The sequence below is a fragment of the Triticum aestivum genome, chromosome 6D (assembly GCF_018294505.1).
Source record: "Triticum aestivum cultivar Chinese Spring chromosome 6D, IWGSC CS RefSeq v2.1, whole genome shotgun sequence".
NCBI lineage: Eukaryota > Viridiplantae > Streptophyta > Magnoliopsida > Poales > Poaceae > Triticum > Triticum aestivum.
In genome coordinates this window covers 95,106,022-95,250,200 of record NC_057811.1, presented here as the reverse complement: position 1 = coordinate 95,250,200, position 144,179 = coordinate 95,106,022, and positions in this window count along the sequence as shown.

Here is a 144,179-nt window from a genome sequence, read left to right as displayed (position 1 = left end):
GCACTCATTAAAATATGACATGCTAAAAAGTTGATGTTGGACAAGGAAGACAACTTAATGGGTTATGTTTTCCTATATTCGAAACATTATATTGTCTTGGATCATCCAACATGTTCAGCTTGCCTTTCGCTCTCATGCTAGCCAAATTCTCTGCACCAAGTAGAAATACTACTTGTGCCTCCAAATGTCCCTTAAACCAGTTTTGCCATGAGAGTCCATCATACCTACCTATAGATTGAGTAAGATCCTTCAAGTAAGTTGTCATCGGTGCATGCAATAAAAATTGCTCTCTAAATATGTATGATCTATTAGTGCGAAGAAAATAAGCTTTATACAAACTTGTGATAGGGAAGTAATAAAAGCGACTGACTGCATAATAAAGGTTTTTATCACAAGCGGCAATATAAAGTGACGTTCTTTTGCATCAAGATTTTGTGCATCCAACCATAAAAGCGCATGACAACCTCTGCTTCCCTCTGCGAAGGGCCTATCTTTTACTTTTATCTTCTACCCTTATACAAGAGTCATGGTGATCATCACCTTTCCTTTTTACACTTTTTCCTTTGGCAAGCACTTTGCGTTGGAGCGATCCGGATATATATATATATATATATATATATATATATATATATATATCCACTTGGATGAAGGTTTTCATAAATTATTATTGTTGACATTACCCTTGAGGTAAAAGGTTGGGAGGCGAAACTATAAGCCCCTATCTTTCTCTGTGCGATTAAAACTTTGAACCCATAAATATCACGTGAGTGTTAGCAATTGTGAAAGATTAAATGGTAGTTGAGTATGTGGAGTTTGCTGAATCAAAGCTCTTACATAGACCCTTCCCGAGAATAAGATGAATTGCAATTGCTTGATGACTAAGAGCATGGTTTCTTAGTTTTCAAGAAAGTTTATGATCTATACTTTAACATGTGAATAGCTTGTTACTTGATCATGAGAAGTTTTATGAGTTGATCTACTGTTATGATATATAATGATGCTCGAAAAAGTGATTGGAACTATCATTGATCAAACTCATGCAACATTCACACTTCATAAATTATTTCTTTTATCATTTACCTACTCGAGGACGAGCAGGAATTAAGCTTGGAGATGCTGATACATCTCCAACGTATCTATAATTTATGAAGTATTCATGCTATTATATTATCCATCTTAGATGTTTAATGGGCCTTTATATGTTGTTTTATATGATTTTTGGGACTAACCTATTAACCTAGAGCCCAGTGCAAGTTTCTGTTTTTCCTTGTTTTTGAGTATCACAGAAAAGGAAAATCAAACGGAGTCCAATTGACCTGAAAATTCATGGAGATTGTTTTTGGACCAGAAGAAGCCCACAGAGTACCGGAGATGGACCAGGGGAGTCCCGAGGCCACCACGAGGGTGGGGGGCGCGCCCCCCTATCTTGTGTCCCCAACACACCCAATACAATGGTAAATTGTATAGGTGCACTAGTTCGGCGAAGAGATGGTGATACAAGTGCAATATGGATGGTAGATATAGGTTTTTGTAATCTGAAAATATAAAAATAGCAAGGTAACTAATGATAAAAGTGAGTGAAAACGGTATTTCAATGCTAGGAAACAAGGCCTAGGGTTCATACTTTCACTAGTACAAGTTCTCTCAACAACAACAACATAATTGGATCATATAACTATCCCTCAACATGCAACATAGAGTCAACCGAAAGTCACTAATAGCGGAGAACGAACGAAGAGATTATGGTAGGGTACGAAACCACCTCAAAGTTATTCTTTCTGATCGATATATTCAAGAGTTCGTAGTAAAATATCACGAAGCAATTCTTTCCGTTCAATCTATCATAGAGTTCATACTAGAATAACACCTTAAGATACAAATCAACAAAAACCCTAATGTCACCTAGATACCCCAATGTCACCTCAAGTATCCACGAGTATGATTATACGATATGCATCCCACAATCTCAGATTCATCTATTCAACCAACACAAAGAACTTCAAAGAGTGCCCCAAAGTTTCTACCGAGAGTCATGACGAAAACGTGTGCCAACCCCTATGCATAAGTTCACGAGGTCACGGAACGCGCAAGTTGATCACCAAAACATACATCAAGTGGATCACGTGATATCCCATTGTCACCGCAGATAAGCACGTGCAAGACATACATCAAGTGTTCTCAAATCCTTAAAGACTCAATCTGATAAGATAGCTTCAAAGGGAAAACTCAATTCATCACAAGAAAGTAGAGGGGGAGAAACATCATAAGATCCAACTATAATATCAAAGCTCGCGATACATCAAGATCGTTCCAAATCAAGAACACGAGAGAGAGAGAGGTCAAACACATAGCTACTGGTACATACCCTCAGCCCCGAGGGTGAACTACTCCCTCCTCGTCATGGAGAGCGCCGGGATGATGAAGATGGCCACCGGCGAGGGATCCCCCCCTCCGGCAGTGTCCGGAACGAGTCTAGATTGGTTTTCGGTGGCTACGGAGGCTTGCGGCAGCGGAACTCCCGATCTAGGTTTCTTTCTGGAAGTTTGGGGTTATATAAGAGGTGTTGGAGTCGGGAACAAGTCAGGGGGTCCCCGAGGCGGCCACGAGGTAGGGGGCGCGCCCCCGACCCTCGTGGCGGCCTCAGAACTCTTCTGGCCCACCTCTGGTACTCCGTGGGCTTCTTCTGGTCCAAAAATGATCTCCGTGAAATTTCAGGTCAATTGGACTCCGTTTGGTTTTCCTTTTCTGCGATACTCAAAAACAAGGAAAAAACAGAAACTGGCACTGGGCTCTAGGTTAATAGGTTAGTCCCAAAAATCATATAAAATAGCATATAAATGCATATAAAACATCCAAGGTTGATAATATAATAGCATGGAACAATAAAAAATTATAGATACGTTGGAGACGTATCAAGCACCCCCAAGCTTAATTCCTGCTCGTCCTCGAGTAGGTAAATGATAAAAACAGAATTTTTGATGTGGAATGCTACCTAACATATTTATCCATGTAATTCTCTTTATTGTGGCAAGAATATTGGCATACTAACCAAGAAATTATGTCTTATCAAAATATCATAGCCAAAGAAAGCTCATCCCTACAAAATCATATAGTTTGGCCATGCTTCATTTTCGTCACACAAAATGCTCTCATCATGCACAACCCGGATGACAAGCCAAGCAATTGTTTCATACTTTAGTAATCTCAAACTTTTTTCAACTTTCATGCAATACATGAGCGTGAGCCATGGACATAGCACTATGGGTGGAATAGAATATAATGATGGGGGTTGTGTGGAGAAGACAAAAAAGGAGAAAGTCTCACATTGACGCGGCTAATCAACGGGCTAGGGAGATGCCCATCAATTGATGTCAATGCTAGGAGTAGGGATTGCGATGCAACGGATGCACTAGAGCTATAAATGTATGAAAGCTCAACAAAAGAAACTAAGTGGGTGTGCATCCAACTTGCTTGCTCACGAAGACCTAGGGCATTTGAGGAAGCCCATTGTTGGAATATACAAGCCAAGTTCTATAATGAAAAAAATTCCCACTAGTATATGGAAGTGACAAAATAAGAGACTCTCTATCATAAAGATCATGGTGCTACTTTGAAGCACAAGTGTGGAAAAAAAAGGATAGTAGCATTGTCCCTTTTATTTCTTCTTTTTTTATTTGGCCTTTTTTGGCCTTTCTTCTTTTTTTTTCTTTTTTTTCGGGACAATGCTCTATTAATGATGATCATCACACTTCTATTTATTTACAACTCAATGATTACAACTCGATACTAGAACAAAGTATTACTCTATATGAATGCCTCCGGTAGTGTAACGGGATGGGCAATGAATCAAGAGTGACATGTATGAAATTATGCATGGTGGCTTTGCCACAAATATGATGTCAACTACATGATCATGCATGGCAATATGACAATGATGAAGCGTGTCATAATAAACGTAACGGTGGAAAGTTGCATGGCAATATATCTTGGAATGCTATGGAAATGCTATCATAGGTAGGTATGGTGGCTGTTTTTAGGAAGATATAAGGAGGTTTATGTGTGACAGAGCGTATCATATCACGGGGTTTGGATGCACCGGAGAAGTTTGCACCAACTCTCAAGGTGAGAAAGGGCAATGCACGGTACCGAAGAGGCTAGCAATGATGGAAGGGTGAGAGTGCGTATAATCCATGGACTCAACATTAGTCATAAAGAACTCACATACTTATTGCAAAAATCTACAAGTCATCAAAAACCATGCGTTACGCGCATGCTCCTAGGGGGATAGATTGGTAGGAAAATACCATCGCTCGTCCCTGACCGCCACTCATAAGAAGGACAATCAAAGAAACACCTCATGCTTCAAATTTGTCACACAACGGTTACCATACGTGCATGCTACGGGACTTGCAAACCTCAACACAAGTATTTCTCAATTTCACAATTACTCAACTAGTATGACTCTAATATCACCATCTTCATATCTCAAAACAATCATCAAGTATCAAACTTCTCATAGTATTCAATGCACTCTATATGAGAGTTTTTATTATATCCCTCTTGGATGCCTATCATATTAGGACTAAATTCATAACCAAAGCAAACTACCATGCTGTTGTAAAGACTCTCAAAATAATATAAGCGAAGCACGAGAGTTCATCTATTTCTTCAAAATAAAACCACCACCATGCTCTAAGAAGATATAAGTGAAGCACTAGGGAAAATGACAAACTACTCCAAAAGATATAAGTGAAGATCAATGAGTAGTTGAATAATTATGTAACTATGTGAAGACTCTCTAACATTTAATAATTTCAGATCTTGGTATTTTATTCAAACAGCAAGCAAAACAAAAGAAAATAAAATGGCACTCCAAGCAAAACACATATCATGTGGTGAATAAAAATATAGCTCCAAGTAAAGTTACCGATGAACAAAGACGAAAGAGGGGATGTCATCCGGGGCATCCCCAAGCTTAGGCTCTTGGTTTTCCTTGAATATTACCTCGGGGTGCCTTGGGCATCCCCAAGCTTAGGCTCTTGCCACTCCTTATTCCATAGTCCATCGAATCTTTACCCAAAACTTGAAAAATTCACAACACAAAACTTAACAGAAAACTCGTAAGCTCCGTTAGTATAAGAAAATAAATCACCACTTAGGTACTGTTGTGAACTCATTCTAAATTCATATTGGTGTAATATCTACTGTATTCCAACTTCTATATGGTTCATACCCTCCGATACTACTCATAGATTCATCAAAATAAGCAAACGACACAATGAAAACAGAATCTGTCAAAAACAGAACAGTCTGTAGTAATCTGTAGGTTTCGAATACTTCTGTATCCCCAAAAATTCTGAAATGAATTGGTGGACGTGAGGAATTTGTCTATTAATCATCTGCAAAAATAATCAACCTAATCGCACTCCCCAGTAAAAAATGGCAGCAAATCTCGTGAGCGCTAAAGTTTCTGTTTTTTTACAGCAAGATCGCAAAGACTTCCCCCAAGTCTTCCCAAAGGTTCTACTTGGCACAAACACTAACTAAAAACATAAAACCACATCTAAACAGAATATAGATGAATTATTTATTACTAAACAGTAGCAAGAAGAAAATAACAAAAACAAACTTGGTTGCCTCCCAACAAGCGCTATCATTTAACGCCCCTAGCTAGGCATGATGATTTCAATGATGCTCACATAAAATATAAGAATTGAAACATAAATAGAGCATCATGAAACATATTACTAACACATTTAAGTCTAAACCACTTCCTATTCATAGGTATTTTGTGAGCAAACAACTTATGATAACAATAATCAACTAGCATAGGAAGGTAAAACAAGGATAACTTCAAGATTTTCAACACATAGAGAGGAAACTTGATATTATTGCAACTCCTACAACCATATATTCCTCCCTCATAATAATTACATGTAGGATCATAAGAAAATTCAACAATATAGCTATCACAAAACATATTCTTAACACGATCCACATGTATGCAAAGTTGACACTCTTCCAAAATAGTGGGATTAATATTAACTAAAGTCATGATCTCTCCAAACCCACTTTCATAATTATCACAATAAGATTCAACACCCTCCAAAATAGTGGGATCATTACTTCCTAAAGTTGACACTCTTCCAAACCCACTTTTATCAATATAATCATCATAAATAGGAGTCATGCTATCATCAAAATAAATTTTCTCATGAAAACTTGGGGGACAAAAAATATCATCTTCATCAAACATAGCATCCCCAAGCTTGTGGCTTTGCATATCATTAGCATCATGGATATTCAAAGAATTCATACTAACAACATTGCAATCATGCTCATCATACAAAGATTTAGTGCCAAACATTTTAATTCATTCTTCTTCTAGCATTTTGGCACAATTATCGGAATCCTTATTTTCATGAAAGATATTAAAAAGATGAAACATATGAGGTACCCTCAATTCCATTTTTTAGTTTTCTTTTATAGACTAAACTAGTGATAAAACAAGAAACAAAAAGATTCGATTGCAAGATCTAAAGATATACCTTCAAGCACTAACCTCCCCGGCAACGGCGCCAGAAAAGAGCTTGATGTCTACTACACAACCTTCTTCTTGTAGACGTTGTTAGGCCTCCAAGTGCAGAGGTTTGTAGGACAGTAGCAAATTTCCCTCAAGTGGATGACCTTAGGTTTATCAATCCGTGGGAGGCATAGGATGAAGATGGTCTCTCTCAAAAAACCCTGCGACCAAATAACAAAGAGTCTCTATTATTATTGTTGACATTACCCTTGAGGTAAAAGGTTGGGAGGCGAAACTATAAGCCCCTATCTTTCTTTGTGTCGGATTAAAACTTTGAACCCATAAATATCACGTGAGTGCTAGCAATTGTGAAAGATTAAATGGTAGTTGACTATGTGGAGTTTGCTGAACCAAAGCTCTTACATAGACCCTTCCCGAGAATAAGATGAATTGCAATTGTTTGATGACTAAGAGCATTGTTTGTTAGTTTTCAAGAAAGTTTATGATCTATACTTTAACATGTGAATAGCTTGTTACTTGATCATGAGAAGTTTTATGAGTTGATCTACTGTTATGATATATAATGATGCTCGAAAAAGTGATTGGAACTATCATTGATCAAACTCATGCAACATTCACACTTCATATATTATTTCTTTTATCATTTACCTACTCGAGGACGAGCAGGAATTAAGCTTGGAGATGCTGATACATCTCCAACATATCTATAATTTATGAAGTATTCATGCTATTATATTATCCATCTTAGATGTTTAATGGGCCTTTATATGTTGTTTTGTATGATTTTTGGGACTAACCTACTAACCTAGAGCGCAGTGCAAGTTTCTGTTTTTTCCTTGTTTTTGAGTATCACAGGAAAGGAATATCAAACGGAGTCCAATTGACCTGAAAATTCATGGAGATTGTTTTTGGACCAGAAGAAGCCCACAGAGTACCGGAGATAGACCAGGGGAGTCCCGAGGCCACCACGAGGGTGGGGGGGGGGTGCCCCCCTATCTTGTGGCCGGCTCAGGGACCCCTTGACTTGTTCCCGACTCCAACACCTCTTATTTATACCCAAACTTCCAAAAAGAAACCTAGATCGGAAGTTCCGCTGCCGCATGATGTATACTACACAACCTTCTGCTTGTAGACGTTGTTGGGCCTCCAAGTGCAGAGGTTTGTAGGACAGTAGCAAATTTCCCTCAAGTGGATGACCTAAGGTTTATCAATCCGTGGGAGGCGTAGGATGAAGATGGTCTCTCTCAAACAACCCTGCAACCAAATAACAAAGAGTCTCTTGTGTCCCCAACACACCCAATACAACGGTAAATTGTATAGGCGCACTAGTTCGGCGAAGAGATGGTGATACAAGTGCAATATGGATGGTAGATATAGGTTTTTGTAATCTGAAAATATAAAAACAGCAAGGTAACTAATGATAAACGTGAGCACAACGGTATTGCAATGCGTGGAAACAAGGCCTAGGGTTCATACTTTCACTAGTGCAAGTTCTCTCAACAATAATAACATAATTGGATCATATAACTATCCCTCAACATGCAACAAAGAGTCACTCCAAAGTCACTAATAGCGGAGAACAAACGAAGAGATTATGGTAGGGTACGAAACCACCTCAAAGTTATTCTTTCTGATCGATCTATTCAAGAGTTCGTAGTAAAATATCATGAAGCAATTCTTTCCGTTCAATCTATCATAGAGTTCATACTAGAATAACACCTTAAGATACAAATCAACAAAAACCCTAATGTCACCTAGATACCCCAATGTCACCTCAAGTATCCACGAGTATGATTATACGATATGCATCACACAATCTCAGATTCATCTATTCAACCAACACAAAGAACTTCAAAGAGTGCCCAAAGTTTCTACTGGAGAGTCAAGACGAAAACGTGTGCCAACCCCTATGCATAAGTTCACAAGGTCACGGAACTCGCAAGTTGATCACCAAAACATACATCAAGTGGATCACGTCATATCCCATTGTCACCACAGATAAGCACGTGCAAGACATACATCAAGTGTTCTCAAATCCTTAAAGACTCAATCCGATAAGATAGCTTCAAAGGGAAAACTCAATTCATCACAAGAGAGTAGAGAGGGAGAAACATCATAAGATCCAACTATAATAGCAAAGCTCGCGATACATCAAGATCGTTTTGAATCAAGAACATGAGAGAGAGAGAGGTCAAACACATAGCTACTGGTACATACCCTCAGCCCCGAGGGTGAACTACTCCCTCCTCGTCATGGAGAGCACCGGGATGATGAAGATGGCCACCGGAGAGGGATTCCCCCCTCCGGTAGGGTGCCGGAACGGGTCTAGATTGGTTTCGGTGGCTACGGAGGCTTGCGGCGGCGGAACTCCCAGTCTAGGTTTCTTTCTGGAAGTTTGGGGTTATATAAGCGGTGTTGGAGTCGGGAACAAGTCAGGGGGGTCCCCGAGGCGGCCATGAGGTAGGGGGCGCGCCCAGGGGGGTAGGGCATGCCCCCACCCTCGTGGTAGCCTCGGGACTCTTCTGACCCACCTCTGGTACTCCGTGGGCTTCTTTTGGTCCAAAAATGATCTCCGTGAAATTTCTGGTCAATTGGACTCCGTTGGGTTTTCCTTGTCTGCGATACTCAAAAACAAGGAAAAAACAGAAACTGGCACTGGGCTCTAGGTTAATAGGTTAGTCCCAAAAATCATATAAAATAGCATATAAATGTATATAAAACATCCAAGGTTGATAATATAATAGCATGGAACAATCAAAAATTATAGATACGTTGGAGACGTATCACCGCACGCCTCTATAGCCACGAGAAATCAATCTAGGCCCTCTCTGGCACCCTGCAGGAGGGGGCCATCATCACCGGAGGCTATGGAGGAGGATCCCGGAGGGGCCATCATCACCATGAAGGCCAAGGACCAGAGGGAGAACCTCTCACCATCTAGGGGGAGGCCATGGAGGAGGAAGCACAAGGGGGAGAACCTCTCCTCCTCTCTCTCGGTGGCACCGGAGTGCCATCGGGAGGGGAATCATCTCCGCGGTGATCGTCTTCATCAACATCACCTTCATCATCACCATCCTCATCTCTTTTACGCGGTCCACTCTCCCGCACCCTGCTGTAATCCCTACTTGAACATGGTGCTTTATGCCACATATTATGATCCAATGATGTGTTGCCATCCTATGATCTTTTGAGTAGATATCCTTTGTCTTTGGGTCGGTTGATGATCTATATTGGTATGAGTTGTATGTTTTATTTTGGTGTTGTCCTATTGTGCCCTCCGTGTCGCGCAAGTGTGAGGGATTCCCGCTGTAGGGTGTTGCAATACGTTCATGATTCGCTTATAGTGGGTTGCTTGAGTGACAGAAGCATAAACCCGAGTAAGGGGTTGTTGCGTATGGGATAAAGGGGACTTGATGCTTTAATGCTATGGTTGGGTTTTACCTTACTGATCTTTAATAGTTGCGGATGCTTGCTAGAGTTCCAATCATAAGTGCATTTGATCCAAGAAGAGAAAGTATGTTAGCATATGCCTCTCCCTCGTATGAAATTGCAATGACGTCTACCGGTCTTGTTAACAATTGCCTAAGACAATTCCGCACACCGATCCATCATTATTCCACACTCGCTATTTTTAATATTTAGTAATATATTATAACTTTATGATAACAGCACCTACTTTTATATTTTTTCTCTCCAATACCATGCAAAGTTATCCTCTTCATACCCACAACGTAGTTTTATTTCTCGTTTCTAGTTGGAAGCAGATGTTCGGTGTACGTAGAGTCGTATCAGTGGCAGATAGGACTTGCGAGAATATTGATCTTACCTTTAGCTCCTTGTGGGTTCGACACTCCATACTTATGACTTCCACCATTGGTAATTGCTATGATGATTGCCTACACTTGGGGATTATCAGACGTTGCTGGTAAGCAGTATGACTATTATCGCCCACAACTCATTGTGTTGTACTCGTGCATATAACATCTACGCATAGACCTGGCTCTGATGCCACTGTTGGGGAACGTAGTATTTCAAAAAATTCCTACGATCACGCAAGATCTATCTAGGAGAAGCGTAGCAATGAGCGGGGAGAGTGTGTCCACGTACCCTCGTAGACCGAAAGCAGAAGCGTTTAGTAACGCGGTTGATGTAGTCGAACGTCTTCGCGATCCAACCGATCCAAGTACCGAATGTACAGCACCTCCGTGTTCAACACACGTTCAGCTTCATGACGTCCCTTGAGTTCTTTATCCAGTTGAGGACGAGGGAGAGTTCCGTCAGCACGACGGCGTGGTGACGGTGATGATGATGTTACCAGCGCAGGGCTTCGCCTAAGCACTACGATGATATGACTGAGGTGTGTAACTGTGGAGGGGGGACACACTACTGGAAATTGCTTATTTGCCGTCCGCCTTTTCTTTGCCGTCTGCTGGCTGACGACAAAGAAGGTCTTTGCCGTCCGCTTACATAAAACGGACGGCAAAGAACTGGGTGATGGCAAAGAAGGTCTTTGCCGTCCGCTAGCGGACGACAAAGAATCTTTGTCGTCAGCTGGCGTACGGCAAAGAGAGAGGTGGGCCCCACTAACGAGCTACATAGGAAAAACCTAACGACCCCCCTCTTTGCCGTACATAGGAAAAACCTAGCAGACGGCAACGAGCAAAAAAGCAGACGGCAAAGGATGGCGGACGGGAAAGAGTTGACCTAACTAACGGGCCGAGCCCCACCCCGGCCGCCCCACTCTCTCTCTCTCTCTGTCTGCATTTCTCTCATCCTCTCTCCCCGACGACCCGCCGCTGCCCCCTTGCCTCGCCCCGTCGCCCCGCACCCCTCCTCTGTGACGCCCCGACCTCCATCGCGCCGCCGCTGCCCCTCGGCCAGCCGCCGCCGCCCCCTCGCCCGGCCGCCCCGCCCCCTCCCCTGCGTCGCGCCCCGCCCCGTCCTACCGCGGCTGTCCGGCCTCCCCCTCCACCGGGCCGCCGCCACATCCAGCGGCCGCCCTCCCATCCACCGGCCGCCCCGCGCCTCCTCCACCGGCGATCCCCTGCTGGTGAGTTCTTCCCCCCTTTTTTAGTTTAGTTCTTCCACACTGAAATAGGCAAGAAAACAACAATTTGGGCTGGGCCTCCGGTTAATAGGTTAGTCCAAAAATAATATAAAAGTGTTTAGTAAAGCCCATAAACATCCAAAACAGATAATATAATAGCATGAATACTTCATAAATTATAGATACGTTGCAGATGTATCAGCATCCCCAAGCTTAATTCCTGCTCGTCCTCGAGTAGGTAAATGATAAAAGAAAGAATTTATGAAGTGTGAATGCTAGCAGGTGCACAAATTTGATCAATGGTAATTTCAATCACCTTTTCTAGCATCATTATATATCATAACAGTAGCTCAACTCATAGGACTTCTCATGATCAAGTAACAAGCTATTCACATGTTAAAGTATAGATCATAAACTTTCTTGAAAACTAACAAACCGTGTTATTAGTCATTAAAAAAATTACAATTCATCTTATTTTCAGGAAGGGTCTATGTCAGAGCTTTGATTCAGCAAACTTCACATACTCAACTATCATTTAGTCTTTCACAATTGCTAACACTCACGTGATATTTATGGGTTCAAAGTTTTAATCAGACACAGAGAAAGATAAGGGCTTATAGATTCGCCTCCCAACCTTTTACCTCAAGGGTAATGTCGGTGTCAAAACCGACGGATCTCGGGTAGGGGATCCTGAATTGTGCGTCTAGGATCGATGGTAACAGGAGACGGGGGACACGATGTTTACCCAGGTTCGGGCCCTCTCTATGGAAGTAATACCTTACTTCCTGCTTGATTGATCTTGATGAATATGAGTGTTACAAGAGTTGATCTACCATGAGATCGTAATGGCTAAACCCTAGAAGTCTAGCCTATGAGTATATGGTAACGAATATGTCCTATCCGGACTATTCTCTCCGATTTATATAGACACCGGAGAGATCTAGGGTCACACGAGGTCGGTTGCATAAGAGGGAATCTTCAATCGATCGCCTAGCTTGCCTTCCACGCCAAGTAGAGTCCAATCCGGACACGGGTATAGTCTTCGGTCTTCATGTCTTCATAGCCCATCAGTCCGACCCATGGATAACAGGCCGGACGCCCGAGGACCCCCTAGTCCAGGACTCCCTCAGTAGCCCCTGAACCTGGCTTCAATGATGAGGAGTCCGGCGCGCAGATTGTCTTCGGCATTGCAAGGCGGGTTCCCCTTCTTCCGAACTCCAAGATAGTCTTCGGGCGCGATGATTGTATCCGAACCTGCAACGCATTCCACACACAACCGTAGAGAGAATATAATATTTGCACGAGTCTAATCTGCCAACAGTTTTTATGACGCTACGCCTGTCCGGTTATAATCTTGAACCATTTTTCATCTGCCACCTCACGTTGCGAGACGCGGTTGCTATTGGCATGCCTTGTCGAAGCAGAGATCGTGTCCCCTTATTGCGGGATTCTCATCAATGCGGGCATGGGTAACCCAACCGCGCCACTTGCACAGCCATTGGGAATAGGCGAATCTTAAGGCGAGCGAGGAGGCGTTTAATGTTTGTTGCCTTTATAAGAGGATAAGGATCCCCTCTTCCTCTTCTCACACTTTCTCTCTGTCTCCGCCTTCCCGATCTCGAGCTCCAGCGCCCAAGTTCCAATCTCCTTTCCACCCCAGCAACCATGTCCGAATCCGGTGGTCAAGGCAAGTGGATGGTCTCCTCCGTCACGTAGGAAGACATTGCTGAGCTCCGGGCGGCCGGATATTTGGCGAAGGAGATCACCCACCGCCTGCCGGCCGAGGGACAGATTGTCCCCACGCCGGAGCCCACAGAGAGGGTGGTATTCATCCCCCATTTCTTCCACGGGCTAGGGTTTCCACTTCACCCCTTCGTCTGCGGGTTAATGTATTACTATGGGGTAGATTTCCATGATCTATCCCCGAATTCCTTCCTCAACATTTCGGCGTTTATCGTCATATGCGAGGCCTTCCTCCGCATCCACCCCCACTTCGGACTGTGGCTCAAAGTCTTCAACGTGAAGCTGAAGGTGGTAGACGGCCAGCATGCGGAGTGTGGAGGGGCAATGGTGAGTAAATTGTCCAACGTCTCTTGGCCCAAAGGCACCTTTGTGGATACGGTAAAGGAGTGGCAGAAGCAGTGGTTCTATGTCACAGAACCACGCGGCACCACCTGGGCTGCGGCTGCCGAATTCCGCTCCGGTGCTCCTGTGCGACTCTCCTCCTGGGTCGAGAAGAGTTCAGACTGGTGTTCTCCTGATGAGCTGATAGCGCTACAGACGCGTGTTTAGAGCATGGTAACCAAGAGCGTCAAGCTCATTGATGTGATCCAGGTGATGTTAGTTCGCCCGATCCTTCCATGCCAGCGCTGAAGCCGCCCGCTGTGGGAGTTCAACCCAAAGAAGCACCGGACCCTGGTGAGGCTTTTCGAGACTACGCACGAGGGTGCATGGAAATTGCTCTTCAAGGGCAATGAGAAACCACTGGCCACGGATTCGGACCGTGGTCACGATTGTACACACCCCGCCAGCAAGGTATGGTGTTTCGAACGAGTCCTCAACCTAATTGTTTCGAGGATGATGTCTTAGCCTTTGTTATTGCTCTTTCAGGACTGGATGGAGAGGGCAAAGCGGATCCAGTGTCCGGCTCCGCTGCCTGAGGAACCAGTCATCCCGCGTCTAGCGGAGATGCTGGTACCGGGGCCGTATAAGGCGCCGGAGAAGAAGGCCAAGAAGAAGGCAAAGGGGGCCAAGAGCGGCCTCCGTCGTAAGGGTACCTCGGACGTGGCATCCGAGGACGACGAAACTCATTCCTCTGTCCCTGAGGACAATGACGGGGAAGAGGAGGAGGAGGAAGAAAACAATCCTCCCCCCAAGGAGAGGAAGAAGAAGAGGGCAGCTCCAGCGCATCTGGAGGCGGAGGAGCCCAAAAGGGGGAAGGGCATTCCCGCGGTCAACACCATGTGGGACGTTGACAGCAGTCCAGAACAACGCCCCCACACTATGCCCCAGGCCGCGTTGTAAGTGACATGGCTTATTTATGCGCACATCCAGCCCTTTCTCTCCATTATCTTGATGTGGTTAACCGTACCATTGCAATCCGGCCCGTGACCTGATCCAGCGATCCTCGTCTGGAAGTTCGTTGGCCCCGTCGGAGATGACGAGCTATTCGCCACCGCCTGCTTATTCCCCGGGGCCGGGGACGACACCGAAGTGCTGTCCCGGAGGGCCAATCCGAACCGGGGAGGAGCCTAGGACGCTGTCTGGGAAGCGCCACGAGGCGAAGCCTCCACTGCCGGACATATGGAGGGGACGATCCCCATGGAGACTAGCGAAGAGGGCCGCATCCAGCTTGGCCCTCAGCCGAATACGATTCCGGAGGCCCATATGGCTCCGGAGTCGGGCAGGCAGCCCCCTTTGAAGGAGGGGGGTGCACCGCTTCCGTCGGTGGTCCCTGTCCATCCAGGGGCGCCGGGTAACCTGATGGAGGCGCTACGAGGCGCCTCCATTATGGAAGAGCATCGTGTCCTTATGGGCACGGTGATCGAGAAGGTTCAGTCTGCCAAGAGTGGACTAAACGAAGCCTGCAGCAACCTGTTGACAGGTTTCGACATATGTGACATAGAAAGAGAAAAACCCCATGTAGTCCGTAGCCCCTGAGACACTATCCGGTGTTCGGCGACAAGAACCGGACAGAGGATCAATCTTTTATTGTAGGAGACTAATGTGATATGTATGCATAAGTAGGCATCGCTGTTGGCCGCAACCTCGCATGTTGCCGAAGTGTCTGAACTGAAGGAGAAGCTGGAGCGGACCGAGAACGATCTCGGCGAGGTGACGATTCGGCTCCGGGAGAAGCAAGGTGAATGACGACGTGTTGTGTGTTCGAAAAGAACAAGCGTTGTATACTGACCGTAGTGTCGTAATTTGTGCAGGAGCCGCAACCGAGGTGGAGGCCCTAAAAAAGGCCTTGGCCGAAGTCAAAGGGAAGACCGTTGAGCAGCAAGCTACCCAAAAAAAGCTCGAGGCCCGAGTCAAGGAGGTCTAACAGGAGCTCCAAGACGCGGTGAAAAAATGTGAGATCTTGGAGAATGATGCTTCGGTTCAAAAGGCCGAACTCTCCCAGGCTCGTCAGAGCGCGGAGACCGCACGGAATGAGGCCTGCGCCGCCCTCCAGGAGATCCAGGAGGCTAGGAAGATTACGGCGGGTAAGGCTTTTAATATGCAAAGAAAGTATGCGGAGAAGCAATACCTTTTACTAACCCGGGTTCGGAGTTCCCTAGGGGCTTTTGTGGATTTACCACGTAGCGTATCAGACGCTGCAGAGTTCTATGAAGCCGAAGGAGGAGGTTCGATGGAGAAGTTATTCTGGACGCAGTATGCGGCGCCAGAGCATCCCGTGTCCTTCACCGATCAGCTGAAGCAGCTGGTGGAGCTGCACAGGGTGGCCGAACTAGCCATGAAGGATTTAACAATCCGGCTATGGCCAGCCGAAGCTATGCCCGACAGCTACTTCGGACTTGTGAGGCGGCTAGTGGAAGCCTGTCCGCGGCTGGACGTCATCAAGCGCTCTGTATGTATTGAAGGTGCCCGCATGGCCTTCGCTCACTGCAAGATGTCGTGGGTGAAGATGACCGCTGTTGAAGTGGCCAGCGGGCCGCCAGAGGGCAAGGAGCACCACACACCTGAAAAGTATTTTGCGGATGTCCTAGAAGGGTCTCGACTTGTGGCAGCTCAATGTTCGAAGGACATTATTCTTGAATGAATACATTCATGTTGTCCTTTGCCTTGTATTATAAAGACAAAGCTTGTTTTGTAATGTAATTTCGTTTATGCTTTAAATTGTTTCCTCCTGTGCGGCCGTGTTATATGCAATTTGAGGGTTGGCCAGTCGTTGGCTTCTGCCCTCACGTAATTAGTACGGAGGTGTTCGGGATGGGATCTAAACAATCTTGATCCAATTATATGGTCATTGAAGGAGTTGTTTAGCGCAACGAACAAGGCAATCAGACTATATGGCTTAAACGCCCTCACTTAGCCATAGGATTTTTATAATTAAGTAGGTGCGTAGCCCCTGGTCCAAGCTAGGGTGCTGTCAGCATCTGATCGGGAAGTGCCGACCCTTCGCGTGACGCGGAAAAAATCTCCAACAATTTTGTAACCCTCGAACAGCTGACCGACTCTCGCCGTATCATGACAGTCAGTTTTTGGCTTTCTCTACTGAGGTGCTCATCCGGTCAAGGCAAGGGCACAATCGCATTAGTTCTCCCTTTACTACCCTAGCCGATAGGGCGGAACGTAGGGTAGCAAGCACAGGAGCCGGCAACCCAACTATTGACCAAAGACATGATTCGGAGCCAATGCATATAATGCTAAATTTCGGGGTGCCGAACTTTTATACAAGAACTGTTCAGGCTTTGTTGCCGTGTTATGGGGCGATAAGCAGCCCCTGGCGAATATGAAACGTACAAAAGAGTACCGATGTAGCTGATAAGCAGATCGAAATAAAATGAAGTAAGAAGCGAAAACCACAGAAGCTAGGCCGCAAATCATTTTTATTACAACTGAATGGATATGTCGAGGCGTATCTTATAAAAATAGTGCGATAAGCACCCGGGCTATTTAACATGCCAGGATCAAGAAGGGCCAGTGTGCGGGTCCTGGGAAATAAGTAAAAATACCGTCAAGAAGAACGTATGGAGGTTACCCTACGCACCTATGCTGCATGCCCCCTTTTTATGCCGATCCTTCGAAGGGGCTGATGATCAGGCTCGCGAGAAAAGGAACCTGAAACGGAAAGGAAAGAGTGTGTCCGGGGTCGGTCTAGCCGAACTGTAGATCCCGGGTTAGCTTGTGCCTCCGTTGACATCCATGGAATTTCGAGTGCGTAATTATGTACACGTGGTACGAATGCCACTACTTCATCGGGACTGGGACGGAGGTCAAATTGCTAGTTGAGCTCTTGATGAGCCTTGCTGTCCTGCTGCAGTGTAGTTCGGAACTTCAAGATGGTGCCCAGGGGCTCGGCAGCCGCACTATGGTGCTGCTTGAGAAGGCCGCTCTGTACCTCTGCTGCTAGGGCGGCGGTGTGCTCCTCTGTTTGGAGGGAGCGTTCCGTGTTGCCATTGACTGTTATGACGCCGCGTGGGCCGGGCATCTTGAGCTTGAGATAAGCGTAGTGTGGCACTGCATTGAATCTAGCAAACGCTGTTCGTCCGAGCAGTGCGTGGTAGCCGCTGCGGAATGGGCCGATGTCGAAGATTAACTCCCCGCTTCGGAAATTGTCCGGAGAACCGAAGACCACTTCCAGCATGATTGAGCCCGTACAGCGGGCCTCGACGCCTGGTATGACTCCTTTGAAGGTAGTCTTTGTTGGTTTGATTCGTGAGGGGTCAATGCCCACCTTCCGCACTGTGTGTTGATAGAGCAGGTTGAGGCTGCTACCACCGTCCATCAGGACTCGTGTTTGGTGAAATCCGTCGATGATTGGGTCGAGGACCAATGCGGCCGAACCGCCATGACGGATACTGGTTGGGTGGTCTCGACGATCATAGGTGATCAGAAATGACGACCATGGATTGAATTTGGGGGCGACTGGCTCTACCGCGTAGATGTCCCTGAGTGCACGCTTACGCTCCCTTTTGGGGATGTGTGTAGCGTATATCATATTCACCGTTTTGACCCGAGGGGGAAATTTCTTCTGCCCCCCAGTGTTCGGCTGCCGGGGCTCTTCGTCCTCGTCCTCGTCCTCACTTTGTGATCCTTTTTCTTTGTTTTTGGCGTTTAACTTGCCAGCCTACTTGAAAACCCAACAATCCCTGTTGGTATGATTCACTTGCTTGTCCGGGGTGCCGTGTATCTGGCACGGACGGTCGAGTATACGGTCCAGGCTGGAAGGTCCTTCGTTATTTATTTTATAGGGCTTCTTCCGCTGGCCGGACTTGGAGCCAGTAAATCCGGCGTTGACTGTGGCGTCATCGGTGTTGTTGTCGTTGCTTCGGCGTTTGTGTCTGTTGCGCCGGAGCTTGCCAGTGCTATTCTGTGTTGTTACTACGGGCCAGCCAACTGTCTTCTCCCGCGCAAAAGCGGGTCATTAGTGACGTGAGGGCTGCCATGGACTTCGGCTTTTCTTGGCCGAGGTGGCGTGCCAGCCATTAGTCACGGATGCTGTGTTTAAAGGCTGCTAAGGCCTCGGCATCCGGACAGTCAATGATCTGGTTCTTTTTGGTTAGGAACCTAGTCCAGAATTTTCTGGCTGATTCTCGAGGTTGTTGAACTATGTGGCTTAAGTCATCGGCGTTTGGTGGCCGGACATAAGTCCCTTGGAAGTTGTCTAGGAAAGCCTCCTCCAAGTCCTCCCAGCTACCTATAGAATTTTCAGGCAGGCTGTTATGCCAGTGCCGAGCTGGCCCTTTGAGCTTTAGTGGGAGGTAATTGATGGCGTGGAGGTCGTCTCCTCGAGCCATATGTATGTGGAGAATGAAATCCTCGATCCATACTGCGGGATCGGTTGTGCCGTCGTATGATTCGATGTTGACGGGCTTGAACCCCTCGGGGAATTCATGGTCCAGTACTTCATCTGTGAAGTAGAGAGGGTGTGCGGTGCCTCTATATCGGGCCGAGTCGTGGCGTAGCTCTGATGGAGTCCGTCTGCAGTAATCGGCCCAGGCGTGGTTAGATTTATCACGTCCGAATAGGTGGCCTTCTTCGTGCCTCGAGGCACGCCCTCGCGATCCATAGATCGATCTTGTGCGTCCTGTTCTATCGTCCAGGATTTGCCGGAGGTCGTATGTGTGACCCCAAACTCTTCTGTCTCTATTTTTACGAGGCGGTGGGGCAGGCTATTGTTCGGCCTGAGTTGCCGCTTTGTCCCGGCCGCGGGGTGGCCGTTCAGCCGCCCTGTCTCGACCACGTGGTGGTCGTTCCGCATTATGCGAGGGAGATGTGTGCTCTGGTGCCTCCTCATCGAATTGAGGTAGCAGTCTGCATTTCGGGTAGCTCTTGGCCAGGCGCTTGAGGCCGTATTCTTCCGCTGTCAGGACATCCGTCCATCTGTTGACGAGCAGATCTTGTTCAGCTTGAAGCTGCTGTTGTTTCTTTTTCAGGCTCCTTGCGGTGGCTATGAGTTGAAGCTTAAAGCGCTTCTGTTCCAGAGGGTCCTCAGGCATGATGAAATCTTCATTGCCGAGGCTTGTTTCCTCTTCGGAAGGTGGACGGTAACTATCGTCCCCCAAGTCATCTTCTATGGCCTGCTCATCCGAGTTGTCTTGCCTGTCGACATGTTCCTCCTGTTCAGATGCAGCACCGACAGGGTCTTCATTGGTGTCGCCTGGAGTGCTATTTTCTCCGGTGCCAGTGTTGTCATCTTTTGAGCGGCGAGGCTTAGAACGGCGTTTCGGGCGCCGGTGCTTGGACTGCGTCTCAGAAGGTTTATTCTTATCTGGCTCTTCTTTGTCGTCGCTAGATCCCTTGGGTGTATCAACCATGTACACGTCGTACGAAGAGGTGGCCATCCAACGTCCAGTGAATGGCGGGTCTTGGCCTTGCTCATTGTCGGCATCGTCGTCCATACCAACGATGTCTTCGGAGGCGTAGTCGAGCACGTCGGTTAAGTCATCGACGGTGGCTATGAAGTGGGTGGCGGGTGGGAAGCAAAATTCCTCATCATCCGTCTCTAGCTCGAACCGGACATAGTTCGGCTGTGAGTCCTCCACCAAGGATAATTTCTTCAAAGAGTTTAGTACGTCGACTAAAGGCGAATGCTGGAAGATGTCTACGACGCTAAATTTGAAAATCGATAACCGATCCAGCTCGATGTCCGCAGGTGCATCTGGTCTGGAACATATGTCCGGATACGAGTCCGGAGTCCCATTGGCGCAAGCATTGCAGGGTGTCGAGTCCGTATGCGGCTCCAACGCCGTAGGCTTCGTGGTTTTGAAGGGCACGATCTTCTTCGGTTCTGAAGCCGTTGCAGCAACAGGATCCGTCTTCTGGACGTAGTCCGATAACAAATTTAAGTCATGTTCCTTGGTGCACTGGGAAGCGACTGTCGCGGTCTCGAATCCATTGAAGATCAAGTCTCCATGGATATCTGCGACGTAGTTCAGGCTTCCAAACCTGACCTGGTGGCCAGGGGCATAGCTATCGATCTTGGCCAAGCGAGTTGGCCCGCAGTACAAAGCCGCCGAACACAAAGATTTGTCCAGGGAGAAGGTTTTCTCCCTGGACGGCGTCATTACTGACGATCGAAGGGGCCATCGAATCCTTTCGTCGACAGCACAGTGAAACTCTCAATGAAAGCACCAATGTCGGTGTCAAAACCGGCGGATCTCGGATAGGGCGTCCCGAACTGTGCGTCTAGGATCGATGGTAACAGGAGACGGGGGACACGATGTTTACCCAGGTTCGGGCCCTCTCTATGGAGGTAATACCCTACTTCCTGCTTGATTGATCTTGATGAATATGAGTGTTACAAGAGTTGATCTACCACGAGATCGTAATGGCTAAACCCTAGAAGTCTAGCCTATGAGTATATGGTAATGAATCTGTCCTATCCGGACTATTCTCTCCGGTTTATATAGACACCGGAGAGATCCAGGGTTACACGAGGTCGGTTACATAAGAGGGAATCTTCATAATCGATCGCCTAGCTTCCCTTCCACGCCAAGTAGAGTCCAATCCGGACACGGGTATAGTCTTTCGGTCTTCATGTCTTCATAGCCCATCAGTCCGGCCCATGGATAACAGGCCGGACGCCCGAGGACCCCCTAGTCCAGGACTCCCTCAGGTAATGTCAACAATAATAGTTCATGATGCCTTACATCCAATTGGATATATATATCAGGATCTTTCCAACACAATGTGCTTGCCAAAGGATAAAATGTAAAAAGGAAAGGTGAAGATCACCATGACTCTTGCATAAGGTATAAGACAAGAATAAAAGATAGGCCCTTCGCAGAGGGAAGTAGAGGTTGTCATGCGATTTTATAGTTGGATGCACAAAATCTTAATGCGAAAGAACGTCACTTTATATTGCCACTCGTGATAGGGACCTTTATTATGCAGTCCGTCGCTTTTATTGCTTCCTCATCACAAGATCGTATAAAGCTTATTTTCTCCACACTAATAGATCATACATATTTAGAGAGCAATTTTTATTGCATGCACCGATGACAACTTACTTGAAGGATCTTACTCAATCCATAGGTAGGTATGGTGGACTCTCATGGCAATACTGGTTTAAGGGATGTTTGGAAGCACAAGTAGTATCTCTACTTGGTGCAAAGAATTTGGCTAGCATGAGGGGGAAAGGCAGGCTCAGCATGTTGAATGATCCATGACAATATAATTTCAGATATAAGAAAACACAACCCATTACGTTGTCTTCCTTGTCCAACATCAACCTTTTAACATGTCATATTTTAATGAGTGCTCACAATTACAAAAGATGTCCAAGATAGTATATTTATATGTGAAATCTCTCTTCCCTCAATATTCTTTCATGAATTGTTCAAGTGACCAATACAATGTTTGCTAACCTTCAATAAAATTACCACCTCTACTTCTTATATGTGAAGTCATTACTCCCCATGGGATAAGCATATGAAACATATATAATTTCAGATTTATTATATTCTTCATTCAACCATTTACTCATAGGATATATGTGAAGCACGTGAATGAAGAACAAACTACTCCGAAAGATATAAGTGAAGATCAATGAGTAGTTAAATAATTATTTAGCTATGTGAAGACTCTCCCATTTAATAATTTCAGATCTTGATACTTTATTCAAACAGCAAGAAAACAAAATAAAATGACATCTAAGAATATATAACAAACATCATGTGAAGAAGCAAAAACTTAGGATCAACTGATAATAACCGATAGTTGTTGAAGAAGAAAGGTGGGATGCCAACCGGGGCATCCCCAAGCTTAGACGCTTGAGACTTCTTGAAATATTATCTTGTGATGCCTTGGGCATCCCCAAGCTTGAGCTTTTGTGTCTCCTTAATTCCTCTGATATCACGGTCTCCCTAAATCTCAAAAGCTTCATCCACAAAAAACTCAACAAGGACTCGTGAGATAAGTTAGTATAAACCAATGCAAAAACCTTATCAAACTCTTCTGTAGAAAATCACTAAAATTATTAATCAACATTTCATACTAAATGCCTCCGCATTTTTAATAGTCCTATCCTCAAATAGAATCATTAAACAAGCAAACATATGCAAACAATGCAAACATAACAGCAATCTGCCTAAACAGGACAGTCTGTGAAGAATGCAGCAAGATCCATACTTAGCTAGCTCCAAAAGTTATGGAAGAAAATTCCCACTGTAGTAAATTTATCAGAGCTTATTATGCAAAAGGTTTCAACATTTTATCACATTCTGACTTTTCTAGGGAAGTTTTTCAACAGTGGTAAACTTTCTGTTTTCAAACAGGAACATGTAGACTTGTAAAATAGGCATAGTAAAGGCCATCAATGCCACTTTTATTGAAATAAAAGATGCGAAACATTGTTCTAAATAACAGCAAGAAAATCCTAACAAAATAAATTGACGCACCAAGCAAAACACATATCATGTGATGAATAAAAATATAGCTCCAAGTAAAGTTACCGATGAACGAAGACGAAAGAGGGGATGCCTTCCGGGGCATCCCCAAGCTTAGGCTCTTGGTTGTCCTTGAATATTACCTTGGGGTGCCTTGTTCATCCCCAATCTTAGGCTCTTGCCACTCCTTATTCCATAGTCCATCGAATCTTTACCCAAAACTTGAAAACTTCACAACACAAAACTTAACAGAAAACTCGTGAGCTCCGTTAGTAAAAGAAAACAAACCACACTTCAAGGTACTGTAATGAACTCGTTCTTTATTTATATTGGTGTTAAACCTACTTTATTCCAACTTTTGTATGGTTCATAAACTCTATTACTAGCCGTAGATTCATCAAAATAAGCAAACAACACACGAAAAACAGAATCTGTCAAAAACAGAACAGTCTGTAGTAATCTGTAGGTTTCGAATACATTTGGAACCCCAAAAATTCTAAACTAAATTTCTGGACGTGAGGAATTTATCTATTAATCATCTGCAAAAATAATTAACTAAATATCACTCTCCATTAAAAAATGGCAGCAAATCTCGTGAGCGCTAAAGTTTCTGTTTTTTCCAGCAAGATCGCAAAGATTTTCCCCAAGTCTTCCCAAAGGTTCTACTTGGCACAAACACTAATTAAAAGCATAAAACCACATATAAACAGAGGCTATATAAATTATTTATTACTAAACAGGAGCAAAAATCAAAGAAGAAAAATAATATTGGGTTGCCTCCCAACAAGTGCTATCGTTTAACGCCCCTAGCTAGGCATGATGATTTCAATGATGCTCACATAAAAGATAAGAATTGAAACATCAGGAGAGCATCATGAAGAATATGACTAGCACATTTAAGTCTAACCCACTTCCTATGCATAGGGATTTTGTGAGCAAACAACTTGTGGGAACAAGAATCAACTTGCATAGGAAGGTAAAACAAGCAAATCTTCAAGATTTTCAACACATAGAGAGGAAACTTGACATTATTGCAATTCCTACAAGCATATGTTCCTCCCTCGTAATAATTTTCAGTAGCATCATGAATGAATTCAACAATATAACTATCACATAAAGCATTATTTTCATGATCTACAAGCATAGAAAATTTACTATTCTCCACATAAACAAAATTCTTCTCATTCGGAATAGTGGGAGTATCATAAGAAACTCGAATACTATAAATTGTTTCCACATTAAAAGAGTAATGTTCAGAAAAGGGGTAATCATAATCATGACAAGTTTTATAGATATAATCATCACTAGTTTTTATAGCATAAGTGTCATCACAATAATCACAATAAGTAGCAACTTTGTTCTCATCATAATCGATTGAAACCTCTTCCAAGATAGTGGAATCATTACTAAATAAAGTCATGACCTCTCCAAATCCACTTTTATAATTGTCACAATAAGATTCAACACCCTCCAAAATAGTGGGATCATTACTTCCTAAAGTTGACACTCTTCCAAACCCACTTTCATCAATATAACCATCATAAATAGGAGGCATGCTATCATCATAATAGATTTGCATATCAAAACTTGGGAGGTTAAATATATCATGTTCATGAAACGTAGCATCCCCAAGCTTGGGACAAACATTAATTCCAGCAAATACATTCTCAAACATGTCATTCTCATCAAACATAGCATCCCCAAGCTTGGGCCTTTTCATATCATAAGCATAATCACTCTCATCACTGATAGTATGGATAGCACCAATAGTATAACAATTATCATCATCACAATGAGTAATAGGAGCAACATCATTCGGGAGGGATACATTTTTACCTTTGCTTCTTCGTCTTTTCTTTTTCTTCTTGGCATCATGTGTGGGTTTAACCCTCTTTTCAGAGCTCCTTATTAATGAGATTGGTTGAATAGGAGGCTCCTTCTCGTTACCTGATTCATCATAAGAAATAATAGGAGAATATTGGGAAGTCTCTTCCCTTTCATTAGTATTCTCTTCATCCTCTTTTTGTTTTCTTGTCTTTATAAGGATTTTCAATGCAATTCACCGCACAATACATAAAAATTTCTTCTAGATCAAAATCAAGAAATCTATCAAGATTAAATTTTGGAATACCCTCAGTTATACATTTAATTTCTTCATACCCCAAAAGAAGACTAAGCTCTTTATGATGCTCAAGGGTAATCAAGTTATCACAATTTTTGGACACGATTTGATCATGAAACAAATAGCATTGGAGCTTTAAATGATCATGTTCATTGCAAAGTTCACAAGGATGGCGATAAATATTGAATCTTTTAGCACAATCATCTAGCCTTTCTTGCAACCATTTAGTTTCAAAATACTTTGCCTCTTGCAAAATCTATCTTCCCTATTTGGTGTGTGCTTGCAAGCTCTATGTATTCCACAAAAGTTGACATGCTTATAAGAGACATTTTCATCATGACTAGTGCAACCATCGTTAGTACTATGGATATTCCAAGAGTTCATACTAATAACATTGCAATCATGCTCATCATTCAAAGATTTAGTGCCAAACATTCTAATGCATTCTTCTTCTAACACTTTGGCACAATTATCGGAATCCTTATTTTCATGAAAGATATTAAAAAGATGAAGCATATGAGGTACCCTCAATTCCATTTTCTTTGTAGTTTTCTTTTATAAACTAAACTAGTGATAAAATAAGAAATAAAAAGATTCGATTGCAAGATCTAAAGATATACCTTCAAGCGCTAACCTCCCCGGCAACGGCGCCAGAAAAGAGCATGATGTCTACTACACAACCTTCTTCTTGTAGACGTTGTTGGGCCTCCAAGTGCAGAGGTTTGTAGGACAGTAGCAAATTTCCCTCAAGTGGATGACCTAAGGTTTATCAATCCGTGGGAGGCGTAGGATGAAGATGGTCTCTCTCAAGCAACCCTGCAACCAAATTACGAAGAGTCTCTTGTGTCCCCAACACACCCAATACAATGGTAAATTGTATAGGTGCACTAGTTCGGCGAAGAGATGGTGATACAAGTGCAATATGGATGGTAGATATAGGTTTTTGTAATCTGAAAATATAAAAATAGCAAGGTAACTAATGATAAAAGTGAGTGAAAACGGTATTTCAATGCTAGGAAACAAGGCCTAGGGTTCATACTTTCACTAGTACAAGTTCTCTCAACAACAACAACATAATTGGATCATATAACTATCCCTCAACATGCAACATAGAGTCACTCGAAAGTCACTAATAGCGGAGAACGAACGAAGAGATTATGGTAGGGTACGAAACCACCTCAAAGTTATTCTTTCTGATCGATCTATTCAAGAGTTCGTACTAGAATAACACCTTAAGACACAAATCAACCAAAACCCTGATGTCACCTAGATACTCCAATGTCACCTCGAGTATCCGTGGGTATGATTATACGTTATGCATCACACAATCTCAGATTCATCTATTCAACCAACACAAAGAACTTCAAAGAGTGCCCCAAAGTTTCTACCGGAGAGTCAAGACGAAAACGTGTGTCAACCCCTATGCATAAGTTCACGAGGTCACGAAACTCGCAAGTTAATCACCAAAACATACATCAAGTGGATCACGTGATATCCCATTGTCACCACAGATAAGCACATGCAAGACGTACATCGAGTGTTCTCAAATCCTTAAAGACTCAATCCGATAAGATACCTTCAAAGGGAAAACTCAATTCATCACAAGAGAGTAGAGGGGGAGAAACATCAAAAGATCCAACTATAATAGCAAAGCTCGCGATACATCAAGTTCGTGCCGACTCAAGAACACGAGAGAGAGAGAGAGATCAAACACATAGCTACTGGTACATACCCTCAGCCCCGAGGGTGAACTACTCCCTCCTCATCATGGAGAGCACCGGGATGATGAAGATGGCCACCGGAGAGGGATTTCCCCCTCCGATAGGGTGCCGGAACGGGTCTAGATTGGTTTTTGGTGGCTACGGAGGCTTCTGGCGGCGGAACTGCCGATCTATTCCGCTCCCCGATGTTTTTAGGGTATATGGACATATATAGGCGAAAGAAGTCGGTCAGGGGAGCCACGAGGGGCCCACGAGGGTGGGGGGCGCCCAGGGGGGTAGGGCGCGCCTCCCTGCCTTGTGGCTTCCTCGAAGCTTCCCTGACGTCTACTCCAAGTCTCCTGGATTGCTTCCATTCTAAAAATAACTCTCCCGAAGGTTTCATTCCGTTTGGACTCCGTTTGATATTCCTTTTCTTCGAAACACTGAAATAGGCAAGAAAACAACAATTTGGGCTGGGCCTCCGGTTAATAGGTTAGTCTCAAAAATAATATAAAAGTGTTTAGTAAAGCCCATAAACATCCAAAACAGATAATATAATAGCATGAATACTTCATAAATTATACTCCCTCCGTCCGAAAATACTCGTCAGAGGAATGGATGTATGTAGATGTATTTTAGTTCTAGATACATTCATTTTTGTGCATCACTTCGACAAGTATTTCCGGATGGAGGGAGTATATACGTTGGAGACGTATCAGGGGCGACGACGCGAGGTGGAGGTCGCCGGCGGAAAGACGCCGCTAGTGGTTGGTTGCGGTGCGATGCCATTAGGAGGAGACGGCGGTGCGACGCCACTAGGAGGAGACGGTGGTGCGATGCCGCTAGGAGGAGACGGCGGTGCGATGCTACCACGAGAACGGTGCGATGCCGTCACAAGGAGACGCGGTGCGATGCCGCTAAGAATATGTATGTCGGCCAGATGCCGTCACTCGGTTTGGTGCGATGCTGACGGCGATGGTGCGATGCCATCGTCATCATGGAGAGTTGGTGTGAAGCGAACAAATGTTGCGGTGCAATTCCGCAAGATGTTGATGGCTTGGTGCTCGATGTCGTGAAGGCGTCGACCACGACAAGATGGTGCACGATGATTGTTGTTGTGATGATAGCGGCAAGGTGAAGGCGCATGAAGATTGGAGAATCAATATTAGGGGGACAATGTTAGGTTTAGTCTTGATTCCATGTATTTGCATGTTTGAGTTTTGCATGTAGTTTAGTCTAGGGATTAGCGAGGCCGGCGAACTTTCAGCGGAGGCGTGCAAAGAAGGCGAGATGCCAAGCTGCCGTACGAGACAGCGAGCACGGCTAGATGCCGTTGGCGGCAAGAGGCTGCAAAGCTGCGAGAGGCAGCACGGCCGTGTGATACGGCAAGCGCGTAAGAGTTGAAGCCTTACCGGTTAAGCACTTAGTTAGAGCCAAGTGATTTGGTTAGTTTGTTAGCTGCATGTAAGTAGTTAGCTGTGTGGGCGTGCTGGCCACTGGTCAGGTCGTGTGTGGCTGTTGAGAGAATGCTACACACAAGCTGGGCATGGGCATGCATGTAGGTAGTGCGTTGGTGCATGGAGGTCATGCTGTTAGTGGAGAAGCGTGGCCGCGGGATGCGTGCGTCTGTGACCCTATATAAGAGATGTAAACCGTGTTGTTTCTTGGCCACTACTAGGCGCCGGTGCGCCGGCCGAATTTTTCGGCCGGTCTGCCCGCAGCCGTTTGATATGTACATACAGCAGTCAAATTTGTTCCCAGAGTCAAAAAAAAAGTCAGATCTGTCCTGTCCTCCTCATCGTTAACCTCTGCACGGGAAAACGAGAGGAAACGGAGCGCCGCCCCCGCACGCACCGACCGCCTCGTCTCTTCGTCTTCCCTCACCGCTGGTCGCCGCCCTCGCCGCGCCACCGGTTGCCGCCCTCATCGCCGGTCGCCGCCTACACTTCTGGCCGGCTCCACGCTTGTAGCCGTGTCCACCCACGGAGGCAGCTCCGGTGGCGACGGCAGCAGCTCGCGGCGAGCTCCATGGTTGCAGCACTCTGATGCGCCATCGCCGCCCCCCTCGCCGTCGAAGCTCGCTGCCCGGGATTGCGTTCAGCAACAGCCAAGATTCAACGTCGTTTATGGATGTAGCAGAAAAAAACGCTGGTCGTAGCAAAAAAGAACGATAGTTGCAGCAAAATTCGTCGTCCCCATTGTCGCTGGTCGCGACTCCGCCATGATGAATGTAGCAAAATCCCTCACCGATAGTAGCAAAATTAAAAGACGGTTGCAGCAAAATAATCTTGCCGCCGTCACCGGTTGCAGCTCCGCCATGATGGATGCAGCAAAATCACATGCCGGTTCCACCTCTGGATTTTGCCGGTTGTAGCAAAACCAAAAGCTGGTTCCAGCTCAGAGCTTCTTACCGGAACAACTAGCTTGTTTGCAAACCACCTCGTGGTCGCTGCTTTCGCCGGTCGCCGTGGTAGCAAAAAAGCTCAGGGGTAGAAGCTTTTTCCTTGTCAGTTGCAACAAATGAGGACGGCCGCCTTCGCCGCCGTAGAAAACAAACCAAACGATGTAGCAAAACCACTTGTTGGTTCCAGCTATGGATTTGCTGGTTGTAGCAAAACACGACAGAGGTTGCAACTTTGCTCTATGGGGCTGTAGGAAAAATGTGCCGGCATGGTCTTGTTTCCCAGCACCGGCGACCATGGTTAGTAGCAAAAATGCGCCGCCGGTTGCAGCTCCGACACTCTCCGAGCCCTGTACGGAGAGGTGAAGGGTGCATACAAGCGTCGTTGTCAAAGACAACAGTGACGAGTGGCGCGGCCGTTAAACATGGCCGCCGCCGCGCAACACCGGCGAAGTTTCCCGTTGCAGTCGTGGTCGGGCCGCGGCCCCTCCGAGCAACATCAGGCAAGGCCTAGAGGGCAAACGCCTCCTGTGGCACTCCATTGGCATGATGGCGGTGGCGGCGCGCATTGCACTGCAGCCAAAAGCTGACTGGTGGAGGCGAGAAGATGGGTCAACGTGAAGAGGAACGAGTGGCCAGGAAAAATAGAAGATAAGGTGAAGGGTCCACCAGGCAGGCTCGCCACAGAGGCAACCGGCGCGCCGTTTCTAAACGTTTCCTTTGTTTCTTTGAGCCAAGAGAAATAAAAGTAGAGATGAAGTGGTCGGGTTGTGCGAGGCAGCCGGCCACCAAATATCTTGTGTCTCCATCAATGTGTGTGTGTGTGTTGTGAGAGGCAACCGAGTGGGAGAAGAATAAGGGGCGCTGCAAGGAGAGGCGGCGCCAACAAGGCAAAGGACGACGGGGAGGACCTGCGATGAGCTTGAGGCAGATCCGTTGGGGATGGACCGGATTCAGCAGCTGCTGGCGACAGACGCGTTGGGGAAGGCCATGGAGTCAAGCTCCGGCTCCGGCGGACAGTGGAACTTGCGGACCTGGATGGACTCGAGGGCAGGGAGGCGGCTTGGCGACGCGGACGCCAGGGTTGGGGTCCTCGGCCGCGGGTTGGGCTCCTGTCTGAGAGAGAGAGAGAGAGAGATGAGGTCAGGGAGGGCTAGCGGGAGAGAGGAGCGAGAGAAGAGCACGGGAAGGTGCAAGACGGCCTAGTAGTTGTTGCTGCTAGCTGGGAACTCCGGCGGGGAAGCACCGGCGAGGAGGTCATGGGGAGGCTCGGGGTCGAGCTCCTCGGTCTGGATCGAGGATGGAGCGGGAGGCGCGGCTGCGGGTTGGCTCGGTGAGATCCCGAGGGAGATGCTGCTGGCGGCGGCGCGAGGGACAAACTGCCTAGAAATTAGGGTTTGGTCTAGAAACGGACTAGGGTGAGCTGCTATATATAGTAGGTGGTTGGGTTAGGGGCTATTTGGTCCATCTGATCGCAAGGGAGCCCAACAAAGAACCGAAGGTATTTTAAGGATTTTTGGGGTGATCCGGACCCATCTGTAACGACAGCCTGGGTCGGTTCAGGGAAGTTTCAGACACTGGTGAGGGGTCGATGCACTGTGCAAAGAGGGGTCAAGCGGACGAGGTCAAGTGTGTGGTTGGACTGAGAATGGTCAACGAAGACAAACGGACGACATGCCACGGAGACAAGGAGAGAAGCGGCAACTACGAACGACTCTGAGTTTTATGAAAACATGCGGATGCAATGCACATGATAAACCAACAAGCATAAACATGGCATGATGCACAATCAAGTATGATGCATGTCCAGTTTAAATATACATGGCATGGCAAAATGCAACAAACAATACTACAAATTAAGTGGAGCTAAATATGCAACTCGATATGCAACGAGTTGCCTAGTGACGAAACACCACATTCAATCATTTAGTTCACTCTCGTTTATGTACCCAACAATATTAAGTGTTGTTAAGCATGGCAAGAGGTCAATCTCAAGTAAACTACCTATTTAGGCAAGTTTAAATGAGGCCGGAATAACAAACAATAATTCCAGAAAATCCCCATATGCATATTTCGAATTTGGTACTGTTCTGCCCTAAATCATATTTTAAAGTTGTTAAACATCGAAATAAAGTGCACCAAGTTAAACTATGCATTTTTCTACCCCATTTACATATAAAGTTTATTTAATTCAGAGCTACGCTTAATTAGTTATGAAATAAATCATTTTAACATGGCATTTATGCAAATTAAGTGCAAACAGCAATTTAAACATTTTTAACATGGATGGAAATTGCAAATTATGAATCTACATGAAATTCTAAGCATTTTTCATATATAAAACATTTTAATCCGATGCACAATTTGTGAGTTATTAAATGCATGAATTCTAGGGTTTTTTTGTAAAATTGGCGTTCACTGGATAATTAGCAAATTGTAGAGCCTAAAAAACCTATATGGGCCGAATCTGGCTAGCCCAACAGTGCACGGGAGGGGTTTGGGCGGCTGCTCACCACTAGGCCGAGCCCAGGTCGGTGAAGAGGCAAGGCAGGCCGGCTGGCTGGGCTTGGCGCGGGATGCGGCCCACGCGCGCGGTTGATGTCGGTTGAAGCTACGTCGGTATTTCCCCAAAGAGGAATGGATGATGCAGCATAGCGGCGGTAGGTATTTCCCTCAGATGTGAAACCAAGGTTATCGAACCAATTGGAGAACCAAGCAACGCAACGTAAACAGCACATGCACACAAATAACAACTACTCGCAACCCGACGTGTAAAAGGGGTTGTCAATCCCTTTCGGGTAGCGGCGCCCCAAGATGGGCAAATGGACGTGAGATAAATTTGTAGATTGATAGATCGAATGCCAAATAAAATAAATTGCAGCAAAGTATTTTTGTATTTTTGGATTAATAGATCTGAAAATAAAAGCAAAGGAAAATAGATTGCAAAGGCACATAATATGAGAAAGAGACCCAGGGGCCGTAGGTTTCAGTAGTGGCTTCTCTCGAGAAAAATACCAAATGGTTGATGAACAAATTACTGTTGGGCAATTGATAGAACTTCAAATACTCATGACGATATCGAGGCAATGATCATTACATAGGCATCACGTCCAAGATTAGTAGACCCACTCCTGCCTACATCTACTACTATTATTCCACACATCGATGGCTATCCAGTATGCATCTAGTGTATTAAGTTCATGGAGAAATGGAGTAATGCAATAAGAACAATGACATGATGTAGACAAGATCTTTCTATGTAGAGATAGACCCCATCGTTTTATCCTTAGTAGCAACGATACATACGTGTCGGTTCCCCTTCTGTCACTGGGATCAAGCACCGTAAGATCGAACCCACTACAAAGCACCTCTTCCCATTGCAAGATAAATTGATCAAGTTGGCCAAACAAAACCCAAATAACGGAGAAGAAATACGAGGCTATAAGCAATCATGCATAAAAGAAATCAAAGAAACTCAAATACTTTCATGGATATAAAAAGAGATAGATCTGATCATAAACTCAAAGTTCATCGGATCCCAACAAACACACCGCAAAAAGAGTTATATCATATGGATCTCCAAGAGACCATTGTATTGAGAATCAAACGAGAGAGAGGAACCCATCTAGCTACTAACTACGGACCCGAAGGTCTACAAAGAACTACTCACGCATCATCGGAGAGGCACCAATGGAGGTGGTGAACCCCATCCGAGATGGTGTCTAGATTGGATCTGGTGGTTCTGGACTCTGCTGTGGCTGGAATTTATTCTTGTCGATGCCTTTAGGTTTTCTGGTATATTGGGGTATTTGTAGAGCAAAGAGGCGGTCCGGGGGCAGCCGAGGTGGGCACAACCCACCAGGGCGCGCCTGGGCCTCCTGGCGCGCCCTGGTGGGTTTTGCTCTCCTCGGAGCACCTCACAGGCGCAGCCAGTGCCCATTATGTGTCTTCTGGTCCAAAAAATCTCCGTAAAGTTTCGCTGCATTTGGACTCCGTTTGGTATTGATTTTCTGTGATGTAAAAAACAGGTAAAAACAACAACTGGCACTTGGCCCTATGTCAATAGGTTAGTACCAAAAAATTATATAAAACGACTATAAAATGATTATAAAACATCTAGGATTGATAATATAACAACATGGAACAATAAAAAATTATAGATACGTTGGAGACGTATCAACATCCCCAAGCTTAACTCCTACTCGTCCTCGAGTAGGTAAGTGATAAAAACAGAATTTTTGATGTGGAATGCTGCCTATCATGTCATATCATATTTGTTTTCTTTATAGCATGGACATTTGGACTTTTATATTGTTCAAAGCAATAGTCTAGTTTTGACGTGATAACTTAAATACTCAAGCATATCAACAAGCAACCATGTCTTTCAAAATATCAATGCCAAAATAAGCTATCCCTAGCCCATCATGCTCAATCATTGATCCATTCATGAAACACACTCGCATATTAACTATACCCAATTCTCAAGTACGATCATATTGCCTCCTAGGTGGTGCTTTCATAAGAGAAGATGGAGACTCAAATTCAAAAATAAAAATTGCATAAAGTAAAAGAAAGGCCCTTCGCAGAGGGAAGTAGGGATTTGTAGAGGTGCTAGAGCTCAAAGCGAAAAATTTAGAGATAAAAACATTTTGGGAGGTGTATGTGTATCCTTCCCACTGACGAAAACGACTTAAGAGTTCCCAACACTTTCCATGCTAAATATATCATAGGCGGTTCCCAAACAGAAAATAAAGTTTATTCCTTTTTCCACCATTCTTTCACTTTCCATAGCTAACCGTATCCACAGGTGCCTTCCATACCAACACTTTTCAAGGAATTTATTATTTGGCAACATAAAGTAAATTTATTTTTCATTTCGGGACTGGGCATCCCTAATACCTTTTCCTTACTCTCGTGCAATGACAAGTGAATAAACACTAATCGTGAGAATAACACATCTAGCACGGAAAATATTAGCCACCCCTCACCGCTCCGTGAGCGAAACGAACACACCAAAGAGAAGTTGATGGCACATGCAAATTTGCTTAGAACGGCAAAATAATACCGCATATAGGTAGATATAGTGGACTCATGTGGCAAAACTGGTTTAAAGGTTTTTGGATGCACAAGTAGTGATCATACTTAGTGCAAAATGAAGGCTAGCAAAAGATAGAGAAGCGACCAACCAAGAAACGAATAATCTCATAAGCGAGCATTAAGCATAATTAACACCGAATAATGCACCACAAGTAGGATATAATTTCATTGCATAATTATTGACTTCCGTGCTTGCATAGGGAATCACAAACCTTAACACCAATATTCTTATTAAAGCATAATTACTCATCAACATAACTCACATATCACATCATCATATCTCAAAACTATTACTAAGAATCAAGTTTATTTTGTCCAATGATCTTCATCAAAGTTTTTATTATATCCTTCTTGGATATCTATCACTTTGGAACTAATTTTCATGTGTTGCCTTTGACAAGCTCAAACAAATATAAGTGAAGATCATGAGCATAATATTTCTTTCTCTCAAATTAATTTAAGTGAAGCAAGAGAGAATTTTTGAAAATTTAACTAACTCTCAAATAAATCTAAGTGAAGCAAGATATCATTTCTTAAAAAATACTAAAGCACACCATGCTCAAAAAGATATAAGTGAAGCACTAGAGGAAGTCCATAGCTCATAAAAATTTAAGTGATGCATAGAGAGTAATTTTAACAAGTCATGGCGTAATTTTGGCTCTCTCAAATAAGTGTGTCTAGCAAGGGATCAAGACTTAAAACACAAAATAAAACAAGCAAAGACTCATATCATACAAGATGCTCCAAGCAAAACACATAGTATGTGACAAATACAAATATAGCTTCGAGTAAAATACCGATGGTTGTTAGAAGAAAGAGGGGATGCCACTCAGGGGCATCCCCAAGCTTAGTTGCTTGCTCATTTTTGGACAATAGCTTGGGATGTCGGGGCATCCCAAGCTTAGGCTCTTCTTACTCCTTGTTCCTTCATCCATCGTAAGATACCCCAAAACTTGAAAACTTCAATCACACAAAACTCAACAAAACCTTCATGAGATCCGTTAGTACAAGAAAAATAAAGCACTACTATAAGTACTGTAGTAAACCAGTTGATATTTTATTTTTGCACTATATGTACTGTATTCCAACTTTTCTATGGCAAAAACTCATCAAAGAAAACCATAGAGCCATCAAAACAAGCACACAGCGCAAAGAAAACAGAATCTGTCAAAACACAACAGTCTGTAGCAATCTAACTATTTTGAAAATTCTGAAATATTAGGAAGACCTGAGCAGTTTGTATATTAATCAATTGAAAAAGGAATTGGTATTTTATCGCACTCTGGTTAAAATTGAGAATTGTTTTCGTGAGTGCAAAAGTTTCTATTTTTTCAGCAAGATCAAACAACTATCACCCAAGAAGATCCTAAAGGCTTTACTTGGCACAAACACTAATTAAAACACAAAAAACACAATCATAACAGTAGCATAATTGTGCAAACGCTCAAGAACAGGAAGCAAAAAGTGAAAATAAATTTTATTCATTGGGTTGCCTCCAACAAGTGCTATAGTTTTACGCCCTTAGCTATTCATAAAGCAAGGATCTAAGTTTTGTCTTCCAAAGTTTTGGCAACTTTTGTAAGGGTTTTCTCAAACCCGGGAGGCTCTTTACGCTTCCCTAAATTCTCCGAAAAAGAAACCATCTTTAGATCCAAAATATCCAATCGCTTGTTCCAAAGAGTAATCAAGGTATTCATGCGATTGATACTACCATTGAGATGTTTGAGGGGTTCATTATATTTTTGTATCTCAACCATATGTTTATGCAAATCACCAATTTTATCTAACATTTGAACACCCTCTGGGGTCAAAGAGAACCCCTTCTTTTGAGGTGGAACACCCAAAATTCCTTCTAAAATTTCATAGGCAACTTTGGCATCAAGCTCAATAAAATTCACTTTAGCGGCAAAATCTATGAGTTGTCTATGATGGAAAGCCAATCCTATGTAAAAATTACGAAGCAAGATCTTAGCGTCCCCCTTTAAGTTGCAAATACGATAATATTCCATAAGCCTATACCAAGCATCTTTCAAATTTTCTCCTTGTCTTTGCTTGAAGTAAAGGACTTCAAAATCTAGTGACAAAGGAAGAGTAGGCACGCTAGCCATTATGACTAGAAAGCAAGAACACAGATAGATCTGGCAAGAAAATGACGAACGACAAATAAGGGCGGATAAAACGGCAAATTTTTGTGAATTGGGGGAGAGGAAAACGAGAGACAAATGAAGTAAATTGCGAGGAACCTGGTATTTGTCGAAGATCCTCCCCGGCAACGGCGCCAGAAATTCCTTTTGATGTTGCTTGAAGCTACGTCGGTATTTCCCCAAAGAGGAAGGGATGATGCAGCACAGCGGCGGTAGGTATTTCCCTCAGATGTGAAACCAAGGTTATCGAACCAGTAGGAGAACCAAGCAACACAACGTAAACAACACCTCCACACAAATAACAACTACTCGCAACCTGATGTGTAAAAGGGGTTGTCAATCCCTTTCGGGTAGTGGCACCCCAAGATGGGCAAACGGACGTGAGATAAAGTTGTAGATTGATAGATCGAACGCCAAATAAAATAAATTGCAGCAAAGTATTTTTGTATTTTTGGATTAATAGATCTGAAAATAAAAGCACATGAAAATAGATCGCAAAGGCAAATAATATGAGAAAGAGACCCGAGGGCCGTAGGTTTCACTAGTGGCTTCTCTCGAGAAAAATAGCAAACGGTGGATGAACAAATTACTGTTGGGCAATTGATAGAACTTCAAATACTCATGAAGATATCCAGGCAATGATCATTACATAGGCATCACGTCCAAGATTAGTAGACCGACTCCTGCCTGCATCTACTACTATTACTCCACACATCAACGGCTATCCAGCATGCATCTAGTGTATTAAGTTCATGGAGAAACGGAGTAATGCAATAAGAACGATGACATGATATAGACAAGATCTATCTATGTAGAGATAGACCCCCATCGTTTTATCCTTAGTACCAACGATACATACGTGTCGGTTCCCCTTCTGTCACTGGGATCAAGCACCGTAAGATCGAACCCACTACAAAGCACCTCTTCCCATTGCAAGAAAAATAGATCAAGTTGGCCAAACAAAACCCAAATATCGGAGAAGAAATACGAGGATATAAGCAATCATGCATAAAAGAGATCAAAGAAACTCAAATACTTTCATGGATATAAAAAGAGATAGATCTTATCATAAACTCAAAGTTTATCGGATCCCAACAGACACACCGCAAAAGAGTTACAACATACGGATCTCCAAGAGACCATTGTATTGAGAATCAAACGAGAGAGAGGAAGCCATCTAGCTACTAACTACGGATCTGAAGGTCTACAAAGAACTACTCACGCATCATCGGAGAGGCACCAATGGAGGTGGTGAACCCCATCCGAGATGGTGTCTAGATTGGATCTGGTGGTTCTGGACTATGCGGCGGCTGGAATAGATTTTCGTTGATGCCTTTAGGGTTTCTGGAATATTGGGGTATTTATAGAGCAAAGAGGCGGTCCGGGGGGCACCCGAGGTGGGCACAACCCACCATGGCGTGCCTGGGCCTCTTGGCGCGCCCTGGTGGGTTGTGCTTTCCTCCGAGCACCCCCAGGCGCAGCTAGGGGCCATTATGTGTCTTCTAGTCCAAAAACAATCTCCGTAAAGTTTCACTGCATTTGGACTCTGTTTGGTATTGATTTTCTGCGATGTAAAAAACATGCAAAAAACAACAACTGACACTTGGCACTATGTCAATAGGTTAGTACCAAAAAATGATATAAAACGACTACAAAATGGTTATAAAACATCCAAGATTGATAATATAAGAGCATGGAACAATCAAAAATTATAGATACATTGGAGACGTATCAGCGGTCAATGGTGCTGCTGGCTCGGGCACGTGCTCGCCGTCTTCTTCGACAAAGCAGAGCAGCGGTAGCAGCAGAAGGGGTCGCGGGGCATGGCGCTGGCAGGACTTGAAGGAGCAGGCGGGCGGCGTGGGACTCCAGCTGGTCCTGGAGGCAGGGCAAGGACGACGGGGAGGAGCTGCGGTGAGCTTGAGGCGGATCCATTGGGGATGGACTGGATTTAGCAGCTGCTGGCGATGGATGCATCTGGGAAGGCCATGAAGTCGAGCTCCGGCGATGGCGGACAGCGGAACTTGCGGACCTGGACGGACTCGAGGGCAGGGAGGCGGCTTGGCGATGCGGACGCCAGGGTTGGGGTCCTCGGCCGCGGGTTGGGCTCCTGTCTGTTAGAGAGAGAGAGAGAGAGAGAGAGAGAGAGGATGAAAGATGAGGTCAGGGAGGGTTCGTGGGAGAGAGGAGCACGGGAAGGTGCGAGACGGCCTGGTAGTTGTTCCTGCTGGCTGGGAACTCCGGTGGGGAAGCAGCGGCGAGGAGGTCGTGGGGAGGCTCGGGGTCGAGCTCCTCGATCTGGATCGAGGAGGGAGCGGGAGGCGCGGCTGCCGGTTGGCTCGGGTGAGATCCTGAGGGATATGCTGCTGGGGGCGGCGCGAGGGACAAACTACCTAGAAATTAGGGTTTGGTCTATAAATAGACTAGGGGGAGTTGTTATATATAGTACGTGGTTGGGTTAGGGGCTATTTGGTCCATCTGATCGTAAGGGAGTCCAACAAAGAACCAAAGATATTTTAGGGATGTTTGGGGATGATCCGGACCCATCGGTAGCGACAGCCCGAGTTGGTTCGGGGAAGTTTCGGACACGGACGAGGGGTCGATGCACTGTGCAAAGAGGGGTCAAGCGGACGAGGTCAAGCGTGTGGTTCGACTGAGAATGGTCAACGAAGACAAACGGTCTGACGACATGCCATGGAGACAAGGAGATAAGCGGCAACTACGAACGACTCCATGTTTTATGAAAACATGCGGATGCAATGCACATGATGTCATGATGAAATGCAACAGCAAATATTAATCACCCGGCGAGAACAAAATAACTGGAAGGCTTCTGGAGTGTCGGTCTTTGGTCGTCACACCAGGCTTCTGAAGTGAAGCACCAATCTAGTGTTTCTAGCAATGGGAGTCTTGCATGTTGCTCCGGGTAAATTTTCTGCCCTTAAGGGGAACTTCAATAAGGGAATGTTTACTGACTGCTTCATTAAATGCTAACATATCACCAATATTGTTGGGGAAAGTAGCATGCAATTCCGAAAATTTCCTACGATCACACAAGATCTATCTAGGAGATGCGTAGCAACGAGAGGGGGAGAGTATGTCCATGTACCCTCGTAGACCAAAAGCGGAAGCGTTAGTTTAACGCGATTGATGTAGTCGAACGTCTTCTTGATTCAACCGATCAAGCACCGAACGTACGACACCTCCGAGTTCTGCACACGTTTAGCTCGATGACATCCCTAGAACTCTTGATCCAGTAGAGCGTTGAGGAGGAAGATGAGTTCCGTCAGCACGACGGCGTGGTGACGGTGATGATGAAGTTATCCGCGCAGGGCTTCGCCTAAGCACTACGAAAATATCACCGGAGGTGTAAACTGTGGAGGGGGGCGCCGCACACGGCTTGGAACAATTGTGTGTCCTTCGAGGTGCCCCCTCTCCCGTATATAAAGGAGGGAGAGGGGAGGAGGCCGGCCTAGGGCGCGCCAAGTGGGCGGAGTCCCACATGGACTCCTAGTCCAATTCGCCCCCCTTTCCTTTTACCGGAAGGGGAAAGGGGGAAGGAGATGGAGGAGGAGAAGGAAAGGGGTGGCGCCCCCTCCCCTAGTCCAATTCGGACTACCCTTGGGGGGGGGCGTGCCATCTCTTGTGGCCTGCCTTGCCTGCCCTCCTATCTCCCATGTGGCCCATATCTTCCCCCGGGGGTTCCGGTAACCCCCTAGTACTCAGATATGTACTCGGCACCCCCAGAACACTTTCGGTGTCCAAATACTGTTGTCCAATATATCAATCTTTACCTCTCGACTATTTCGAGACTCCTCGTCATGTCCATGATCTCATCCGGGTCTCCGAAAAATATTCGGTCATCAAATCACATAACTCAACCAATATAAATCGTCATCGAATGTAAAGCGTGCGGACCCTACGGGTTCGAGAACTATGTAGACATTACCGAGACACCTCTCGAGTCAATAACCAATAGCGGAACCTGGATGCTCATATTGGCTCCCACATATTCTATGAAGATCTTTATCGATCAAACCGTAATGACAACATACGTTGTTCCCTTTGTCATCGGTATGTTACTTGCCCGAGATTCGATCGTCGGTATCTTCATACCTAGTTCAATCTTGTTAGTGGCAAGTCTCTTTACTTGTTCCATAATACAACATCCCACAACTAACTCATTAGTCTCTTTGCTTGCAAGGCTTCATATGATGGGCATTACCGAGAGGGCCCAGAGATACCTCTCCGATACTGGGAGTGACAAATCCTAATCTCGATCTATGCCAACGCAACAGACACCTTCGAAGATACGTGTAGAGCATCTTTATAATCACCACAGTTATGTTGTGACGTTTGATAGCACACAAGGCATTCCTACGGTGTCCGGGAGTTGCATAATCTCATAGTTGGAGGAACATGTATTTGACATGAAGAAAGCAGTAGCAATAAAACTTAATGATCATTATACTAAGCTAATAGATGGGTCTTGTCCATCACATCATTCTCCTAATAATGTGATCCTATTCATCAAATGACAACACATGTCTATGGTTAGGAAACTTAACCATCTTTGATTTACGAGCTAGTCTGGTAGAGGCTTACTAGGGACACTGTGTTTTGTCTATGTACCCACACATGTATCAAGTTTCCGGTTAATACAATTCTAGCATGAGTAATAAACATTTGTCATGATATAAGGAAATATAAATTACAACATTATTATTGCCTCTAGGGCATATTTCGTCCAGTCTCCCACTTACACTAGAGTCAATAATCTAGATTACATTGTCATGATTCTAACACCCATGGAGTCTTGGTGCTAATCATGTTTTGCTCGTCAAAGAGGATTAGTCAACGGGTCTGCCACAATTAGATCTGTATGTATTTTGTAATCTCTATTTCTCCCTCCTTGACTTGATCGCAGATGGAGTTGAAGCATCTCTTGACGTGTTTGGTTCTTTTGTGAAATCTGGATTCCTTCGCCAAGGCAATTGCTTCAATATTGTCACAAAAGATTTTCATTGGACCCGATGCACTAGGTATTACACCTATATCGGATATGAACTCCTTCATCCAAACTCCTTCATTCGCTGCTTCCGAAGCAGCTATGTACTCCGCTTCACACGTAGATCCCGCCACGACGCTCTGCTTGGAACTGCACCAACTGACAGCTCCACCATTCAATATAAATACATATTCGATCTGTGACATAGAGTCATCCGGATTAGTGTCAAAGCTAGCATCAACGTAACCATTTACGACGAGCTCTTTGTCACCTCCATAAATGAGAAACATATCCTTAGTCCTTTTCAGGTATTTCAGGATGTTCTTGACCGCTGTCCAGTGATCCACTCCTAGATTACTCTGGTACCTCCCTGCTAGACTTATAGCAAGGCACACGTTAGGTCTAGTACACAACATAGCATACATGATAGAACCTATGACTGAGGCATAGGGAATGACTTTCAATCTTCTGCAATGGTCGGGCATTGATTCTGACTCAACCTCGCACCTTGTAACATAGGCAAGAACCCTTTCTTTGACTCACAGGTACGCGTCGGTCCTATACAAACTGTTTCTAACCCCTTTCCACGATGACATTTGGAACCGTCGCCTAGTGAGTGTGGGCGATAGGGGGGGTCCTTCCCACACGACCTAGAAATCGTCGGGGATATGCCCTCCTAGCACACACGCTCGGCAAAATGGGGTCGTGTGCGACCAGCGAGCCCTCAAATACAGAAATACGTACAGTAGAGCTAAAAAATACAATTATACGGCAAAATTGTTTCCGGTCACAAGTACATCCCCACAGTCAGTACCCGCTAAACTTTTTCATTCGTATGTACATCCCACACAGTCGCTCCAAGGAAAAGGTTTCCGTTCACAGGTACATCACACACAATTTTTCCCGTTAAATCGTTTGCGTTATTGAATGTATCACAGACCGTCCATAAAAGAAACTGTGTGGCAAAGGCTGTCCATCACACACAGTTTTTATGTGGTAAACGTTTGCGCAAGGTGGCCTAACGCAAATAGTTTTCAAGAGAAAGTCGTGTGTGATTGTTCATTGATCCAACACGGTTTATTCCTATAAACTATATGTGTTGCCTGAGGTCATCGCCCACGGTATTTTTTCAATAATCGTTTGCAATAGCAAAACCCAATTAGCAGGCTAATTCGCCATTAGCACGCTACTTGCCCTATTATTAATAATCCATTTATTAATCTAATTGACATTCATATTAAGCACATAATATATTTCATTTCCATATTAAGGAAGCAAAATTTCATATTTGAAATACATCAGAGTACAACATGATATAGCTTCAGCACTCAGCTACCCCATTACACAACTGCACCAGCACCAAGTTTGACATGCAACATGTAGAACCTTTCAAAATTAGCATCATAGATGGTATATAGACAGATGCATCTCATCTGGAAAACTGCTGAAGCGGAAGGCGAATATTGAGCCTTCATTCATGTTGAAGGTCTTTCCAACTTTAGGCCAGTGCTTGTGGATGATTGACCGTCCGTCCTCTGTCCTCTTCAGGAACACTTCAATATTGAACCGTGGGTGTTGTATGAAAACCTTCCTCGTCTCCTGACCATAGAGATGGTTTGAGAGGTAATCATCAGTGAACTGCTTTCGAAAGGCCTTGAAAACAAGGATGTGCATAAATATCTTCTCTATATTGGAAACGGGGCAAAGGAATAAAAAAGGCAAGGTATAATAGTTAGTACCATCTTGTAGTGAACTGATGTCTTCTTCATTGTGCAGACAAAGATCTTGTTGTTTTTTGTCGCTAATTTCTTTATCCTAACAATCTTTCTGAGTTCTTGATTTGATTGATATTCATGGACAACTCATTTCCCCATATGCAAAAAGGGTCGAACAGTGGGTCAAAACCTCTGACAGCAGGACCTACAGGTGCAAGACAAAAATGTTAAAAACCAAATATTAGAATGGTTCCTGCAATTGCACAATAATGTGCTATCAGACAACGGACCATGCACGTGCTAACCTCGATAGTAAACCTCAGTGCTTCCCATTGTTTCCCTGCAACACATATAAGGTAGTTAGTGCTACCTCTTGAGCATGCGTTGGTTTTCCCTTTAAGAGGAAAGGGTGATGCAGCAAAGTAGCGTAAGTATTTCCCTCAGTTTTTGAGAACCAAGGTATCAATCCAGTAGGAGACTACACGGAAGTCGCCTAGTACCTGCACAAACAATCAAGAACCTCGCAACCAACACGATAAAGGGGTTGTCAATCCCTTCAAGGTCACTTGCAAAAGTGAGATCTGATAAAGATAATAAGATAAATATTTTTGGTATTTTTGTTGTATAGATTGAAAAGTAAAGATTGCAAAATAAAATAAATAGTAAACTAGAATTGTAGATTGGAAACTTATATGATATAAAATAGACCCGGGGGCCATAGGTTTCACTAGTGGCTTCTCTCTTGATAGCATGTATTATGGTGGATGAACAAATTACTGCCGAGCAATTGATAGAAACGCGCATAGTTATGAGAATATCTAGGCATGATTATGAAATATAGGCATCACGTCTGTGTTAAGTAGACCGAAATGATTCTGCATCTACTACTATTACTCCACACATCGACCGCTATCCAACATGCATCTAGAATATTAAGTTCATAAGAACAGAGTAATGCTTTAGGCAAGATGACTTGATGTAGAGGGATAAACTCAAGCAATATGATATAAACCCCATCTTTTTATCCTTGATGGCAACAATACAATACGTGCCTTGCTGCCCCTACTGTCACTGGGAAAGGACACCGCAAGATTGAACCCAAAGCTAAGAACTTCTCCCATTGCAAGAAAGATCAATCTAGTAGGCCAAACTAAACCGATAATTCGAAGAGACTTGCAAAGATATCAAATCATGCATATAAGAATTCAGAGAAGAACCAAATATTTTTCATAGATAAACTTTATCATAAATCCACAATTCATCGGATCTCGGCAAACACACCGCAAAAGAATATTACATCGAATAGATCTCCAAGAACATCGAGGAGAACTTTGTATTGAAGATCAAAGAGAGAGAAGAAGCCATCCAGCTAATAACTATGGACCCGAATGTCTGTGGTATACTACTCACACATCATCGGAGAGGCTATGGTGTTGATGTAGAAGCCCCCGTGATCGATTCCCCCTCCGGCAGATCGCCGGAAAAGGCCCCCAGATGGGATCTCATGGGTACAGAAGGTTGCGGCGGTGGAAAAGTGGTTTCGTGGCTCCCCTGGATGTTTTTAGGGTATAAGAGTATATATAGGCGAAAGAAGTACGTCGGTGGAGTTACGAGGGGCCCACGAGGGTGGGGGAACGCCCTCTGATGACCCACAAGTATAGGGGATCTATCGTAGTCCTTTCAATAAGTAAGAGTGTCGAACCCAACGAGGAGCAGAAGGAAATGGTAAGCATTTTTCAGCAAGGTATTCTCTGCAAACACTGAAATTATCGGTAACAGATAGTTTTGTGATAAGGTAATTTGTAATGGGTAACAAATAGTAAAAGTAAATAAGGTGCAACAAGATGGCTCAATCCTTTTTGTAGCAAAGGACAAGCCTGGACAAACTCTTATATAAAGGAAAGCGCTCCCGAGGACACATGGGAATTATCGTCAAGCTAGTTTTCATCACGTTCATATGATTCGCGTTCTGTACTTTGATAATTTGATATGTGGGTGGACCGGTGCTTGGGTACTGCCCTTCCTTGGACAAGCATCCCACTTCTGATTAACCCCTATTGCAAGCATCCGCAACTACAACAGAAGTATTAAGGTAAACCTAACCATAGCATGAAACATATGGATCCAAATCAGCCCCTTACGAAGCAACTCATAAACTAGGGCTTAAGCTTCTGTCACTCTAGCAACCCATCATCTACTTATTACTCCCCAATGCCTTCCTCTAGGCCCAAACAATGGTGAAGTGTCATGTAGTCCACATGACACCACTAGAGGAAAGACAACATACATCTCACCAAAATATCGAACGAATACCAAATTCACATGACTACTTATAGCAAGACTTCTCCCATGTCCTCAGGAACAAACGTAACTACTCACAAATCATATTCTTGTTCATAACCAGAGGGGTATTAATATTCATAAAGGATCTGAACATATGATCTTCCACCGGATAAACCAACTAGCATCAACTACAAGGAGTAATCAACACTACTAGCAACCCACAGGTACCAATCCGAGGTTTTGAGACAAAGATTGGATACAAGAGATGAACTAGGGATTGAGATGAGATGGTGCTGGTGAAGATGTTGATAGAGATTGACCCACTCCCGATGAGAGGATCGATGGTGATGATTTCACCTTCCCGAAGGGAAGTTTCCCCGGCAGAACAGCTCCGCCGGAGCCCTAGATTGGTTCCGCCTCGTGGCGGCGGAGTTTCGTCCCGTGAGCTTGCTTATGATTTTTTCCTTCACAAAAGACTCCATATAGCCAAAGATGGGCATCAGAGGGCTGCCAGGGGGCCACGAGGCAGGGGGTGCGCCCCCCACCCTCGTGGACAGTGGGTGGCCCCCTCTGGTACTTCTTTCGCCCAATATTTTTTATATATTCTGAAACATGCTCCCGTGAAGTTTTAGGACTTTTGGAGATGTGCAGAATAGGTCTCTAATATTTTCTCCTTTTCCAGCACAGAATTCCAGCTGCCGGCATTCCGCCTCTTCATGTAAACCTTGTAAAATAAGAGAGAATAGGCATAAGTATTGTGATATAATGTGTAATAAAAGCCCATAATGCAATAAATATTGATATGAAAGCATGATGCAAAATGGACGTATCACCCTCCTACCTCGTGGCCGCCTCGTTGCGTCTCTGACTTCCACTCCAAGTCTCCTGGATTGCATTTGTTCCAAGAAATATCCTCGCGAAGGTCTCGTTCCGTTTGGATTCTGTTTGATATTCCTTTTCTGCGAAGCACTGAAAGAGGCAAAAAAACAGAAACTGGCACTGGGCCTCCGGTTAATAGGTTAGTACCAAAAATAATATAAAAGTGCATATTAAAGCCCATTAAACATCTAAAAAAGATAATATAATAGCATGGAACAATAAAAAATTATAGATACGTTGGAGACATATCAGCATCCCCAAGCTTAATTCCTGCTCGTCCTCGAGTAGGTAAATGATAAAAACAGAATTTTTTATGTGGAATGCTTCCTAACATAATTTTCAATGTAATTTTCTTTATTGTGGCATGAATATTCAGATCCGAAAGATTCAAGACAAAAGTTTAATATTGACATAAAAATAATAACACTTCAAGCATACTAACCAAGCAATTATGTCTTCTCAAAATAACATAGCCAAAGAAAGCTCATCCCTACAAAATCATATAGTTTGGCCATGCTTCATTTTCGTCACACAAAATGCTCCTATCATGCACAACCCCGATGAAAAGCCAAGCAATTGTTTCATGCTTTAGTATTCTCAAACTTTTTCAACTTTCACGCAATACATGAGCGCGAGCCATGGACATAGCACTATAGGTGGAATAGAATATGATGATGGAGGTTTTGTGGAGAAGACAAAAAAGGAGAAAGTCTCACATCGAGCGGCTAATCAACGGGCTATGGAGATGCCCATCAATTGATGTCAATGCGAGGAGTAGGGATTGCCATGCAACGGATGCATTGACAAACTTTTCACCAACTCTCGAGGTGAGAAAGGGCAATGCACGGTACCGAAGAGGCTAGCAATGATGGAAGGGTGAGAGTGTGTATAATCCATGGACTCAACATTAGTCATAAAGAACTCACATACTTATTGCAAAGATCTACAAGTCTTCAAAAACCAAGCACTACGCGCATGCTCCTAGGGGGATAGATTGGTAGGAAAATACCATCGCTCATCCCCGACCGCCACTCATAAGGAGGATAATCAAAGAAACACCTCATGCTTCAAATTTGTTACACAACGGTTACCATACGTGCATGCTACGGGACTCGCAAACCTCAACACAAGTATTTCTCAAATTCACAAATACTCAACTAGCATGACTCTAATATCACCATCTTCATATCTCAAAACAAACATCAAGTATCAAACTTCTCATAGTATTCAATGCACTCTATATGAAAGTATTTATTATACCCATCTTGGATGCCTATCATATTAGGACTAATTTCATAACCAAAGCAAATTACCATGCTAGTCTAAAAGACTCTCAATAATATAAGTGAAGCATGATAGATCAATAATTTCTATAAAATAAAACCACCACTGTGCTCTAGAAAGATATAAGTGAAGCACCAGAGCAAAATTATCTAGCTCAAAAGATATAAGTGAAGCACATAGAGTATTCTAATAAATTCCGATTCATGTGTGTCTCTCCCAATAGGTGTGTACAGAAAGTATGATTGTGGTAAACTAAAAAACACATAGCATGTGGTGAATCAAAATATAGCCTCAAGTAAAGTTACCGATAGACGAAGACGAAAGAGGGGATGCCTTCCGAGGCATCCCCAAGCTTAGGCTTTTGGTTGTCCTTGAATTTTACCTTGGGGTGCCTTGGGCATCCCCAAGCTTAGGCTCTTGCCACTCCTTGTTCCAAAATCCGTCAAATCTTTACCCAAAAACTTGAAAACTTCACAACACAAAACTCAACAGAAAATCTCATGAGCTCCGTTAGTATAAGAAAACAAACCACCACTTTAATGTACTGTAATGAACTCATTCTTTATTTATATTGGTGTTAAAACTACTTTATTCCAACTTCTCTATGGTTCATACCCCCCGATACTAGCCATAGATTCATCAAAATAAGCAAACAACACACGAAAAACAGAATCTGTCAAAAACAGAACAGTCTGTAGCAATTTGGAGGTTTCGAATACTTCTGTAACTCCAAAAATTGTGAAAAAATAGGATGATCTAAAAAATTTGTATATTGATCTACTGCAGTTGTAATTGGTATTTTATCGCTCTTTGGTAAATATTGAAAATTATTTTCATGAGTGCACACTTTCTGTTTTTTTTCAGCAAGATCAAACAACAATCCCGCAAGAAGATCTTAAAAGCTTTACTTGGCACAAACACTAATTAAAACATAAAAAACACAATCATAACAGAGGATAGATGATTCATTTATTACTAAAAAGGAACAAAAAGCAAGGAACAAAAATAAAATTGGGTTGCCTCGCAACAAGCGCTATTGTTTAACGCCCCTAGCTAGGCATAAAAGCAAGAATAGATCTAGGTATTATCATCTTTGGTATGCAATCCATAAGTGGCTCTCATAATAGATTCATAAGGTAGTTTAATTTTCTTTCTAGGAAAGTGTTCCATGCCTTTCCTTAACGGAAATTGGAATCTAATATTTCCTTCTTTCATGTCAATAATTGCACCAATCATTCTAAGGAAAGGTGTCAGGACCCCGATCCTAAGTCACACCGATCTAGCATGTAACACATCATATCACTTTGTGGCCTCACGCACGGTATTCCCACGGGTGCCACCTTACTTGGCGCGGGACCGTTTGTGCCTTTTGGCTCACGTATATGATAGTGTTGCTAGCATCCATATGACAGAGAACCCGGGCCGACATGACTAGTCGTGAACCCAAAGTGGCACTGACTTACGGGGACAGGCATACATGAACCAGCATCGAGCGTGTCAGTCATCAGCGTGTGAATCCGGGATGTAGCAACTGGGCTAACAGGACTCCGGGAACCCGGGCTGTAGCAGGCTAGCAGGACTCGGAAGTCACCGCGTGACATTTCCCCGAAGGGACAGACACAGGAATGAAGTGGATCACATGCCGGCCAGTCTAAGTGTTCCGGAGCAGTAGTAACTGGGCTAGCAGGACTCCGGTAAACCGGGTTGTAGCAGAATGCCATGGCTCAGTGGAAGCACTAGACTACATTTCCCCATAAGAGAGGCTACCAAGGATAAACAACTAGGTTGTCGGATCCCACACATACCAAGCATTTCAATCATACACACAATATGCTCAATATGTGCAAATACAACATGGCATCACAACAAAACTCTACGACTCAAAGTATTTATTCATTAGGCTCCGAAGAGCCAGGTATTACAAACATGGGTCTGATGACCCAGCATTCAAGTCATACAAGCAACAAGCACATGCGGAAGCTTAACATGTCTGAGTACAGACATCTACAAATGAAAAAGGCTGAGAAGCTTGACTATCTACCAGATCCTGCCGAGGGCACAAGATCGTAGCTGAGGTATCAAGCTAAACGTCGAAGTCCACACGGAACCACTAGCGAGACTGAAGTCTCTCTGCAAAAATATAAATTAAGAAAACGTGAGTACAAATGTACCCAACAAGACTTACATCAGAACTAACTACAAATGCATCATTATCAACAAAGGGATGGTGGGGTTTAACTGCAGCAAGCCAGCTTGACTCAGTGGCTAACCTGAACTACTACTGCAAGTAACTCGTTTGAGGTGGCGCACACGAGTCCACATATTCATCAATCAATACACCACTATGGATCCGCTCCCGTCTCCCTACGAGAACGCCATCCATAGCACTCACGCTTATCTTGCGCATTTTAGAGCATCCACTTTCACTTGTCTATGAACTGTATAGGCAACCCAGAAGTCCTTTACCGCGGACGCGGCTATTCGAATAGATCATTTATAACCCTGCAGGGGTGTACTTCTTCACACATGTTTCCACCACTTAGCGTCTGCACACGACATGTGCTCGGCAGACTTCAAGCAAAAGCCGACGTGGGTGTAGACCACGACCTAACTAACCACACAAGTCTCTAGTCCAGGTTTATCGCCTATTCGGGTTCCATCCGCGAGGACATCCGGCCGGGGTTTTGCTCACAGCCCCAAACGATGTGTACAGGGTTCCGCGACACCAAACGGGCGCCCGTCATACCCGGCCACGGTGTATCTACCGCATCATAGCCCACCCCTAGGGTTAGCGCTACGCACGGCCTCCAACACATATCCTACAAACGCCAGAAACTAGTTGCAACTCCTAGACAGAGGGCAAGGGCAGTTAGTAAGTCGAGCGGGGTCATATTTCAGGGCCCAACATGTGGTAGTAGCTGTTCATGGATCACAAACACAGAACTCAATTCCTGAGGACAGTTTCAATGAGACAACCCACCATGTACTCCTACATGGCCTCTCACCGCTACCTTTACCAAATCGTGTTCACACACTTAGCTCACACACAGTAGGACATGTTCATCACCATTCCAATTCATCCCCGATGAATCAGACCTGACTCAACTCTAAGCAGTAGCAGGCATGACAAACAAGCATGAATGAGTAGGCACATCAGGGCTCAAACAACTCCTACTCATGCTAGTGGGTTTCATCTATTTACTGTGGCAATGACAGGTCATGCAGAGGAAAAGGGGTTCAACTACCGCAGCATGTAAAAGTTGAATCATTGTTGTCCTAATGCAGTAAAAGAGAGCAGGAGCGAGAGAGTGGGATTGTATCGGAATGAACAAGGGGGTTTTGCTTGCCTCGCACTTCTGAAGATGATATAGCTCTTCATCGGTGTCATCGAACTCATCGTTGGAACATACGCCTACCGAGGGGGAACAACCATCAGAAAACAAGGAAGGACACAATCAATGCAATGCATAATATGATGCACGATCATGACATTGCAATATGAGTGTGTTGGCCTAATGCAACTACATCCAAATGGGTTTGGGTCATTTTGAACCAAAGGTTCTATCCCAAACTCAAATTATGAATTTAAATAGTGCCTTATCATGTTTTGAACTAGACAGCAAGGTTAAGTTGCTTTATCATGAATGAAACCAGTACAGATGGATAGATTGGATTTTTCTGATCATTTTTCATATATAAATCTTTGTATTTGGAGTTACAGATTAATTACTATGATTTATTGAAGTTTAAACATTTTCTGGAATTTCCTGAATATAAATAAATCCAGAAAATACTTTATTGCGTCACTGTGACGTCAGCGGTCAATGGCGCGGTCCAGGTCAAACCCAACCACTGGGTCCCGCGTGTCAGTAGTTAATTAAACTAACCAAAGAAAATTAACACTAACCTAGGTTAATTAGCAGGGCTGGCCCCACACGTCAGTGATCCAGGGTGGTCAAACCCTGGTCAGACGGGGTCAAACCCCTGAGTCAACTCGCCGGAGTTGACCCGTGGCTCGTCGCCGATGACGCCAGGGATGGCGGAGGGCATCGGGATTCCTCGTCCGGTGACCAAATGGCCGGCGGAGGGCATCTACGTGCTGCTGGTGAACTCGCGCATCGAGTGGAGCAAGCGGTGTGTGCGGGGGTGGCCGGAGTTGACGGCGGCGAGCTCTAAGGCGGCGGCTGGAGTTCGGGTGAGCTCGGGTTTGGCGTTAGGGAGCTCGGCAGGTGGCAAGGAGGAGTGCTACGGCCTCCTGGGGGTGCACTGAGCACGGCTGTGTACTCGGTTGCAGCTCTAGGCAACGGTGGCCACGGCGGCGACATGTCCAGCAGCGAAGAGCTCTCGGCTCCGACGGCATCGGTGTTTGAGGAAGAAAACGAGCCAGGGGAGAGGGAGGATCAGCAAAGGAGCTCACAGCGCGTCGAATGGAGCCATTCACGAGCTCGGGGTGGCACTGGAGCGAGCGGAGCAGTGAGGGGGATCTCCGGCGGCCGGCGATGAAAACGAAGACGGTGGCGTCGCTTCAGGCATTCCGCGGGCGCGTTACTTGGTGGAGAGGGCGAGGGCGTCGAGGCGAGGCTCGTGGGCACGTCGGAGAGGCGAGGGGGAGGCGGTGGCTGTGTCAACGGCGAGCGGCGGCGACGAGCTCCACTCGGGCAGAGCGGGAGAGAGAGCAGAGGAGGGGAGGAGCACGGGAGAGAGTGAGAGAAGTCCAGGGGTTGCGTGGCGTCTCCAGGGACGCCCAGGCAGTCGAGGGGGGCACGCAGGCAGAGTGGAGGTGGCCGGTGTGTGGCTGCGCGCGCCGGGCATGCGTCGTCCTCCTGGCAGGGGAGGAAGACGATAGAGGATGAGGCGGTGGTGGGCTAGGCCGCCTGGTGGGCTGGCTCTGGTGGGCGGCACAGGTAAGCCAAGTAAAACTCTTTCTCTCTTTCATTTCCTATTTTCTATATTTCTGCAACTTTGTGGCTTTATTTAAAATACTAAAACTAACTCAAAAATCATGAAACTTATCAAAGCCACTGTATGGAATATATCCAATAGTAAACATTTCAGTTTATGATTATTTGGACATTTAAAATATTTTATAGCATTTAAATGCCCAAATGCAAATACTATATGATTTAATTCAGTGACCCTCTGTTGTCCTAGAAAAGTGTGCACCATTTTTTCACAGGTTCTAGACCAAGGCAAAGATGATGAACATCTTAGAAGGGCATTTTGGGTTCAGTGAAAATGATTTTATTTGGACCCTAGTTGAATTTCATTTGCTGCTAGGGTTTATTAGCCCCCATTTCAAAGTTTCATAAAATTTAGACATGATGCATGGAGGCTAATGCAAAGGCAGGCAAGGCCTGAACTGGGGCTGTGACAACTCACCCCCACTAAACAAGAATCTCGTCCCGAGATTCAAACGTAGGGTAAGATGAAGGGGAAACACAAACTAACACAATCTTCACGATCCAGGTTGCACTTCATAAAATCGTTGATTCAGTCACCATCTTTGTCTCGTCGCCTTGCTCTGAGAACTCCAGTCAACATGGCAACGGGAGGAAAAGGAAACTCTAGAAGGATCGATCTTCTCAAAGATCGAACAACTCAGGATCAACTCACGGAATGAGACATAGCAACATCTCTCGAGCTGAGACATTCAAACACACCTCGGAAGGGATGGAAGAACCGATGACGGGGTTCAATTTGGTAGGCACCAATTCCACGCTTGAGAAGATGGTGAATGGGGTCAAAGTAGCGAGGAGATAATTGCCATGATTCCATAACGGGACACCTCGGGGGAGGTGACTCGTAGAATTATTCCCTTAAGTGGCAAAAACAATTACTTTTGATATCTAGATCATTGAAACTTTTCATACCAGCCTAGGGAAAATCACAATTGATCATTTCGGAGAGTTCGAAGAAATGACCTACTCAGACTAGGATGGATGATGTGGACTACCTTGTTGAAGACAACGCAATGGATGATTTTTGCCTATCATCGGAAATGGATGGAACCCGTGGTAGGATGGCACAACGGCGGGGCAAGATGGAAATAACATGCAAATGCTGGGAATGATTCTAGTAACTGGGGAGAAACCCAACAGTAGAGAGTGAGTCCACTGTTTGGAAAGGTTATAACATAACCGAGGAAACTGGGAGCAAATCCCAGTTAATGCCAACGATAAAACCTAGTGCTTGCGCGTGCTCTCAAGAACTTGAGCATTTCCATATTCATCAAGGTTTTACCAATATCCGTGTCAAGGATCCTGGCAACACAACATACCACCATGATGAATGATGATGGACGATGCAGATGCAAAGGAAGCTAGCACCTTCTCAGATTTCACCTTAACGAGGCCAAGGAAACAAAATCTAGATGATCGACCGAGAGGCATTTAGTACTCTGCTTCTAATGTTCTCCTTGATGTGCTAGCGTAACCCATTTATTGATATGGTTTGGTATCTAGGACATCAAGTAAAAGGTCGGACTTTGGGAACACAAGAATCCATAAGGAGCAACTTCTGGAGTATACCCTATGAAATCCTTATGGGGAGGTGGCCAACTTCTTCAAGCAAGATACTACAATAATAGGTCTTCTGGTTGGGTGTGTTGGCCACGACATCCACTCTACCGGTTATAGAGAGACCACTATTATAGCTCTCGGGAAATGTTCCAACCATCACATCTGCCTGAGATTCAGATCTGGTTGGTGTCAGGATATTCCAGACTCATCGAGTCTAGAAAGAAAAATGAAAGTTTGCAACACAAATCGACGAGATGACATTGCGAGATTCTCGGGAGGTGAACTACGATAGCAAGCTCCAAAACATGAGCTGGTTCTGCTACAACATGTGAACACGCTGTCCCAGACAAGCATGACCACATAGTAGTCTTACAATAAAACACTACCAAGTTCTGATTAGGAACCATCATTGAAATAACGAAGTCTTGTGCATGTCCGTCTGGGCCCTTCGGGAATAGCATTTAAACTTCTTATCCTTGAACAAATCAATCAGGGGCTTCGTGTGCTAGGGATACATATAGAATGAAGGTTGCAAGTCTCCAAACCATAGAATACTTCGCACATGTGCATGACTGACTTGGGATGATTCCAGAGGAAGCAAAACTAACTTTCTCGAATTCACGGCAGCAACTTTCACCAAATGCACGTGAATCAGAGGTAGTCACTTCTTTCATCCAAACATATGCTTCATGAACGAAACACGAAGAAATGCTTACACAAGTTTCCAACACTAGCTTGATGTCCGACAAAATCATGGAGAAGATAAGGATGTTGTCGATGGGCTCAACAACAAACCATCCAGGCTTCCATATAGATGGAATTCCACAATTAAGTGAACACGGTGATAGCATTGGCCAGACCAAAGGATGTAATGGTGTATGCCCGAGGGATCTACCACGAGTAAGACAACATTATGAACATCGTTGGTTCTGATTTGATTTGACGTTAGCTCATACTCAAATCAAAGATTGGTTAAGACAATAGCACCGACAATTGATCACGAGGATCAATCGATGAAGATATCATCTTTCTTCAACACACACACACAGAAGATATCCCTTAGAGATGAACTAAGTTAAGCAAAGCTTTTACCTTCCAACTCTCCAAGTTGTTGTCTAGCTCAACCAACTAGCTCAGGGATATCCAACAAAGATTCTTGGAGAAGGGGTGATTTATAAGAAAACCAACTTGATCACAAGCTCAACATAACAGTCAGGGAACAACCTGGTGATACTTCCGAGAAGATAATCGGAAAATCATGAACCACCGATATGTTATTAAGCTCAAGAATAATCTTGCTCTTCAGGCAAGACGATATGATCAAAAGAGCGAGGAATTAGCACAATCTTAACCCATTGATCGAAGAGTGCACCCGAAATAAGGACTAGGTAGCACAATCAATCTTAGAATGATGGTTTAGTAACCAACATGCTATGAATGAATTTATCGTCCATTAACCACCAAGCAACGGGGTTGCTAGGAGTATTGATTTCACACATCACGGTTCACTTGTCGGTATTCCGGTTGCAACAACACGGAACCGAGGAACGAATGATGATGGCAAGAAGTATCACTGCATCAAGAATTCATAAGAGTTGGTGCAATTCTCATGACATTTCTGACATCAAGAGGGCAATACTTCAGGGTAGAACATAATCAAAAGCTGGATTGGCATTTTGATCCGCGGAATACAACTGCTTTGACCCAATCCTAGATATGGATGAGGTACTGGAGTTTGTTTCTCCTAGTCATTCTGAAATAGAACAGCTCGACGGACCACAAGAATAATAGACACTGACGAACACGATGGCACAACTATTCCTGACTATCACTTGATAGAGGAGGTCAGTATACAACTAAAGAGGGACAACTCAAAGGAACATATGTTTTTCTAAGTTGTGGATGCATAGATTAGTATGTCGAGCAAAGCTCAACATTTCTTCCAGATAACCCATGCAGAAAGGTAGAACTGGCAGATTAACAATGTAGAATGGACAACTCATCAAGAGCACTCTGGTTGTGATCTTTTGGTTCAAAAGAACTTCTGCCATAAGAAGTTCCTGGTATTTGGAAGAAGGAAATACCACGGACCTCGAGGACTATTGCAAAGGATACTATTATCCTAAAGGTACGAGAAACACTATCAACACAAGGTAAGTAGAGTGAATCTTGGGCTTAAGAACCCAGAAATAGAAGGGCCTACTAACTAAATGGCATCACGGGATGCTTTCGAGAATGGTCGCCAGTATCATCACACTGGGAACACAAAACATGGCTAGATTACTAGGTGACTCCCTAAAACACCTAGGGTCATAATAATAGCTCCAACATATATGTCGAGGCAATAGAGTACCTCAACTCACCGATTAGTGTGGTTGAACTGGCCCAAAGGGACATCGGGAACGGAAAGAAGGGATTTGCAAAGCATCCGACTATTTGGAAACCTGGGATGACTCGGACATCATAACGGCTGTAAATGCTCGAAAAAGACTTGAGACATCCTGCAAAAATGGTGGCATAACCACTCAACTTCACAATATCAAGGTTCTGAGACCAACTGTTATCACACGGAGGTAGTAGAAACTGAACTGAGGCTTCAAACCAACAATCCTATAAGTCTACGGATTAGTAACACGTGATCCTGATAGAAAGAAGAGAAAGCCTAGTTCCTTAACCCCGTAGAAAAGATAGGATGACTCGGATCAGAAGGCCATAAGGTAAAGAAGTATAAAGAGCCTTACGTTCCTTCCCGCAATCAATTCCCTATATATAACTAAAGCATTTGTAGACTCGACTTCGACCAGTTTGGCTTGGTAATCCTACAGGCAGTCAGGCTCTGATACCAAAGCTGTCAGGACCCCGATCCTAAGTCACACCGATCTAGCATGTAACACATCATATCACTTTGCGGCCTCATGCACAGTATTCCCACGGGTGCCACCTTACCTGGCCCAGGACCGTTTGCGCCTTTTGCCTCATGTATATGATAGTGTTGCTAGCATCCATAAGACAGAGAACCCGGGCCAACATGACTAGTCATGAACCCAAAGTGGCACTGACTTACGGGGACAGGCATACATGAACCAATATCGAGCGTGTCGGTTATCAGCGTGTGAATCCGGGCTGTAGCAACTGGGCTAACAGGACTCCGGGAACCCGGGCTGTAGCAGGCTAGCAGGACTCCGGAAGTCACCGCGTGACATTTCCCCGAAGGGACAGACACATGAACGAAGTGGATCACATGCCGGCCAGTCTAAGTGTTCTGAAGCAGTAGTAACTGGGCTAGCAGGACTCCGGTAAACCGGGCTGTAGCAGACTACCATGTTTTTAGGGTATAATAGTATATATAGGCGAAAGAAGCACGTCGGTGGAGCTACGAGGGCCCCACGAGGGTGGGGGCGCGCCTACCCCCCTGGACGCGCCCTCCTACCTTGTGGCCGCCTCGTGGCATCTCTGACTTCCACTCCAAGTCTCCTGGATTGTGTTTGTTCCAAGAAGGATTCTCGCGAAGGTTTCGTTCCGTTTGGATTCCATTTGTTATTCCTTTTCTGCAAAAAACTGAAATAGGCAAAAAATAGAAACTGGCACTGGGCCTCCAGTTAATAGGGTAGTCCCAAAAATAATATAAAAGTGTGTATTAAAGCCCATTAAACATCCAAAACAGATAATATAATAGCATGGAACAATCAAAAATTATAGATACATTGGAGACGTATCAGTTAGTCATCAGGTTAAGTAAGGGTTCGCGTGCTATCAGTAAAATATGTTGATGAAAAATAAGCACATTGCAGATTCATCAGAGTAATTCAAGCCCCATGGAAAACCCATTTATCCAAACCAAGCATGATTAAGAACTAGGAAATATAGCACTTGTATATGTTTCTCATGTATTAAGTGCATCCAAATTCAATTTATTCCTCGCATGCACAACACTACAAATTCTACCCACGACAATTGGACATCGCATTGCAGAATTGAACCAAGCGGTTAACTAAACACCACAACAAATGAACCAACATTAACTGGGCACCACAATGCACAATATAACATACTCCTAATAGAAGATCAGACAGTTAACCAAACAGTTAACTACAACCAATTGTAGCAATTGTATTTGTTTCTCATGTATTTACTACAGCGAAATTCAATTTATTCCTCACATGGTATACAATAACAGAATGCACCCACAACTATTGAACATCGCATTGCAGAATTGAACCAAACCGTTAACTAAACACCACAACACAAATGAACCAAACGTTAACTGAGCACCACATTGCACGATGTACAACCAAACCAAGCATGCTTGACAACTTGGAAATATAGCAATTGTATTCGTTTCTCATGTATTTTGTAAAGATAAATTTGATTTATTTCTCACATGGAAGACAATACAAAATTGCAGCCTGAAGAATTGAACATCACATTTGCAGAATTGAACCAAACAGTTAACTGAAGACGACAACTAATTAACAAAACAGTTAATAAGTGAGCACCACACTGCACGACATATAGAACATATACACTAGAGAAACAGACTGCGTGGTAAAATTAGATAGCACAATTCACTAGAATTTGTGAAGGAAAGGCAGGAGCAGTACACGCAATGGGTAAACCGAGCATGCTTAACTGGTGTAGCTAGCAAATGGCAAGGTGCTCCTCCAAGATCTGGGGGTCGCCACGAATGGCAGCCATCGCGACCTCATCCACGCGTGCGGCCATGATTTGCTTCTCCGCTGCCAAATGCTCCTTGAGATCCTGACTATACTATGTGCACCATGGCTTAGGGCCGCGCTTATTTGGTGGAGGGGTCGGTGATTTGGGTGGAAGGTGTCGCGCTCGCGCCGGCGGTCGGGTCATGTGGGATGTGGAAGGAGGAGGAGGATGGGGGTCGGGTGTGGATTACCTGCCTGGATAGACGAGGCCGAGCAGCATGAAGGAGGGTCGCCGACGAGGAGGCGGCGCTGCAAGCAAGGAGTGAAGGTTTCTACTTGGAAAGGAAGGCAGAAACATGGGAAATGTGGCTTTTTGTAAGGGGGAGGGGCGGGGAGGTAGATATTTCCGCGGAAGCCGAAAATTTGGAATCGTTTCAACGAAAAAACTGGCGCGCAAAGTGTCATCAGACACGGTCCCTTATTCAGAACTGTGTACGATATGTGAACATCACAAATGATTCAGATAGCTTAACCCATGTGTGATGAGTTTGAACGTCAAAAATTTTGGTTCGAATTTCCATGGTTACAGTGGTCATCCATGTCATTGTATAATTTGGGTACACAAAGGAGACTACAGGACACCCACACTTCTTAATCGAGCAAGTTCAGCAATTAAACAGAGCTAGCTGATCTAAACATTACTCTAGCAAATTAAAGACCGACACTCTTAATTAAACAAGACAAAGAGTACTACTACGGCTGGTGCTCGTCGATCTCCGCCACCGCCTCCATGTCCAGCTCGCGCCCGACAGTCTCCTGGGGAAGGGGCTCCATGGCATCTATCGCACCATACTCGGCAAGCATCTCGCCATCCGCGTCCGCCATCTCTTTGGAAAAGGCCGCCACGAGCTGGGCATGGGCAGACGCCATCTAGGCTTGGATGGGCTCTGTCGTCGCAGGGTATGCGGCGGAGGAACGGAGGGCTGCTCGAACGCTCTCGGCGATTGCCAGCTCTTCGGCCGTGGGTTGCCAACCGTTGTCGGAGAAGCTTCGTTTGATTTGTGCGGTGACCGCCAGGAGCTAGGCGTGGGTGTTCTCGACATGGTCGTGGGCGGCCTCCATCAAGGCTAAGGCCGCCACTACGGAACGGACAGCTGTTGTGCCGCTCTCGCCGGTTGTTATCCCCGAGGCAGATGTTGCTGCCGCCGCAAGCAACAGCGGCCATTTGGGCTGCCTATGCCGCCCGGTCGCAGATTGCGGCCGCGCTCATGTACCTTGTTAGCACGCGCATGGCGGCTGCGGCCGTGCTCTCACCGGAGTGGGCCACCAAAGTTGCCCTCACGATGCGGGTCCACGTGCCCATCTTTCACCGACGATGATTGAACAGTGAAATGATATTTGGGGAGCGAGCTAGTGTGCTTGAGACGCCGGCTGTGGACTGTAGCGGACACACCTTCTCGCGTAAGACATAGGCGTACTATACACTAACGGTGCTCCAGGATATTTTGTGCTGCATCTCACACGGTTGGTGATAATAAACTGTGTGCGATCTACTTGATTTTTCATCTTGATTTGAATTACATAATGGGGTCACAGCGGCAATGGACGGTGTTTGAATTGCTAGACCTTTTATCTGGAGTGAGCATGCAACTGTAGGTGTGTCGTAAAATAATTGGAATTATTCAGGGTTCGTTTGAACATTTAATACATTAAATTGGTTTTCTAGCCATTTCAGGTGCACAATTCAAAATTAAGCTACATGCACATACTCCGGGGCACCAACATGGGTTGTAAAATCATATATGTGTCCATGGGTTTATGCTTATCTCCCATGCAAGAAATGGAGATGAAATTCGAACGCCACGGCACCGTGGCTCTCCGGTAAACGTCGACGTACTAACTTTTGTAAATCTAGGAAATCCAAAATTCGTCCAAAATTCATGAAACATGGCATCCTATCATGGAGCGGCATCATCATGCCATGGTAAAAAATTTGTCCCATTTGGGGCAGGTTTGGGTATAAACTTCTCATAAACCAGAGCTTCTCACAAAAAGTGTGATGGTTTTGATAGGGAATGTTTCACCTTTCTGGACGAAATGATATCCGTTGCCTCTTCTCAATTTCAAAATTTTCCCTAGTGTCAACATAGAACAACAGGAGTGTTGTGTCAATTTTTGGGATTTTTCGGGGTTCACTTGGACGTTTTTATACATTAACTGAGTTTTCTGTGCATTCATGTGCATAATTCAAATTTGAACTACAGGCACATGCTCTAATGCATTTAAATTATTTGAAAATTCAAATATGTTTCCTTGGTTGCCTGCTTAGGTCCCATGCAAGAAATGGGAATGAATGTCAAACACCTTGCCACCGTCACTCGGCCGCAAACATTGAGATACTTGGTTTTTAAATTCTAGTAAATCCAAAACTCGTCTGAAATTCATGAAACTTGGCATGCTATCATGGAACGGCATCAACATGCCATGGTAAATTTTTTATCCCTTTTGGGGCAGGTTTGGATTTATGCTTCTCACAAACCAGAGCTTCTCACAACAAGCATGATGGTTTCGGTAGGGAAAGTCCTACCTTTGGGGACGAAACGATATCCATTGCCTCTTATTGCTTCCAAAAATTTTCTCGTGTCGACATAGAACAACAGGAGTGTTGTGTCAATTTTTGTGATTTTCCGGGGTTCGTTTGGACATTTTTATGCATTAACTGAGTTTTCAATGCATTTATGTGCATAATTCAAATTTGAACAACATGCACATGCTACAATGCATATAAATTGGTTGAAAAATCAAATCTGTGTCCTTGGGCATGCTTAGGTCCCATGCAAGAAATGAGAATGAATTTTAAACACCAGGGCCCCGTTGATTGCTGGCAAAACATTGAGCCTGGTTTTTAAATTATAGTAAATCCAAAACTCGTCTGAAATTCATGAAACTTGGCATGCTATCATGGAGCGGCATCAACATGTCGTGGTAAAATTTATGTCCCATTTGGGGCAGGTTTGGGTATATGCTTCTCACAAACCAGAGCTTCTCACAACAAGCATGATGGTTTAGGTAGGGAACGACCCACCTTTGGGGACGAAACGATATCCATTGCCTCCTATTGCTTTCAAATTTTCTCTCGTGTCAATATAGAACAACATGAGTGTTGTGTCAATTTTTGTAATTTTCGGGGTTCGTTTGGACATTTTTATGCATTAACTGAGTTTTCAAAGCATTTATGTGCATAATTCAAATTTGAACTACATGCACATGCTCCAGTGCATATAAATTGGTTGAAAAATGAAATATGTGTCCTTGGGTGCATGCTTAGGTCCCATGCAAGAAATGGGAATGAATTTCAAACACCAAGGTACCGTTGATTGCCGGCCAAACATTGAGATGCCTGGTTTTTAAATTTTAGTAAATCCAAAACTCGTCTGAAATTCATGAAACTTGGCATGCTATCATGGAGCGGCATAACATGCCATGGTAAAAATTTTGTCCCATTTGGGGCAGGTTTGGGTATATGCTTCTCACAAACCAGAGCTTCTCACAACAAGCATGATAGTTTCGGTAGGGAATCTCCCACCTTTGTAGACGAAACAATATCCATTGCCTCTTATTGCTTCCAAAAAATTTCTCGTGTCAACGTAGAACAACAGGAGTGTTGTGTCAATTTTTGTGATTTTTTGGGGTTCGTTTGAACATTTTTATGCATTAACTGAGTTTTCAATACATTTATGTGCATAATTCAAATTTGAACTACATGCACATGCTCCAGTGCGTATAAATTGGTTGAGAAATCAAATATGTGTCCTTGGGTGCATGCTTAGGTCCCATGCAAGAAATGGGAATGAATTTCAAACACCAGGGCACCGTTTATTGCCGGCAAAACATTGAGATACTTTATTTTTAAATTATAGTAAATCCAAAACTCGTATGAAATTCATGAAACTTGGCATGCTATCATGGAATGGCACCCGACATGCTGTGGTATTTTTCGTGTCCATTTTGAGAGAAGGCGCACTCGAATAATGACAGCCAACAAAGGCATTTTGAAAAAATAGCTGCCACTTTAATATCTCAAACATTTGTATAATTCAAACCATGTGCATTTTGTTAACCATTCACGTGACGCCACGTGTCTTGGTTTTAATGGCTGTAGGAGGTGCCGTGCGGATAGCTGCTTGACCTTGACTGAACGGGAGGCGTGCGAGCGTAGTCCGGTGCGCAGGCTGACCGAGAGGTGTGCAAGCTGTCCTCGAATGCGCAGGCCACCGGGAAGCATGCGAGCTGTACGCTGTGCAGGCTCACTAGGAAGCGAGCCCTTTGACTTCCGTGCCCGCCCGCCTTCCTCTCCGTGTGCACGCCCCCCTCACTGGCATGGGACGCCACCGTCGAACTCTACCTCTCAGCGCCGCCAGCTGCCGTCCTCCACCCCACCCCCCCCCCCCCCCCCCGCGCGCGCGCCCGTCGACCTCGAGACGACATGATGCAAAGTGAGAGCCGGATTTGTGCATCTCTTCAACGTAAACGGTTCTTTTGGATGAGCTGTGTGCAACCACTTACAAACAATTTTGTGCGATTTGCATCTATCATATTGGGTATGTTACCATTTGTCAAACTGGAAAGATTGACATTTTTTGATATAGTAACATTGCCATTTGTCAACCGTGTAACACTGCGATTTGTCAAAATATGAAGCTAAAAATCACTAGCAGTATCTAATTTCTGCAACTAAAATTCAGTAATAAGCATAGATTTCATTCATAGATTAAGTAATCGTTCTTAATTTATACAAACAATTCAACTCGACAGCTGAACCGACCAAACTTTCCCCAATTGTTGCCAACCACGTACTGAAATAGCTAGTTCAACTATATATACTAGCTAACTTTAAGTATGTTGTATAGTTCCACCACATCTATAGCCAGATGAACTGAACAAAATAGCCCCTAAATACTACTACTACGGAGGGGCTTTGTACTACTTCCTACTGCCTCTCCTCTGCCGAGCGCGCTCAGTAAGAGGCGGAGGAGGAGGAGCCTACCGATGAGCTGGGCAACCACAATACGGTGCCTGATGCTGTTGCAGCTTCAGCGACGCTCACCTCGAACGCCCTCTGCCACTCCAGACGACCCCTCTCGAATCGGTGGTTCTCCTCGTAGATCTCCTGATTCCTCACCTCTGGGGTGGCGTGTGCCGTGGCCACGGTGGCGGCAAGGCTCTTTGCGTGCTCGACGAGGCGCTCCTCCTCCTCCTCCCACAGGAACTCGGTGTAGCGCGCAAGGTCGCTACGCACGTGCGGGCATCCACCTCTGCCTCCCGCCTTCGGGCGGCGGTGGCGGAGCGGGTGATGACCCAGGCGGTCGACGGTGGGCTGGCGGCCATGGCGGCCGACGACGGGGTGGCGGCCACGACCACCACCTCCCGCCTTTGGGCCGCCGTGGCAGAGTGGGTGATGGCCATGGTGGCCGGCAGTGGGGTGGCGGCCACGACGACCACCTCCCGCCTTTGGGCCGCGGCGGCGGAGCGGGCGATGGCCCTGGTTTTCGACGGTGGTGTGGCGGCAACGGCGGCCGGCAACAGCTGCTGACGGGCACCGGCGGCGGAGCGTGTGGTGGGTGTTCCGCGCACACCCAACAGGGACGCCACACGCACTACACTACGCCGGGGACTGCGCCGCTGCCGCGGTGTAGCCTCCCAGCTGGAGATGTCCTCTGATGATGGCGGAGTGGCTGAGCGACGACGACGGACCGGTGCCATTGGCGATTGTGGGAGAAGCAGACGAGATAAGCTATAGGGAGGGAGGGGAAAATGCGACGCAGGACTCGCCGGCCATGAGGGTTTCTATAGCAGGCCGGTAAGCATTGGGATTCTGGGGGATTTCACCGAGTCGGGTGATAGCCCACAAGTATAGGGGATCAATTGTAGCCTCTTTCGATAAGTAAGAGTGTCGAACCCAATGAGGAGCTAAAGGTAGAACAAATATTCCCTCAAGTTCTATCGACCACCGATACAACTCTACGCACGCTTAATGTTCGCCTTACCTAGAACAAGTATGAAACTAGATGTACTTTGTAGGTGTTGTAGGCTAGGTTTGCAAGATAATAAAGAGTATGTAAATAAAAGCTAGGGGTTGTTTAGATAAAGACACAACTTTTAAGTAGAGAGCTTTTTGTCACGAGAAAGTTATTTATCCCTAGACAATCGATAACTAGACCGGTAATCATTATTGCAATTTTATTTGAGGGAGAGGCATAAGCTAACATACTTTCTCTTCTTGGATCATATGCACTTATGATTGGAACTCTAGAAAGAATCCGCAACTACTAAAGATCATTAAGGTAAAACCCAACCATAGCATTATAAGGCATCAAGTCCTCTTTACTCCCATACGCAAACAACCTACTTACTCGGGTATGTGCTTCTGTCACTCACGCCACCCACCATAAGCAAATCATGAACATATTGCAAACCCTACAGCGGGTATCCCTCACGCTTGCGCGACACGGAGAGCACCATAGGACAACACCAATAATAAAACATGCAACTCAAACCAATCACGATCATCAATTAACCCATAGGACAAAAAGGATCTACTCAAACATCATATATAGGATAGCCATACATCATTGGGAAATAATATATAGTGTTGAGCACCATGTTTAAGTAGAGATTACAGCGGGTAAAGAGGGGTTACACCGCTGCATAGAGGGGGGAGAGTTGGTGATGACAGCGGTGAAGTTGTTGGTGTAAATCAATGCCGCGATGATGGCCCCGGCGGCGTTCTGGCGCCACCGGGAGAGAGGGGGAGAGAGCCCCCCCTTCTTCTTCCTCTTCCTTGACCTTCCCCCCTAGATGGCAGAAGGGTTTCACCTCTGGTCCATGGCCTCCATGTCAGCGGAGGGGCGAGAGCCACTTCGAGATTGGATCTCTCTCCCTGTTTCCTTCTGTTTCTGCGCTCCCTGATTCTGCCCTTTCACCGTTTCTTAAATTCCCAGAGATCCGTAACTCCGATTGGGCTGAAATTTTGACACGATTTTTATCTGGATATAGGTTCTCTTGCGGCGAAAGAAGGGCACCAAACGCCTTAGGGAGTGGCCACGAGGGCCCAGGATGCTCCCTACCCCCTGGGGCACGCCCCTCACCCTTGTGGGCCCCTCGGGCATCGTCTCGCGTTGATTCCACTTCCCAAAATTCACATATATTCCAAAAAAAATCTCCATAAGTTTTTATCCCGTTTGGACTCTGTTTTATATGGACTTTCTGCAAAACAAAAAACATGCAACAAACAGGAAGTAGCACTGGGCACTGGATCAATATGTTAGTCCCAAAAATAGTATAAAAAGTTGCCAAAAGTATGTAAAAGTTGTAGAATATTGGCATGGAACAATCAGAAATTATAGATACAACGGAGACGTATCAGCATCCCCAAGCTTAATTCCTGCTCGTCCTCGAGTAAGTAAATGATAAAAAAGATATTTTTTGATGTGGAATGCTACCTAGCATAATCTTGATCATGTAATCTAATCATGGCATGAATATTAAGACACGAGTGATTCAAAGCAATATTCTATCATTTGACATTTAAGACAATAATACTTCAAGCATACTAATAAAATAATTATGTGTCTTCTCAAAATAACATGGCCAAAGAAAGCTTATCCCTACAAAATCATATGGTCTGGCTATGCTCCATCTTCACCACACAAAATATACAAATCATGTACAACCCCGATGACAAGCCAAGCAATTGTTTCATGCTTTTGATGTTCTCAAACCTTTTCAACTTTCACGCAATACATGAGCGTGAGCCATGGATAGCACTATAGGTGGAATAGAATATGATGGTGGAGGTTGTGTGGAGAATACAAAGAAGGGAGGAAGTCTCACATCGATGCGGCTAATCAAGGGGCTATGGAGATGCCCATCAATTGATGTCGATGCGAGGAGTAGGGATTGCCATGCAACAAATGCACTACAGCTGTAAGTGTATGAAAGCTCAAACTGAAACTAAGTGGATGTGCATCCAACTTGCTTGCTCATGAAGACCTAGGGCATTTGAGGAAGCCTATCGTTGGAATATACAAGCCAAGTTCTATAATGAAAATTCCCACTATTATATGAAAGTGATAAGTCAAGAGACTCTCTATATTAAGAACATGGTGCTACTCTGAAGCACAAGTGTGGTAAAAGGATAGTAACATTGTCCCTTCTCTCTTTTTCTCTCATTTTGTTCTTTCTTTTTTTTCTTTTTTTGTACGCTTCTTTGGCCTCTCTCTCTCTCTCTCTTTTGGGAGCTTCTCTGGCCACTTTTATTTTGATTACCTCACATGGGACAATGTTCTAATAATGATGATCATCACACTTTTATTTACTTACAACTCAATATTACAACTCGATACTAGAACAAAGATATGACTCTATATGAATGCCTCCGGCGGTGTACCGGGATATGCAATGATCTAGCGTAGCAATGAAATCAAAAAAGGGACAAGCCATGAAAACATCATGCTAGCTATCTTACGATCATGCAAAGCAATATGACAATAAATGCTCAAGTCATATATATGATGATGATGGAAGTTGCATGGCAATATATCTCGGAATGGCTATGGAAATGCCATGATAGGTAGGTATGGTGGCTGTTTTGAGGAAGATATAAGGAGGCTTATGTGTGATAGAGCGTATCATATCACGGGGTTTGGATGCACCGGCGAAGTTTGCACCAACTCTCGAGGTGAGAAAGGGCAATGCACGGTACCGAAGAGGCTAGCAATGATGGAAGGGTGAGAGTGTGTATAATCCATGGACTCAACATTAGTCATAAAGAACACACATACTTATTGCAGAAATCTATTAGTCATCGAAACAAAGTACTACGCGCATGCTCCTAGGGGGTAGATTGGTAGGAAAATACCATCGCTCGTCCCCGACCGCCACTCATAAGGAAGACAATCAGTAAATAAATCATGCTCCGACTTCGTTACATAACGGTTCACCATACGTGCATGCTACGGGAATCACAAACTTCAACACAAGTATTTCTACAATCCACAATTATCCACTAGCATGACTCTAATATCACCATCTTTATATCGCAAAACTATTGCAAGGAATCAAACATATCATATTCAGTGATCTACAAGTTTTATGTAGGATTTTATGGCTAACCATGTGAATGACCAATTCCTGTCATCTCTCTAAATGGATATAAGTGAAGCAAGAGAGTTTAATTCTTTCTACGAAATATATGCCCATGCTCTAATAGATATAAGTGAAGCAAAAGAGCATTCTACAAATGGCGGTTTTCTATGTGTAGGGAAGCATGCAATCCAAACTTCAAATGATATATGTGATGCACATGAAGCATTATATAAAGCCATACTCAAAAGATATAAGTGAAGTGCACTGAGCTTTCTATAAATCAACCATGGACTATCTCATACCAGCATGGTGCATCAAAGAAAAGTGAAAACTAAATGCAAAAGACGCTCCAATATTTGCACATATCACATGAACGAGATGAAACCGAAAACATACCGATACTTGTTGAAGAAAGATGGGATTCCTTCCGGGGCATCCCAAGCTTAGACGCTTGATTATCCTTGAATATTTACTTGGGGTGCCTTGGGCATCCCAAAGCTTGAGCTCTTGCCTCTATCCACACAAAACTCAACAGAAAGTTCGGTAAGATCCGTTAGTATAATAAAGCAAATCACTACTCTAAGTACTGTTGCAAACCAATTCATATTTTGTTTTTGCATTGTAGCTACTGTAATATAACTTTTCCATGGCTTAATACACTCATAGAAATCGATAGTTTCATCAAAACAAGCAAACAATGCATCAAAAACAGAATCTCTCTTAAACAGGGCAGTCTGTAGTAATCTGAACATTAACCATACTTCTAGTACTCCAAAAATTCTGAAAACATTAGGAAAAATAAACAATTAGTATAGAAATACAGTGCAAAATGTTTCAGAACCGTTTGACGTTCCAGTAAAAAATGTAAAATCGCGCACTACAGCCAAGGTTTCTGTTTTGCACCGCACAAACCAACAAGCAATGTAAACATCCTAAAGGCAAATATTGGCACATTATTTTTATAATACAATGGAATTGTACAAGGGGATAATTATTTTTGTTGAAAATTTCCTGTAATCAAGATTCGCAAAGTTTCCGTGAGCATGAACAAAGTTCAAGGAGCTCCCTCACTTCAACAATGCTTGTCTCTCTCACTTTCACTTTCCTTTTTGAAAAATTTTGGGTTCCCCTCTTTATTTTTTTTAAACTCTATAAAAGCACTCAACAAAAATAAATGAATCTCTAAAACTTCCGGGTTGTCTCCCTGGCAGCGCTTTCTTTAAAGCCATTAAGCTAGGCATAAGGTGCTCAAGTAATGAATGCACCCGGATCCCAAGGTATATCAAAGCCAATTTGAATTAGCAATGATTTGGCATTTAGTAGTGAGCACAAAGCAACATATATAAAGCAATGATGAAGTCTAACTCTCTTCCTATGCATCGGCATGTCATACAAGGACAATTCATGCACATCAAGTAAAGTCCAATGCATACCATAAGAAGTTTCTTGCAATTTTATCGTGTTGGAAACATAGAGAGGCGGAGATGTAGTTCCTCTCTCATAATAATTTCAAGTAGGAGCAGCAAGCACATGCATATTATATTCATCAAAATTATCATGTGCAACGGTAAAAGGCCACCCATCAATATAATCCTTAATAAGTGCAAACCTCTCCGATATAGTGTAGTTTGGAGAACTCAAAAAGATAATAGGACTATCATGTGCGGGTGCAATAGCAACAATTTCATGTTTAACATAAGGAACAATAGCAAGTTCATCTCCATAAGCATAATTCATATTGGCATCTTGGCCACAAGAATAGCAAGCATCAAGTTCATCAAAAAGGGATATTTCAAATGAATCAACGGGATCATAGAAATTATCGTGGCATTCATCCTTCGGTAAGAACGAAGGGACATTAAATAATGTATGAGTTGGAGAGTTACTCTCATTAGAAGGTGGGCACGGGTAGCTAATCCAATCTTCCTCCTTTTGTCCTTCGCTCTCCTCATCATCTTTTTCATCCAATGAGCTCACAGTTTCATCAATTTCTTCTTCCATAGACTCCTGCAAAATATTAGTCTCTTCTTGGATTGCGGAGACTTTCTCAATAAATTCATCAATATCATAATTGTATTTATAATTCTCCTAGCAATATTTAAGGATAGATAAATTTTGAGGCCTATAAACTGAATCATCAAAATCTTCAAACTCTTTAAACAAAGATTCAATTTCACAAGCACCCTCAAAAGCAACAAATTCTTCTATTTGTTCCACATCATAGTAATCATATATACAATTAGCATAAGAAGCTAAGGTTTCATTATCATTAAATTTGCATGAAAAGTGAAGGTGTGGAGCCTTCATCCTAGAGCAACAAGTATAATCATATCTCAAGCATAGTTGCCGAGCATACCAATGCAACATATAAATTTGATCCCATAATAGTTTCCCGTTTTGAGTCAAGCGATAATCCCTAAAGTATTCACGTTGATCCAACATGTCTCCCATTATATAATTGAATGAGGTTTTCTCAGGATTATTAAAGTAGTGCATAATACCTTTCACATAATGAGCATCGAGGGTTTTAGGAGGTTCCCCATCTCCATGAGTAGCAAGTAAACCTAATTTTTTTTGGTATTTCGTGTTCCATATCCATAACTAAACATAGATAACAACTTAGAATAGCAAATAAAATCCAATTAGTGATAAAGCAAACAAGCACACACGAGAATATTCACCCCATGCTATTGCTCCCTGGCAACGGCGCCAGAAAAAGGTCTTGATAACCCAAAAGTATAGGGGATCAATTGTGGCCTCTTTAGATAAGTAAGAGTGTCGAACCCAACGAGGAGCTAAAGGTAGAACAAATATTCCCTCAAGTTCTATCGACCACTGATACAACTCTACGCACGCTTAACGTTCGCCTTACCTAGAACAAGTATGAAACTACAAGTGCTTTGTAGGTGTTGTAGGCTAGGTTTGCTATATAATAAAGAGCATGTAAATAAAAGCTAGGGGCTGTTTAGATAAAGACACAACTTTTAAGTAGAGAGCTTTTTGTCACGAGAAAGTTATTTATCCCTAGACAATCGATAACTAGACCGGTAATCATTATTGCAATTTTATTTGAGGGAGAGGCATAAGCTAAGATACTTTCTCTTCTTGGATCATATGCACTTATGATTGGAACTCTAGCAAGCATCCGCAACTACTAAAGATCATTAAGGTAAAACCCAACCATAGCATTATAAGGCATCAAGTCCTCTTTACTCCCATACGCAAACAACCTACTTACTCGGGTCTGTGCTTCTTTCACTCACGCCACCCACCATAAGCAAATCAGGAACATATTGCAAACCCTACAGCGGGGATCCCTCACCAATAATAAAACATGCAACTCAAACCAATCACGATCATCAATTAACCCATAGGACAAAACAGATCTACTCAAACATCATAGGATAGCCATACATCATTGGGAAATAATATATAGCGTTGAGCACCATGTTTAAGTAGAGATTACAGTGGGTAAAAGAGGGGTTACACCGCTGCATAGAGGGGGGAAGAGTTGGTGATGACGGCGGTGAAGTTGTGTTGGGGAACGAAGTAATTTCAAAAATTTCCTACGCACACGCAAGATCATGGTGATCCATAGCAAAGAGAGGGGAGAGTATCGTCTACGTACCCTCGTAGACCGTAAGCGGAAGCGTTATGACAACGCGGTTGTTGTAGTCGTACGTCTTCACGATCGACCAATCTAGTACCGAAGGTACGGCACCTCCACGATATGCACACGTTCGGCTCGGCGACGTCCCGCGAACTCACGATCCAGTAGAGCTTCGAGGGAGAGTTTCATCAGCACGGCGGCGTGATGACGGTGATGATGTCGCTACCGGAACAGGGCTTCACCTAAGCACCGCTACGATATAACCGAGGTGGATTATGGTGGAGGGGGGCACCGCACACGGCTAAAAGATCAATGATCAGCTTGTGTGCTCATGGGGTGCCCCCCTCCACCGTATATAAAGGAGTGGAGGACGGGGAGGGCTGGCCCTCTACTATGGCGCGCCCTGGGGAGTCCTACTCCCACCGGGAGTAGGATCCCCCCCCTTCCATGTAGTAGGAGTAGGAGAGAAGCAAAAGGAAAAGAGGAGAGAAGGAAGGAGGGGGCGTCGCCCCTCCCCCTAGTCCAATTCGGACTAGGCCTTGGGGGGCGCGCAGCATCCCCTCTCTCTTTCCCCTAAAGCCCAATAAGGCCCATATACTCCCCGGCGAATTCCCGTAACTCTCCGGTACTCCGATAAATACCCGAACCACTCAGAACCTTTCCGATGTCCGAATATAGCCTTCCAATATATCAATATTTACGTCTCGAACATTTCGAGACTCCTCGTCATGTCCCCGGTCTCATCCGGGACTCTAAACAACCTTCGTCATGTCCCCGGCTTATAGTGATGTGCACTACCGAGAGGGCCCAGAGATACCTCTCCGACAATCGGAGTGACAAATCCTAATCTTGATCCATGCCAACTCAATAAATACCATCGGAGACACCTATAGAGCACCTTTATAATCACCCAGTTACGTTGTGACGTTTGGTAGCACACACAAAGTGTTCCTCCGGTATTCGGGAGTTGCATGATCTCATACTCATAGGAACATGTATAGTTATGGAGAAAGCAATAGCAACAAACTAAACGATCATCGTGCTAAGCTAACGGATGGGTCAAGTCAATCACATCATTCTCTTAAGATGTGATCCCGTTAATCAAATGACAACTGATGTCTATGGTTAGGAAACATAACCATCATTGATTCAACGAGCTAGTCAAGTAGAGGAAAACTAGTGACACTCTGTTTGTCTATGTATTCACACATGTACTAAGTTTCCGGTTAATACAATTCTAGCATGAATAATAAAAATTTATCATGATATAAGGAAATATAAATAACAACTTTATTATTTCCTCTAGGGAATATTTCCTTCAGTCTCCCACTTGCACTAGAGTCAATAATATGGTTCACATCGTCATGTGATTTAACATGAATAGTTCACATCTTTATGTGATTAGTTCACATCTCTATGTGACTAACACCCAAAGGGTTTACTAGAGTCGATATTCTAGTTCACATCGCTATGAGATTAACACCCAAAGAGTGATCATGTTTTGCTTGTGAGAGAAATTTAGTCAACGGATCTGCCACATTCAGAGCCGTATGTATTTCACAAATTTCTATGTCTACAATGCTCTGCACGGAGCTATTCTAGCTAATTGCTCCCACTTTCAATATGTATCCAGATCGAGACCTAGAGTCATCTAGATCGATCTAAAAATCTTGCATCGACGTAACTCTTTACGACGAACTCTTTTTATCACCTCCATAACCGAGAAATATTCCTTAGTCCTCTAAGGATATTTTTGACCGCTGTCCAGTGATCTACTCCTAGATCAAAATTGTACTTCCTTGTCAAACTCTGGCTAAGGTATACAATAGGACTGGTACACAGCATTGCATATTTTATAGAACCTATGGCTGAGGCATAGGGAATGAATTCTCATTATTTTCTATTTTCTGCTGTGGTCGGGTTTTGAGTCTTTACTCAACTTCACACCTTGCAACATAGGCAAGAACTCCTTCTTTAATTGTTCCATTTTGAACTACTTCAAAATCTTGTCAAGGTATGTACTCATTGAAAAAACTTATCAACCGTCTTGATCTATTTCTATAGATCTTGATGTTCAATGTGTAAGCAGCTTCATCGAGGTCTTTCTTTGAAAAACTCTTTTCAAACACTCCTTTATGCTTTCCAGAAAATTCTACATTATTTCCGTTCAACAATATGTCATTCACATATACTTATCAGAAATGTTGTAGTGCTCCCACTCACTTTCTTGTAAATACAGGCTTCACCGCAAGTCTGTATAAAACCATATGCTTTGGTCACTTTATCAAAGCATATATTCCAACTTCCGAGATGCTTGCACCAGTCCATAGATGGATCACTAGAGCTTGCTCACTTTGTTAGCACCTTTAGGATTGACAAAACCTTCTGGTTGCATCATATACAACTCGTCTTTAAGAAATCCATTAAGGAATGCAGTTTTGACATCCATTTGCCAGATTTCATAAAATGCCGCAATTGCTAACATGATTCGGACAGACTTTTATGCATCAATATGAGTGAGAAAATCTCATCGTAGTCAACACCTTGATCTTGTCAAAAACGTTTTGCGACAATTCGATCATTTTTAGATAGTAACGCTACTATCATCGTCCGTCTTCCTCTTAAAGATCCCTTTATTCTTAATGACTCACCGATCATCGGGCAAGTCAAACAAAGTCCATACTTTGTTCTCATACATGGATCCCATCTCAGATTTCATGGCCTCAAGCCATTTTGCGAAATCTGGGCTCATCATCGCTTCCTCATAGTTCGTAGGTTCGTCATGGTCTATTAACATGACTTCCAGAACAAGATTACCGTACCACTCTGGTGCGGACCGTACTCTGGTTGACCTACAAGTTTTGGTAGTAACTTGATCTGAAGTTTCATGATCATCATCATTAGCTTCCTCACTAATTTGTGTAGGAATCACTGGAACTGATTTCTGTGATGAACTACTTTCCAATTCGGGAGAAGGTACAATTACCTCATCAAGTTCTACTTTCCTCCCACTCACTTCTTTTGAGAGAAACTCCTTCTCTAGAAAGGCTCCATTCTTCGCAACGAATATGTTGCCTTTGGATTTGTGATAGAAGGTGTACCCAACAGTTTCTTTTGGGGTATCCTATGAAGACACACTTTTCTGATTTGGGTTTGAGCTTACCAGGCTGAAACTTTTTCACATAAGCATCACAACCCCAAACTTTAAGAAATGACAGCTTTGGTTTCTTGCCAAACCATAGTTCATACGGTGTCATCTCAGCGGATTTAGATGGTGCCCTATTTAACGTGAATGTAGCTATCTCTAATGCATAACCCCAAAACGATAGTGGTAAATCATTAAGAGACATCATAGATTGCACCATATCTAATAAAGTACGGTTACGATGTTCGGACACACCATTACGCTGTGGTGTTCCAGGTGGCGTGAGTTGCGAAACTATTCCGCATTGTTTCAAATGAAGACCAAACTCGTAACTCAAATATTCTCCTCCACGATCAGATCGTAGAAACTGTATTCTCTTGTTACGATGATTTTCCACTTCACTCTGAAATTATTTGAACTTTTCAAATGTTTCAGATTTATGTTTCATCAAGAAGATATACCCATATCTTACTCAAATCATCTGTGAAGGACAGAAAATAATGATACCTGTCGCGAGCCTCAACACTCATCGGACTGCATACATCAGTATGTATTATTTCCAGCAAGTCTGTTGCTCGCTCCATTGTTCCGGAGAACGGAGTCTTAGTCATCTTGCCCATGAAGCATGGTTCGCAAGCATCAAGTGATTCCAAAATCCCATCAGCATGGATTTTCTTCATGCGCTTTACACCAATATGACCTAAACGGCAGTGCCACAAATAAGTTGCACTATCATTATTAACTTTGCATCTTTTGGCTTCAATATTATGAATATGTGTATCACTACGATCGAGATTCAATAAACCATTCACCTTGGGTGTATGACCATTGAAGGTTTCATTCATGTAAATAGAACAACAATTATTCTCTGACTTTAAATGAATAACTCTATTGTAATAAACATGATCAAATCATATTCATGCTTAACGCAAACACCAAATAACATTTATTTAGGTTCAACACTAATCCCGAAAGTATAGGGAGTGTGCGATGATGATCATATCAATCTTGGAACCACTTCCAATACACATCATCACTTCACCCTTAACTAGTCTCTGTTCATTCTGCAAATCCCGTTTCGAGTTACTAATCTTAGCAACTGAACTAGTATCAAATACTGAGGGGTTGCTATAAACACTAGTAAAGTACACATCAATAACATGTATATCAAATATACCTTTGTTCACTTTGCCATCCTTCTTATCTGCCAAATACTTGGGGTACTTCTGCTTCCAGTGACCAGTCCCTTTGCAGAAGAAGCACTTAGTCTCAGGCTTAGGTCTTGACTTGGGCTTCTTCACTTGAGCAGCAACTTGCTTGCCATTCTTCTTGAAGTTCTGCTTCTTCCCTTTGCCCTTTTCTTGAAACTAGTGGTCTTGTCAACCATCAACACTTGATGTTTTTCTTGATTTCTACCTTCGTCCATTTCAGCATCACGAAGAGCTTGGGAATCGTTTCTGTTATCCCTTGCATATTATAGTTCATCACGAAGTTCTAGTAACTTGGTGATAGTGACTAGAGAACTCTGTCAATCACTATCTTATCTGGAAGATTAACTCCCACTTGATTCAAGTGATTGTAGTACTCAGACATTCTGAGCACATGCTCACTAGCTGAGCTATTCCCCTCCATCTTGTAGGCAACGTGCTTGTCAAAGGTCTCATACCTTTCGACATGGGCATGAGTCTGAAATACTAATTTCAACTCTTGGAACATCTCATATGCTTCGTGGCGTTCAAAACGTCTTTGAAGCCCCGATTCTAAGCCGTAAAGCATGGTGCACTAAACTATCAAGTAGTCATCATATCGAGCTCGCCAAACGTTCATAACGTCTGCATCTGCTCCTGCAATCGATCTGTCACCTAGCGGTGCATCAAGGACATAATTATTCTGTGCAGCAATGAGGATAATCCTCATATCACGGATCCAATCCGCATCATTGCTACTAACATCTTTCAACTTAGTTTTTCTCTAGGAACATATCAAAAATAAACGGGGAGCTACATCGTGAGCTATTGATCTACAACATAGTTATGCAAATACTATCAGGACTAAGTTCATGATAAATTAAAGTTCAATTAATCATATTACTTAAGAACTCCCACTTAGACATCCCTCTAGTCATCTAAATGATTGCGTGATCCAAATCAACTAAACCATGTCCGATCATCACGTGAGATGGAGTAGTTTTCAATGGTGAACATCACTATGTTGATCATATCTACTATACGATTCACGCTCGACCTTTCGGTCTCCAGTGTTCCGAGGCCATATCTGCATATGCTAGGCTCGTCAAGTTTAACCCAAGTATTCCGCGTGTGCAAAACTGGCTTGCACCCGTTGTATGTGAACGTAGAGCTTATCACACCCGATCGTCACGTGGTGTCTCGGCACGACGAACTGTTGCAACAGTGCATACTCAGGGAGAACACTTATACCTTGAAATTTAGTGGGAGATCATCTTATAATGCTACCGCCGAACTAAGCAAAAATAAGATGCATAAAGGATAAACATCACATGCAATCAAAAAAATGTGACATGATATGGCCATGATCATCTTGCGCCTTTGATCTCCATCACCAAAGTACCGTCATGATCTCTATCGTCACCGGCATGACACCATGATCTCCATCACCTTGATCTCTTATCAACGTGTCGTCACATGGTCGTCTCGCCAACTATTGCTCTTGCAACTATTGCTATCGCATAGCAATAAAGTAAAGCAATTATTTGGCGCTTGCATCTTATGCAATAAAGTGACAACCATAAGGCTTCTGCCAGTTGCCGATATCTTCAACAACACATGATCATCTCATACAACAACCTATATCTCATCACGTGACCATATCACATCACAACAAGCCCTGCAAAAACAAGTTAGATGTCCTCTACTTTGTTGTTGCAAGTTTTACGTGGCTGCTACGGGCTGAGCAAGAACCGTTCTTACCTACGCATCAAAAACCACAACGCGGTATAGTGATTGCTTTTTGATCTTCAGAAAGAACCCTGTTCATTGAATCCGATTCAACTAAAGTTGGAGAAACTGACACCCACCAGCCACCTGTGTGCGAAGCACGTCGGTCGAACCAGTCTCGCGTAAGAGTACGCGGAATGTCGGTCTGGGCCGCTTCATCCAACAATGCCGCTGAATCAAGAATCAACTAGTGACGGCAAGCAATATGTATATACCCACGCCCACAACTCCTTTGTGTTCTACTCGTGCATATAACATCTACGCATAAACCTGGCTCGGATGCCACTGTTGGGGAACAAAGTAATTTCAAAAATTTCCTACGCACACGCAAGATCATGGTGATGCGTATCAACGAGAGGGGAGAGTATCATCTACGTACCCTCGTAGACCATGAGTGGAAGTGTTATGACAACTCGGTTGATGTAGTCGTACGTCTTCACGATCGACCGATCTAGTACCGAAGGTACGGCACCTCCATGATCTGCACACGTTCGGCTCGGTGACGTCCCGCGAACTCACGATCTAGTAGAGCTTCGAGGGAGAGTTTCGTCAGCACGATGGCATGATGACGGTGATGATGTTGCTACCGTAACAGGGCTTCGCCTAAGCACGGCTACGATATAACCGAGGTGGATTATGGTGGAGGGGGCACCGCACACGGCTAAAAGATCAATGATCAACTTGTGTGTTCATAGGGTGCCCCCCTCGCCCGTATATAAAGGAGTGGAGGAGGGGGAGGGCCGGCCCTCTACTATGGCGTGCCCTGGGGAGTCCTACTCCCACCGGGGGTAGGACCCCCCCCCCCCCAATTCGGACTAGACCTTGGGGGGCACGCAGCCTACCCTCTCTCTTTACCCTAAAGCCCAATAAGGCTCATATACTCCACGGCGAATTCCCGTAACTCTCCGGTACTCCGATAAATACCCGAACCACTCAGAACCTTTCCGATGTCCGAATATAGCCTTCCAATATATCGATCTTTACGTCTCGAACATTTCGAGACTCCTCGTCATGTCCCTGATCTCATCCGGGACTGCGAACAACCTTCGGTACATCAAAACACATAAACTCATAATATCGATCGTCACCGAACGTTAAGCGTGCGGACCTTACGGGTTCGAGAAATATGTAGACATGACGGAGACTCATCTGCGGTCAATAACCAATAGCGGAACCTGGATGCTCATATTGGCTCCTACATATTCTACGAAGATCTTTATCGGTCAAACCGCATAACGGTATACGTTGTTCCCTTTGTCATCGGTATGTTACTTGCCCGAGATTCGATCGTGGGTATCTCAATACCTAGTTCAATGTCGTTACCAGCAAGTCTCTTTACTCGTTCCGTAATGCATCATCCCGCAACTAACTCATTAGTCAGATTGCTTGCAAGGCTTATAGTGATGTGCATTACCGAGAGGGCCCAGAGATACCTCTCCGACAATCGGAGTGACAAATCCTAATCTTGATCCATGCCAACTCAACAAATACGATCGGAGACACCTGTAGAGCACCTTTATAATCACCCGGTTACGTTGTGACGTTTGGTAGCACACAAAGTGTTCCTCCAATATTCAGGATTTGCATAATCTCATAGTCATAGGAACATGTATAGTTATGGAGAAAGCAATAGCAACAAACTAAACGATCATCGTGCTAAGCTAACGGATGGGTCAAGTCAATCACATCATTCTCTAATGATGTGATCCCGTTAATCAAATGACAACTGATGTCTATGGTTAGGAAACATAACCATCATTGATTCAACGAGCTAGTCAAGTAGAGGCAAACTAGTGACACTCTGTTTGTCTGTGTATTCACACATGTACTAAGTTTCCGGTTATTACAATTCTCGCATGAATAATAAACATTTATCATGATATAAGGAAATATAAATAACAACTTTATTATTGCCTCTAGGGCATATTTCCTTCAAGTTGTTGGTGTAGATCGTTGTCGCAATGATGGCCCTTGCGGTGTTCCGGCGCCACCAGGAGAGAGGAAGAGAGCGCCCCCCTTCTTCTTCTTCTTCTTCTTATGTTTGACCTTCCCCCTAGACGGGAGAAGGGTTTCCCCTCTGGTCCATGGCCTCCATTGCGGCGGAGGTGCGAGAGCCCCTGTGAGATTGGATCTCTCTCTGTGTTTCCTTCTGTTTCTACGCTCCCTGATTCTGCCCTTTCACCGTTTCTTAAATTCCCGAAGATCCGTAACTCCGATTGGGCTGAAATTTTGACACGATTTTTATCCGGATATTGGCTTTCTTGCAGAGAAAGAAGGGCACTAACCGCCTTACGGAGTGGCCACGAGAGCCCAGGGCGCGCCCCTCACCCTTGTGGGCCTTTGGGCATCGTCTCGCGCTGATTCCACTTCCGAAAATTCACATATATTCCAAAAAAATCTTCGCAAGTTTTTATCCCATTTGGACTCCGTTTGATATGGATTTTCTGCGAAACAAAAAACATGCAACAAACAGGAACAGGCACTGGGCACTGGATCAATATGTTAGTCCCAAAAATATTATAAAAAGTTGCCAAAAGTATCTAAAGCTTGTAGAATATTGGCATGGAACAATCAAAAATTATAGATACGACAGAGATGTATCATCAGGCGGGAAGCTTGCGCGGGAACTTGCGAGGTTGCATGGGAACGGGCTCACCGATGATTCATTAGCGCCACCGTTTGGCCAAAAGAATGCCTCCGCGCGTTGTGCAAGCTTGCGCTGTAAGCCGTCTGCGGCAGCGGGGTGACAAGACGTGTGAGAGGAGGACGAAAGGCCACGTACACATACGGTTAATAAAAAAAGTTTGCGATTTAATTACCTACTATACCCCCATCTTGGTTTATAAGTATGATTTAACTAATAAAATATGAATGCATGTCGTGAAAGATTATATAGTTGGATTCGTATTTGAACATAGTTTCCAATTATATAACTTTTATAACATGCATTAAAATTTTGTTGGTTAAATTTGAGGGCAAAGTTTAGCACAGAATATAAAGGGGACTATAGACTAGACGAAGGTGGTAGCACACAGCCGCTCTCTACGCAGCGACGCAACTGTCGGCCGGCTTGTAGGCGACCATTTCCTGCGTGTTCAACTGCTCTATGCGTGTGGTTGCTTGTGGTTCAGGCGGCCACGGTGCTCTCTGCTCGCGTCCCGCCGCGCGCGTTCTGCTCTCGCGTCCCTCCGGGTGCTCTGCCCTCATCCCTCCACGCGCGCTGCCAATGTTTGGGGCCGGCGCACGATCACGCACGTTCGTGTGCATGCGGTTGCACCAGGCGCGGCGCGATGATGCAGTTACCCACTGCAAAAACTGCCATGCGGACGCGCCGAGAATCCACACCGCCTGGCCCCCTTTTATTCCTGCGGCCATTTACCTTAAGCTTCATCTCTCATCTCACACGACACAATAAGCACACCCATGAGTACACATACAGAGAGGACATCCAGCGGTTCCAATGGCGCTCCCCATTGCTCGAATGGCGCTCCCAGCGGCCGACGATGACAACGGCGGGCAGTTCACCACGCAACACGTCGTGGACACCCACCTGAGGGGGAAGGCTCTCTCGGTGGTGTACACGAATGATCCGGTCTCGGTGGAGAGCTCCATCCAAACTATGGAGCAGCTCCTTGCCGACGACAAGTACCAAGTGGTCGGCTTCGACCTCGAGTACACCATGGGTCGTGCCGGGCACGATCAGAAGGTTTCCCTCGCCCAGTTGTGCGTGTGACATGATGTCCTCGTCTACCACTACTACCTGGCCACAACACCTTGCGAGAATTTCTCCACGTTTATCAATAGCTTCGACTACAGTTTCGCTGCAGTGGACACCACCAAGGGTTTCGGGCTTGAAATGCCCGAATCTTGTCAACATCCAGCGCGACTACAAGGTCTGGGGTAGCGACAAAAACAAACTGAACTCCCTGGTTGACATTGCCTCGGCCATCATCGATCCCTACTACATGAAGATGAAGAATGAGAGCAATAAGGACAGGAACGCCTGGCACAGTGTGTGGCATGAGAGACTGGATGAACAACATGTCAAGTACGCGGCCATGGATGCGTACACAAGCTACGAAATGTATAGGCGGATAGTTGACATGAGGAACTGTCTTCTTCCTGACCCAGACGAGGGATCAAGCCACATAGCAGTGGCGGGAGCGTCACAAGAAGTAGATGACCAGACGATCATTTCTCCTACTTTAGAATGCGTGCAATTGTTTATTGAGGTGTGTGCGAATGATCTGTATAGTCACTTATGTAATTGGATGTTTATTTCAGTTATATATATACATGTTATTCTACTGTAGACAGAGAAAATCATACGGCTTATTAGCAGCAATCGTCTATGTTATTATTGGTCTTCGCACACATTTCTGATTACGGACCTGTTTGCCGCGTATCACACACATCTTGTTCAGTTGAACCGTTTCCATTGTGTTGCCTAATCACACACAGTTCATCCTAGTGAACCGTATGCTATATATCACACACGCCTTCATCTAGCTGCCCGTTTCTTTTGTTCCTCCTCATCCCAAATAGTTAATTGAACTAAACCGTATGCCCTGCACCGCACACGCAACTAAAATCTAAACCGTGTTTGATGCATCCATCATCGCAAACATTTTGTACCTTTTTTGACCGTTTTTTACATCACCGTTTGTGATTATGGCATCGCACACAGTTTCGTCGAAGGGTCTCTGATCGTAGTGTCATGTTTGGACCATCCTGCACTAGTGACTGGTCCATTTTGAACTTCTTCAAAAAATTATCAAGGTATGTGCTTTGTGAAAGTCCGATTAAGCGTCTTGATCTATCTCTATAGATCTTGATGCCCAATATATAAGCAGCTTCACCAAGGGCTTTTATTGAAAAACTCTTATTCAAGTATCCTTTTATGCTATCCAGAAATTCTATATCATTTCCAATCAACAATATGTCAACCACATATAATATTAGAAATGCTACAAAGCTCCCACTCACTTTCTTGTAAATACAGACTTCTCCAAAAGTCTGTATAAAACCATATGCTTTGATCACATTATCCAAGCGTATATTCCAACTCCGAGATGCTTGCACCAGTCCACAAATGGATCACTGGAGCTTGCACACTTTGTTAGCACCTTTAGGATCGACAAAACCTTCTGGTTGCACCATATACAACTCTTCTTTAAGAAATCCATTAAGGAATGCAGTTTTGACGTTCATTTGCCAGATTTCAAATCATAAAATGCGGCAATTGCTAACATGATTCGGACAGACTTAAGCATCACTATGGGTGAGAAAGTCTCATCATAGTCAACTCCTTGAACTTGTCGAAAACCTTTCACGACAAGTAGAGCTTTGTAGACCGTAATATTACCATCAGCGTCAGTCTTCTTCTTGGAGATCCATTTATTCTCTATGGCTTGCCGATCATTGAGCAAGTCAACCCAAGTCCATACTTTTTCTCATACATGGAACCCATCTCAGATTTCATGGCCACAAGCCATTTTGCGTAATTTGGGCTCATCATCTCTTCCTCATAGTTCGTAGGTTCGTCATGGTCTAGTAACATGACTTCCAGAACAGGATTACCGTACCACTCTGGTGCGGAACATGCTCTGGTTGACCTACGAGGTTCGGTAGTAACTTGATCTCAAGTTTCATGATCATTATCATTAGCTTCCTCACTAGTTGGTGTAGGCCTCACATGAACAGTTTTCTGTGATGTGCTACTTTCCAATTCGAGAGGAGGTACAACTCCCTCATCAAGCTCTACTTTCCTCCCACTCACTTCTTTCGAGAGAAACTCCTTCTCTAGAAAGGATCTATTCTTAGCAACAAATATCTTGCCTTCGGATCTGTGATAGAAGGTGTGCCCAACAGTTTCTTTTGGGCATCCTATGAAGACACACTTCTCCAATTTGGGTTCGAGCTTATCAGGCTGAAGCTTTTTCACATAAGCATCGCAACCCCAAACTTTAAGAAATGATAGCTTAGGTTTCTTGTCAAACCACAGTTCATACGGTGTCATCTCAACGGATTTAGATGGTGCCCCATTTAACGTGAATGCAGCTGTCTCTAATGCATAACCCCAAAATGATAGCGGTAAATCAGTAAGAGACATCATAGATCGCACCATATCTAATAAAGTACGGTTACGACGTTCGGACACACCATTACGCTGTGGTGTTCCAGGTGGCGTGAGTTGTGAAACTATTCCACATTGTTTTAAATGAAGGCCAAACTCGTAACTCAAATATTCGCCTCCACGATTAGATCGTAAAAACTTTATTTTCTTGTTACGATGATTCTCCACTTCATTCTGAAATTCTTTGAACTTTTCAAATGTTTCAGACTTGTGTTTCATTAAGTAGATATACCCATATCTGCTCAAATCATCTGTGAAGGTTAGAAAATAACGATACCTGCCGTGAGCCTCAACACTCATCGGAGCGCATACATCGCTATGTATTATTTCCAATAAGTCTATAGCTCGCTCCATTCTTCCCGAGAATGGAGTCTTAGTCATCCTGCCCATGAGGCATGGTTCGCAAGCATCAAGTGATTCCAAAAGTCCATCTGCATGGAGTTTGTTCATGCGCTTTACACCAAATGACCTAAACGGCAGTGCCACAAATATGTTGCACTATCAGTATCAAATTTGCATCTTTTGGCATCAATATTATGAATATGTGTATCACCACGATCAAGACTCAACAAATATAGACCACTCATCAAGGGTGCATGACCATAAAAGATATTACTCATATAAATAGAACAACCATTACTCTCTGATTTAAATGAATAACCGTCTCGCATCAAACAAGATCCAGATATAATGTTCATGCTCAACGCTGGCACCAAATAACAATTATTCAGGTCTAAAACTAATCCTGAAGGTAGATGTAGAGGTAGCTTGCCGACGGCGATCACATCGACCTTGGAACCTGTCGGGATCCCGATTCCAAGTCACATCGATCTAGCCGGTAACACCTCATATCACTTTGCGGCCTCACACACGGTATTCCCACGGGTGTCGCCTTACCATGGCCCGGGACCGTTTGCGCCTTTGGCTCACGTATATGATAGTGTCGCTAGCATCCATATGACAGAGAACCCGGGCCGACATGACTAGTCGTGAACCCAGAGTGGCACTAACTTACGGGGACAGGCATACATGAATCAACATCGAGCATGTTGGTCAGCAGCGTGCGAATTCGGGCTGTAGCACTGGGCTAACAGGACTCCGGTGAACCGGGCTGTAGCAGGCTAGGCAGGACTCCGGATGTCACCGCGTGACATTTCCCCGAAGGGACAGACACAAGAACGAAGTGAATCACATGTCGGCCAGTCAAGTGTTCCGGAGCAGTAGTGTTGGGCTAGCAGGACTCCGGTGAACCGGACTGTAGCAGACTACTATGGCTTATGGAAGCACAAGACTACATTTCCCCATAAGAGAGACTACCAAGGATAAACAACTAGGTTGTCGGATCCCACACATACCAAGAATTTCAATCATACACACAATATGCTCGATATGTGTAAATACAACATGGCATCACAACATAACTCTACGACTCAAGTATTTATTCATTAGGCTCCGAGGAGCGAGATATTACAAACATGGGTCTCATGACCCAACATTCAGAGCATACAAGTCAAAGCACATGCGGAAGCTTAACATGTCTGAGTGCAGACATCTACAAATGAAAAAGGCTGAGAAACCTGACTATCTACCAGATCCTGCCGAGGGCACAAGATCGTAGCTGAGGTATCAAGCTAAACGTCGAAGTCCACACGGAACTACTAGCGAGACTGACGTCTCTCAGCAAAACATAAAATAGGCAAACGTGAGTACAAATGTACCCAGCAAGACTTACATCAGAACTAGCTACATATGCATTAGTATCAACAAAGGGGGTGGTGGAGTTTGACTGCAGCAAGCCAGCTTTGACTCAGTGGCTATCCTAAACTATGACTGCAAGTAACTCTTTTGAGGTGGCGCACACGAGTCCACATATTCACCATATCAATACACCACTATGGATCCGCTTCCGTCCCCCCACGAGAAGGCCATCCATAGCACTCACGCTTATCTTGCGAGTTTTAGAGTATCCACTTTCACTTGTCTATGAACTGTACAGGCAACCCAGAAGTCCTTTACCGCGGACACGACTATTCGAACAGATCATTTATAACCCTGCAGGGGTGTACTTCTTCACACATGTTTCCACCACTTAGCATATGCACACGACATGTGCTTGGCAGACTTCAAGCGAAAGCCGACGTGCGTGTAGACCACGGCCTACCTAAACACTCAAGTCTCTAGTCCAGGTTTATCGCCTATCCAGGTTCCATCCGCAGGGAGTCCGGCCGAGGTTTCCACATACGGCCCCGAACGATGTGTGCAGGGTTCCCGAGACACCAAACGGGCGCCTGGTACACCGTGCCACGTGCCTACCGCATCACAGCCCAGCCCTCGCGTCAGCTCTGTGCACGGCCTCCAGCATACTACAAACACCATAAACTACTTGCAACTCCTGGACAGAGGACTAGGGTGGTTAAGAAGTCGAGCGGGGTCATATTTCAGGGCCCAACGTGTGGTAGTAGCTGTTTCATGGATCACAAACACAGAACTCAGTTCCTGAGGATGGCTTCAATGAGACAACCCACCATGTACTCCTACATGGCCTCTCACCGCTACCTTTACCAAATCGTGTTCACACACTTAGCTCACACACAGCAGGACATGTTCACAACTTTCCAATTCATCCCCGATGAATCAGACCTTACACAACTCTAAGCAATAGCAGGCATGACAAACAAGCATGAATGAGTAGGCACATGAGGGCTCAAACAACTCCTACTCATGCTAGTGGGTTTCATCTATTTACTGTGGCAATGACAGGTCATGCAAAGGAAAAGGGGTTCAACTACCGCAGCAAGTAACAGATGAATCGTTGTTGTCCTAATGCAGTAAAAGAGAGCAGGAGCGAGAGAGTGGGATTGTATCGGAATGAACAAGGGGGTTTTGCTTGCCTCGCACTTCTGAAGATGATATAGCTCTTCATCGGTGTCATCGAACTCATCGTCGGAACCACGTTTACTGAGAGGGGACAAACACCGGCAACAGAGAAAGAACACACGATCAATGCAATGCACAATATGATGCATGATCATGACATGGCAATATCCTTGTGTTGAGCTAGTGCAACTACAACCAGATGGGTTTGAGCTATTTTGAATCAAAGATTCAAAGTTCAAGCTCATTTGTGATCTTAAATAGTGCTTTATCATGTTTTGCACTAAACAACAAGTTGTTTAAATATGCATGAAACCAGTACATATGGATAGATTGAATTTTTTGATCATTTTTCATATATAACTTATTTCATTCTGAGTTATGGTTGAATTTCTATGAATTTTAGAAGTTTTGGACATTTTCTGAAATAAATAAATCATTTCTGATTTATTTAAAACTCCAGAAAACATTTACTATGTCAGCATGATGTCATTGTGACGTCAGCAGGTCAGCGGGGTCGTCCAGGTCAAACGTGACCTTGGGGCCCACTGGTCAGTGACTAACTAACTAACACAGTTAGTTAGTGCTAAGTTAAATACTAACCTGAGTTAGTTAGGGCCTGGGCCCACATGTCAGTGGCTCATCTAGTTAACTAAGTTAAGTAACACTAATTAAACCTAACACTAATTAAGCAGGGGCCTGGGCCCACACGTGAGGACCCAGGGGAGGTCAAACCCCTGGTCAACGGGGTCAAACCCGCCGGCGACTCGACGCCAACGAGGCCCGATGCGGCGGAGGTGCTCGGAATTGCTCCTCCGGCGACCAAATCAACGGTGGAGCCCCTCTACGAGTAGCTGGAGCTCGCGCGCGTCGAGTGGTGGCAGTGGGAGGTGCTGGGGTGGCCGGAAACAACGGCGGCGAGCAAGTCCACGGCGGCCGGAGTTCGGTCAAGCTCGGGGTCAACGTTGCGGTGCACGGGAGGACTAGCTGATGGTGGTGTTGGGTTTCTGGGAACATGCTGAGCACGTAGCAGTGCTCGTACGCGACGGTTGCTAGCCTATTCGCCGGCGACGACGAGCGCGGCGGCGGTGAGCTCTCGGGTCCGGTGGCTAGCACGGCTAGAGCATGCAAATGAACGCGGAAGAAGGGGGAAGATGGCGGGGCTCGCGGTGAGTCTTCTGGTGCAGTCGTTGAGCTCGGGGAGGCACGGACGGTGACGTAACGACGATGGCGATCTGGCGGCCGTGCGCGGAGAAGACGGGTCGATGGCGAGGCGACAGGGCGTCCGGCGATGCTCGCGTTGAGGGGAAGCTTCATGGCGTCGAGGCGGACGTAGGGGACGGTACGGGGAGGCGCTGGGATGGCTGTGGCTGCACGTACGGTGGTCGGCGTCGACGACCGTGCTCAGTGGACGCGCGTGAGAGAGAGACAGGGGAGGGGAGAGAGGGCGAGGAGTGCTCGAGGGGATTCTGCGGGGACGGTGTGGCGTCTCCAGACGCGTCGAGGAGGAGCCAGGCAGGCAGGGAGGGAGGAGGTGGCCGCGGCGTGTGGCTGCGCGCGTCAGGCACACGCCCTCCTGCCCACTGGCAGGAGGTGGAAGACGACAGGGGGGAGCCCGTGGTGGGCTGGGCCAGAACAGGAGCTGGGCCGGCGCGGGTGCAGGTAAGAGGCCCAGGTAGCTTTCTCTCTCTCTCCTTTTTATCTCTTTCTCTTTTCTTTTTTTTGCTGTTTGTTTTGATTTAGTAGGAATACTAAACCAGTTTATTAAATGCTGAAAATATTCATGGGCACTTCTTAAATTAATTCCAACAGCCCAAAAATACTTTCAAGATTATTTGGACATTTAAAAATATTTATAGAATTTTAAATGTCCAAATTCAAATACTTATGAATTTAATTCAAGAATCCAGAGTGTCCTAGAAAAGTGTGCACCATTTTTGGCAGAGGTTCTCGACCAATTCAAAATGATGAACATTTTCTAAGGCATTTTGGGTTCTTTGAAAAAGATTTTATTTGAACCTATTTGATTTCTTTTAGGTGCTAGGGTTTGATCAATCCCCATTTCAAGTTTACTTCAAACTTAAACATGATGCACACATGAAGCCAGCCTAGTGCATTACCAGAAGCTAGGGATGTGACAGAACCATTCCCGACACGCATCGTCCGTCCTTAGCCAATCTTCGTTTAATTTGTAGCCCCTGTTTCGAGTTGCAAATATGAGCAACAGAACCAGTATCAAATACCCAGGCGCTACTACGAGCATTAGTAAGGTACACATCAATAACATGTATATCAAGTATACCTTTGTTCGCTTTGCCATCCTTCTTATCCGCCAAATACTTGGGGCAGTTCCGCTTCCAGTGACTAGTCCCTTTGATGTAGAAGCACTCAGTTTCACGCTTGGGTCCAGACTTGGGCTTCTTCCCGGGAGCGACAACTTGCTTGCCATTCTTCTTGAAGTTCCCCTTCTTTCCCTTGCCCATTTTCTTGAAACTAGTGGTCTTGTTAACTATCAACACTTGATGCTCTTTCTTGATTTCTACCTCTGCAGTTTTGAGCATAGCGAAGAGCTCAGGAATTGTCTTATCCATCCCTTGCATATTATAGTTCAACACGAAGCCTTTGTAGCTTGGTGGCAGTGATTGAAGAACTTTGTCAATAACACTATCATCCGGAAGATTAACTCCCAGCTGAGTCAAGTGGTTGTGGTACCCAGACATTCTGAGTATGTGTTCACAGAGCATAGCTATAGAACTTGTTGGAGACTTCATATCTCTCAACTCGGGCATTTGCTTGAAATATCAACTTCAATTCCTGGAACATCTCATATGCTCCATGACGTTCGAAACGTCTTTGAAGTCCCTATTCTAAGCCGTAGAGCATGGCACACGAAACTATAGAGTAGTCATCAGACCGCGTTTGCCAGACGTTCAAAGCGTCTACATTAGCGGGAGGGGGCTTGTCACCTAGCGGTTCATCATGAACATAATTCTTCTTTGCAGCAATGAGGATAATCCTCAAGTTATGGACCCAGGCCGTGTAGTTGCTTCCATCATCTTTCAACTTAGCTTTCTCTAGGAACGCATTAAAATTCAAGGGAACGGTAGCACGGGCCATTGATCTACAACATAGATATGCAAAAACTATCAGGACTAAGTTCATGATAAATTAAGTCCAATTAATCATATTACTAAAGAACTCCCACTTAAATAGACATCCCTGGAGTCATCTAAATGATCACGTGATCCATATCAACTAAACCATGTCCGATCATCACGTGAGATGGGGTAGTTTTCAATGGTGAACATCTCTATGTTGATCATATCTACTATATGATTCACGTTCGACCTTTCACTCTCCAGTGTTCTGAGGCCATGTCTGTACATGCTAGGCTCGTCAAGTTTAACCCGAGTATTCCGCACGTGCAAAACTGTCTTGCATCCGTTGTGTGTGAACGCAGAGCTTATCACACCCGGTCATCATGTGGTGTCTCGGCACGACGAACTGTCGCAACGGTGCATACTCTGGGAGAACACTTATACCTTGAAATTTTTAGTGAGGGACCATCTTATAATGCTACCGTCATACTAAGCAAAATAAGATGCAAAAAAGATAAACATCACATGCAATCTAAATATGTGACATGATATGGCCATCATCATCTTCTGCCTTTGATCTCCATCTCCAAAGCACCGTCATGATCTCCATCGTCACCGGCTTGACACCTTGATCTCCATCGTAGCATCGTGGTCGTCTTGCCAACTATTGCTTCTACGACTATCACTAACACATAGTGATAAAGTAAATCAATTACATGGTGATCGCAGTTCATAAAATAAAAAGACAACCATATGGCTCCTGCCGATTGCCGATAACTTACAAAACATGAACATCTCATACAACAGCGTATATCACAGCATGCCTTAACCATATCACATCACAGCATGCCCTGCAAAAACAAGTTAGACATCCTCTACTTTGTTGTTGCAAGTTTTACGTGGCTGCTACGGGCTTCTAGCAAGAACCATTCTTACCTATGCATCAAAACCACAATGATGGTTCGTCAAGTTTGTTGTTTTAACGTTCAACAAGGACCGGCCGTAGTCAAATTCAATTCAACTAAAGTTGGAGAAACAGACACCCGTCGGCCACCTTTATGAAAAACAAGTTGCATCTCTGTCGGTGGAACCGGTCTCATGAACGCGGTCATGTAAGGTTGGTCCAAGCCGCTTCATCCAACAATACCGCCGAATCAAAATAAGACGTTGGTGGTAAGCAGTATGACTATCATCGCCCACAACTCTTTGTGTTCTACTCGTGCATATCATCTATGCATAGACCTGGCTCGGATGCCACTGTTGGGGAACGTAGCATGCAATTTCAAAAAAATTCCTACGATCATGCAAGATCTATCTAGGAGATGCATAGCAACGAGAGGGGGAGAGTATGTCCACGTACCCTCATAGACCAAAAGCGGAAGCGTTAGTTTAATGCGGTTGATGTTGTTGAACGTCTTCTCGATTCAACCGATCAAGCACCGAACATACGGCACCTCCGAGTTTTGCACACGTTCAGCTCGATGACGTCCCTCGAACTCTTGATCTAGTAGAGCGTTGAGGAGGAAGATGAGTTCCGTCAGCACGATGGCGTGGTGACAGTGATGATGAAGTTATCCGCGCAGGGCTTCGCCTAAGCACTATGAAAATATCACCGGAGGTGTAAACTATGGAGGGGGGCGCCGCACACGGCCTGGAACAATTGTGTGTCCTTGGAGGCGCCCCCCCCCTCGTATATAAAGGAGGGAGAGGGGAGGAGGCCGTCCTAGGGCGATCCAAGTGGGAGGAGTCCCACTTGGACACCTAGTCCAATTCGCCCCCCCCCCCATTCCTTTTACCGGAAGGGGAAAGGGGAAAGGGGGAAGGAGAAGGAAAGGGGGCCGCGCCCCCTCCCCTAGTCCAATTTGGACTCCCCATGGGGGGCGCGCCACCCCTTGTGGGCTGCCTTGCCTCCCCTCATATGGCCCATGTGGCCCATATCTTTCCCCAGGGGGTTCTGGTAACCCCCCCCCCCCCCCCGTACTACGATATGTACCCGGCACCCCCGGAACACTTCCCGTGTCCAAATACTATCGTCCAATATATCAATCTTTATCTCTCCACCATTTCGAGACTCCTCGTCATGTCCATGATCTTATCCGGGACTCCGAACTATCTTTGGTCATCAAATCACATAACTCAACCAATATAAATCGACTTCGAACGTTAAGTGTGCGGACCCAACGGGTTTGAGAACTATGTAGACATGACCGAGACACCTCTCCAGTCAATAACCAATAGCAGAACCTGGATGCTCATATTGGCTCCCACATATTCTACGAAGATCTTTATCGGTCAAATTGTAATGACAACATACGTTGTTCCCTTTGTCATTGATATGTTACTTGCCCGAGATTCGATCGTCGGTATCTTCATACCTAGTTCAATCTCGTTACCGGCAAGTCTCTTTACTCGTTCCATAATACAACATCCCGGAACTAACTCATTAATCACTTTGCTTGCAAGTCTTCATATGATGTGCATTACCGAGAGGGCCTAGAGGTACCTCTCCGATACTCGGAGTGACAAATCCTAATCTTGATCTATGCCAACCTAACAGACACCTTCGGAGATACCTGTAGTGCATCTTTATAATCACCCAGTTACGTTGTGATGTTCGATAGCACATAAGGCATTCCTCTGGTGTCCGGGAGTTCATAATCTCATAGTCAGAGGAATATGTATTTGACAGGAAGAAAGCAATAAAAATAATACTTAACGATCATTATGCTAAGCTAACAAATTGGTCTTTTCCATCACATCATTGTCCTAATAATGTGATTCCGTTCATCAAATGACAACACATGTCTATGGTTATGAAACTTAACCATCTTTGATTTACGAGCTAGTCTGGTAGAGGCTTACTAGGGACACTGTGTTTTGTCTATGTATCCACACATGTATCAAGTTTCCTGTTAATACAATTCTAGCATGAATAATAGACATTTATCATTATATAAGGAAATATAAATAACAACTTTATTATTGCCTCTAGGGCATATTTCCTTCAAATATTGCCTCCATCTTTGCTTCTATTATTTGGGTATCTGATAAAGTTGAAGTCTCCCACTATTAATCAGCCTGTATCATCTTGCATTGTGAAGTTTTCCAACCACTGAAGGAAATTGTGTCTCTCACTTTGTTGGCAAGGGCCATAAACATTTGTTAGTATCTAGGTGTCACCATTGTGTTTAGAGGTGAAGTGGATGGAGATGGAGAAGTTATTGATATGAAAGAGTTGTCCTAAAAAAATGTTCATTCCATGCTATAAGCAGGTCTCCAGATGCCCCAATTGAAGGAAGGAAATGGAATTTTGAGATTCTTCTGGGACAATTTTTTTTATGAATTCCAAATCAATGTCTTCTTTCCTGGTTTCTTGTAAGCATATAATGGAGCATTTGGTTTCTTCAATCTTGCTAGCAATAGCTGGCCATTTTTTGGGTCATTGAGACCTCTAATATTCCAGTTAAGAATGTTCCAATCTCTGTTCATTTGATAGAAGGGGCTTAACTGGCCAACTCAAGAGAGATAGAATGCTCTTATATAACCCAGGAAGCAAAGAGTAGATTTTAAGAGCACATTTACAGCCTAGGCAATTGTCATCATGACAATGAAGCAAAAGAGCTTTAAAAGTCTTATAGACCATCTATCATAGCTTTCTTACAAACTGAGCACTTTAACACAAAAGTTCTACCTTGACAGAAAATACCAGTGGTCAAATCCACTTCTTGCTCTTCTCATTTGCACCTTTGGTGCCTTCTGCTGCAGTGCTGCCTCCCTTGTTCTTTCTGGCCTTCTTGCTTAAAATTTCTTCTGTGGTGTCCTTGTCAGAAACCTTGCAAAAAGTGGTGTTTAAGCTTTTAATGATCTTTGCAGGTAAAACTGGTGGAGCAGAATGACAAGCAGGACAATCTCTATCTCTGCATACAGCTTTCCTAAAACCTTTTGACAATTTCTATAATCTGCAGCTTCTTCTTACCTCAGTTTCCACCAGTGGGATCTTGTCCTTCCTCTTCTTGCTTTTGTGAAAAGCAGAGGTGGAGGATGCTAACATAGCTTCAGATATGGACTTCTCCGCATGGGAAGTGTTTTCTTGTTCCTAAGGGCCCTGGGAATGAGAGTATAGCATGCAATCTAGTGATCTAGCAGCAGGACACTTATCTGGGATCACAAATGGCATGGATGTGTTGGTTTTAGAGTTGGATGAGATGATTTCCCAGACAGTGGAGGTGATGATTTTTTTGCCCAATCAAATTTATCTGGGGAAAGTAGAGTGACTGACAAAAAATTGACCCATTCAGATGGTACCTGGATGATATTTGTATTGTCTTTGGTAGGTGCAAAGTGCTCTTTCCAAACCATAGCACCTTCTTTCCCAAGCAAGGCTTCCTCTTTGCTCACATTGCAGTGATTAGTGTTCTCCAGGTTAACTACATCTGCATGCTCAAGATATAGAGGACCTGGGCAAGTAGTATGAGCCTGGTTAAGAAATGCAGGAATAGGAAATCTTGGTGGGGCTGTTGTGTCAGACTATTGGTCCTCACCTAGAACTTGGATAGCATTGAGAGCTGAATTATTTTGAGTGGTTATCAAACCTCCATCTGTATATGTCTCTCTATCCTCCTTGGCATCAGTCTCTTGGGCAGGTCTGATTAGATCTGTGTGAGAGACTGTAGTGCTGCTCTATTTTTCCTGGGTACTGTTATTAGCAAGAGAAAGGAACTCAGTTATCATAGGATCAGCCAATATTTCCCTCTGATGACTTTCAGACTGCTGAGTGGTGGTCTCCAGAATTGGGTCAGGTCCCATCTGGTACTGTTGGTTGAGAATCATGTCATGTTGCATTATGGTGGGCTGCGGTGGTGGCAACTGCACTTCATGATTTAACTCTTGGGCCTGAGGTGGATCTTGAGACCAATTGGGCTGGAGCAGCAAGTTTAAATCTGGTAGGTATTGTGGTCGTGGCGCCAAAGGTCCATTAACTGAAGCATATGAACTAGCATTGTTATCTGGTGGCATCTCAGATACAATAATGCTACTATTGGCAGCTAGAGCAGGGTTAACCTCTTCTTCCATTGGTTTAGGATATCTTGTAGGGCCAGAAATTCTCCAGCATGAAGCTCCTGATCTTCATCCTGAGGCATAGCCCAGTGCCCCCAACCTAGCATCTCCTCCTGCTCATCCTCTACTTCTAGGTTGTCATGAAGTTGCTCATCTTGTGCCACCACATTGAGAGCAAGTTGTAGGTTAAGATGTGGAGCTTGTTTCTGGTTTGGCACCTGATGATCATCTTGTTCATGCTATTGTAGATGACCCATGAATAAATTGTGTTGATTTGGATGGTAATTTTGTTGATGAGGAGCAGGATGTGGGTTTCCTTGAGGATCAATGGGGTCCTCATCAGGTGCTTCCTCTCCCATGATCTGCTGTTGAAGGATCACAATAGGAACATTGAGAGAATATGTTTGGAATTCATATCCTTCACGAAATACAATGCTAGTTGGAATGTCTCTGAGCTCCTCAACCCTCACTTTGACCATAAGGCTGGCCCGAGAGCTTCTGACTCTGTCCCACTATAAAAATCTCCCAAGCTTGCTAACAACATTGTTGACCTCCTGAATGTTTCTTCTATCCAGTGGATAACCACATAATAAAATCCATGCCTCTCTATTAAGCACCAATCTTCTCCAATTCATACCCTTATTGTGCTTTTGAAAGATAACATGGACATTAGTAAACAAATGTGGACTGGTGGTGACCAACTCATCTCTGTCAAAGATACTATTCATCTTGACATACGGTTGACCAAACGGACAGGGATCAATCTCAGAAAAACCTAGTTGCTTCTCATTGAGGAAATCTGAAAGTACCTCTTTGACATTGTTGGATGCCACAGGAAGGTTTGGCATCGGAACAATGGATGCAATCGCCCATTCCTCATGGGTAACTGGTGCTACTCCATTGATGATCTTGATTCTGGCTGGCCTGCCATCTACCTCGATGTTGTTGTGATTAGGAGGAAGGAAAGGGGTGGGATCGAACGGGAAGGTCACCATTGGTGCGGGATGGGGGCTTGGAACTACGGCGATGGGGTGGGCAGGATAATCGCCTCCTGGAGTCTATGAGCAATGGAGTTTTGGGAATACCCAAGACTATGGCTACCATCCCGGATTGATTGCAGCGGAGAATTAACCTGATTTGCCCGATTGGTCGGCAGAGAAACAACATAGGTAGTCACAATCGCGGGAACAGTGGAAAGTTGCCTCGAAATTTCGACCGTCGGGCGGAGCTATGTGTTGGGCTCGTTGACTGGGCTTGGTTGGGCTTTGGAGAAGCAATCTCTCTCAATATGGCCCCAACATTTGCATTTTCTGCATTTGATCCTATTTTGGCACTCCGGCCTGTTGTGGCCCGTTAGTAAACAGTGCACACAGAAGGAGCCCCGTGGGCCATTTCGAACTAGAGATGATCCCGCCCTGTGACCAGAAACGACCACATTAATGGCATTAACGCCAGTGCATCTATCAGCGCCCGATGATCGAGCCATGGCATGATCGTTGAAGGGCCGGTATGATCGAAGATCTGAATTTCTAGAATTTTGAAAAACAGCACGGGATCTAAGGGCTTGCAGATAGGATTTGCTAGGATGGCGTCTAAATATATGAGTCCATGCATCCTCTTTTTCTTTGAGATATTGATCCAACTCCCAAGATGAATTAGGCCCACCATTGCCCCAAAGAAGGAAATTAACATTGAGCAGGGGCAGAGTGATGTTACCTCCCTTGATAATTGACAAACCCACTTCCTTGGAGGAAACAGAGAACTTAAAAGACCAATTTTGCAGAAGCTTAACTTTGAACAGTGATGCATGGCCTCCAAAGCATGAGAGCAGAATAGTGCTTACTGGTTCTTCAATGAGTCTGATCCGTGATCTAGTGAACTATGCCACCAGGAAAAATTCTTCCATGTCCTTTCCTTCCTCAAAGTTAATGGGGACACCCCATTTTCTCCAAATCTCGGATGCAAAGTCTTGACCTCTGTCAAAGTTCAGATCGGCGAGCGTCATGGGAGCATAGGGGTCGTCAGTGTGGGAGCGAACACCGGCGAAAGTTGGCTAGGATGGTGGACGCCGGGGCCGGGGTGGCCACCGGCGGGGGTTGGGAGCGGGGGCTAGGAGCAGGGGTTGCCTATGCCGTAGTCCCTATTCAAACACCTAGACACGATACTAATGGATGAGCACGTCTGTTCTATATATATTTAATTGCAAATTGTCCTATCAGTTCAAGAAACAATTACTAAGATTTTTTTTATAATTTTGACATGCTACCATCTTCCGATGAACACCATATGATAGGCATGCAATGTATATATGTGTAGCTTGACAATCCAATGATTTATTAATACTGGTACTAACCGGTGAGCTGGCGACCTGGCAGTTTTCTCTATCACGTTGGAAGAGGTAGATGCACTTGAAGTCCAAGTCATCTCTCATCAACACATTCCCAAACAAGCTGATCGGGAAACCTACATTGGAGGCCAATAGCTTCACATGAATCACATTCAGCGCTATCTTCAAGCAGTTAGACTCCGGGATTTCGTCAAGCGGCCTTGAGAACCAAGAGAAGCAACTCAAAAAAAAGTTGTGCAAACCTCTATCTGTTTAAAGAGATTTTATTTGAACGTGAACATTAATTTTGGAGAGAGAAAGAGAGAGATGGGATATAATAAGATTTATCTTACACTCTTCCTCGTGGTCGAAGACGGCGGGTTCGCGCATGTACCAGTCAAAGCCACGACAGCTCCGGCGAAGAGCAGCCCCCCCCCCCCGCCACCGTAGCCGCACGCTGGTCAGCCAGCGCCAGGGCAAGGAGAACCACCGCAGCTCCCGTGGCAGCTGCTGCAATCTCAAGGCCACACCCCATCTGCCTGTGCTCTCCGGCCAGGCCTCCGCTGGCGGCAGCCACCGCAGTGCCTCTCCCACCCCCGCGGAGGCGCCCGCTGGCAGTGGCAGGCCAGCGGGGCCCGTGGATCCTGTCGTGGCCTTCTTCGACTCGGCTGATCACGTCCCCCCACCACCTCTCCGTGCCGACAGCAGCAGCAACCTAGAGGAGATAGACCAAGTCATCGCCGACATGCTTGCCGCCCCCCTCCAGTTCCCGACCGGCTCCACTACCGCAGCATGCCAGGCCCCTCCAATGGCCATCTCCACCAGGCTCCAGGTCGGCGCGGTCACCCAGCAGGTGCTTTGGCTCCAGCTGGGCAGCGACCTCGACGCAGCAAGGCCAAGCAGCACCCTCTTCGCCGACGCCCCGGTCCCGATCATCCCCGCTGCCCCAACCAGGCGCTCTCCGCCTCCAAGGCTTGGGTGTGCACCACCCCATCCAAGCAGAGCGCACGGCAGGCCGCGACCAACTCCAAGGTGTCGGTGGCGCAACGCGCCTCCCTTCTGCTCATGAACAAGTCGGGTCTACTGGGGCCAAAGGAGGCCATGACTGCCAAGGTTGCCGAGGCGTTGATCAAGCACTTCGACGAGCCTGTCACCGACGACGACATCTCGGTCATCGCCAAGCTCACCCGCCTCGACCCGGAGGCGCTGCGCATCACCGGCTGCATGGTCGGCCCAAATGGAGTTGCTGCAACTGCCATTACAAAAAAAGTACACTTCCGTGATGATACGTGTTTGTCACAGTAGGTCACGTTTTTTGTCATGCATGTACATCCATGACGATTTTATGACAGAATCAAGATAGTCATACCTGTGCTGTCGTAGAAGTGTCCCATGACATTACCAAAATTATCATCACGGAAGTGTCCACTTCCATGATGATAAATCGCGCGTCATAGAAATGCTTTCGTCAAGGGTGACCGACACGTAGCATCCACCGTAACGGGTCGCCGTTAAGCTATTGGGTTCCGGTTTAGATCCGATAACCCGTTAACAGCCCGGACCAATGGGCATTTTCCACGTGTAAAATCATCATTGGCTGGAGGAAACACGTGTCAGCTCCTCGGTGGGCCAGATGTCGTCCGTCCAATGGAGGAGACATGCCTATCATACGTCGACATGTGGCAGGGCCCAACAGAGGCCCATATAGGTTAAAAGGTCGGCCCAGTCAAAGGCACGTAGTACTTACTCAGGTACTAGTGGGCCAGCCCAATAACGGCTTGGCCCATTTACGGCCCAAAGCCAGATCTGGCCCGTTAATTGTTTGCCGAATATTTGGGCCCAATTATGGCCCGGTGACTTTCGGCCTCTTAGAGGCCTGATGTAGACATGGTCCCATTTTAGCCCGGTGTGTCTTTCGGCCTGGCAATGGCCCGTGTGCCCATGGGCCATATATGGTCTGACGCAACATCTGGCCCACTAACGGCCCGTGATAAAGGTAGCAATAGTTCAGCCTAACGTGACTTTGGGCCTGTTAAAGGCCTGTCGTATAATTCGGCCCGTTGATGCCTGTACTAAGATTTCGGCCTCTTAAAGGCCCATGATATCAGTGGGCCAACTAAGGCCCGAGATATGTTTCGGCCTGGTAAAGGCCTATCATATAACTGGGCCAAAAAAGGCCCGGTCTACATTTCAGCTTGATGAAGGCCCGTTGACGACTAGTGAAAATTGAGACCCAACATGCATTTCGGCCTGCTAAAGGCCCATGGTTTCTTCTGGGCCATAACAGGCCAGCAGAATATTCAGCCTATTAATGGCCCAAAGCTACATGGGTCAAACTAAGCGCTGGGTCCATAAAAGGCCCAACAAAAATTTTGGCCGAATATAGGCCGAAGTAAGTTGTGGGCCTGTACGTGGAGAGGATGGCAGTAGGGGCCCACCATGTCCATGGCCGAACGCAAGGAAGTTCCTCATTTTTTGTTATATATACTCCATTGCCAGCGTATGGAAAAAGAAAATGCTTCCTCCTAGTGGTTTCCTGACATCTGGGACCCACGACATTGTCAGCGTATATAGTCAATAGACAAGAGAACAGTACAAGATCGGCTGACACCTGGGACGTAGCTGCTCGAGCAATATTTTTTTGTTATTGTTGAGACGAAGCAGGGTTTCAACTGGGCTGTGGCCCATCTAGCCAGGCTTATATTTTATGTTCACCACATGACCAGCCCAGCTATTTTTTTTCTTTGTGAAAATGAGCCCAGTTTTTTTAAGAATACCCAATCCAGGCCTACTTATTTTTCTACACCCTGATGGGCTGCAACTCTTTCAAGACGCCTGCAAATCTTGAAAGTAATATGAAATGGGTTGTAAATATAAAAACAGATGACAAATTGGCAATTACTTTATAATTTCTGAATTTTGTCACATTTTCAGATTCCAATTTCACTAGGCTTTAACCTAATTTAAATATACCTTCAAAGTACTTTAAATCTGGCTCGACATTTCAGTATTAAAAATAGTTTGGAACCCACAGAAATATGCAAAATTTCGTTTAAATTTTTAACCCTGGCCCTGGCCAAAAAAAACTGACTGCAATAAATTGCATAAGAAGTTGCAATGTGCTATATATAAATTATTAAAAAAATAGGGAATGGTCTGACTTGTGGGCCTATTAAGTTGACGCGTATGCAAGATTTTTTTACTTATTATATACGTCAACAAACGATTCTAGCAGTCGTAACCATTGGATGTCAATCCAACGACCGTCGTGTTTCTTCAATCTCTGATCTTCTTGCTCCAGCCGCCCAAATCAGCGCCGGTCGTGCCGCCTGCTCCTGCCTCCCGTGGCCGGCTGTGCTGCCGCGGAGGCCTCACCGCCCCCTACTACTCCCACTGCTGGCCAGGCCATGCCTCTACTCACCCACACCCCCTGTTATTCTATGGCGACGACAGCCTCACACCGTAGCCGAACCAGTGAACCCTCGTACTCCTCTCCGTGTGGGCATCCACTGTCGCGTCTTCCCCGGCTCCGCGTCGTCCCCTTCCTAGGCCTCGTCGTCGTCCACCGCCTTGGTGCTCTCGGTGCGGCATGGTCAATGTGGTCAAGGAACGACTTTCATCGGAAGAGTACTGTAGGTGGAGAGGCTGATAGCTGGGTCCACGGCCGCAGCAAGGAAGTGCCTCCTAATTATACGCAAAATAATGAGTCCTCCACCTGACAGCAGGGACCCATCGAACGGGCCACCGTATTTTGCGAATAAAACGTTTCCCCTGACTTTTGGGACCCACCTGCTAAATCTTTGCACCCAAGGAAGTGCCTGACAGTCGGGACCCACCTGGTCGAAGCGTATGTAGCGTTGCCATTCTAGTCGTGAACGTGTACGTACATACTATCGGTCTGTCTGCAGGCTGCAGTGATGAACCGTGGCCGTGTAAGGAAGGGCACGTGTCGTAGTATAGGCGCGCACGTAACATGTACATGTACGTATAGCCAGGGTGCAAGAAAGTAAATGCGGCCACGTACGTACATACGGGCGGGGTCTCGAACGCCTACTCACGCATACGTACGGCCAGGGCTCGTGTACATGGCTGGATCGGAACGAAGAAACTGCATCGTCGTCGTGTTCATCGGGAGCCAATTGGCTTGGATGGAATAGCCGATCGAAACGAGGCCTGGCGTACCGCAGAACGGAGGAAACGGCCTTGTGTTCGGCCGGCCACGGTCGAAACAGGATCCTGTTCATCGGGAGGGGTTCGGCGTACCGCAAAACGGAGGAAACGGACTTCTCTTGGACCTCCTATGGTCGAAATGGGGTCCTGTTGATCAGGGGGGTGGCGTATCGCAAAACGGAGGAAACGGACTTGTGTTGGAGCGCTACGGTCGAAACGGGGGTCCTGTTCATCGGGAGGGGTGTGACGTACCGCAAAACGGGGCTCCACGGGATACTGTTCATCTCCACCGTCGACTGGCCCCATGGGCTACTGTCCATCCACCGTCGACCTCCTCCAGCCTCCACCTACGACTGTTCATCCACGGGCTCCTGTTCATCCAGCCTCCACCGCTCCTCCACCGGCTACTGTTCAACCAGCCCTCTCGACGGGGTCCTGTTCAACCACCCCTCCACGGGCTACTGTTCATCCAACCCTCCACCGGCTACTGTTCAACCAGCCCTCCACAGGGTCCTGTTCATCCAGCTCTCCACAGGGTCCTGTTCATCCACCCCCAACCGGCTCGATCGGGGTCCTGTTCATCCAGCGGCAATGGCCTCTACTACCACGGGGTCCTGTTCATCCAACCCCCCACCGGGAATTGTTCATCCAACCCCCCCCCCCAACAACACTCGCTGTTCATCAAGGGAAGGAGGTAAGCAGGGTTCAATTGGCTTCAGTTAGCAGCAGTAGGGAAGTAATCACTCGGGTTTAGTTAACAACAAGGGATCGATCGGGGTTCAGTAATGTAGCTAGTGCAATCGCTCAGGTTCAGTTAGAGCCCAACGCCTCGCTCGGGTTCAGTTACAGTGCAATGCCTCGCACACACGCGCGTACATGTACGAGAGAAACGCGCAAACCTCCGTGCATCTCTCGGCCCCGACCACCCACCGTAACCGGGAACTCCCCGATATTTTCCTCGTCCTCGCTTCTACCACGGTTTTTTCCGTCATGGATGGCCCAAAGAATGTAAGGCAGCTACGTCTCCGGCCCGCCCAGGACGAAAAGCCCATTTTCTGTCATGTTTTTTGTCATAGAAGTAGGAGCCCACCACATCTATGATGATACCAGGTTTTGTCACAATTATCATCATAGAAGTGTCATAAGCATGACAGAAAAAAAAATCGTTCGGCCCAAAATGTCACGAATGTGTCTTTTTTTGTAGTGTGCAGCTGATTAGTTATGTTAGGTCATCAACGTATTAGTATTAGCCAGCAGCGATTGGCCTTAAGCCAATTCAAGTTAGGATCCATGTTAGCTTTCTGTAGTCTCCGTTTTAGGTTCTGCCGGTTCGACTGGCACCAGAGTTTCTTGGGGCCTGTTGGTGGTCTCTCGCGCACCCGTGTTAGGCTGGAAGTGTACCCATATTTGATTTGCATCAATGAAATTCAAATGCTGCTGGAGAGTTTGCTTGTGTCCAATGATTAGCACACCCATTTCCATCATGAGTTGGAACATTAGGGGATTGAATTCACCGGCAAGAAGATCCACTGTCCAGGAGCTAGTTGAATCTCACAGGACATGCATCCTATGCCTTCAGGAGACAAAGCTTGAATCGTGGTCTGCAGAAATCGTGCGCGAGCTGGGTGGACACACCTTGGACGGCTGCGCAGTCCTGCCGGCTATAGGCACCCGCAGCGGCGCGGCAATCTTGTGGAACAAGCAGCTGCTGGATCTGACCACGCACGATGTTGGCGTCTTCTCAATCATGGCCAAGGTTTCAGTTATTCAGAGCAGCTGCTCGTTCTGGTTGACGATGGTGTATGGCTCTGTCGACGACGCCCTCAAAGACTCCTTCCTAGCAGAACCGGTTCATGCGGCTCCACCGCCGGGACATCCATGGCTGATCAATGGAGATTTTAACATCATCTACGAAGCCCGAGACAAGAGCAACCTCAATATAAACAAAAGGATCATGGGGCAGTTCAGGAGAGCGATAGACTCAGCGGGTTTGAAGGAGATCAAATGCAAGAACAGGCGGCTCACCTGGACAAACGAGAGGGAAAATGCGACGATGGTGAGCATCGACGAGGTGTTCTGCAACACGGAATGGGACTACCTCTTCCCCTCGCACATGCTCATGGCCGCGTCAACTGCCTGCTATGACCACTGCCTGCTATGACCACTGCCCGCTCCTCCTGGTTGATGCGGTTGCACTCCATCGGAAGGCTTCATTCAAATTTGACTCTTTCTGGCCGCGGTTTTCCACACTTCAGAGAAACGGTCGAGCGGGCCTGGCTGCGGTCGGTGGACTGCACATGTCCCATGGCTAGAATGAAGATCAAGATGCAGCAAACAACCCACGATCTGAGGATTTGATCCAAGTCCTTATTCAGCGATGCCAAGATTCAGTTTCACCTGGCAGCAGAAATTATTCTTAGGCTCGACATCGCCCAAGAAAAGCGCTGGCTGGCCATGGCAGAATTCAACCTACGCAAGAAGCTCAAGCAATGGATCGTGGGCTTGGCCGCGATCGAGCGCACGCGCAAGAGGCAAGCTGCTAGAATCACCTGGCTCCGGGCCGGAGACGCCAAAACTGCATTCTTTCAGGCCAAGATCAACGCGATACGGAGGAAGAATTTCATCCACTCTTTGCAGACAGATTCCTGCATGGCAACCTCGCATGAAGATAAAGCATCCATCACCCACGATCACTTCGTCAACCTGCTGGGCACCAAGCGGGACCACGGCTGTGCCATAAACTGGGACGCGATCGACCTGCCTTCCGTCAGCAACGCCGGCTTGGATAAGCCGTTCACTGAACCGGAGGTATGGGCTGTTGTCATCGCTTCGCCTGCTGATAAGGCACCGGGCCGCGACGGGTTCTCGGGCAACTTCTTCCATACCTGTTGGATCACCATTAAGAATGATATCATGGTGGTGTTTCATCACTTCTACAGCCTGGAGGGGGGCAACTTCTTAGCCTTGAATTCTACCATGATCACTCTGCAGCCAAAGAAGGATGGGGCTACTTGCATGGGCGACTTCAGACTAATCAGTCTCATTCACTCGATCGCCAAGCTGATCGCCAAGGTGATGTCCATGAGATTGGCATCAATCTTCGGGACGATTATCTCCCCTGCGCAGTCAGCTTTCCAGAGGGCAAAGTGCATCCATGACAGCTTCCTGTTCGTCCAGAACAATGTGTGTGCTCTGCATCGCCGTAAAATGCCTGCTCTCCTGCTGAAGCTCGATATCGCAAAGGCCTTTGACAGCATCTCCTGGGAGTTCCTCCTCGAGCTCCTCGACAAGATGGGCTTCTTGGCGCGTTGGAGAGATTGGGTGACCCTCCTCTCCACGTCCTCATCGTCCTGCCTTCTCAATGGTGTCCCAGGCCCCGCGTTCATGCACCTGCGCGGGCTGAGGCAGGGCGACCCCCTCTCGCCAATGCTATTCATGCTCTGCATAGATCCTCTGCACCGGCTTCTTCAAGCAGCAACTAACGCGGGGCTCTTGTCTGCGGTGCCCGAGATGGGTGCGCGCATGCGCACCAGCCTCTACGCTGATGATGCCATCATATTCATCAACCCTGTTAGGCACGAACTCGATGAGCTCCTGACCATCCTGCACCATTTCGGCGAGGCTACAGGACTGCGAGTAAACTTGGAAAAATCCTCGATCATCCCCATAGCCTGCGAGGGAGTAGACATCGCCATGGTTTTGCTAAACTTTAGTGGGGTCATCGTCTCAGCCATGCCCACATTCGCCATCACGGCTCTACGGGCACCGAAGCAGTTCCTCAAGGACGTCGACAAGGAAAGACGACAGTTTCTATGGGCGCAAGACGAAGAGGTTTCAGGAGGAAAATGCAAGGTGCGCTGGTCGGCGGTCACCTCGCCGGAGCGCAACGGTGGGCTGAGCATTCACGACCTGGACAAATTCGCACAGGCACTGCGCTTGCGTTGGCTCTAGTTCTCATGGACACAGCCGGACCGTCCTTGGGTCGGCTCGGGCACTCCATGCGATGCCTCACCAAGCCCTATTCGCGGCCTGCACAGCGGTCACCCTCGGCAATGGCGCTACGGCCTCCTTCTGGCTCTCCCCCTGGCTAGGTGGAAGACCGCTCTGCCAGGCCTTCCTGGAGGTCTTCGCGCATTCCATCAGGAAGAACCGCTCGGCCCGTGAGGCGCTACACAAAGGTAGGTGGATCCTGGACCTGCGCCACGGCGACCACGCGAGCATCATGCACTTGGTGCTGCAGCTAGTCAGGGAGATCTGCGTAGCTAGCATCACGATGGAAGACGGAGTGGAGGACACGATCAGATGGACCGTCAGCAACTCTGGCCAGTACTCGGCGCGCTCAGCCTATGACATCTAGTTCCCAACAACAACAGTGGAGATCAACTTCAGAGGATTGATCTAGAAAATTTGGCACCAGTCAAGATCAAGATTTTCCTCTGGCTACTGCACTTGGACAGGCTCTGGTTCCGCGACAGACTGCAACGTCGCAGCTGGACTAACAACTACTTCTGTCAGTTATGCTTCAGGAATCTCGAGACCTCCTCCCACCACTTCTGGGAGTGCCCGACTGCCATCCAGGTATGGGACAAGGTGGCCTCATGGCGAGCCTGCAACGCCCTAGCTCACTCCTGCTAGAGCACGGGAACGACTACGGGCGACCGCGTTCAAAGGATCATCGACCACGCCTCCACAAGCACCCGCAGAGGGACCAGATCGCTGATGGCTCTTGTATGTTGGCAGATTTGGATCAAGCGCAATGCATGCACGTTCAGAGGAAAGACAACAAGCGTGAGGAGCATCACTGAAGCTTGCAGGCGGGACATGGAGCAATGGAGGATCGCCGGAGCAAAATGCATGGAGCACCCGTTCGGGGACGTACCGTGAAAGATCGTGTATATGAGCACCCCTGCCTGAACGTGCAGGCCTGTAATGTTCTTTTCACCCCATGATAACTTGATCCACAATTGTTTCCGCCCTCTCTCTGCTTAATGGAATGAATGCCAGCCGTGCTGGATCTTTCAACAAAAAAAGCCACGGCAGCAGTCCAAAGCACAACATGCAGCTGTTCCAGGATCTGGTCGGCAGCGCTGCCATGGTCGTGCGGGGAGTGGTGGAAGGCACAGCCGAGTCACCCCTCCATGAAAAATGGATTAGGTGGTTTTTCATGGTTTTGTATTATTAGTTTTCTTCGTGAAACTTCAACCGGTAAAAAAACAACCTTGTTTTATTCGAATGATGTATCACAATTACAAAAAATGTACTACTCCCTCCAATTCATATTATTTGTCGCTCAAACAGATGTATCTAGCGCAACAAAATGCCTGACCAGGACACGGTGACTTGTAAGTGATAACATCCTAGTTTTATATTCAATGATCTATCAGAATGCTCAACTGTAAGGACAATGGTCTTGGGCTTAGCTCTTCTATGGCGACGGCCAAAAACACAAACTTTTAGGAATAAATCCTCGTCTTCGCGTAGAATTACTAGACAACGAGGTAGATTCACCGACCCATCCACAGCAACCTTGGTATTGGCACCCCAGCGCTCACTGTCATATAGCACCATCTCACTAGGCTCTTCGGAGGTGGAAGCTATCAGGCTGCCATGCAAGAATCGTGGCCCTCTCAAAATTTTGATCCCAACGGTGGCTTCCACCGCATAGTGCACAGATCTGTATGAAAACTCTAATGTACTCAGCCAACTTGAAACTTGTTGTTTCTTAGTCCATGCACCAAGAGGATAATTTTCATCCACCAAGGTCCTGCTGAAGGGAGTTTTATTGAAATTGATCCCAGTATTGCGTATGAGATTATAGAGGAAATAGTAGGAGTACTACCCCCACATAAGGGACTTCATCATACTCAAGAAGGAACCCAAGTTTTTGAGAAAATGCGCGAAGTAACTAAAATTTTGCAAAAATCTCTTGAACCTCTTAAAAATGTTAGTGGGAACCTCCACCGCATGAATATGTTGATCACTCTTTGCAATAAACGGTTGGATGCTCTAGATCTAAAGATCTCCGAATATGAAGGGAAACATAAGGAACCTCCCGGATCCGAGCATAATCCCATTAAAAAGATAAACACCAAAGATGACAATACCTAGATCTATTCTTGTTTTATGCCTAGCTAGGGGCGTTAAACGATAAAGCTTGTTGGGAGGCAACCCAATTTTATTTTTGTTCCTTGCTTTTTGTTCCTGTTTAGTAATAAATAATTCATATAGCCTCTGTTTAGATGTGGTTTTATGTTTTAATTAGTGTTTGTGCCAAGTAGAACCTTTGGGAAGACTTGGGTGAAGTCTTTGCGATCTTGCTGTAAAAAACAGAAACTTTAGCGCTCACGAGATTAGCTGCCATTTTTTATTGGAGAGTGATTTTAGGTTTATTATTTTTTCATATGATTAATAGACAAATTCCTCACGTCCACCAATTTATTTCAGAATTTTTGGAGTTCCAGAAGTATTAGTTTGATACAGATTATTATAGACTGTTCTCTTTTTGACAGATTCTGTTTTTCGTGTGTTGTTTGCTTATTTTGATGAATCTATGGCTAGTATCGGGGGGCATGAACCATAGAGAAGTTGGAATACAGTAGGTTTAACACCAATATAAATAAATAATGAGTTCATTACATTAACTTAAAGTGGTGGTTTGTTTTCTTACACTAACGGAGCTCATGAGATTTTCTGTTTAAGTTTTGTGTTGTGGAGTTTTCAAGTTTTTGGGTAAAGATTTGATGGATTTTGGAATAAGGAGTGGAAGAGCCTAAGACTGGGGATGCCCAAGGCACCCCAAGGTAAAATTCAAGGACAACCAAAAGCCTAACCTTGGGGATGCCCCGGAAGGCATCCCCTCTTTCGTCTTCGTCTATCGGTAAATTTACTTGAGGCTATATTTTACCACATGATATGTGTTTTGCTTGGAGCGTCTTGTATGATTTGAGTCTTTGCTTTTTAGTTTACCACAATCATCCTTGCTGTACACACCTTTTGGAGAGACACACATGCATCGGTATTTATTAGAATACTCTATGTGCTTCACTTATATCTTTTGAGCTAGATAATTTTGCTCTAGTGCTTCACTTATATCTTTTTAGAGCACGGTGGTGGTTTTATTTTATAGAAATTATTGATCTCTCATTCTTCACTTATATTATTTTGAGAGTCTCTTAGAACAGCATGGTAATTTTCTTTGGCTATAAAATTAGTCCTAATATGATAGGTATCCAAGATGGGTACAATAAAAACTTCAATATAGAGTGCATTGAATACTATGAGAAGTTTGATGCTTGATGATTGTTTTGAGATATAAAGATGGTAATATTAGAGTCGTGCTAGTTGAGTAATTGTGAAACTGAGAAATACTTGTGTTGAGGTTTGCAAGTCCCGTAGCATGCACGTATGGTAACCGTTGTGTGACAAATTTAAAGCATGAGGTGTTCTTTGATTGCTTTCCTTATGCGTGGTGGTCGGGGACGAGCGATGTTCTTTTCCTACCAATCTATCCCCCTAGGAGCATGCGCGTAGTGCTTTGGGTTTGATGACTTGTAGATTTTTGCAATAATTATGTGAGTTCTTTATGACTAATGTTGAGTCCATGGATTATACGCACTCTCACCCTTCCATCATTGCTAGCCTCTTCGGTACCGTGCATTGCCCTTTCTCACCTTGAGAGTTGGTGCAAACTTCGCTGGTGCATCCAAACCCCGTGATATGATACTCTCTATCACACATAAGCCTCCTTATATCTTCCTCAAAACAGCCACCATACCTACCTATTATGGCATTTCCATAGCCATTCCGAGATATATTTCCATGCAACTTTCCACCGTTCCATTTATTATGACACGATTCATCATTGTCATATTGCATTGCATGATCATGTAATTGACATCGTATTTGTGGCAAGGCCACCATTCATTATTCATACATGTCACTCTTGATTCATTGCATATCCCGGTACACCGCCGAAGGCATTCACATAGAGTCATATTTTGTTCTAAGTATCGAGTTGTAATTCTTGAGTTGTAAGTAAATAAAAGTGTGATGATCTTTATTATTAGAGCATTGTCCCGTGTGAGGAAAAAAAGAGAAAGGCCAAATAAAAAAAGAGAAAGACCAAATAAAAAAAGGAAGGCCCAAAAAATGAGAGAAGAAGAGAGAAGGGACAATGTCACTATCCTTTTTCCACACTTGTGCTTCAAAGTAGCACCATGATCTTCGTGATAGAGAGTCTCTTATTCTGTCACTTTCATATACTAGTGGGAATTTTTCATTATAGAACTTGGCTTGTATATTCCAACAATGGGCTTCCTCAAATGCCCTAGGTCTTCGTGAGCAAGCAAGTTGGATGCACACCCACTTAGTTTCTTTTGTTGAGCTTTCATACATTTATAGCTCTAGTGCATCCGTTGCATGGCAATCCCTACTCCTCATATTGACATCAATTGATGGGCATCTCCATAGCCCATTGATTAGCCGCATCGATGTGAGACTTTCTCCTTTTTTTGTCTTCTCCACACAACCTCCATCATCATATTCTATTCCACCCATAGTGCTATGTCCATGGCTCGCGCTCATGTATTGCGTGAAAGTTGAAAAAGTTTGAGAATACTAAAGCATGTAACAATTGCTTGGCTTGTCATCGGGGTTGTGCATGATGAGAGCATTTTGTGTGACGAAAATGAAGCATGGCCAAACTATATGATTTTGTAGGGATGAGCTTTCTTTGGCTATGTTATTTTGAGAAGACATAATTGCTTGGTTAGTATGCTTGAAGTATTATTATTTTTATGTCAATATTAAACTTTTGTCTTGAATCTTTCAGATCTTAACATTCATGCCACAATAAAGAAAATTACATTGAAAATTATGTTAGGTAGCATTCCACATCCAAAATTCTGTTTTTATCATTTACCTACTCGAGGATGAGCAGGAATTAAGCATGGGGATGCTGATACGTCTCCAACGTATCTATAATTTTTTATTGTTCCATGCTATTATATTATCTATTTGGATGCTTAATGGGATTTAATATGCTCTTTTATATTATTTTTGGGACTAACCTATTAACCGGAGGCCCAATGCCAGTTGCTGTTTTTTGCCTATTTCAGTGTTTCGCAGAAAAGGAATATCGAACAGAATCCAAACGGAATGAAACCTTCGCGAGGATCTTTCTTGGAACAAATGCAATCAAGGAGACTTTGAGTGGAAGTCAGAGACGCGACGAGGTGGCCACGAGGCAGGAGGGCGCGCCCAGGGGGGTAGGCGCGCCCCCCACGCTGGTGAGCCCCTCGTAGCTCCACCGACCTACTTCTTTCGCCTATATATACTCTTATACCCTGAAAACATCCAGGGGATCCACGAAACCACTTTTCCACCGCCGCAACCTTCTGTACCCGTGAGATCCCATCTTGGGGCCTTTTCCGGCGATCTGCCGGAGGGGGATTCGATCATGGAGGGCTTCTACATCAACACCATAGCCTCTCCGATGATGTGTGAGTAGTTTACCACAGACCTTCGGGTCCATAGTTATTAGCTAGATGGCTTCGTCTCTCTCTTTGGTTCTCAATACAAAGTTCTCCTTCATGTTCTTGGAGTTCTATTCGATGTAATACTTTTTGTGGTGCGTTTGCCGAGATCCGATGAATTGTGGGTTTATGATCAAGATTATCTATGAATATTATTTGGTTCTTCTCTGAATTCTTATATGCATGATTTGATATCTTTGCAAGTCTCTTCGAATTATCGGTATAGTTTGGCCTACTAGATTGATCTTTCTTGCAATGGGAGGAGTGCTTAGATTTGGGTTCAATCTTGCGGTGCTCGATCCCAGTGACAGAAAGGGAACCGACACGTATTGTATTGTTGCCATCAAGGATAAAAAGATGGGGTTTATATCATATTGCTTGAGTTTATCCCTCTACATCATGTCATCTTGCCTAATGCGTTTCTCCGTTCTTATGAACTTGATACTCTAGATGCATGCTGGATAGCGGTCGATGTGTGGAGTAATAGTAGTAGATGTAGAATCGTTTCGGTCTACTTGACACGGACGTGATGCCTATGTTCATGATCATGCCTAGATATTCTCATAACTATGCGCTTTTCTATCAATTGCTCGGTAGTAATTTGTTCACCCACCGTAATATATGCTATCTTGAGAGAAGCCACTAGTGAAACCTATGGCCCCCGGGTCTATTTTACATCATATTAGTTTATCATCAACTTACCAATTTCTGTTGCTGTTTATTTTGCAATCTTTACTTTCCAATCTATACAAGAAAAATACCAAAAATATTTATCTTACTATCTTTATCAGACCTCACTTTTGCAAGTGGCCGTGAAGGGATTGACAACCCCTTTATCGTGTTGGTTGCAAGGTTCTTGATTTTTTGTGCGGGTACTAGGCGATTTGCGTGTAGTCTCCTACTGGATTGATACCTTGGTTCTCAAACACTCAGGAAAAACTTACGCTACTTTGCTGCATCACCCTTTCCTCTTCAAGGGAAAACCAACACATGCTCAAGAGGTAGCACATATTTATATGGGTCACTGGATTTGGATATTTATATGAAAGTTCCTAAGGAAATGAAACTTCCGAATCCAAAGGCTAATTGCAACATGCATTGTGTAAATCTTCAGAAGTCATTGTATGGCTTGAAGCAGTTGGGAATAATGTGGTATAACCGACTAAGTATATTCCTTCTTCAGAAGGGTTACTCAAATGACAATGATTGCCCATGTGTGTTTATTAAGAAATCTAAAAATGGAATTTGTATTGTTTTTGTGTATGTGGATGATCTAAATATCATTGGGACTACACATGAAATACATGAGGCAAGTAATCATCTTAAGACGGAGTTTTAGATGAAAGATCTGGGTAAGACTAAATTTTGTTTGGGCTTACAACTTGAACATCTTTCTTTGGGAATACTTGTTCACCAGTCTGCTTATACCAAAAGATTCTTGAGAAATTTAATATGGATAAACCATATCCATCGAGAACACCAATGGTTGTTAGATCTCTTGACAGATATAAAGACCCATTTAGACCTAAGGGTGATGACGAAGAGGTATTATAGTACCTGAGTTTCCTTACCTCGGTGCTATTGGAGCACTAATGTATCTAGAAAATTGCACCAAGCCTGATATATCGTTTGTAGTACATTTATTGGCTAAATTCAGTGCATCACCAACAAAGAGGCATTAGGTTGGTATGAAGAATATTTTTAGATATCTTCAAGGCACCAAAGATCTTGGTTTGTTCTATCAAAAATCAAGATAAGACCATGGTGGGATATTATGATGCTGGATATCTATCTGATCCCCGTAATGCCAGATCACAAACTGGCTTTGTCTTCTTGAGTGGAGATACGGCCTTTTCTTGGAAGTCGACAAAACAAACTCTGGTGGCTACATCTACAAATCATTCTGAAATTGTTGCTTTGTTTGAAGCACCACGTGAATGTGCATGGCTTTGCAAAATGATAAAATCTATCGAAAGTTCCAGTGGGATTGGATCATTGGAATCACCCACTATTATCTATGAAGATAATGCTGCATGTATTACACAGATGCAGATAGGTTATATAAAGAGTAATATTGCAAAGAATATTTCTCCTAAACTATTTATCCCCATGAGTTACAGCAAACCGAGGAGATAAATATTTTGCAAACGAAGTCATGTGATAATCTTGCTGATTTGTTTACAAAGTCATTACCAAGTTCTTTATTTGAGAAGTATATCAAAGGAATTGCTATGGAACGACTTCGAGACTTGCAAAGTTCAGGGGGAGTGTATCCCTGAATGATAATATGTTTGTGATCCTCGGATCTTTGATATTGCACTCTTTTCCTTTATAAGCTTTCCTGAATGGTTTCTTATGGAAGGGTTTTAATGAGGCAATAGTAATGCAGGCATTGTGATATGTCAGTTTCTCCTTATTTTCCCACTGGGTTTTTGGAAGGAGTTTTTGATGATGATGATAATGTTTACAAGAATAATTAAAGCAGGATTAGGAGGAGTGTTAATATTTAGTTAATTAGTTTAATTAAAAGGAAATCCCAGCTATTCCAAACTGACATACATGTGTGGTTTTCTCACCGAAGGGATACGCACGTTTCCTCTCTCTTTATCCTAACTGACGCGTCCTTTAATCGCGTCGCTTGTAAACCATCGCGTCTGTGCGATGCGCTCTTTCAGGGAATATAAATGTGTTGTTCATCATCATCAATATAGATCAATCGTTACTATTCACACACAATTTCTTTACAATTAGGATATGAAGTCGGCTGAGCGTCCGATTCCACCGTATTGGAGACATGCGCCATGGAATTTATTTCTCTAGGTGATATGAGGAAACTAATAACTGCCAGACATCACGTGATTTGAGGAAACCAACCCATAATTTTAAGAATCAGAATAAATCTAGAACGGTAATTCTAGATTGTTTTTCCCTAGGAAGTTTTGCACCATCATTTGGTTTCCTAACGAAGCAAGAAAACCAATTCATAAGCTTCTGCACCATCAGTATACCAAAACTTGCTTCCAACATAATTATAGGCTCCGATTTTGTTCCAAAAAAATTTGTTCCTAGGCGGTCCAAAAGATATGTGTTTGTACTATAGAAATACAATTCCAATGCACCAAAAGTCTAATACAATTACAATGCACCAAAAGTCTAATACAATTCCAATGCACCAAAAGTCCAAAATTTCGTTCCTAACTTTGAGCCAACCATAATCTAGTATAGTCTTTGTCACTTGATCCATAACCTTGAAGTGACCATATTCCACTCTCTTTGTTGTTGCAGAAGTTCATGATGCGTTGCCGAAAGCTAGTAAGCATGCTGGGGTGCGCTAGCTCAGTTGATGTGCATGCTCCTGGCCCGTCAACACATGCTAGTGGACATACTATGTTCATTGTACGTAAATGTTCTGGCAATTCAAACACCATCCTTTCCCTTCGTAACACCATTTTGTCTTTCAAAACATAATGAAAAAATCAGGTATACCACAAACAGTTCACTAGAAAGAATCGTGTGGGATGCGATATCGAATATCTTGGCGCACCGTCTTGTCTGGCTTATGCGGGAAGCTTCGTCGTCTACAGTCCACCGCCCCCGCTTGAACCACACTTGCGCGCCAGTTTCTCGTGGCACCGATCGAATATCTATCTCCCTGCCCCCTCCCTCCCACCAAAAGCCACATTTCCACTGTTCCTCCTTACTTTCCAAGTTCAAACCTTCACTGCTGCTTACTGGCAGCTCAGCCTCCTCGCCGGCGACCCTTCTTCTTGCAGCACCGCCTACTCGCCGGCTACCCTTCTTCTTGCAGCGCCGCCTCCTCGCCGGCGACCCTTCTTCTTGCAGCGCCGCCTCCTCGCCAGCAACCCTTCTTCTTGCTGTGCGGCGTCCTTGCCGCCGACCCTTCTTCTTGTTGCACGGCCTCGTCGATATGGTTAGGTAATCCACACCCCACCCACACCATCCTCCTCCTTTCCCGTCCCACATGCCCCAACCGACGGCGCTACACCTTCCGCCGAAATCACTGTCCCCCCTCCTCCAATTAAGCGCCGCCACGGCCATTTAGCGTGCAGTATAACATGGAGCTTAGTAGCATGCAGCCGCACACGCGCACGAGGTCGCTATGTCTACCATGCGTGCCGACCGCTAGATCTTGGAGGAGCACCTCGTCTTCGAGGCCACCATCGACACCGCCACGCGATTGTCTACTTTAAAATACAGTTCGTGTTGTTTTCTCGAGGCCATCGCCAGTGGCTTCTAGTGATTTGTCCTCTCTAATGTTAATATGCAATCTGATGTTCAGTGAACAGTTTGGTCCACTGAAATATAATGTTCAGTCAACACTTTGGTCCAACAATTGCTACATTTTGTAGTACTGTCCTCAAGCATTCTTTGTTTTGTTAACTGTCTTATCTTCTAGTACATGTTTCTATTCTGCAATGTCGTGCTCAGTTAACTATTTTGGTTCATTTGGTCTGTTGTCCATTTAACTGTTTGGTTCAGTTCTACAATTTGATTTTCATTTGCTGTGGGTACAATTTTGTATTGTTATGCATGTGCACCAATCGAATTTGGCTGTACTCAATACATATTCTACTGATAGTATGGCAACTCTCAGTTAACCTGATCAAGATCTTCCTTATGTGTGTTGCAGGGAAACAATGGGAGACACTGCGGTTTACCATCGAGGTTTGTTCAAGCATGGTCCTTTGGCTAATAGCACATTATTGTGCAGTTGCAGGAATCATTCTAATATTTAGGTTTCTTACAATTTGGTCTTGCACATGTAGGTCCTGCTGTCAGAGGCTTAGACCCACTGTTCGACCCATTTTGCATATGGGGAAATGAGATGTCCATGAATATCACTCAAGTCAAGAAACTCAGAAAGATTGTTAGGATGAAGAAACTTGCGACGAATAACAACAAGATCTTTGTTTGCACATGAAGAAGACATCAGTCAACTATAGGATGGTACTAACTATTTTACCTTGTTTTTACCCCTTGCGCCATTTCAAAATTTATAACAGCGATTTATGCATATCTTTGTTTTCAGTACTTTTCAAAGCAGTTCACCGATGATTACCTCTCAAACCACCTGCATGGTCAAGAGGCGAGGAAGGTATTCATTCAACACCCGCGGTACAATATTGAAGTCTTGCTGAAGAGGACGAAGGTTGGGCAGGCAATTATCCATAGCCACTGGCCTAAAGTTGCAAGGACATTCAACATCACTGAAGGCTCAATATTTGCCTTCCGCTTCTGCAGTTTCCCAGATGAGATTCATCTGTCTATTTACCATGTATGATGCTACTTTCCAAAGATTTTTGATGTTGCATGTGAAACTTGGTGCTGTTATGTAATGGCGTAACTGAGTGCCGAAGCTATCTGATGTAATTCGATTATGAGATCCTCGTTGCTATTATACGGATATGAAATATCTGGTGTGTTTTATAAGAAATATCAATTTGATTAGTACATGGATTGTCAATAATAGGCTAATTACCCTGCTTATTGGGGTTTTCTATTGCACACGGTTACTCAGACAGCACCGTGGGCGATGAACTCAAACAACCCGCACAGTTTCTAGAAAGTAGGCGTGTTCGATCAACTAACAATCACACACGACTTTCGGCAGTGAACTGTTTGCCTTAGGCCACCTTTGACAAACGTTTCCACACAAAGAACTGTGTGTGATATACATACGAACGGAAATGATTTTCTGGGATTAACCGTGTGGGATGTAGATACGAACAGAAACAATTGGGTTTCGATGCCCCGCCAGATCGCACACGAGCTCATTTTTCCCCAGCCAATGAGCCAGGAGGGCCTATCCCCGATGGTCGTGTGGGAAGGACCCCCCTATCGCCCACACTCACTTGGCGACTGCTACCTCTTGAGCACTGCGTTGGTTTTCCCTTGAAGAGTAAAGGGTGATGCAGCAAATTAGCGTAAGTATTTCCCTCAGTTTTTGAGAACCAAGGTATCAATCCAGTAGGAGGCCACACGCAAGTCCCTCGTACCTACACATACAAATAAGAACCTTGCAACCAACGCGATAAAGGGGTTGTCAATCCTTTCATGGCCACTTGCAAAAGTGAGATCTGATAGAGATGATAAGATAATGTTTTTGGTATTTTTATGCTAAAGATTGCAAAATAAACGATGAAAGAAATAGCTTGTTGACGGGAGATTAATATGATGGAAAATAGACCCGGGGGCCATAGGTTTCACTAGTGGCTTCTCTCAATATAGCATAAGTATTACGGTGGGTGAACAAATTACTGTCGAGCAATTGATAGAAAAGTGCATAATTATGAGAATATCTAGGCATGATCATGTGTATAGGCATCACGTCCGCGACAAGTAGACCGACTCCTGCCTGCATCTACTACTATTACTCCACACATCGACCGCTATCCAGCATGCATCTAGAGTATTAAGTTCATAAGAACATAGTAACGCATTAGGTAAGATGACATGATGTAAAGGGATAAACTCATGCAATATGATATAAACCCCATCCTTTTATCCTCGACGGCAACAATACAATATGTGTCGTTTCCCCTACTGTCACTGGGATCGAGCACCGCATGATTGAACCCAAAGCTAAGCACTTCTCCCATTGCAAGAAAGATCAATCTAGTAGGCCAAACCAAACTGATAATTCGAAGAGACTTGCAAAGATAACCAATCATACATAAAAGAATTCAAAAAAGATTCAAATATTGTTCATAGATAATCTTGATCATAAACCCACAATTCATCAGATATTGACAAACACACCACAAAAAGAGTTACATCGAATAGATCTCCAAGAAGATCGAGGAGAACTTTGTATTGAGATCCAAAGAGAGAGAAGAAGCCATCTAGCTAATAACTATGGACCCGAAGGTCTGTGGTAAACTACTCACACATCATCGGAGAGGATATGGTGTTGATGTAGAAGCCCTTCGTGATCGATGCCCCCTCCGGCGGAGCGCCGGAAAAGGCCCCAAGATGGGATCTCACGGGTACAGAAGGTTGCAGCGGTGGAATTAGGTTTTCGTGGTGCTCCTCGATGGTTTCGGGGTACGTAGGTATACATAGGAGGAAGAAGTAGGTCGGTGGAGCTACGAGGGGCCCACAAGGGTAGAGGGCGTGCCCAGGGGGGTAGGCGTGCCCCCTGCCTTGTGGCCTCCTCGTTGATTGCTTGACGTCCACTCCAAGTCCTCTGGATCACGTTTCTTCCAAAAATCACGCTCCCGAAGGTTTCATTCCGTTTGGACTCCGTTTGATATTCCTTTTATGCGAAACACTGAAATAGGCAAAAAACAGCAATTTGCACTGGGCCTTGGGTTAATAGGTTAGTCCCAAAAATAATGTATAGGTTAGTCCCAAAAATAATATAAAAGTGTATAAATAAGCCCATTAAACATCCAAAACAGAATATATAATAGCATGAAGCGATCAAAAATTATAGATACGTTGGAGACGTATCAAGCATCCCCAAGCTTAATTCCTGCTCGTCCTCGAGTAGGTAAATGATAAAAACATAATTTTTGATGTGGAATGCTACTTAGCATATTCTTCAATGTAATTTTCTTTATTGTGGCATGAATGTTCAGATCCGAAAGATTCAAGATAAAAGTTTAATATTGACATAAAAATAATAATACTTCAAGCATACTAACAAAGCAATTATGTCTTCTCAAAATAACATGGCCAAAGAAAGCTCATCCCTACAAAATCATATAGTTTGGGCATGCTTCATTTTCGTCACACAAGATGTTCTCATCTTGCACAACCCCGATGACAAGCCAAGCAATTGTTTCATACTTTAGTAATCTCAAACTTTTTCAACTTTCACACAATACATGAGCGTGAGCCATGGATATAGCACTATGGGTGGAATAGAAGATGATGATGGGGGTTGTGTGGAGAAGACAAAAAAAAGAGAAAGTCTCACATTGACGCGGCTAATCAACGGGCTAGGGAGATGCCCATCAATTGACGTCAATGCAAGGAGTAGGGATTGCCATGCAACGGATGCACTAGAGCTATAAATGTATGAAAGCTCAACAAAAGAAACTAAGTGGGTGTGCATCCAACTTTCTTGCTCATGAAGACCTAGGGCATTTGAGGAAGCCCATCGTTGGAATATACAAGCCAAGTTCTATAATGAAAAATTCCCACTAGTATATGAAAGTGACAAAACAAGAGACTCTCTATCATAAAGATCATGGTGCTACTTTGAAGCACAAGTGTGGAAAAAGGATAGTAGCATTGTCCCTTTTTATTTCTCTTTTTTTGGGCCTTTCTCCTTTTTTTATTTGGCCTTTCTCTTTTTTGGGGGACAATGCTCTATTAATGATGATCATCACACTTCTATTTATTTACAACTCAATGATTACAACTCGATACTTAGAACAAAATATGACTTTATATGAATGCCTCCGTCGGTGTACTTGGAAGGGCAATGAATCAAGAGTGACATGTATGAAATAATATGCATGGTGGCTTTGCCACATATACGATGTCAACTACATGATCATGCAAGGCAATATGACAATGATGAAGCGTGTCATAATAAACGGAATGGTGGAAAGTTGCATGGCAATATATCTCAGAATGGCTATGGAAATGCCATAATAGGTAGGTATGGTGGCTGTTTTGAGGAAGATATAAGGAGGTTTATGTGTGACAGAGTGTATCGTATCACGGGGTTTGGATGCACCGGCAAAGTTTGCACCAACTCTCAAGGTGAGAAAGGGCAATGCACGGTACCGAAGAGGCTAGCAATGATGGAAGGTTGAGAGTGCGTATAATCCATGGACTCAACATTAGTCATAAAGAACTCACATACTTATTGCAAAAACCTATTAGTTATCGAAACGAAGTACTATGCGCATGATCCTAGGGGGATAGATTGGTAGGAAAATACCATCGCTCGTCCCCGACCGCCACTCATAAGGAAGACAATCAATAAATAAATCATGCTCTGACTTCATCACATAACAGTTCACCATACGTGCATGCTACGGGAATCACAAACTTTATTACAAGTATTTCTCAAATTCACAACTACTCAACTAGCATGACTCTAATATCACCATCTTCATATCTCAAAACAATCATCAAGTATCAAACTTCTCTTAGTATTCAATGCACTTATATGAAAGTTTTTATTATATCCATCTTGGATGCCTATCATATTAGGACTAATTTTATAGCCAAAGCAAACTACCATGCTGTTCTAAAAGACTCTCAAAATAATATAAGTGAATCATGAGAGATCAATAATTTCTATAAAATAAAACCACCACCATGCTCTAAAAGATATAAGTGAAGCGCTAGAGCAAAATTGTTTAGCTCAAAGGATATAAGTGACGCACATAGAGTATTCTTCCGAATAATGTGTGTCTCTCTCAAAAGGTGTATACAGCAAGGATGATTTTGGTGAACTAAAAAGCAAAGACTCAAATGATACAAGACGCTCCAAGCAAAACACATATCATGTGGTGAATAAAAATATAGCTCCAAGTAAAGTTACCGATGGACGAAGACAAAAGAGGGGATGCCTTCTGGGGCATCCCCAAGCTTAGGATTTTTGGGTTGTCCTTAGATTTTACCTTGGGGTGCCTTGGGCATACCCAATCTTAGGCTCTTGCCACTCCTTGTTCCATAATCCATCAAATCTTTACCCAAAACTTGAAAACTTCACAACACAAAACTTAACAGAAAATCTCGTGAGCTCCGTTAGCGAAAGAAAATAAAACACCACTTCAAGGTATTATAATGAACTCATTATTTATTTATATTGGTGTTAAAACTACTGTATTCCAACTTCTCTATGGTTCATAAACTCCATTACTAGCCATAGATTCATCAAAATAAGCAAACAACACGCAAAAAACAGAATCTGTCAAAAACAGATCAGTCTGTAGTAATCTGTAACTAAAGCAAACTTCTGGAACTCCAAAAATTCTAAAATAAATTTCTGGACGTGAGGAATTTATCTATTAAACATATGCAAAAAAGATTCAACTAAATAGCACTCTCCAGTAAAAAGTTGTAGCTAATCTCGTGAGCGCTAAAGTTTCTGTTTTTTACAGCAAGATCGCAAAGACTTTCCCCATGTCTTCCCAAAGGTTCTACTTGGCACAAACACTAATTAAAACACAAAACCACATCTAAACAGAAGCTAGATGGATTATTTATTCCTAAACAGAACCAAAAAGCAAAAAACTAAAATAAAATTGGGTTGCCTCCCAACAAGCGCTATCGTTTAACGCCCCTAGCTAGGCATAAAGGCAAGGATAGATCTAGGTATTGCCATCTTTGGTGTTGGGAAAGAAAACAGAAAATTTATTATCTATAGCGTTTATCTTTCTATTTTTATAGAGCATGTGGCCATTAATGGTGGAAGAAAGATTAAGCACACTACAAAAATTCGCATCTAAGCTAGCTTTCATCTCTTTGATAATTTCGTTTTGGTAAAAGCACAAAAGAGAGGTGGATTCAACTTTCTCACTCATAGGGTGACCAAATATAGTTTTCATCTTTTCATAGGTATCTATGGGATCCCCTTCAAGAAAACCCTCTTCAAAAATATAATCTAAAACTTGCTTGAACGAAGCGGGCAACCCAACATAAAAGCTTTTTAGATATATCTCAAATTGATATTGGGGCACATAGCTAGATCGGATCCTTAAAAGCCTATCCCAAGCATATTCCAAAGACTCATCAAGTAAATAACGAAAAATTCCGGGATCATCTTTATCGAAATTATTCAAACCCTCACTGACAACCCCGGTAGGTCTTTCCGTAGCATCATTATTTATAAGCTTAGAGAGGACAGAGGGACTATCCAAAGTATTAAAACCATGGAGAAAGCCCTTGGCCCTTTTTTATTCGGCCATGGCACAAGAAAAACAACGAGAAAGAGGCGAACGAAAAAAGAGGGCAAATAGAACGGCAAGGGTGAAGTGGGGGAGAGGAAAACGAGAGGCAAATGGCAAATAATGTAATGCGAGGGATAAGAGTTTGTGATGGGTACTTGGTATGTCTTGACTTGTGCGTAGACTCCCCGGCAACGGCCCCAGAAATCCTTCTTGCTACCTCTTGAGCACTGCCTTGGTTTTCCCTTGAAGAGGAAAGGGTGATGCAGCAAAGTAGAGTAAGTATTTCCCTCGGTTTTTGAGATCCAAGGTATCAATCCAGTACGAGGCCACACGCAAGTCCCTCGTACCTACACAAACAAATAAGAATCTTGCAACCAACGCGATAAAGGGGTTGTCAATCCTTTCACGGCCACTTGCAAAAGTGAGATCTGATAGAGATGATAAGATAATATTTTTGGTATTTTTATGATAAAGATTAAAAGTAAAGATTGCAAAATAAACGGTGAAAGAAATAGCTTGTTGACGGGAGATTAATATGATGTAAAATAGACCTGGGGGCCATAGGTTTCACTAGTGGCTTCTCTCAAGATAGCATAAGTATTACGGTGGGTGAACAAATTACTGTCGAGCAATTGATAGAAAAGTGCATAATTATGAGAATATCTAGGCATGATCATGTATATAGGCATCACATCCGCGACAAGTAGACCGACTCCTGCCTGCATCTACTACTATTACTCCACACATCGACCGCTATCCAGCATGCATCTAGAGTATTAAGTTCATAAGAACAGAGTAACACATTAGGTAAGATGACATGATGTAGAGGGATAAACTCATGCAATATGATATAAACCCCATCTTTTTATCCTCGATGGCAACAATACAATACGTGTCGTTTCCCCTACTGTCACTGGGATCGAGCACCGCATGATTGAACCCAAAGGTAAGCACTTCTCCCATTGCAAGAAAGATCAATCTAGTAGGCCAAACCAAACTGATAATTCGAAGAGACTTGCAAAGATAACCAATCATACATAAAAGAATTCAGAAAAGATTCAAATATTATTCATAGATAATCTTGATCATAAACCCACAATTCATCGGATCTCGACAAACACACCGCAAAAAGAGTTACATTGAATAGATCTCCAAGAAGATCGAGGAGAACTTTGTATTGAGATCCAAAGAGAGAGAAGAAGCCATCTAGCTAATAACTATGGACCCGAAGGTCTGTGGTAAACTACTCACACGTCATCGGAGAGGCTATGGTGTTGATGTAGAAGCCCTCCGTGATCGATGCCCCCTCCAACGGAGCACCGGAAAAGGCCCCAAGATGGGATCTCACGGGTACAGAAGGTTGCGGCGGTGGAATTAGGTTTTCGTGGTGCTCCTCGATGGTTTCGGGGTACGTAGGTATATATAGGAGGAAGAAGTAGGTCGGTGGAGCTACAAGGAGCCCACGAGGGTGGAGGGCGCCCAGGGGGGTAGGCGTGCCCTCCTGCCTCGTGGCCTCCTCGTTGATTGCTTGGCGTCCACTCCAAGTCCGCTGGATCACGTTTGTTCCAAAAATCACGCTCCCGAAGGTTTCATTCCGTTTGGACTCCGTTTGATATTCCTTTTCTGCGAAACACTGAAATAGGCAAAAAAACAGCAATTTGCACTGGGCCTTGGGTTAATAGGTTAGTCCCAAAAATAATATAAAAGTGTATAAATAAGCCCATTAAACATCCAAAACAGAATATATAATAGCATGGAGCAATCAAAAATTGTAGATATGTTGGAGACGTATCAGCGACGGTTCCAAACGCCATCGCGGAAAGGGGTTAAAAATCGTTTGTATAGCACGTCGTTGTACCAGTGATATTTCCGTCAGCAAAAAAGACAAATTGGATCAAACAATACACTTGTAGTTCAATTTGGAATTTCTTTTGGTAAATGTCCAAAAATTTATTTAGTCAATGGAATATATCAAAAAAAGCTCAAAAACTCAAAATCGATCAGTAGTAGGCCTCCAATATGGTCAATTTCATGTGAAAATAACAAAAGTTGAACTTTCAATCTTATTTGTGGTACTTGCTTCACAAAAAAACATTTTTGACACTTCAAAATGATTTATTTACTTTTGTATCAAAACTTTGGAATCTCCTTTAGCAATCTGTTTGGCATACTAAGCCCCATGTTTGTGTCAAATATGGTCACCTTACCATTAACTATGGCATGGCTATGGCCATGAACTTGGTCATTTAGCTTCAAAGCCATGAACCTTCATATATGGCAGTCTATTTTGTGAATATATTTTTTAAGTCATCGTATTCCTAGTTTATCATTTTTCCTAGAAACGAGTACACATAAAAGGACTCTATGCAAAAGTATTGCATTTTTTAATATTTTTTCATTTTCTTTCCCTTTTTTCAAAATGGGGTCAACATTTCAACATGGATATTCATAAAGGGGCTGAATCTTTCCACTTTTTTGTGAATACTGCATACAATCCTACCTGAGTACCTTAAAATGATTTTTGCCACTTTTTGAAACCAAAATATAACACACTTGTGGTTTAATTTTGAATTACTTTTGGTAAATGTCCAGAAATTCACTTAATCTGTGGAATATAGCAAAAAAGACCAAAACTGAAAAGCCGTCGATAATAGGCATATGGTCTATTTCATGAGAAAATTGCAAAATATCAATTTTCAATCTTATTTGTGGTACTTGCTTCACAAAAAATCATTTTTGGCACTTCAAAAATGATTTATTTACTTTTGTAACAAAAAATCGTTCTCTCCCTTTGGTAATCTTATTTGGCATGGTAAGCCCCATGTTTATGCCAAATATCGTCACCTTATATTGAAATATAACATGGATATAGCCATTCACTTGGTCATTTGGTTTGAAACACATAAACCCTGATAGATGGTAGTCCATTTGTGAACACTTAAAAAAACATTTTATTCCTAGTTTATCATTTTTCCTGTAAAGTAGTACACGTAAAAGGACTTCGTGTGTTGTGGGAAACCACGGCCACCTATGGGGCCATGAGCCCCTTGTGGTTCGGCAAGGGGGACGAGCACATTGCACAATGAGTGGAAAAGCGTAGCACAGCACGACGGAGATCGCATAGGCAGTTTTACGCAGGTTCGGGCCGCCGCGAGGCATAAAACCCTACTCCTTCTTTGGTGGATTGTGGTGGAAACGATGCGCTCTTGCCTGGCAGGGTTGCCTCGGGGCAAGAGTGGCTACGCGCGTATGAGTGTACAAGGGTCTGAATCCCTTCTATGGCTGCCATGGGCCTCCTTTTATAGATCAAGGGGTCACCACAGTGGCAAATCAATCATTGTGCACTGATTAGATAGCAACAGTGCTATCATACCTAACTCTGCAGGCAGGATAGAGCACATTAAATGCGCCACTTAGTGTCACCCAGCTTCGCGCCTGCTTGCTTGACACGTCTCTGGACGGGTGTCATATGGAGATGATTTCCATAAAAAGTGGCTGCCATGTGGCAGGAAACAGCCACCTAGTCACCTTGGGGCTTGACACTGCACCGATCGATGACTTGCGTCACTGTGAGGTGGAGCGGTGGAGCCTTGGCGGGGTGGTTTGCCTTTGTTGAGCCCGGCAAGCCTGCCAGGGGAGTCTGGAGACTTGTTTCTTTAGGGCTACCTCGACCTCGCCAGGCTCGCCTGCCCGGCAAGGGTGGTTTTCCCTTAGTAGTGCCTTGCTTCTCATGGCTTGACTTGGTCTTCTTGATCCACCCTCTGATTCCTCAAAGAGCTGATTTCTTGTGCTTGGTATGGTCTTGGATGTTGTAATCTTGCCAAGCCGGTGGCTTGATGTCCGTGCACAAGTCAGGGGGAACATATGCCCCTATTTGTGTACCCCGATAGAAGCCCCGCGCCTGATCCATACGTGTCGTTGCGCACGTTGGGTTAGGCCCCAAATGATGCGCGGACATGCGGCGAAAAAGCGCTGCGCGCGCAGCGATTTGTCATGATAATCCATCAATCCAGCATCGACTTCACGTATTTACCGCGGGTCATGGGGTAGAGGGACTGTTGCAGTTAATGTGAAAACGGTAACTTTCTGAAGAGTCGCGCCCTCCCCCATCTTCCTTCCTTAAGAAAGGAAAACGTGGAAGGGCTTTGCTCATTCGTTGCCCGCTCCACTCCTCCATCATCTTCTTCTGCAAGCCAAAAGACCGCTCGTCCTCCTCGCCCATACTCGCCGCCGATTCCCCATCCAACCTCCCCTTTCCCCGCTCGGTCGCAGCTTGAGGAAATGGGGAAGAAAACCACTGTCAAAGGGAAGCAGACGTCCATCGCAAAAGAGGCGGCCGCCGAGGGGAGCAAGAGGGCGACGGAGCTAGACAAGAGACGGAGGGGAGGCGTTGTCTTCTTCCCGTCGAATCTAGACGGCGACGTGCTGCAAGCAAGGTACGGGTACCTATGGGGGAGGGAAGTCCCAAAAGGGCATGGCGCACCCAAGGTTCTATTTGGTTCGAATACGACCTATGTTTGAACAGGAAGCCCCCAGGTGATCATATTGGTAACAGCCAGATTCAGATATGATCGTAAGCCGGACCCACCTCCAAGTGACCATGTAAGGTTGTAGCGGAAATAAGACATTTACCTTTGGAGGAGAAAAGGACAGAGGTCCTGCTTTATTATTTATCATAATATATACATGGCTATAGAAATATGTACATTATGAGAGCCGGTGGATCAAGTGTAATAAGGTCAAAGCTGAGCTATGTTCCACGGCCGACGGGTCTCTTCCTCTGACTTATGTGAATCTTTGTGCTCCCGAACATCAATAAGGTAGTATGACCCGTTGTGCAAGTTCTTGCTGACCACAAAGGGCCCTTCCCAAGGCGGGGATAACTTGTGTGCGTCTGTTTGATCTTGGATGAGCCGGAGCACCAGATCACCTTCCTAGAAGACCCTGGACTTAACCCGGCGGCTGTGATAACGGCGCAGGTCTTGTTGGTAAATCGCCGAACGAGCTGCTGCCACATCACGATGTTCATCCAATAAGTCAAGAGCATCTTGGCGCGCCCGCTCATTATCCGCCTCAACATAAGCCGCCACTCAAGGCGAGTCATGGCGGATGTCGCTAGGGAGGACCGCTTCCGCCCCATAAACCATGAAAAAAGGCGTGTAACCCGTAGACCTGTTAGGAGTAGTATTGATGCTCCATAACACGGAGGGTAACTCCTCCACCCAACAACCCGGCGTCCGTTGCAAAGGGACCAAAAGCCAGGGCTTGATGCCCTTCAAGATCTCCTGATTAGCTCTCTCAGCTTGACCATTGGATTGAGGGTGAGCCACAGATGAAACATCAAGTCGAATATGCTCTCGTTGACAAAACTCCTCCATGGCGCCTTTAGATAGATTGGTACCATTGTCAGTTATAATGCTGTGTAGAAAACCAAAGCGAAATATCACCCTTTTCATGAACTGAACCGTTGTGGCTGCGTCACACTTACTAACTGGCTCTGCTTCAACCCACTTTGTGAACTTGTCGACCGCCACCAAGAGGTGAGTCTTCTTATCCTTGGATCTTTTAAAAGGCCCAACCATATCAAGCCCCCAAACCGCAAATGGCCAAGTAATTGGAATCATCCTCAGCTCCTGAGCCGGCACATGAGCCCGTCGCGAGAACCTCTGACAACCGTCACACTTACTGACCAAGTCCTCCGCATCAGCATGAGCCGTGAGCCAATAAAAACCATGACGAAAAGCCTTGGCCACAAGGGATTTTGAGCCGGCATGATGGCCACAATCCCCCTCATGAATCTCACGTAAAATTTCTTGACCTTCCTCAGGGGAAACACAACGCTGGAAAGTTCCAGTGACGCTGCGACGATGCAGCTCACCATTGATAATTATCATTGACTTAGACCGCCGGGTTATTTGTCTGGCCAAAGTTTCATCCTCGGGCAATTCTCCCCGGGTCATGTAAGCCAAGTATGGTATTGTCCAGTCTGGGGTAATGTGGAGAGCCGCCACCAACTGTGCCTCCGGGTCAGGGACAGCCAAGTCTTCCTCTGTAGGAAACTTAATAGAAGGGTTATGCAAAATGTCCAAGAAAGTATTAGGCTGCACCGGCTTTCGCTGAGAGCCCAGCCGGCTTAATGCATCAGCCGCCTCATTCTTCCTGCGATCAATGTGCTCTACTTGGTAACCCTGAAAATGTCCAGCAATGGCATCAACTTCACGGTGATAAGCCGCCATGAGAGGGTCCTTGGAATCCCACTTGCCTGACACTTGTTGAGCCACTAAATCTGAGTCGCCAAAGCACATTACCCGGCTCAAGCTCATCTCCTTAGCCATCCGAAGACCATGGAGAAAGGCCTCGTACTCAGCCGCGTTGTTAGTACAGGGAAACATCAACCGTAGCACATAGCAAAACTTGTCACCTCGAGGGGAAGTTAATACAACTCCAGCCCCCGAGCCCTCCAATTGCCTAGACCCATCGAAGTGGATAGTCCAGTATGTATTATCCGGTTTCTCCTCAGGCACCTGCAGCTTTGTCCAATCGTTGATGAAATCCACCAATGCTTGAGATTTGATAGCAGTGTGTGGCACGTATTTCAGACCATGAGGCCCAAGCTCTATAGCCCACTTAGCCACTCTTCCTGTGGCTTCTCTGTTTTGGATGATATCTCCTAGAGGAGCAGAACTAACCACAGTGATAGGGTGACCCTGGAAATAATGCTTAAGCTTCCGGCTTGCCATGAACACCCCGTAAACAAGCTTCTGCCAATGTGGATACCGTTGTTTGGACTCAATGAGCACTTCACTGACGTAGTAAACCGGCCGCTGAACCGGATACTCCTTACCCTCTTCCTTGCGCTCCACCACCACAGCCACACTGACGGCTCGTGTGTTAGCGGCTACATACAGTAATAAGGGCTCCTTGTCAACCGGAGCAGCAAGAACTGGGGGCTCAGCCAGCTGTCTCTTCAAATCCTCAAAAGCAGCGTTAGCAGCATCATTCCAGAAAAAGTCATCTCTTTTCTTCATCAACCGGTACAGTGGCATGGCCTTTTCACCCAAACGGCTTATAAACCGGCTCAAAGTAGCGATGCGACCCACCAGACGCTGGATGTCATTTATGCACGCCGGCTTAGCCAGAGAGGTGATTGCCTTGATCTTCTCCGGGTTAGCTTCAATGCCCCTGTGAGAAACCAGAAAACCCAAGAGTTTGCCTGCGGGAACACCAAAAACACACTTGGTCGGGTTAAGCATCATCTTGTAAACCCGGAGATTATCAAAGGTTTCTCTAAGATCATCTACCAGGGTCTCCTTCTCCCTGGACTTAACCACGATATCATCCACATAGGCATGAACATTGCGCCCAATCTGGTTATGAAGACAATTCTGCACACAACGCTGATAAGTTGCCTGTGCACTCTTGAGTCCAAAAGGCATAGACACATAACAGAAGGCTCCAAAGGGAGTGATGAACGCCGTCTTCTCCTGGTCCTTAACTGCCATTTTAATCTGATGGTATCCAGAATAAGCATCTAAAAAACTTAAGCGCTCACAACCCGCCGTAGCATCAATGATTTGATCAATACGGGGGAGAGCAAAAGGGTCAGCCGGACAAGCCTTGTTTAAGTCCGTGTAGTCCACACACATCCGCCAGGTGCCGTTCTTCTTGAGCACGAGCACCGGGTTAGCTAACCATTCTGGATAAAAACTTCAACAATAAACCCGGCCGCCAAGAGCCGGGCCACCTCCTCACCAATGGCCTTCCGCCTCTCCTCATTAAACCGCCGAAGGACTTGCCTGACCGGCTTAAATTTCGGATCAATATTGAGAGTGTGCTCAGCGAGTTCTCTAGGTACACCTGGCATGTCAGAAGGTTTCCATGCAAAAATGTCCCTGTTCTCACGGATGAACTCGATGAGCGCACCTTCCTATTTCGGATCCAGATTGGCACTGATGCTAAACTGCTGAGATGAGTCACCTGGAACGAAGTCAACAAGTTTAGTCTCATCAGCTGACTTAAATTTCATTGCCGGCTCATGCTCCGTGGTCGGCTTTTTCAAAGACGTCATATATGCCGGGTCAACATTGTCCTTATAAAACTTCAACTCCTCTGTTGCACAAACAGATTCTGCATAAGCCGCGTCACCTTCCTCACACTCCAAGGCTATCTTTCTGCTGCCATGAACCGTAATGGTCCCATTGTGACCCGGCATCTTGAGCTGCAAATACACGTAACACGGCCGTGCCATGAACTTGGCGTAAGCCGGCCGCCCAAATAAAGCATGATACGGACTTCTTATCTTAACCACCTCAAAGGTTAATTTTTCCGCCCTGTAGTTGTACTCATCTCCAAAAGCCACTTCCAGCTCGATCTTACCAACTGGATATGCCGACTTACCAGGCACCACACCATGGAAAACAGTATTGGACTGGCTGAGGTTCTTATCAATCAACCCCATACGACGGAAGGTCTCATAATAGAGGATGTTGATGCTGCTGCCTCCGTCCATGAGCACTTTAGTGAATTTATATCCTCCCACCTGAGGAGCCACCACTAGAGCCAGGTGACCCGGATTATCAACCCGGGGAGGGTGATCTTCCCTACTCCACACAATAGGCTTCTCAGACCATCTTAAATAGCGTGGAACCGCCGGCTCAACAGCATTCACAGCCCTTTTGTGAAGCTTCTGATCTCGCTTGCACAGACTGGTGGTAAACACATGATACTGTCCACCATTGAGCTGCTTTGGATTGGTCTGGTATCCCCCCTGCTGCTGGTGGTGATGACCCTGGTCGGACTGCTGATTAAAGCCCCCTTGAACATTCTGAGAATTGGAATTTGAGCCGCCGCCCGGGCCATGAAAGCCGCCGGCGCCTGAGCCGCCGCCCGGGCCATTATTGCCATTGAAAGCATTGGAATTTTTAAAGGCCTTCATGATTGCGCAGTCCTTCCACAGATGAGTGGCCGGCTTTTCCCTAGAGCCATGCCTTGGACAAGGCTCATTCAACAACTGCTCAAGCGTCGGGCCTGACCCGCCGGCGCGGGGAGGCGGTCTCCCCTTGCGCCGGTGGTTGTTACCCTGTGAACTGGCGTTGGCCACAAACTCCATACTGCCATCAGCCTTACGCTTGTTACCCCCCTGGTTCGCCGGGTTATGCTGGGGGCCCTTGCCATTGCCATTCCGTTTTCCCTTCCCTGTCCTTTCATCATCCGACGCGGGATCCTTGGTACTATCAGAGTCGGCGTACTTAACCAGAGCCGCCATCAGCGTACCCATATCGTTGCAATCGCGCTTGAGCCGCCCGAGCTTCATCTTCAGGGGCGCAAAGCGACAATTCTGCTCTAACATTAAGACTGCAGAGCCGGCATCCATCTTATCAGATGAATGTATTATCTCTTTGACCCGGCGAACCCAATGGGTTGTAGATTCACCCTCCTGCTGCTTACAGTTAGTCAAATCCACAATTGACATAGACTGCCTACAGGTATCTTTGAAGTTTTGGATGAACCGGGCTTTTAGTTCAGCCCAAGACCCGATAGAGTTTGGTGGCAGTCCCTTCAACCAAGTGCGGGCAGTCCCATCTAACATCATGGTGAAGTACTTGGCCATTGCCGCTTCACTGACCTCCAGCAACTCCATGGCCATCTCGTAACTCTCGATCCAGGCTCCGGGTTGTAAATCAGCCGTGTAATTAGGCACCTTCCTAGGCCCTTTGAAATCCTTGGGCAGACGTTCATTGCGGAGAGCCGGCACCAGACAAGGGACACCTCCAGTCCTCGTAGGTATACCCGCATCAATAGAAGCCGTCGGATAAGCCGGGGGTGGCTGGTAAGCCGTCAACTGAGGCGCCTGCTCCGCCTCTTGCCGTGCTCTGTCTTGGTCTACCGCGTGAAAGGCTCCGTTATGAGCCGGGCCGTGGCCAGGAGGCAAGTCATGGCGTCGGACGTTGCTTGAGCCGGTCGCTGAGACCATGTGTCTGCTATAACTCGGGCTCCGGCCTGGACGAGGGGTTGAATGAATCCTGTCCCGGCTATAAGAATATGCCTCCTGCTGCGCCAGAGCCGTCTGAAGGAGTTCTCTGACCCGGCGGGTTTCAACCGCCGTTGGAGAGTCACCATCGATTGGGAGAGCCGCCAGTCGCGCTGCCGCGGCGACCATGTTTTCCAACGGGTTGGCATAATGACCCGGTGGTATTGGCACATACTGAGGCGGGGCAGCGTTCACCCGGGGAGGCCCCATCACTTGGGGCTGAATTGACGTTCCAGCCCCGGGCGTCGTGACCTCTGGCGGGTTACTGGGCCCTGCACCAGGCGTGTTGAAGAGGTTTCGAGGATCGTAAACCGGAGGGAGTCGAGATTGGGCCTTTTGATGCCTCCTTCTCATGACCTCATTGGACGCGTTCTGATCCATCGTGAGCCGGAAAGACTGTGCCTGAATCAGCTGAGTCTGGGCGTCGAGAGCCGCCCTCTCCGCAGCCATCCTGATCCCTTCCGCCGCCAGATCCTCCTTGGCTTTTGCTAGATCCAGCTTTAACTGTGCCACCTCCGCGTCATGCTGAGCTTGATCCGCTGGGACGACCGTAGCGGTTAACAGGGCCGTCATCTTGTCTGTGAGATCCATCAGCACCTGAGCCGGCGAGGGCACAGGGCTTCCTGCCCCGGCGGTGGGGTTTTGAACAGGTTGTGCGCCAGCCATGAAGATTCCAACCCGGCTCGGCGGCTCAAAGGGGTCCGGAATACTGTCGCCATCGGAACAACCCCTGAGCCTGCCATCTTGAAGTTGGTATAACGAATCGGTCTCCTCTGTGGATGACTCGCCGTCAGAACGAGCGGCCGTCTCATCACCAGATCCAGATCCTTCAGAGAGCTCTCCATGGACGCATCCCACGAAAGCACGCTTCAAGGCAGGCAAAGTCCGGGCGGGTCGTGCACGTTGAGCCGTCTCGATGAGATCGGCGCAGAGGTCCGGCTCAGGGCCCGGCTCACCAATCTTGCCAATAAAGACATGGATTCCGCCGAAGGGGACCCGGTACCCGTACTCAATTGAGCCGGCGTCGGGGCCCCAATTTGCATCGTCGATGTAGAGCTTGCCGCGACGACTCTTGGTCATCCGTCCCACAGCGTATCCCTTGAGCCCTTCGAAGCTGCCCTTCAAGAACTCAAATCCACCGTGCGCTGGCCCCACGGTGGGCGCCAACTGTCGTGGAATTGTCACGGCAGATGTCCTCGTGCAAGGACTTAGTCGTGGAGCCATCGCCGCTAGGAAGCTTAAAGGGGTTAAACAGGACAAGGAATACGAGGGTTATACTGGTTCGGCCCCTTACGGTGAAGGTAAAAGCCTACGTCCAGTTGAGGTGGTATTACTTGAGATTTTGATTACCAGGGAGCTTAATCGCTATGCCCGGCTCTCGATCTGTTGTCTCTCGTCCTGAACCGCCGCCGGGTCGTCCCTTTATATAGAGAGGTTGACGCCCCGCGGCTCTCAGAGTCCCGGCCGGCTTATAACAGTATCCGGCTCGGACTCTTAACTACTCTTGCTTTACATTACAAGTCTTGCCATAACGGCGGGTTATCACTACGGGCCTTAAGCCGCCTCCGGGTCTTAAGCCCATTATTGATCCGCCATCCTCAAGCTTGGTATTAGGCTTCACGTGATGATCATTATGACGTAACCCGGCCCCTCCTGGGCGGGTGACTCTAATGGTTATATCCTCAACAGAGGGGGAAGAGGACCCGCCAGATTCATACCGGTTTTTCTGCGCATATTTCATTTGCGGCCTCTTCCCTCCCTTCTTTGATTTCCTTGAGGCAATGATGGTGATATATGGCTTCCATCTCCTGGATTTCATGCCGAATGCAATGGCATGCATGGCAATCTTCGCTCACTTGTGGGAGAACTTTGTTGGAGTCACCCCCAATGTCGACTTGTTCAGGCACTACTTCGTCCCGCGGGTGGAGAACAAAAACCACCATTCTGGGAACATAAGTTGGATGCCACGGGTGGAGAGAGAAGTCTGGGATTACATTCCAGGCCAACAGCGCGGCAGATGGGAAGAATGGAGAGCAGGTTGGTGCTGGATCCAAAACAAGGAAGCCCCGGAGTTCTGCCAAGCGTGAACAGAGTGTCTTTAGCGCGGCAGCGATTGGAGGGAGGTTGGCCTCTCCGATGATAGGCTCCACCCGGCAATAAAGAGGATCACCCACCTAAAGGCTACCGGGCTAACCATTGAGCATGTGGGAGCCGATTTCCTCCTTCGTCGCATCTCGCCACTACAGAAGAGGGACAAGTTCGCCTGGGAGTATGGGGATGCAGCGGATAGGATGAGATTGCTCCCAGGCCTAACCAACAACCTTTCAGTCTACGGCCATGCTTGGTTGTGTGTCCAGCTGTTTGGCCGTTTCGGGCAGTTCAAGCTGCCGGCAAATGTCATCCCTTTGAACATCAATTCCGCTAGGGACCAGATTCTGAAGTGGATGTCAGATTGCAACGCTCATGGAGTTACGGGTGACTGGAAGTTACCCACGCTCGACGAAGAGATCGCCTGGTCTTGCACTCTGGTGGAAAGAGTTACCAGGGTGGAGACCAAAATGTACAAGCGCACCTCCAAGGTGGAGGAGGCGTACATCAGGAAGAGGTTGGAGGAGGACAGGGCGTTATGTGTTGTTGCAATGGCGAAGGCCGGGAAGGCAGCAAAGGGAAAGGAGAAGGCTGAGCATGAAGGTTCCTCCCGCGGCGGAAGCGAGGCGCAATCCACGAAAGAGGCTGCTGGGGAGGATCTTGCCGGGGCTGAGCATGCCGGGGACGATCCTTCCGGGATTGAAGCTTTGTATACCGCGGCAACAGAGGCCCAGGAGGAGGAGGAGGTTGAGGAGGCAGGGGAGCCCGAAGAGGAGTGGCTCACGGCGGGCCCTCAAGCCCCCGAGCCAGTTATGGACCAGCGCCCTCGCAGGTGTGCTGCTACTCGGGGAGCAGTGGCCCCTGACCCCATACCTACTGCTAAGAAGGTGAAGAAGACTACCTTCAAGGGCGGCAAGTCGGACGTGGTGCGCCAATAGTCTTCTCGCCTTGCTGAGGCCAAATCCTCTCCCGCCAAGCAATCAAGGCCCGCGGGAAGCGACTCCATTTCTGAGTCTGGCTCGGGTTCTTCGCAGAGCTCATCCTCGCCGGAGCCCCCTGCGTCTCGACAAGGCTCGAAGCCACTGAGGAGCTCTATCCCTCCACTCCATAAGAGAAGCAGGGCGCCTTTGCCGCCCATAGAATTCGAGCTGGGCTCCATGCTCATCGATGAAGAGTAAGGGAGACCACTCCCCCCCCTTTCTTCTTGTTGTAGCTTTAGTATGCTTGCCTGCATTTGTTGGTTGATCTTGCTTGCCTTTGTTGACAGGGAGGAGGAGGAAGAGACGGAGACCCTCATCACCGGTCGAAACGGCTCAAGCGTTCGGACCCGCCGAAGACTGTGGAGGGTACGGGCCTGGCGGGGAGCAGCACAAACATCCCGACACCGAGCCCCCAGCTCAGCCCCCAGCATCAGAGCACGGGATTGGTTCCTCCCGCGGGGAACGATGCAGAGGAGCTCCCATCCTCCCCGGCTGGAGGAGGAGGAGAGAAGACCTAGGGGGAGCCCCTTCAGGAAGGGCTCGCTCCACCCGTTGTCCAAGTCGAAGGTTCCCCGGCAAGGATTGCCATGGAAGGGTCCATTCAGGACCGCGTTGTGGTTGCTGCAGAGGGGGACGAGAATCATGGCACGGCATGCAATGTTGCCGGGGAGACTGAAGCTTCCGCACGGCAGACTCCTCCGGGTAACCAGTTTGCTTCCTTTTCTTGCTTCTTTCTTTTATCCCCCCATTCCATGCTTCTGGCTCTCTAATACTTTTATTTCTTTATCATTGCTTGTTATCCTCGCTTGCAGTCCCTCAGGTCAAAGAGCCTGAACTGCTGGAGGAAGAGGCCAGCATAGGGAGGGATGCCGCCGATGAATCCGACAAGATTGCTGCCGCGAAGGGGCAGGGACATGCTGTCGGGAGCGTTCATGAGCCTCCGACGAAAATGGAGCAAGTTCTTGACGGCGTGCCCAGGGCGGGGGAGACGATCGAGGAGAAGGCTCCCCTTCAGACCATGGACCCCCTTCCCTCATTTGGTACCGCAACAGGGGGCTCGTAGCCATCCTCGAGTCAATTGGCGCTGGTGCTCACACAGCCTAGGCTTGGGGCCCCCGGCTCGTCAGTGGCGACGAGCGCGGAAATTGACGAGGAGCCCCAGCGTATCTTCGCGTCGCTATATCACAAGGTCAATGAGGCGGATGACTCTGTTGTTGTTGTGATGGATTTGTCCTTCCTGGAATCCATGGCGGCAGGCATTAAAGAGATGCGGGGCCGTCATAACTAGAAATGGCAGGTGCTCAAGGAGCAGCGCAAGTCTGCTAACAAGGTGGATCAGCAACTGAAGGACAAGGGCAACGAGCTACGCGACTGGCACGGCAAGCAGTTCCAAGTCCTGATGAAGCAGCAAGAGATGATCTCGATGGCGAGGGAGGATTTCATTGCCCGGGAGGCTCACATGGCGGAGCACAAGGCGCTTCTGGACGCTAGGGAGCAAGACATCTCTTCTTGGGAGGAGAAACTTGAGGCCACCCTCCGTGCCAAAGACGATGATCCGGAAGCCCTTGTGCAGTAGCGGGCTAGAGCTAGAGGACAAACACAAGGCCGCCCTAGACGCCCTCACTGCTGATTCTGCTACCCAGCTGAAGAAACTTGCTGATGACCTTGCCGCTGCTTCCTCTGCCAAGACTACTCTTGACCAACAAGTGACCAAGCTGACGGAAGAGCTTGCCGGGAGCACCAAGGAGGTCGTGACCCTCAAGGAGGAGGTGCAGAAAGTGGAGACCCTTTTGAAGGATACACAATCGAAGCTCTCCTCCAAGGGTCAAGACCTCGGGACCGCCAACAGCACCATTGAAAACCTGAAAGCCAGGATCGGCAGCTTGGAGAGCTCGGTAGAGTCCAGCGGGGCCCGTGAGCAGCAGCTGACAAAAGACTTGGACACTGCCAGGCGTCTCCGGAAGGATGCAGAGGACCAACTGACGAATCACTCCGAACAGGTCAACATCTGGATCAAGAGCTTGATCGATATTGCCGAGCGCCTCACCACCCAAGCAGCAGCGATGGGTATGGAAGGGTTAATCTTCTCGGTTAGCAGGCAAAAGGTCCCCAGCGTCAAGCTAGGGGTCTTCTTCAATGAGCTGATCGACAAGCTGAAGGCGCATGAAGAGGGGAGGGCCGGTCGCTTCGCGACGGAATCCCAAAGCTTGCTCGTGATGCCCTCTTCCTGGTCTTGAGCAATATCGTCTGCCACCATCCGGACCTCGACCTTGCCAATGGCTTCAAGAAGCCACTGGAGGGTGCGGACGTCTCTGTTGCCGAGGAGAAGGCTGCTCCCCTTGCCGACAAGGTCCTTTCCGTCCCACCGGCTCCACGTGGTCGCCAAGCCCGGCACTGAACTGTTTGATACGTCTCCAATGTATCTATAATTTTTGATTGTTCAATGCTATTATTTTATCTGTTTTGGATGTTTAATGGGCTTTACTAAGCACTTTTATATTATTTTTGGGACTAACCTGCTAACCCAAGGCCCGGTGCAAATTGCTGTTTTTTTGCCTATTTCAGTGTTTCGCAGAAAAGGAATATCAAACGGAGTCCAAACGGAATGAAATCTTCGGGAGAGTTATTTTTGGAACAAACGTGATCCAGAGGACTTGGAGTGGACGTCAAGAAATCAACGAGGAGGCCACGAGGCAGGGAGGGGCGCCTGCCCCCCACCCTCGTGGGCCCCTCGCAGCTCCACTGACCTACTTCTTCCTCCTATATATACCCATATACCCCGAAACCAACCAGGAGCACCACGAAACCCTATTTCCACCGCCGCAACCTTCTGTACCCATGAGATCCCATCTTGGGGCCTTTTCCGGTGCTCCGCCGGAGGGGGAATCGATCACGGAGGGCTTCTACATCAACACCATAGCCTCTCCGATGATGTGTGAGTAGTTTACCACAGACCATCAGGTCCATAGTTATTAGCTAGATGGCTTCTTCTCTCTCTTTGGATCTCAATACAAAGTTCTCCTCGATCTTCTTGGAGATCTATTCGATGTAACTCTTTTTGTGGTGTGTTTGTCGAGATCCGATGAATTGTGGGTTTATGATCAAGATTATCTATGAACAATATTTGAATCTCCTCTGAATTCTTTTATGTATGATGTGTTATCTTTGCAAGTCTCTTCGAATTATCAGTTTGGTTTGGCCTACTAGATTGATCTTTCTTGCAATGGGAGAAGTGCTTAGCTTTGGGTTCAATCTTGCGTTGCTCGATCCCAGTGACAGAAGGGGAAACGACATGTATTGTGTTGTTGCCATCAAGGATAAAAAATGGGGTTTATATCATATTGCTTGAGTTTATCGCTCTACATCATGTCATCTTGCCTAATGTGTTACTCTGTTCTTATGAACTTAATACTCTAGATGCATGCTGGATAGTGGTCGATGTGTGGAGTAATAGTAGTAGATGCAGAATCGTTTCGGTCTACTTGTCGCGGACGTGATGCCTATATACATGATCATGCCTAGATATTCTCATAACTATGCACTTTTCTATCAATTGCTCGACAGTAATTTGTTCACCCACTGTAATACTTATGCTATCTTGAGAAAAGCCACTAGTGAAACCTATGGCCCCCGGGTCTATTTTCCATCATATAAGTTTCCAATCTATTTTTACTTTGCAATCTTTACTTTCAATCTTTATCATAAAAATACCAAAAATATTATCTTATCATCTCTATCAGATCTCACTTTTGCAATGGCCGTGAAGGCATTGACAACCTCTTTATCGTGTTAGTTGCAAGGTTCTTATTTGTTTGTGCAGGTATAAGGCGACTTGCGTGTGGCCTCCTACTAGATTGATACCTTGGTTCTCAAAAACTGAGGGAAATACTTATGCTACTTTGTTGCATCACCCTTTCCTCTTCAAGGGAAAACCAACGCATGCTCAAGAGGTAGAAGAAGGATTTCTGGCGCCGTTGCCGGGGAGGCTTACGCCAAGTCAAGTCAAGATTTGATCTCCTAGCATCTAGCCATCTCTGGCGCAGTTTCCAAGTCAAGTCAAGACATACCAAGTACCCATCACAACTCTTATCCCTCGCATTACATTATTTGCCATTTGCCTCTTGTTTTCCTCTCCCCCACTTCACCCTTGCCATTTTATTCGCCCTTTTTCGTTCGCCTTCTTCCCGTATGTATTTTTGTTTGTGTTTCCACATGCCTTCTATTTGCTTGCTTCTTTGCTTGCTAAAAATCTATTGATATGGATCCACTTAAAGTGTTCTACTTGGATCATCTTCAATCCTTATGCGCTCATGCTGAAACCCCAACTAGCCTAGTTGATGGGAAATCTTTAGATGAGCATGCTCATTTTGTGCATCACCGTTTGTCTGAAAAAGGGAGACTCTTATGGGATCAAATAAATAGATTGTTGTGTTATGCTTGGAATCTTTGTGAAATTTATGATTTTACTTGTTGCTCTAAGAACCCTAAAAAACACCTTCCCTACCTATGTGAGTTTAATGAACATGAAATTTTATCTTCTTATGGAAAGGGTGTGTATAGTTACTATGATATCGAACAAATTGAAGAATTTGTTGATTTTAAGGGTGCTTATGAAGTTTCTTCTTTGATTGAAAAGTATGATATTACTCTCTACGAATCTGAAAATTTTGACATACTTAAATATTGCTATGAAAACTATGCTCATAATGTCTATGTCAAAGAATTTATTGAAAGAATGACCGTTCCTTCTGAAGAAAATAATGATATGCATGAATCTATAGATAATTATGATTCCGATGATTTGATTGAAATATCCCTTGATTAACATGATGCTTGCTATTCTTGTGGCCATGATGCCAATATTTATGAAGATGATCTTGCTACAGTTCCTCATGTTAAACATGAGATCGTTGCTATTGCACCCATACTTGATAGTTCCTTTGATGAAAAGCATGATTGCAATGATGTTATTATAAATTCTCTTGATGTCAATTGTGCTAATAATATGCAAAACCATAAGCTTGGGGATGCTAGTTTTGCTATGTCTACTACTTGTTGCAATGCTCATGATTGGGGTGACTCTTCTTATGTTCTTGAAAATTTATTTAAGCCCCATGATGAATATGAGATTGATAATAGTGTTTGCAATAATATTGAAAGTGGGTTCGGAAGAGTGTCAACTTTAGATCCCACATATTTGGAGAATATTCAATCTTATGGTATTTTTTATAAAAGTGGGTTTGGAGAGGTCATGACTTTAGTTAATGTTAATCCCACTATTTTGGAAGAGTGTCAACTTTGCATGCATGTGGATCGTGTTGAAAATATTTTATGTGATAACTATTTTGTTGAATTTTCTTATAATCCCACGTGTAATTATTATGAGAGAGGAAAATATGATTGTAGAAATCTTCATGTTACTAAATTACCTCCCGTTATGTTGAGATTGATATTGTTTCTTTCCGCTTCCTTGCATATTCTAGTTTTTGCTTGCTATGATAATTTGTTTTCCTATAAGATTCCTATGCATAGGAAGTATGTTAGACTTAGATGTGTTCTTTTCACATGCTATATGATGCTCTTTTTGTGCTTCAATTCTCGTCTTTCGTGTGAGCATCGTCGAAATCTCAATGCCTAGCTAGGGCCGTTAAACGATAGCGCTTGTTGGGAGGCAACCCAATTTGATTTTTGTTTCTTGCTTTTTGTTTCTTTTTAGTAATAAATGATTCATATAGATTCTGTTTAGATGTGTTTTTTATGTTTTAATTAGTGTTTGTGCCAAGTAGAACCTTTGGGAAGACTTGGGTGAAGTCTTTTTGATCTTGCTGTAAAAAACAGAAACTTTAGCGCTCACGAGATTAGCTACAACTTTTTACTGGGGAGTGCTATTTAGTTTATTTTTATTGAAGATGAATAATATATAAATTCCTCACGTCCAGAAACTTATTTTAGAATTTTTGGAGTTCCAGAAGTATACGTTTGATACAGATTACTACAGACAGTTCTGTTTTTGACATATTCTGTTTTTCGTGTGTTGTTTGCTTATTTTGATGAATCTATGGCTAGTATCGGAGGTTATGAACCATAGAGAAGTTGGAATACAGTATGTTTAACACCAATATAAATAAAAAATGATTTCATTACAGTAACTTAAGGTGGTGGTTTGTTTTGTTTCGCTAACGGAGCTCATGAGATTTTCTGTTAAGTTTTGTGTTGTGAAGTTTTCAAGTTTTCGGTAAAGATTTGATGGATTATGGAACAAGGAGTGGCAAGAGCCTAAGCTTGGGGATGCCCAAGGCACCCCAAGGTAAAATCAAAGGACAACCAAAAGCCTAAACTTGGGGATGCCCCGGAAGGCATCCCCTCTTTTGTCTTCGTCCATCGGTAACTTTACTTGGAGCTATATTTTTATTCACCACATGATATGTGTTTTGCTTGGAGCATCTTGTATGATTTGAGTCTTTGCTTTTTAGTTCACCACAATCATCCTTTCTGTACACACCTTTTGGGAGAGACACACATTAATCGGAATTTATTAGAATACTCTATGTGCTTCACTTATATCTTTTGAGCTAAACAATTTTGCTCTAGCGCTTCACTTATATCTTTTAGAGCACGGTGGTGGTTTTATTTTATAGAAATTATTGATCTCTCATGATTCACTTATATTATTTTGAGAGTCTTTTAGAACAGCATGGTAGTTTTCTTTGGCTATAAAATTAGTCCTAATATGATAGGCATCCAAGATGGATATAATAAAAACTTCCATATAAGTGCATTGAATACTAAGAGAAGTTTGATACTTGATGATTGTTTTGAGATATGAAGATGGTGATATTAGAGTCATGCTAGTTGAGTAGTTGTGAATTTGAGAAATACTTGTTCTAAAGTTTGTGATTCCCGTAGCATGCACGTATGGTGAACCGTTATGTGATGAAGTCGGAGCATGATTTATTTATTGATTGTCTTCCTTATGAGTGGCGGTCGGGGACGAGCGATGGTATTTTCCTACCAATCTATCCCCCTAGGATCATGCGCATAGTACTTCGTTTCGATAACTAATAGGTTTTTGCAATAAGTATGTGAGTTCTTTATGCTAATGTTGAGTCCATGGATTATACGCACTCTCATCCTTCCACCATTGCAAGCCTCTCTAATACCGCGCACCTTTCGTCGGTATCATACACCCACCATATACCTTCCTCAAAACAGCCACCATACCTACCTATTATGGCATTTCCATAGCCATTCCAAGATATATTGCCATGCAACTTACCACCATTCCATTTATTATGACACGTTCCATCATTGTCATATTGCTTTGCATGATCATGTAGTTGACATCGTATTTGTGGCAAAGCCACCTTTATAATTCTTTCATACATGTCACTCTTGATTCATTTCATATCCCGGTACACCGCCGGAGGCATTCACATAGTCATATTTTGTTCTAAGTATTGAGTTGTAATCTTTGAGTTGTAAGTAAATAAAAGTGTGATGATCATCATTGTTAGAGCATTGTCCCAAGTGAGGAAAGGATGATGGAGACTATGATTCCCCCACAAGTCGGGATGAGACTCCGGATGAAAAAGAAATAAAAAAGAGAAAGAAAAGAGGCCATAAAAAAGGCCCAAATAAAAATATGAGAGAAAAAGAGAGAAGGGACAATATTACTATCCTTTTTTTCACACTTGTGCTTCAAAGTAGCACCATGAACTTCATGATAGAGAGTCTCCTATGTTGTCACTTTCATATACTAGTGGGAATTTTTCATTATAGAACTTGGCTTATATATTCCAATGATGGGCTTCCTCAAAATGCCCTAGGTCTTCGTGAGCAAGCGAGTTGGATGCACGACCACTTAGTTTTTTGTTGAGCTTTCATACACTTGTAGCTCTAGTGCATCCATTGCATGGCAATCCCTACTAACTCACATTGATATCTATAGATGGGCATCTCCATAGCCCGTTGATACGCCTAGTTGATGTGAGACTATCTTCTCCTTTTTGTCTTCTCCACAACCACCATTCTATTCCACATATAGTGCTATATCCATGGCTCACGCTCATGTATTGCGTGAAGATTGAAAAAGTTTGAGAACATCAAAAGTATGAAACAATTGCTTGGCTTGTCATCGGGGTTGTGCATGATTAAATGCTTTGTGTGATGAAGATAAAGCATAGCCAGACTATATGATTTTGTAGGGATAACTCTCTTTGGCCATGTTATTTTGAGAAGACATGATTGCTTTGTTAGTATGCTTGAAGTATTATTATTATTATGTCAATATTAAACTTTTGTCTTGAATCTTTCGGATCTGAACATTCATGCCACAATAAAGAAAATTACATTGAGAAATATGCTAGGTAGCATTCCACATCAAAAATTCTGTTTTTATCATTTACCTACTCGAGGACGAGCAGGAATTAAGCTTGGGGATGCTTGATACGTCTCCAACGTATCTATAATTTTTGATTGTTCCATGCTATTATATTATCTGTTTTGGATGTTTAATGGGCTTTAGTAAGCACTTTTATATTATTTTTGGGACTAACCTACTGACCCAAGGCCCAGTGCAAATTGTTGTTTTTCCTATTTCAGTGTTTCGCAGAAAAGGAATATCAAATGGAGTCCAAACAGAATGAAACCTTCGGGAGAGTTATTTTTGGAACAAACGTGATCCAGAGGACTTGGAGTGGACGTCAAGAAATCAACGAGGAGGCCACGAGGCAGGGAGGCGCGCCTCCCACCCTTGTGGGCCCCTCGCAGCTCCACCGACCTACTTCTTCCTCCTATATATACCCATATACCCCAAAACCAACCAGGAGCACCACGAAACCCTATTTCCACCGCCGCAACCTTCTGTACCCGTGAGATCCCATCTTGGGGCCTTTTCCGGCGCTCCGCCGGAGGGGGAATCGATCACGGAGGGCTTCTACATCAACACCATAGCCTCTCCGATGATGTGTGAGTAGTTTACCACAGACCTTCGGGTCCATAGTTATTAGCTAGATGGCTTCTTCTCTCTCTCTTTGGATCTCAATACAAAGTTCTCCTCGATCTTCTTGGAGATCTATTCGATGTAACTCTTTTTGCGGTGTGTTTGTCGAGATCTGATGAATTGTGGGTTTATGATCAAGATTATCTATGAACAATATTTGAATCTCCTCTGAATTC